The sequence below is a fragment of the Papio anubis genome, chromosome 18 (genome assembly GCF_008728515.1).
Source record: "Papio anubis isolate 15944 chromosome 18, Panubis1.0, whole genome shotgun sequence".
NCBI classification, from domain to species: Eukaryota; Metazoa; Chordata; class Mammalia; order Primates; family Cercopithecidae; genus Papio; species Papio anubis.
Genome location: NC_044993.1, coordinates 44,818,466 through 44,947,045, shown reverse-complemented (window position 1 = coordinate 44,947,045; position 128,580 = coordinate 44,818,466). Strand labels below are relative to the sequence as shown.

Genomic DNA, 128,580 nt, shown 5'->3' with positions numbered 1-128,580 from the left:
CATTCATTTAGACAAAGTGGTAATTAAAATGTTTTAAGAAGCAGAAACCTGTTTTTAATAGAGAGGAGACTCAGTTTTCTGAACAATCAAAAGACCTAGTCAAGACAGCATGAGACAGAATCTGTCTCTCCTCTTTCTTCCTTTTTTTATTTTTGCAGATTATTAGACGACTATGCAAAAACAGTTTATTGTCTCTTACTAATGCTACATGAAAGTCTTGTTCAAGGCCAGGCGCGGTGGCTCAAGCCTGTAATCCCAGCACTTTGGGAGGCCGAGACGGGCGGATCACAAGGTCAGGAGATCGAGACCATCCTGGCTAACCCGGTGAAACCCCGTCTCTACTAAAAAATACAAAAAAAAAAAACTAGCCGGGCGAAGTGGCGGGCGCCTGTAGTCCCAGCTACTCGGGAGGCTGAGGCAGGAGAATGGCGTGAACCCGGGAGGCGGAGCTTGCAGTGAGCTGAGATCCGGCCACTGCACTCCAGCCTGGGTGACAGAGCAAGACCCCGTCTCAAAAAAAAAAAAAAAAAGAAAGTCTTGTTCAAAAGAAAAAAACTTTTACTTTTATATTAGTGCATTACCAATACAAAGCTAACTTTAATAAAGCCATATAAACAAATTCATCCAATCTCAGTCAGCTTTTGACCACAGTTTTTCATAACCTTTTACAATCTCTCACAATTTTTCTATTCTTTTTCTTTTTTGAGATGGAGTTTTGCTCTTGTCGCTCAGGCTGGAGTGCAACGGCAAGATCTTGGCTCACTGCAAGCTCTGCCTCCCGGGTTCAAGCGATTCTCCTGCCTCAGCCTCCCAAGCAGCTGGGATTACAGGCATGCACCACCACCCCCGGCTAATTTTGTATTTTTAGTAGATATGGGGTTTCACCATGTTGGTCAGGCGGGTCTCCAACTCTTGACCTCAGGTGATCCGCCCGCCTTGGCCTCCCAAAGTGCTGGGGTTACAGGCATGAACTACCGTGCCCGGGTATTCTCTTTTTCTTTACAACTTTTCATATTCACTGTTTTATCTTTTTTTATTTCTTCAATTTGAAACAATCTTTAAGTAACATTTAAACTAGACAAAATTGCTTTTTCTCTAAAAACACACATTTCATGCCTTTACAACTATATTCACCCAAAACATTGCTTTTTACACACTCTATATGCAGAATTGTTTTTCTTATATCTAGCAGTTTTAATTACATATATTAGCTACCTAGCTGACAACTGGCAGCACATTCCAAGGATGCTGGTACTTCTGGTCATCCTCAGCCTTTCTTCTGGTTCTGCCTTTTGCTGTGTACCATAAATTTCTTCATTATTTGGAGAAAATTTCTCACAAATAAAGTTTCACTCAAGGCATAGAACATCTATTCATTTCATTTTAGCATATTTTCTGAAGATGATCTTTGTGTCTCATAACCAAGGATGTTTATTCTTTCCAAATCTGTTTTTTTTCCCTTCTAATGGACTGTGGCAACTTCTGCTTGTGCCAATTTGGAGTATAGGTGAAGAGTAACACACGTTGGGGTAGCCTGTTCCAGCATCTCCAAGCATTGGGTCTTTCCCTGGACTGTTCACAGACTGTTATCCCCTGTGGGCCTGGATAGGAAGGGTCCTCAGATAGTCTCAGGCCACACACATCACCAGCTGAAGGAGTTACTAAAACAGTATGTGACTGTTTTTAAGGGACCCAGAGAAAGTGGGTCAGATGTAGGCGATAAAGTGTTACTGAAGGCAGCCACATCTCAGCTCACCAGCAAACATACTGTGGGCTCTTAGGACAGGTTACAATGTGTACTGAGCCAGTAAAAATGTTATTCATCAGACAATAGCCAAAGCTACTCTATTCAAAGGTTGAATATCCTCCCTTCACTTGTGGAAACACCATCTCTGTTTGTGCAACAAAACACATGAGGAGACAAAGGGTCAAACACCCTAAGCCCACATTTCTACTTTTGTCACTTCTGTCTTATCAGTGACATTTTCATATATTTTATTCTGTCTTAAATTTTCTATTCCGCTCACTTCTATTTCTATTCATGAATTGACAGTACACTATTTTAATTCCCACATTTTAATAATTTATAACAGAGTGAATTCACTCTTTTTTTCCTCTTTTTTTTTTTTTTTGAGACAGGGTTTCTCTCTGTCACCCAGGCTGGAGTGCAGTAGTATGATCTTGGCTCACTGCAACCTCCACCTCCGGGGTTCAAGCGATTCTCCTGCCTCAGCCTCCCAAGTAGCTGGGACTACAGGCATGTGCCACCATACCTGGCTAATTTTTTATTTTTAGTAGAGATGGGGTTTCACCATGTTGGACAGGCTGGTCTTGAACTCCTGACCTTAGGTGATCTGCCCACCTCAGCCTCCCAAAGGGTTGGGATTACAGGAGTGAGCCATCGTGCCTGGCTTTTTTTTTTTTTTTTTTTTTTAATTTCAAATTGTCCCTGGCGTTTTTTGTTTATTTTTCATAGCAATACATTTTTAAGATCTCCGGAACACAAGCCCATGGTATTGTATTTGGGTCAAACTCAACATACACATTTTTTCAAAGATTATTGACTTCTCAATGTTATTGAATTTTCTTACCCAAACATTTGGTGTCGTTATTTTTCATTTGTATGTATCTATTTTCATGTTTTTCAGAAATCTTTTACACCAATTTCTTACTAAATTTATTAAACATAATTTTCTGCCAATTTTTTTGCATTGATGACCATAGTCACATGACATTCTCATTCATTCTATTAATGCAATTAATTTCATCAATGAATTTCTTAATATTGAGTCATACTTCCCTTTAAAACATACATGGAGATTGAATATGCATTAATATACTGATGCAATGGTTTCTAATATTTAATATTTTTACTCTTAAATGTATATGTTCTGTTTGTCTAGAGTATTCCTTTTTTTTTTTTCTTTGAGACGGTGTCTCGCTCTGTCACCCAGGCTGGCGTGCAGTGGTGCAATCTCAGCTCACTGTAAGTTCCTACTCCCAGGTTCAAGCCATTCTCCTGCCTCAGCCTCCCGAATAGCTGGGACTATAGGCACCCACCACCACAACTGGATAATTTTTTATATTTTTAGTAGATAAGGGGTTTCACCGTGTTAGCCAGGATGGTCTCGATTTCCTGACCTCGTGATCCGCCCACCTCGGACTCCTAAAGTGCTGAGAGTACAGGTGTGAGCCACCGCGCTGGGCCTTGTCTATAGTATTCTATATGGCTAAATCTAGGCAAGGTTCTGGTGTCACCTTTATATACCCTTCCTAAAAACGATCTCAGGAAAGACTGCCCTCTCTATAACTCTCAAGTAGTTTAAGTAGCATTGGTTTATTGATTACTTTATCGGTAGAATTTCCCTCTCAACTACATAAACTTGGTGCTTGTGTGAGAGGAAATTCCTTATTAAATGTATTTGTTTCTTCTATGAATATTGCTCAGTTTAGAGTCTATCTCTATTGAGTTACATTTTGATAAAACATATATTCCAAACACACACACACACACACATACACTTATGTATATATGCAATCTACATGTGCGTATCAACTTGTATTGAATTACACAGATGTCTCTATTTTGTCAATGTTGAACCTCACATTCTTCCTGGCACTGTAATCTGTTGACAAATCCTTCTCAGGTTACTTGTGTGATCCCATTTCTCTATTTATAATTCAATGATTGCTCATTTAAAGAATTTGGGGAGTAACAGAAAATTAGAGTTTCAGCAAAAACACATCCCAGGAGGCACAGAATCCAGCACCCACCGTGCTTCATTGTCATCCCCTTCTGTCTCAGACTCCGCATTTTCTGCTCCCTCCAGGACAGCCCCTGTCTGCCTCAAAGGATCATGGAAAAGCAGAGCCTCTCCAGGCACTGTCATCTCTCTGGAGGTGCTGCAGGGAAGTTGTCAATTACCAAAAACAGGTAATTGTAACTGGGACAAAGTTTTTCAGAAATATTTTCAGTTCCCCAAGTGTATACTGTCATTATTGCCACAGGTAACATACAATTGCAGTTCTGTGGGGAGGTGAGGTCACAGGATCCCAAGACAATATCTCTGACCTGGCCGCCTCCCTCCACACCCTCACTGGCCATCCTGACAGTCACTGAGTTCCACAGCCCCGCAGCAGGGAGGCACCTGGTGGGTGTGTTACATGTTGATCTATGAGAGAGCGCCTGCCAGGGGAGGAAGTGTATCAGGAGGTGGGGGAAATGCTCTAGTGTGGAAAGGGGACTCCACTGGGCCAGAAACTGACCAGTGCCAAGGCCGTGTGGGGAAGGGAATAATTGCCGGGTCATGAGCTAAATTGTGAAGAGGGAGCAAAGTTCTAAGAACATGAGCCAGTCCCCAACTATGTGCGGCTCATTTAACTTAACAAAATCCTCGTGCTTGTCATTGTTGGTTTTTGATGCAAATCTGTTTTTAAATGTTTTTCATTTTATTTTTCTTTTTTAGTTTGAGATGGAGTTTTGCACTGTTACCCAGGCTGGAGTCAAATGGCAATCTCAGCTTACTGCAACCTCTGCCTCCCGAGTTCGAGCGATTCTTCTGCCTCAGCCTCCTGAATAGCTGGGATTACAGGTGCCTGCCACCATGCCTGGCTAATTTTTTGTTTTTGTTTTTTAGTAGAGATGGGGTTTCGCCATGTTGGCCAAGATTGTCTCAAAGTCCTGATCTCAGGTGATCCACCAGCCTTGGTCTCCCAAAGTGTAGGGATTACAGGCCTGAGCCAGTGTCTGGCCCCCAAAATCTGTTTATGTTGATCTTTCTTGTCTAAGATCTCCTTGCCTGTTAAATGGGAATAATGCATTTTTTTAATTCATCTGTTAGTTGTTCTATCATTTCCACAAGAGTCAGAGAGATTTCCAGGATAAGTGGAAGCATTTCTACAGTTCCTTCATGCCTGTGATAATGTATAAGATGTAGCTGACTAAATTATCTTATTCTTCTCAAAAGTATTAAACAGAGGGCTTTAACCTACTGTAATATCTAACTTTGTTTGAACATGGATAGACTCTCCCTTAGCTACCTAACCTTGTTTTAATATGAATAAACTCTCCCTTAGATGAGAAAACCTGACGGACTCCATTTGGCTCCTTCATTTGCAAGACATCAAGGACTCCTTACCCACCCCCTTCCTCAAGGAGTTAACTTGTGTAAGCCGAGTCTCAGCCTATCAAAGAGTCCAATTAACTGATAAGGTGCTGAGGCAAACTGGTGTCCACAGTTCCCAGCAATGTACTCAGAGATGGTACCATAAAGCCCCTGCATTTGTCTGGTAGATAATGCTCAGAGCCCCCTCACCTATCACCTTGTGATGAATTTAAAGCCCCTGCACCTGGAACTGTCTGTTTTCCTGTAACCATTTGTCTTTTTAACTTTTGTTTTTTTTTTGTCTGTTTCTCTTCTTTAAAGTTGCTGCAGCTAGAATCCCCCTCCTCACTCTAAACCAAAGTATAAAAGAAAATCTAGCCCCTTCTTCGGGGTCGAAAGAACTTCGAGCGCTAGCCATCTCTCGATCGCAGGCTAATACAGGACTCCTGAATTTGCCTCAAAGTGTGACGTTTCGCCCTAACTCACTTGGGTGCAACATTTGGAGGCCCCAGCGAGATAACTTGCCACTGGGTGAGGGCCGGGCTTGCTCCGGGCTCCCCCGGATAGACAGCCAGCTTACAGGGGAGGCAACACCTCAAAAAGTTCCAGGTCCCCAAAAGGCGACAGTCTTCTGGAGGAGCGCGGATCGACTACTGGTGTGTGCCCACAAAATTCAACCTCGGAGTCCTCAGCTTCTGGCCCTGAGGAGGTAAGTCAGATCTGGCTTTGGTTTGATGAGAGAGAAGCGGCCCTGATGAGGGTGCCTCTTTCTTTGACTCTGCCCGCAGTCCAGGACGCTGGAGGACAGAGCCTTAGTTTTCTGTTAGGCGACTTTGATTCTGGTTTGTTGAGAGGGAACTGTTCCTGATGAGGACGTCTCTCTCTGACTCTGTCCATAGGCCAGGACGCTGGAGGACAGAGGCTTGGTTTCTGGCAGACCAGCCTCTCCATTAAGACTAGTCTCTCACTCCCTCCCTCTCTTTCTTTCTCTCTCTCTCTCTCTTTCCCCTCCTCCCCCTTTCTCTCTCTCTGCTTCTCTTGTTCAGGTCCCCCAGAGACTTCTGTTCAGAACGGGAATAAAAAATTTGTGATAAACTCTGTGTGAAAGTGCACATGAATGAGGAATTCAAGGGCATGCCCTTGAATCTCCAGTTTGTAGCTCCATGGCGAAAGCTACGTAGTTTGAGTGGGCCCACACCTGCGGTTCCCTGACGACCTCATAAGGCTTAAAGGCAGCATCAGGCATAGCTCGATCCAAGCCGGGGGTTTATACCGGCCTGCCTATGCTAAGAGGAGCCTAAGTCCCCTCAGGGGGAGCGGCCAGGCGGGCATCTGACTGATCCCATCACGGGACCCCCTCCCCTTGTCTATAAAAACTGCCATAATTGTTTATATACCCTAGGGTCCATTGCCTGATTTCTGTCTATTGCTTGTTTTATGTTTATCGTCCTGTTTGGTGTCTATTGTCCTGTTTAGTGTTTGTCAAAGTTTCATATGTCAGGTCGTCGATACTGCCCAAGATACTGGGCAAGGACTTCTTCAGGGTCCTTAATGCTGATTTTTTTTATCACAAGAGGTAAAATTTCTCATCAGTCGTTTGGCCATCCCAGTCCTGCCTTTTCTATCAGAAACAAATCAGGTATTGTTACGGGAATGAGTGTGGGGAACATTCGCCCATTTGAGATTTCTGGTACCATAAAGGTTGCTGGAGTGATTGTCACAACCCACGTGATTGGTGTGATTGTCACACCCCACATCTGAGTGACTGCACTACCTCCAGATTAGACCAGTGGTGGATTCAAAATAGCCATCCTGCTGACCTCCTTGCTCATCTCTTCTGTCATCCTGTAACTTTTCCCGTGCCCTTAAATAGGGCACTGTGCAGAGAAGCCTACGCCCGTTCTGCTTTACTCCATCCGCACTCTTATTCTATTTCCCTGTGGCTACTCTCCTACCTTAAGAAAGATCCAAGTGGCCCCTTTCCTCCTCATCCTCACCCTTTACCCCGTACATCTCGTTTTACTGTGTCACGGCAAGTCCAGCCTCTCCAAGACTTGGCTCTGCTCTCCCTCCTCAAACCCTTAAAAGAAAAGGCTGAGTTTGAACTCTTTGCCTTTGCATCGTGGAGACACCAAAAGTATTTAGGCTACAGGTCAAGGGAAAGAGGGAGGCCGTCTAGGTCCGTCTGGCCAAGGAGCCCTCAGGCCAGCCCCTAGTCCCTCTCCCTAAACCTTAAAGCTACAGAAAACAACCCACATGTGGCAGGAAGTGCTGGCTATAGTTGTTTTCCTACTCGATTGTGTTCTTTCTGTTCTTCCGATACTGCAGCCCTCCAGGTGGTGAATTTCTCTGTCTGTGCTGGGTTTAATATCTGCTCAAAACCTAGTTAAATTGCCTCCAAGATAGGAAACTCCTCTTCCCGGCCCTGTAGGGATTGGAACCCTCTCCAATGTATGTTGCAGAATTTCTCTCTAGGCTTCTCAGAGGATTATGGAGTCCGCCTTAAGAAAGGAAAACTCCGGACACTCTGTGAAGTAGAAAGGCCACAGTTTGGAAACGGATGGCCCCCAGAAGGGTCACTTAATCCCACAACTGTTCAGGCTGTGTGGCGGGTCATTCCTGGAACTCCCGGTCACCCTGATCAGTTTCCATACATTGATAAGTGGCTGAGTTTGGTCAGGAGCCCTCCTCCATGGCTCCACTCATGCGCCATTCATATTTCAACCTCCAAAGTCCTTTCGAGCCAGACCACACTTTCACCTCGACCCTCAGCTCCTCCTGTATTGCCTCCTTGTGAAGAAGAGGAGAGTCTTCCTCACCCAGTGCTGCAGCCTTGTAACCCTCCTGTTCCCTTAGAATCTTCCCTTATCTCCTCAACTACGTCCCCTGTGGGCTCTCTGCCTATTGCCTCTCAATTGTGGCCATGGCAGGAGAAGGTAGCCCCTCTTCTGCCACTGAGAGAGGTACAAGTCCCTCTGGGTGATGAGCGCTCAGCTCCATTCTTGGTTTACATCCATTTCTCTACTTCTGACCTGTATAACTGGAAAGTTCATAATCCCCCCTTTTCTGAAAAGCCCCAGGTGTTGACCTCACTGGTGCAGTCTGTGCTCTGGACTCATCAGCCCACCTGGGATGACTGTCAACAGCTTCCTTTGACCCTTTTCACCTCTGAAGGGAGGGAACATATCCAAAGAGAGGCTGGAAAGCATTTCCTCACATCAGACAATAGGCTGGAAGAAGAAGCTAGAGACTTTCTTGAGGAGGTCTTTCCCTCTACCCAGCCAACTGGGACCTGAACTCCTCAGGTGGGAAGAGAGCTTTAGACGATTTTCACTGGTATCTCCTGGCGGTTATCAAGGGAGCCGCTTGGAAACCCATAAACTTGTCTAAGATGACTGAAGTTGTTCAGGGGCCTGATGAGTCACTGGGAGTGTTTTTAGAACACCTCCAGGAGACCTATCGGACTTACACCCCTTTTGACCTGGCGGCTCCCAAAAATAGCCATGCTCTTAATTTGGCATTTGTGGTTCAGGCAGCCCCGGATATTAAAAGAAAGCTCCAAAAACTGGACAGATTTGCTGGGGTGAATATCAGTCAGCTTTTAGAGATAGCTCAAAAAGTTTTTGACAATCGAGAGTTTGAACAACAAAAACAGGCAGCTCAGGCAACTAAAAAGGCTGCTGATAAAGCACCCAAAAAAGCAAAAATCTTGGTGGCGGTCATCCAGGAAGCCAAGAAGGGAAGGCCCCTATCACAGAAAAATGGCCAGGGAACCCCGGGTCCCTGCCAGAAAGGCAAGACAGGTGAATGGGTTCCCCTGGAGAAAACCAATGTGCTTATTGTAAGCAGACTGGACACTGGAAAAAAGAATGCCCATTACTACTAGAAGAAAAACCAGAAAAGAAAAAAGTCCTCACCCTCCCCACAACGGAAGAGTCAGATGAGTGACGGGACCAGGGCTCCCTCTCTCTTGGCTCCCGGGAGCCCATGGTGACCGCTACAGTGGGGGGCCAGCCTGTATACTTCCTAATAGATACGGGGGCAGAGCACTCCATACTGCAGACACCCTTGGGCAGTATCTCTAATAAAACAATGGCCGTACAAGGGGCTACTGGAGCTATTCAAGAATATCCCGTCACACACTCATGAGAAGTGAGTTTGGGACAGAAAAGAGTAACTCACTGATTTCTTGTGGTCCCAGAGTGCCCTTTTCCCCTCCTCTGATGAGACCTACTCCATAAGTTACAGGCCTCTATCTCCTTCTCAGCCCAGCAGGTTCACCTCAAACTGGGAGACACCACGTCCCCCACTGCCCAACTCCTGCTAACTACCCCTGTGTCAGAGGAATGTCTTTTAGTTTCACCATCACAACCACTGGGGAATAACACTAATCCTCTCCTATTGGACTTATAGACACTCTTTCCCTGAGTCTGGGCTTAGTCAAAACCCCCAGGACTGGCTAAGCACCATCCACCAGTGGTTGTAGAACTCCTGGCCACCACCTTGCCGGTCCAGATAAAGCAATATCCTGTGAGTCAGCGGGCTAGACAGGGGATCCATCCCCATATTCAGCGACTGTTACAAGCCGGCATACTCACACCATGTCAGTCCGCTTGGAATACTCCATTTTTGCTGGTACAGAAACCCAAAACAAATGATTACCCGCTGGTACAGGACTTAAGGGAAGTTAACAAATGGACCGTTACCCTCCATCTGACTGTCCCTAATCCTTATACTCTATCTACTCAGCCTGCTCCCACCAGAACATACAGTATACACTGTCCTTGACCTAAAGGATGCCTTTTTTGCTCTTCCTCTCATCCTGAAAAGCCAACCAATCTTTCCTTTTAAATAGACAGATCCTGGCTCAGGAGACACCACCCAGTTAACCTGGACTCAGTTGCCTCAAGGTTTTAAAAATTCCCCCATTCTTTTTGGGGAAGCCCTCCAGCAGGATCTCGTGCCATTCCGAGGCAGTCACCCTAGCTGTCCTCTTCTTCAGTACGTTGATGATCTTTTATTAGCTACTGAAACTACTGACAGCTGCCTGCAACATACTAGGGACCTGCTTTACCATCTTCAGCAGCTCAGGTATCTAGTCTCGGCCAAGAAGGCCCAGCTTTGTCTTCCCAGGGTGTCCTACCTGGAATATGAGATAAGCCAAGGAAAAAGGGCACTCACCAGTGCCTGGAAAGAAGCCATCTTACGAATCCCCACTCCCACCACCAAGAGACAGGTACGTGAATTCCTGGGGCCTGTGGGATACTGTTGTCTATGGATATCACGGTTCGTGGAGATTGCCAAGCCCCTGGACACCGCTACAGGAGGGAATGGCCCACTAATTCAGACTGACACAGAAGAACGGGCTTTTCAAAACCTGAAAAAGGCATTAACCGAGGCCCCCACTCTAGCCCTCCCTAATATTCAAAACCATTTCACCATTTTGTTGTGAAAGCTAGGGAGTTGCTAAGGGGTGCTCACTCAGACTTTAGGACCCTGGAGACGCCCAGTAGCCTATTTGTCTAAGAGACTGGACCCTGTGGCCTCTGGATGGCCAAGTTGTCTGTGAGCTGTAGCAGCAACAGCAAGCCTAGTCCAGGAGGCTGATAAGTTGACCTTAGGCCAGAATTTAACCCTTACGGCTCCTCTTGCCATAGAGACTCTGCTACGAAGTGCTTCTGGCAAATGGATGTTGAATGCTCACATCTTACAGTATCAGAGTTTACTGTTAGATCAGCCTCGTTTGACTTTCTCTCCCACAAGGTGTTTAAATCCAGCTACTTTACTCCCCAATCCAGACTTCACTACACCCATCCACGACTCCAGGAATTGTTAGAAACTATGGAAACTGGCTGACCTGATCTCCAAGATGTGCCCCTAAAGAAGGCAGATGCCACCGTGTTTACAGATGGTAGCAGCTTCCTCAAACAGGGAGTATGAAAGGCTGGTGCAGCCGTTACTATGGAGACAGATATTCTTTAGGCCCAAGCTCTGCCAGCTGGCACCTCACCACAGAGAGCTGAGTTGGTTGCCCTCACACAGGCTCTCTGATGGGGTAAGTACGAACGTATTAACATTTACACTGACAGCTGGGCGCAGTGGCTCATGCCTGTAATCCCAGCACTTTGGGAGGCTGAGGTGGGCGGATCACGAGGTCAGGAGATCGAGACCATCCTGGCTAACATGGTGAAAACCCATCTGTACTAAAAATACAAAAAATTAGCCGGGCGTGGTGGCAGGTGCCTGTAGGCCCAGCTACTCAGGAGGCTGAGGCAGGAGAACGGTATGAACCCAGGAGGCAGAGCTTGCAGTGAGCCGAGATCGCATCACTGCACTCTAGCCTAGGCGACAGAGTGAGACTCCATCTCAAACAAACGAACAAACAAACAAACAAAAAACAAAAAAAATCATTTACACTGACAGTAGATATGCATTTGCTACTGTGTATGTGCACGGAGCCACCTATCAAGAGCGTGGGCTACTCACCTCAGCAGGAAAGACTATCAAAAACAAAGAAGAAATTCTAGCCCTTCATGAAGCTGTATGGCTCCCTCAGCAGGTGGCTGTAATCCACTGCAAAGGACATCAAAGAGAAGACATGGCCATTGCCTGTAAACTTACTGCCAGCAGTCTCCTTTCCACAGCCTGATTTACTCGATTGTCCCACATACTCGGCAGAGTAGGAGAAACTGGCTTCAGATCTCAGGTCAATAAAAATCAGAAAGGCTGGTGGATTCTTCCTTACTCCAGAATCTTCATACTCAAGCTCTCGGGGAAACTTTAATCAGTCTTCTGCATTCTACCACCCATTTGGGAGGAGCAAAACTGGCCCAGCTCCTCAGGAACCATTTTAAGATCACCCACCTTCAGAACTTAGTGATCAAGCAGCCCTCTGGTGTACGGCTTGCACTCAGGTAAACGCCAAGCAAGGTCCTAAACCCAGCTCAGGCCACCGCCTCCGAGGAAACTCACCAGGAGAAAGGTGGGAAATTGACTTTACAGAAATAAAACCACACTGGGCTGGGTACAAATACCTTCTGGTACTAGTAGACACTTTCTCCAGATGGACTAAGGCATTTGCGACCAAAAACAAGACTGCCACCATGGTGGTTAGGTTTTTACTCAATGAAATCATCCCTCGACATGGGCTGCCTGCTGCCATAGGGTCCGATAATGGGCCAGCCTTCACCTCATCCATAGCTCAGTCGGTCAGTAAAGCATTAAGCATTCAATGGAAGTTCCACTGTGCTTATCGACCCCAGAGCTCTGGGCAGGTAGAATGCATGAACCGCACCCTAAAAAGTACTCTTACGAAATTAATCTTAGAAACCGGTGAGAATTGGGGAAGACTCTTTCCTTTAGCCTCCTTAGAGTGAGATGCACTCCTTACCGGGACGGTTTTTCACCTTTTGAAATCATGTATGGGAGGGCGCCGCCTATCTCGCCTAAGCTAAGGGATACTCATTTAGCAGAAATATCACAAGCTAATTTATTACAGTACCTACAGTCTCTCCAACAGGTGCGAGATATCATCCAGCCACTCGTCCGGCGAACTCATCCCAATCCAGTTCCTGACCAGATGGGGCCTTGCCACTCATTCCAGATGGGTGACCTGGTGTTTGTTAAACAGTTCCAGAAAGAAGGACTCACTCCTCCTTGGAAAGGACCTCATACTGTCATCCTCGCCACGCTGACGGCTCTGAAGGTGGATGGCATTCCTGCTTCGATTCATCACTCCCGCATCAAAAAGACCGACAAAGCCCAGCAAGAAACACGGGTTCCCAAGCCTGGGTCAGGCCCCTTAAAACTGCATTTAAGTCAAGTAAAGCCATTAGATTAATTCCTTTTATTTACCTCTCCTGTCTGTTTCCACCTGATATGCCCTCTGCGCCCCTTCCTATTCCTTTCTCCTCACTTCTTTCACAACAGGACATGTATTTGCTAACACTACTTGGAAGACAGGAACCTCCAAGGAAGTCTCTTTTGCAGTCGATTTATGTGCTTTGTTCCCAGAACCTGCCCATACCCACGAAGAACAACGTAAGCTGCCAGTCATAGGAGCAGGAAACTTTGACCTTGCTGCGGGATTTAGACACCCCGTCAACCAGACTGGATGTGGGAGCTCCAAAGGTGCAGAAAAAGGACTCCAAAATGTTGACTCTTACCTCTGTCCTGGAAATCACCCTGACTCTAGTTGTCGAGATACTTACCAGTTTTTCTGCCTTGACTGGACATGTGTAACTTTAGCCACTTATTCTGGGGGATTAACCCCATCTTCAACTCTTTCCATTGCTCGTGCTTCCCATCCTAGACTGTGTACTACAAAAAATTGCAATCCTCTTACTATAACCGTTCATAACCCTAATTCAGCTCAATGGTACTACAGCATGTCATGGGAATTAAGGATTTATATCTCGGAATTTGATGTTGGAACTATGTTCACCATCCAGAAAAAAATCCTGGTCTCATGGAGCCCTCCTAAGCCAATTGGGCCTTTAACTGATCTAGGCGACCCTATATTCCAAAAACACCCAGATAAGGTCAATTTAACTGTTCCGCTGCCATTCCTAGTTCCTAAACCCCAACTGCAATGACAACATCTCCAACCCAGCCTGATGTTCATACTAGGTGGGGTACATCACCTCATTAATCTCACCCAGCCTAAACTAGCTCAAGATTGTTGGCTATGTCTAAAAGCCAAACCCCCTTACTATGTGGGATTAGGAGTAGAAGCCATGCTTAGAAGTGGCCCTCTATTTTGTCGTGCATGACCCCGTGCCCTCACACTAGGAGACGTGTCTGGGAATGCTTCTTGTCTAATTAGCACCGGATATAACTTTCCTGCTTCTCCATTTCAGGTTACTTGTAATCAGTCCCTGCTTACTTCCTTAAGCACTTCAATCTCTTACCAGGCACCTAACAATACCTCATTAGCCCGCACCTCCGGTCTCACTCACTGTATCGATGGGACTGAACCAGGACTTCTCTTGTGTGCGTTAGTTCATGTACTTCCCCAGGCATACATGTACAGTAGAGCGGAAGGACAACTCCTCATCTCTCCCCCTGGATTGCATCCAAGGTTTGCTGAGGTTCTCCGGTCCACAAGTAGGAGAGGCCTAATAAGTCACGCGGGCTCCTGCCGGCAGCGGACTTTTATGCATTGGTACTGGAAGGGGGAAGGGCAGTGGGTGGGATAAGGGCGTGATAGGGGCGTCTCCATAGGCATGGCCAGGTAAGTTTCAGTCTCTTCGGATTGACGTCACCTGGCGCATGCTCTCGTTGATCTGCATCTTCCCAGGCCCGGGCTGCATTTTCCCGGCCCGGGAAAGTTGGTGAGGAAGAACCCGGAAGCAACATGGATTGTGCCTTCTTGTTCACCTTCCTCCATCTTGTCCTTTCTCCCTCACCCAAGCAGTGAACGCCTCTGCACTGATGACTGCCTGCTTTCCCACGGTCAGCCCGTTTGTGCTCATGAACCGCCATCCCAGGATACCCAGGCTGGGCTCTGCCTGCTGTGGAGAGAATACATAGTTTCCTAAGCTGGTCAGATAGTTCTTCGATTTATGTGGGTTGTCTTATTTCTATACAATGAATGGCCATTTGTTGATTTCTTCCTGCAGAAGGTTAAGCACCACAATTGGCAGACAATTGCAAAGTGTGTATGAGACTCAGAATCCGTCTTTGCCCTTCAAGGATTTTTCATGTATCATAAACGATAGTTACAGATGAAATGTTTTGCAAAGTGCTTTCATAATTTTCATTTTGTTAATGTTGCAATGGAGAAGTTTAGAGGCAAATTATTCATTAAATGTGGGCCTCTAATAATTTGGAATAATGCAACTTTAAACCAATTAATAAAAAATGTTATGAAATTAACTGGGCACAGCAGTGTAAGAAAAGTAATGAAATAAAGCTTTAAGTGATGATCAATGAAGAAAGTGAGAAGAAAGTCATAGTTCACACCCTTTTCTGTTTTGAATTAATCTTCATTTTTTTCCCATTTTCAAGTTGTAGAATTTTATTTTTGTCCTTGATGATTACACTTTATTTTAATGAGACTAGTTTTTGATTATTTAAAAAGAATTCTGTCCTATAATTTTTCTGATGTGTAGATCCTATGTTCATGCTGCTTATATTTTTACGAAGATTTTCTCTCTTTTGGTTTTGAAGGAGCATTCTCTGCTCCTTCACCTGAACGTTCAGCCTTTTAATCCAGAGTAATTGTATAAAATTTGGTATTTATCCCACATATTCTGTTGTTTGTATGTTTTTGTAATTTATACTTAATATTTTGAGTTTAAAATTTTTGCTATTTATATCATTCTACTGTTGTTTCTTCTATTTTTGAATAAAATCTAGACGCATACTTTTCTAAAAGGTAAGAAGGAAAAGCAGCCGTTCTACCACCGGGCCTGGGATGGGGTTGGAGGGAAAATAATGTATCAGATCCTTCAGGATGTTAAAGACCAGGTTTTGTCATTTTACCTTAAATTCATTGTTTCTTTAATGAATGCAAGCTTTTTTTTTTTTTTTTTTTTTTTTTTTTTTTTTTTTAAATTGCAAGTCTAGTCGAATAGACCAAATGTTCCTACTTCTAAAATAAGCTACAAGTCATCTTTTTCTATGAAAATGTGACCTGGTGCCACAGCGAAACTTTCTCTAATAGCAGCCGTATCATCAGCCAGTGGCAGCAAAGAAATGCTAATTTCTGGCATCCCATGGGCTCCTATTGAAGCAACTTCATAAAGCATGAAGATATATATTCTTCTGAAGTTTCAAACAAATAAAAATGATCATTGTGCTTGTGGGTCTTGTATCTTTCAATATATACATAAATGATGGCAAATTAACAAATAAAAGCAGGTCCTTGATTTCCAATAAAATAATAAGGCAGAGGGTTGGCAGTGAAAAGAAAAATGTTTAGAATGGAAAAAAGTTACAAAATCATGTTAGCATTCACAAAAAAGATCATGCGGAGATCAGATCCATACTGACTAAACATTGAAAATTCAGCTACAATCCAAAGAACCCTGTAGAGTCCAAAGGCATGCATGCCAAGCTGATGGCAGATTGTACCACTGCTCTCCAGCCTGGCTGACAGAGCAAGACACTGTCTCAAAAAGATAAAAGAAGCTTAGCCTAAATTTTTATTTTATAAAATATAATGTAAGTGAAAAATTTAGAATAAGTATTACATGGAATATAATCAAATAAAATTAATGATAAAATAGAGCTTACTGCAGTGTTAATAAAAATGTGAAAATATATACTTAATATTAAAAAGTAAACAGTATTTAAAACTTCATGGAGATTTTTAAAAAGTCTACATTCTAAAACAAACAACTTTACACTAATTAGAAAACTTAGAGGAAAAAGTGATTTCTGTCAAATAAGATACCTAATACATACATTATGTCAAAACTTAAAACTAAGCAAGCATAAGTCATGAATTTGCATGTATAATTAATATACAGGTACACAAAATGATTGAGAATGGTTCATTTCAGAAATACAGGACACGCCAATGAGAGAATCAGCTCATATTATGACATATGAGATGAAAAATTAAATGAGATAACAGCATTCATTGAGTAAATCACTTTTTGCCTTTGTAATTTTATAAGTAAATTAACTTAGAAAAATATTTTACCAGAGAATGTTTTAATTATTGGTGATAACAACACATGAGGATATAGGAATAAAACATAAATGACCAATGAGCACGTGAAAAGACACTCAGAATTCTTATTCATTAGGGAAATTCAAATCAAAACTGCAATGAAGTGTTAGTTGACACCCACTAGGACGGCCATACTCAAGAAGACAGAGAAACAGAACTAATAGAATGAATATCTACATCTATATATCAAGGTTTACATATTTTTTCACCCATGTGTGTGTGTGTGTGTGTGTGTGTATTGAATAAAGCTATTTACAGTAGCGTCTCAGCAGAAGGCCTTCCCTGCCCCCTCCAGGCTCTGGATTAGAGCATCTTCTTCTTCTTTTTTTTTTGAGATGGATTTTCTTTCTTGTTGCCCAGGCTGGAGTGAAATGGCGTGGTCTTGGCTCACTGCAACTTCCGCCTCCCGGGTTCAAGCAATTCTCCTGCTTCAGCCTCCCAAGTAGCTGGGATTACAGGCACCCACCACTATGCCCGGCTAACTTTTTTTGTATTTTTAGTAGAGACGGGGTTTCACCACATTAGCCAGGCTGATCTCAAACTCCCGACCTCAGGTGACCTGCCCGCCTTGGCCTCCCAAAGTGCTGGGATTACAGGTGTGAGCCACCGTGCCCAGCTTAGAGAACGTTTTGCTCCTGCACTCACTCCAGTCCAGCACTGGTCCTTGTTCACAGTGTGGTGCACCTGCCTTTCACCTAGGGAAATGGAACACATTACCTCATCAACACCTCTTTGCCAATCTCTTGTCTCTGCTCTGCAGACTTTTGAGCCATGATCTGAGGAGTGAACGTGATGGGTCACTGGGTTTCTGACAACCGAACACCTGGTTCTGCTCAGGACAGGCCAGACCCACATGACATCACCCCCACTGCACAAACACACATAGGGAGGTGGGGTGTGACTATCCAGGTGGGATTAGGGTGGTGGCCAGACATTGATTGGCCTGCTCTCAGCTGCCAGTGTTACCTTCGAGTACCTCCTGAACATGGCCAGAGGTGATGGTGTTGAGGACTGACCCAACGTCAGCAGCTTCAGAAAAACCTATCATTCAGGGTTTTCTGGTGCCAGAACTATAGGAAATTGGGATCAGCAGGATAACATCTAATTCTCTTTAGTGTCTTCAGCCAAGTGAGCTGGGGAGAGACTGTTTCTAGAATGTGGGTGCCTGGTTTCCAGTGTTCCAAGTTCTGTTGGGGTCTATTGTCAAGGAAGTGAGGTCACTCTTTGGGGTCCCTTACCTGGGGCTACTCCTGAAGGGATCTTCTGTTGCCCTCAGCACTCCTAGTTCTCAAACCTTCAAGTGACACTGCTGGGTGTCCCACATTTCTGACTTGAAGGCAGCAGACAATGGGAATTCTCAGCCTCCATAGTGACACGAGCCAATTGCTTAAAATGAATACACATTTATTAAATATTAATATCTATACTTAAATAAATTGCATGTATGCATTTAAGTTAAAATAATTTATTAATTCAATGATTTGAGTTATTCAAATTTAAGCAATTTAAATTGGTTTTGTTTCTCTGGAACGCCCTGTCCAAGAAGTCATGTCATAATCACCTGAATCGTCTGCAGGTGCAGGAATCACTTTGATCAATGATACTCAACCATGACGGATTGTTTAGCAGAAGACAGACTGACACATTTGACTCTGTAAATTCTGGGGAACTCTCTTCTTTATCATTATGCCTCCCTTTTCCTCACTGGGTGCAGGTTAAGGTGCACAGATTTGATTCTCATGCATCTGATTATAGCCAACTTCTCGGTCATTGTCTCTAAAGAAATCTGGCAGACAATGACATCTTTGGTTCGAACAACTTCAATGACTTTTCATGTGGACTTCTATTCTGCCTTCAGAGACTGGGCAGGGCTGTGCCTCCTGGCAGCACTTGCCTCCTGAGTGTCTTCCAGGCCATCCCTGTTCCCCCAGGGACTCCAGTAGGGCAGAGCTTACAGTAATATTTCCTAAGTTCACTGGACACTTGATTCTCTCGTGCTGGATCCTAAACACACTAGTAAATAATTTTCCTCTTTATGTGTCTGGCTATAACTCAATGCAGCCATCACAAGGAAAATAGATAATGGATACTGCTATGCTGTGATTCATGTCAAAATCTCACACTCACTGTGTGCTGTGCTGTTCTTATTCCCTGATGTTTTGGATTTGGGAATCACGGCTTGGGCCAGAGGCTCCATGGTTTTCATCCTGCACCGGCACAAGCTGCAGGTCCAACACATTCATGGGACCCAATGGCTGTCCAGGTCCTCCCCTGAGTCCAGAGTCACCTAAGCCATCCTGGCCCTGGGGCACATCTATGTATGCTTTTACATCCTCTTTTCCTTTTGTCAATTTTTGGCTCTTTTTAATCCTCTTGGGCAGTGGCTGGTGAACATTTCTGCCCTGAGTGCTGTGTGTTCCCCAACTCTCAGCCTTTTTGTTTCCATCAGCTGTGACTCTGGTGTCTCCAGGCTCTGCTTTGCCTGACACAGAATACAAAATCTACTCATTTTATCCTATATGTTTGTTGTCTATTTTTGCACAATGTCCAGTTGTTTACTCATCTCCCACAGAATTGTAAGCACAGTTGTGAAAATGACGTTACAAGGGATTGGTGATACACACAGAAAAACACCTACATATGTCTAACTAACATATGTGGGGATAATCAGAATATGTTTGTTATTCATCAAGCAATAATACTGGAAAATTATGCTTTAAGCTATGTAAAGATAATACTATAACAATGTTAAACTATTTTAACTGTATTGTCTTTTTAAATCTGATATATCACCATCTTCACTGATTAATTGGTTAAAATCACATATAATGTATCTTTACTTTTTCCACTTTAATTTTAATTGGTTAAAATTACATATAATTTATCTTCTAATTTTTCTACTCCTCCAAGAGATATAACTAAAACATAAATATATATAAAGATTATGTTTATGTTTTAGTTGTATCTCTTGAAGGAAAATCTGATTGAATATAGTCAAATAATATTTGACTTTGACAGGAATAATTTAGCTATTTATGTTTAATATTTTAAAGGGTATATTTGGCATTGGATATATCAACTTTCTGTATTCCTCAGAATACCCATCATCTTTTCTGATTCTTCCTATTTTAATGCCTTCTATGCTTTATATATATAGATTTTTAAAATTCACAGTTAACCTCTGTTATTTGGGAGTTGTATACAAGTATATCTTAGTTTTTAACACAGAGGTTACAGCAGGCTTTAAAATGTTAATCATGGTATAAAGTTATTTAATACTTTCAACCTCCACTTTGACAACATTAAGGCATTAAATTACTAATCAAGCCAGGTGAGCTGGCTCACGCTTGTAATCCCAGCACTTTGGGAGGCTGAGGCAGGAGGATTGCTTGAGCTCGGGAGTTTGAGACCAGTATGAGCAACACAGCGAGATCTAGTCTCTACAAAAAATTAAAAACTTACCCAGACATGGTGCCACATGCCTGAAGTCCCAGCTACTCAGGACGCTGAGGTAGGAGGATCACTTGAGCCCAGGAGGACAAGGCTGTGTGCTCACTCTGTGTATTTCACTCTGTCGCCTAGGCTGGAGTCAAGTGGAGTCAAGTCACACCACTTGACTCCAGCCTACGTGACAGAGTGAAACCCTGTTTCAAATAACAACAAAAAATTCACTAATCCATTTATGTTCTCTCTTTGTGTTTTAATTGATATGTATTTTTTTAAAAAGTTGTAATACTTCTACAGGCCATAAGTGCACAACTAAATGAAATTTTAACAAACTGAACCCATGTTCAGTTTATTTATTATGCATGTCTTAGGTTGCAAAACAGAATATCATCAGACCCCAGCCACCTCCTTGTGCCCTTCCAGTCACTACCTCTGAGAGTAACCATGACTCTGACTCCTAACAGTATAGCTCACCTGTACTTTCACCTGTATTGTAGCTTATATATATGAAATCATGTAGTATAACTTATTTTTGTATGTAGATTTTGAATTCCACGTTTGGAAACTTATCTGTATGTTATTGTGGTTCATTTATTACGTAGGTGATAGAATTACTAGGTTGGTTAAGGTTTTTGCCCTCTAAAGTAATGGCATCATCTGAACATCAAGCAATGAATTTAATCATGCCACTGTAAATGCATATGAGTAGTAGTCATGATGGGGCTATTAGCAACACTGGCTGTTTTTTTGTCTTCCATGTCGGAAATAGCAAAATAGACCATAGAGATGAACACTGAGCTTTTATTCAAGCAGGAACATGAGAGTTCACCAGAGAAGCATAGATAACTTCAGATCCTGGGGAAGGGAAGGTGGGCAAGCAGCTTGGGTGGTGGCATTCATCTGAGAAAAGTGAGTGAATCCCTAGTATGTGAAAGGGACAGAGAGTCTCTCTCAGTAATTCACGTTTTCACCAGGGATATGTGGAACTCAGGCCATGGAAGAGCATCTTGTTTCTCCCAAGCCTTGGGGCAAACTTGGGGAGAGGCTGGGAGACTCTGAGAGGGAAAGGCACTAGGAAAAGCTGCAGGTATTTTCCCAGACCCAGGACCACAGGACCAAGAGGAGGATGCCATTTTCAATTCTGGCTCATGTCAAGGCAGTCATTGGTGGCTGGGCAGCAGCAGCTGCCACAAGTATTTAGGTCTCTGGTGAGAAAGATTAAAGTACTTGTTCTGGAGCAGGAGAAGGACCTGGATTGAGCAGAATAGGCAGAATTGAGCAGCAAGTGTGGCGTCTACTTCCGCTATAGGCACCGGAATCGGGCTTTCTTTCATTACAGGACTGGAATGGGAGGAGATTTGCGGAAGCCATAGTTGCTCTCAGGTGGTGATATTTGTGGCCAGAGGTGGCTTTGCAACCTGGGACCAGTCTATGTATGGTATTTCTGGGTGCCCTAGCCTGCTAGCTTGATCAGTCAGGGGAGTGAGCCCAACTGGTTCTGAGGAGTGGGAGGGAGACAGATCCCACTCCTGCTCACCTGGATCGGGAGCATGGGCCACCACTCCCTTCCTGTGCGAAGAGTTTGGTGCAGAGGCATCTTCTCTGCTCTTGGCCGAGGTATGTCTGCAGGCATTTGGAACACCCTCTCACCTGGATTGTGAGTTCTGGGCTGCCTGTCTGTTCCCATGCAGAGAACATGGTGCAGCGGCACTCTCTCTGCTCATACACGGATTCGTCTCTTGGCTTCCGCCATACTCACACCCCCAGATTAGGAGGCTGAGCCACCTCTCCCTGTGCAAAGGCCTTGTTGCAGTGTTGGTTTCTCTGCTCCTTGCCCAGGCATACGTACAGGCATTTGGTGCACCCTTTTGCCTGGGTTAGGCCTGAGCTGCCCCTCCCTTCCTGGGCAGAGATTTTTTCCTTTCTTTTTCTTTCTTTTCTTTTTCTTCTTTTCTTCCTTCCTTCCTTCCTTCCTTCCTCCTTCCCCTTCCTCCCCTCCCTCCTTCCTCCCTCCCTCCTTCCCTTCCCCTTCCCCCTCCCTCCTTCCCTTCCTTCCCTTCCCTCTTTTATCCATTTCATGTGATCTCGGCTCCCTCCATTCTTCTGTCTCAGCCTCCCAAGTAGTTGGGATTACAGGCATGCGCCACCATGTCCAACTAATTTTTCTATTTTTATTCTTTGGGATTTTGAACTCATAGCAACCATAACACTACTAGTTACACTGGTTTCTACGTCAACTTTGAGCTTGCATAAAGTCAGGGGCTCCTGCCAAACTTAGGGCTGGGACCTTTCCTGAAAGGTACTGTATTTCCTGAAATATAGGTTTATATTTCAATTTTGAGATGGGTCAATTTGGACTCTATAAATGATCTCAGAATGCCACTTGGTAAATAGAAATAATATAATCTAGAAGGAAATTGGACTGGAACAGAAATATCTCAGCTCTAAAGGAAAAATTAGGATTCACCTTTGGTGGGAATTTTTTGCTCCCACTCCATTTTCCAAAGCAATGTTGCTGGCTCTATGGGACCCTCCTCCCCAACACACAATTCACTGAGTATTTACTAAATGTCTAGTCCTAGTTTTCTAATGGGTGGGGAAAAAAATGACACTTCATGGTTCCATTGGGCTGCTGTAGGTGTTTAACCTCAGTGCCAGCCATGCAAAACCGGAAGCAGGAATGGTCACTCCACTCAGTGGTCAGAACTCAAGAGTTTTGTGTCATTGACTACTTTCTAGCTGTTTAGTCTTCCATATTGAAAACTATAGACTATTTGAATGAGAGCATCATCTTTGGGGCTGCAAACTGAAAACAATCACTTGAATTCAGGAGGCAGCAGTTGCAGTGAGTAGAGATTGTGCCATTACACTCCAGCCTGGGCGACAGAGTGAGACTCCATCTCATTTAAAAAAAAAAAAAAAAGGCCGGGCGCGGTGGCTCAAGCCTATAATCCAAGCACTTTGGGAGGCCGAGACGGGTAGATCACGAGGTCAGGAGATCGAGACCACCCTGGCTAACACGGTGAAACCCCGTCTCTACTAAAAAATATATAAAAAAAAACTAGCTGGGCGCCTGTAGTCCCAGCTACTTGGGAGGCTGAGGCAGGAGAATGGCGTAAACCCGGGAGGCAGAGCTTGCAGTGAGCTGAGATCCGGCTACTGCACTCCAGCCTGGGTGACTCCAGAGCAAGACTGCCTCTCAGAAAAAAAAAAAAAAAAAAAAAAAAAAAGAATCCAAATGCTGTTGAGGATGTGGAGAAAAGGGAATCCTTGTATACTGTTGGTGGAAATGTAAATTAGTATAGCCACTATGGAGAACAGTTTGGAGGACCCTGAAAAAACTAAAAATCGAGCTACTTTATGATCCAGCAACCCTACTCCTAGGAATATACCCCAAAGAAAGTAAATCAGTATATTGAAGAGATATTTGTACTGCCACATTTATTGCAACACTATTCACAATAGTCAAGATTTGGAAACAACCTAACATCAACAGATAAATGGATAAAGAAAATGTGGTACATATACGCACTGGAATACTATTCACCCATGAAATGTGAGATCCTGTCATTTGCAACAAAATGGATGGAACTGGAGGTCATTATGTTAAGTGAAATAAGCCAGGCACAGAAAGACAAACCACATTTTCTCACTTGTTTGTGGCAGCTAAAAATTAAAACAATTGAACTCATGGAGACAGAGAGTAGAATGATGGTTACCAGAAGCTGGGGAGAGTAGTGGAGGGATGGGGGTGGAAGTGGGGATAGTAAATGTGTTTGCAAAACATAGAATGAGTAAGACTTAGTCTTATTTGCTAGCACCACAGGGTGATTTTAGTAAAAAGAGGTTTAATTGTACATTTAAAAACAACTAAAAGAGTACACTTGGATTGCTAGTAACAGGAAGGATAAACGCTTGAGGAGATGGATAACTCATTTACCCTGATGTGATTATTACACACTGCATGCATCGAAATCTCTCATGTAACCCATAAATATATACACCTGCTGTGTACCCACAAAAACTAAAAATAAAAACATAAAGAGAGGGCAGCATTCCTGTAGAGCACAGTGTTGTGGCACGTGGTAACCAGTTACCTTCTGAGGTCAGATTCTCAGGGTTAAGCCTCTGTGGCAGGGCTGCAGAGCAGTGCATGCTTGTGAAAGCCTCTGGTCAGCCATAAAAGGTGGGACTGTGGCTCAGGGAGATGTCTCCTGTCTCATAAAACATCACGCGTCTGTGGGTGTGAGGGTCTGTGCCCTTCCTCAACAGAGCGCTACTGACTGAATAATTGTTTGAGGATCATGCCTAACTGGCCTTCTTTATGTTTAATTGCTTAAATAATAAAACAAAATATTTTTATTCACTTTCAGTTTGAGAAAGAGTGTGAGAAACTTCAGGAAAAATGTCATAGGAGGGAACTCTGGGGCCCTGCCTATTGTCAGAAACCTCAAAATTCCTGGTAGAACCCGTTAGTGTTAACCTTATCAAAATTGACTTTTTTTTTTTTTTTTTTTTTGCTATATTCTTTGGGGAAGAGAATAAGCCAGGAGGGCACCATCTTCATGAATGGAATTAGTGCCCTTGTGAAGGAGGTTGAAGGGAGTGCCTTTGCCCCTTCTGCCATGTGAGGACACATCTAGAAGCTACCATCTATGAGAAACAGGGCTCTCGTCAGACACCAAATTCTCTGATGCATTGATCTTGAACTTTCCAGCCTCAACAACTGTGAGCAATAAATTTCTGTCATTTAACGTTGGTCTCTGTCTGAATTTTTAGCTCCAATGTTCTATCAGTGTTTTCATCAATCAAGATGTCTCACGGGGATGGCCCATATTATTTTTTTTCTCAGAAATTTCTTGGCTTATTTGTGTTTGTATCTATAAGATTTTTTTCCCCAATAACATGCCTACCTCTAATACCTAATTGTATCTGTATTGAAGCAAAATTAAATGAATAAGTTACCTTAAGCACAGCTGATGTTGATAATATTTTTTCTACCTAAAATGTGATGCAAGTTTCCATTTGCTTATGTCTGTATTTATATATTTTAGGTGCTGTCTTTGGTTTTTCTTATATGCTACTGAATGACTTTTGGGTGACTCATGAAATTAAAGCAGAAATCAAGAAGTTCTTTGAAGCTAATAAGAACAAAGATGCAACATACCAGAATCTCTGGGACATTACTGTTAAGGCAGTGTTGAGAAGGAAATTCACAGCATTAAATGGCCACATCAAAAAGTTAGATCTCAAGTTAACAACCTAACATCACAACTGAAAGAATTAGAGAAGCAAGAACAAATCAGCCCTAAAGCTAGTCGAAGACAAGAAATAACCAAAATCAGAGCTGAACTGAAGGAAATCAAGACATAAAAACCATTCAAAAGATCAACAAATCTAGGAGTTGCTTTGTTAAAAAATTTGATAAGATAGATAGGTCACTAGCTAGATTAATGAAGAAGAAAAGAGAGAAGATCCAAATAAACATACATTAGAAATAATGAAAGAGATGTTACCACTGACCCTACAGAAATAAAAATAAACATCAGAAATGACTATGAATACCTCTATGCACACCAACTAGAAAACCTAAAAAAGAAGGATCAGTTCCTGGACATATACACCCTCCCAAGACAGAACCAGGAATAAATGGATTCCCTGAACAGACCAATAATGAGCTCCAAAATTGAGTCAGTAATAAATAGCCTACCAACCAAAAAAAGCCCAGGACCAGATGAATTCACAGCCAAATTCTACCAGATGTACAAAGGAGAGCTGGTACTATTCCTACTGAAACCATTCCAAAACATTGAGGAGGGAGGCCTCCCCAACTCACTCTATGAGGCCATCATTATCCTCATACCAAAACCTGGCAGAGACACAGCAAAAAAGAAAACTTTAGGACCAATATCTTTGATAAATATCAATGCAAAAATCCTCAACAAATACTTGCAAACCCAATCCAGCAACACATCAAACAGCTAATCCACCAGGATGAAGTAGGCACCATCTCTGGAATGCAAGGTTGATTCAACATACATAAATTAATAAATGTGATTCATCGAATAAACATAACTAAAGACAAAAACCACATTATTATCTCAATAGATGCAGAAAAGGCTTTTGATAAAATTCAACACTGCTTCATGTTAAAAACTCTTCATAAACTAGGTATCAAAGGAACATGCCTCAAAACAATAAGAGCCATCCATGAAAAACCCACAGCCAACATCATAGTCAATGGGCAAATGCTGAAAGCATTCCCCTGGAAAACAAGTATGAAACAAGGATGCCCACTTTCACCACTCCTATTCAACATAGTATTGAAAGTCCTAGACAGGGCAATCAGGCAAGAGAAAGAAACAAAGGGCATTCAAATAGGAAGAGAGGAAGTCAAACTATCCCTGTTTGCAGATGACATAATTCTATACCTAGATAACCCTATGGTCTCAGCCCAAAAGCTCCTTCAGCTGATAGACAACTTCAGCAAAGTTTCAGGATACAAAATCAATGTATAAAAATCACTAGCATTCCTGTACACCAACAGCAGACAAGCTCAAAGCTAAATCAGGAAGGCAATCCCATTCACAATCACCACAAAAAGATAGAACACCTAGGAATACAGCTCACCAGGAAAGTGAAAGACCCCTACAATGAGAATTACAAAACACTGCTCAAATAAATCGGAGATGACACAAACTAATAGAAAAACATTCCATGCTCATGGATAGGAAGAATCAATATCATTAAAATGGCTATACTGCCCAAAGCAATGTACAGATTCAATGCTATTCCTATCAAACTACCAATGAAATTCTTCAAAGAACTAGAAAAAAACTACTGAAAAATTCATATGGAACCAAAAGAGAGCCTGAATAGCCAAGGTAATCCTAAGCAAAAAGAACAAAGCTGGAGGCATCATGCTACTTGACTTCAAACTATACTACAGGGCTACAGTAACCCAAACAGCATGCTACTGGTAAAAAAACAGGCACATAGTCCAATGGAACATAATAGAGAGGTCAGAAATAAGGCCACACAGCTATAACCATCTGATCTTTGACAAAGCTGACAAAAACAAGCAATGGGGAAAAGATTCCCTATTCAGTAAATTGTGCTGGGATAACTGGCTAGCCATATGCAGAAGATTGAAGCTGGACCCCTTTCTTACACCATATACAAAAATCAACTCACAATAGACTAAAGACTTAAATGTAAAACCAAAAACTATAAAATACCCTGGAAGACATCCCAGACAATACCATCCTAGACATAAGAATGGGCAAATATTTCATGACAGACACCAAAAGCAATCGCAACAAAAGTAAAAATTGACAAATGGTATCTAATTAAACTTAAGAGTTTCTGCACAGCAAAAGAAACTATCAACAGAGTAAACAGACAACCTATGGAAAGAGAGAAAGCTTTTGCAAACTATGCATCTGACAAAGGTCTCCTATTCACAAGGAAATTAAATTTACAAGAGAAAAATAACCTCATTAAAAAGTGAGTAAAGGACATGAACACACACTTTTCAAAATAAGACATACATGTGGCCAACAAGTATCTGACAAAAGCTCAATATTATTGATCACTAGAGAAATGCAAATCAAAACCACAATGAGATACCACCTCACACCAGTCAGAATGGCTATTACTAAAAAGTTAAAACAGGCCAAGTGCGGTGGCTCACGCCTGTAATCCCAGCACTTTGGGAGGCCGAGGCAGGTGGATCATGAGGTCAGGAGAGTGAGACCATCCTGGCTAACATGGCGAAACCCGTTTCTACTAAAAATACAAAAAATTAGCCAGGTGTGGTGGCGGGCGCCTGTAGTCCCAGCTACTCTGGAGGCTGAGGCAGGAGAATGGTGTGAACTTGGGAGGTGGAGCTTGCAGTGAACCGAGATCGCACCACTGCATTCCAGCCTGGGCGACAGAGCGAGACTCCGTCTCAAAAAAAAAAAAAAAAAAAATCAAACGCTGGTGAGGTTGTGAAGAAAAGGGAACACTTACACACTGTTGGTGGGAGTGTCAGTTAGTTCAGAGACTGTGGAAAGTGGTATGGTGATTCCTCAAAGACTGAAAAACAGAAATACCATTAGACCCAGTAATCCCATTACTGGATATATACCCAGAGGGATATAAATCATTCTACCATAAAGATACCTGCATGTGAATGTTCACTGCAGCACTATTCACAACAGCAAAGACATGAAATCAACCTAAATGCCAATCAATGACAGAGTGGATAAAGAAAATGTGGTACATACACACCATGGAATGCTATGCAGCCATAAGAAACATTACCATGTCTTTCACAGAAACATGGATGGAACTGGCAGCTATTATCCTTAGCAAACTAATACAGGAACAGGAAACCAAATACCATGTGTTCTCACTTACAAGAGAAAGCTAAATGATGAGAACACATGGACACAAAAAAGGGAGCAAGAGACACTGGGTCTACTTGAGGGTGGAGATTGGGAGGAGGGAGAGGAGCAGAAAAAGTAACTATTCGGTACCAGGCTTGATACCTGGGTGATGAAAAAATCTATACAACAAAACCCTGTGACATGAGTCTACCTAAGAAACCTTCATCTTATGTAACAAACCTTCACATGTACTCCCGAACCTAAAATAAAAGTTAAAAAAGAGAAAAATTAAAAAAATTAAAAAGAGGGACACCACCAAATGTGATGAGAATGTAGGGGAAATGGGACCCTCGTACAGTCTTCATGGGAATGTGTAATAATGTCATCCCTTTCCAAAACAGTTTGGTGGTTGTTTCCTTTTTTAAACATTAAAGTCCGAACTATTTACTTAAGAGAAATTGCAATATACCTCTATTCAGCAACTTGTACATGAATATTCATGCCAGTTTCATTCGTAATAGACAAAAACTAGAAACAATTCACATGGTCTTCAACTAGTGAATAAACAAGCTCTAGAATACAATTTTGCATTGAAAGTGATGAACTGTTGATACCTGCTACAGTGGGAATGGATCTTACACTGTGTGAGTCTATTTATATAGAATTGTGGAAAGTGAAAATCAATCTATTGTTACTGGAAGTGGTGGTTGCTTAGAGAGTGCTTAGGGTTGGAAGGAGTGCAAAGGAAGAATCGCAATGGAGGGTAATCAAGATAAAATGTTTGGGGGGAATTGATATGTTCATTGTCTTGACTGTTGGAGATTCCCCAGGTATACACACACATCAAAACAAAATAAATTAAACACTTTAAATATGTGCAGCTTATTGAAGGTTAATTATACTTTAATAAAGCTGTTTTAAAAAATAAGCTCAATTGAAACCTATAAAATGGAAGATTAAAATTAGGCAAATAATATAATCCAGGTTGAAGAATAAATAAATATGATCAACAAGCACTTAATACATTCTGACAGCTTTAGAACAAAGAAAATGAAACAATGGCATGGTGATTTTATCATTTCATCGAATTGAATTGAAAAAATACTGACATTTCTCCATAGAGAATCTTGTTAAAGGTTAGCAGATATCAGTCCTTTATTAGTGACTCAGAATGGGAAAGTAAAGAGCTACAGCCTTTTCTGACTTAATATATATATATTCATTTTGCTATACTTTGCAATACACAAACACATATGAATGATTACCCTAATGTTTTCTGATTACAAAGAAATGCGTGACTGCCATAAAACATCCAAAAACATCAAATGTCTAACACGAAGTACAAAATTTGTCAGTAGTTTTAGACCTAAATGAAACACAGTTTCTACTTCGAGGACATTGTTCAAACTCCTTTCCCAAGACAGCCCCTGGTTTTGTCATGTATTAACACCGTGTGTCTAAAATTGCCTGAGAAGTAGCAAGTCTTTGTTCTCACTCTCATAGCTGTGTCCTCTGCTGAATAGGGTCTGGGTGCCCCCAGCTAAAGCCTCATTTGATCCACCAACAGGCTCCTTTATCTTCTGTCCAGGGAAGGGTGGACCCATTTTCTTCCTAGGAGGAGCTCTGAGCTTCTCCATCCAGGGCTGGATCCTAGGGACCAGGCAGTGTGGCTGGGATGAGCCAGCCCTCAGCAGGGAAGACATAGGCCACCTGGGTGGCCACGGCACAGATTTGTACCACAGCACAGAGTCCCCTGGAGCCAGATGAGCTCAGACAGCTGCTCCCAGGTCAGCAGAGAATAGACCTACTGTTCCCACATCTGGGCTGTGTTGTAACTGGCTTCAGATGGAGTGTGCAGAGAGGTCGCCAGGCTTTTCTGAAGTGGCAGTGGGAGGTCTCTTGAGACTGAGATCTGGGTCACTTGCTGTGCTCGGTGTGGGCCTCTGGGGGTCCCTCACAGCAGGCATCATGGGTCTCCTCATTTCACTGATATGTACAGTGTCAGAGGCCTTTGGTTTCTTTTCCAAAGTCAAGCAATCCTTTTGCAGTTTTGGCTCATATCCTTGACCGTGTCCTGAAGAGGAAGCATGTGAGTGAGACTTACCAGAATAGCTCCCATGGATGCTCATTCTCAGAATGTCCCCATGCACCTTCAAGTGAACCCCACTTGTCTTTCCTCCTCCTTCCCTGCCCCCCTCTGTCTCCCTAAGGAAGTGAGGCTAAACCCCTTCTGGGACCCCAAATGCTTTCTGGATGTCAGGATCTCTAAAATCCTCACAGTCACTGAGAAACCCCTTTCCTGTTCAAACTCAGTATAAATAACCTGCTTATCTGCCCTTTGGAACAAAAAAGCAAGATCCTGCTCTATCTTGGCAGCTGTCCATGGAATGGATTTCTCTCTTCCTGGAGTTCCCCCATTTGAGCTGGACTCTGATTCTGTGGATAAAATGAAAGTTTGAGTGACTGCCTCCAACTGAACACCTTAGGAGCTCTAGTTCATCCTGCACACACCAGAGCTGAGGTTGCCACCAAAACTCAGTTCTTCTCTGTTCTCCAGAGTCCAAGATTTATAAGACCCTGGATGCCAAAGAGCTCCCAGTTCCCTTCCCAGAGGAGACTGTGTTTACCCATCCACTATCTCTTCTCACCTTGGAAGAATCACATCTTACATAATTTAGCAGTGCTTTTCTGACTTTGAGCTTACTTTCCTTGGAATTCCATTCCTCGTTTGAATTGGGCTCTGATCTTAGTGGAAAAGAAAGTTTAGGTGACTCATCTCTTCCTAGGCACAGAGCCCCAAAGTCTATACCTGACCCATATTTGTGGGTCATTCACTCAATCAAGGCTGTTCAGTCAGTGTTGAGTGTGAATGGGAAGCATAGAATTCCAGGGGATCATCGCCATATTTCTGAAATCTCTCTGATGACCATAAGTCATTTCCCATTTCTAATCTCAAAATGAAACCCCACTAAAGACACAGATCAGTATCCCTAATTCTACCCCTCCTGCCAGCCTCCATAGGAACAGCTAAAGACTTTACCTTGCCTTGCGCGGGGCTCTTACTGAATGAGAAGAGAGTGTCTTATCTTTTCTTCTGATGGTTTTTCCTCCTTATCCAAGCTCCTTTCTGTAAAGGAGATCTGTTGGAAAGAAGGTGGGTCAATGGAGCATTGGATGGAGGGGCAGTGGGAGTCTGGTCTTCAGTTCCCCACCCATGGTGAAGCTCCAGTGAAAGGTGCTCACTCTCTCGCACATGCCCAGAATCAGGTGCAGGTTGTTCTTGTGAACCTGCTTTTCTAAGCCCTTAAGCTGGGCATGGGTCACTCCTGCCACTCGTCATGGCCTCAGTAAGAAATTTTTCCATCCTGAATGCCCTGGGGACCTAGACACAGATAAGGGGAGACTTGCAGAGCCCTGTCATCATGTTAATAAGCAGGAATTCAAAGCTAGGGGCAAAGGAACAGGAATGCAAGGAACTTTTCCTTATCTGATTTGTACCCCAATACACACCTTGAAGTATTTAAGACCCTGCCCAGATTTCAAGATGCAGAATTAGACAGACCACATATTGACATGTGTATATATACTTTGCAGATGAAGAAAATTATATATAGTGTTAAAATTGTACACATAGATGTTATAATTTCTCAAATGCTTGGAAATGACAAATATCAAATTATAGTTCATTACATTAGATACATGCATATGTGGTAAGATAATAATGCAGAGAAAAAGTAAACACCAAATAAAATATGCTTTCCTAGCTTGAAAGTGGGGGAGATGATTAGATCAAATGCGACTGCATTGGACTGATTAGATCACATGTAAAGCTAACCCAATCAACTGAATTCTTGAGGCAGCAAAAAGTCCAGCTGAAGAGGGAAACCTTCCCTCTACCTCATTGTCCCTCAGTCACCCTGGGAGCCCCACTATGCTCTGTAGAGTCTGCTTGGCATCCATGATCTAGGCTGATCCATTCAGCTGGATTATCATCATCAACCTTGCATACTTTGGTTCTTTCTCTTTGTGTTTCTGTTTATAATAAGTTGTGGATATGACTTTGCATTATGAATTTCCAGACACCTAATGAGCCACTTGTCTGTTTCCTGTCCTGAAAAACCAATACTCAAATCCAAAAATATATCCTCACAAGAACCTCTGAAAGCCACCTGTGATTGATGCTGACTCACTGACATCGCTGCTCCAGATTTTAGGACACATGGCCAGCATCAGGAGGTGCCCAGTGAAGTGCTGTGGTGGAACCCTGTCCCCAAACCCATGGAAGAAGCAGATGCTGAAATCAAGAAAGCCTCAGCAACTTCTGACCCCAGAACCCTTTAATAAGGAACAGAAGGAACAAAGAAAATGAGATATCTGAAGGATTGAAATAATCCTTGAACATTGGAATCTTTGGACATCACAATTCCAGTGTCTCCTCCTTTACTGTTTGTCCACAGCCTTCTCCTGGCATGAGTAAAGAAACTCAATAAAAATACACAAAGGGCTCAGTATACTCTCAAGTTCCTCAACTTAGAAGCCCATTCTATTCCTGAAGGATCACTGCAGGCAGGTGTATGGGGCTATCTTGAAACTGCATGTACAGGCCAAATAGCAATAGAGTGCAAATCAAAGTACATCTTGATTATACATTCAAAAAAAAAATACAGAGGCTGCCTGGAATTGGAAGTTGGATCTGAAATGAGACCAGGAGAATCCTTGGTAAAGTTTGCAAGACCTTCAATGCTTCTTTCACTCCAAAACACAGGCAAGGACTGTGCCCTTTATCCTATCCCCCAGGTGCAGGTGGGAAGTTGAGACACATACAGACACTAAACATGGTTTTTTCTGCAGCAAGAAGATTTTCAGAGAAAGATACTTCTGCATAACTTACCCAGGAAACTTGAAGCATCATCAAAACTTAAGTGTAATGAGATAATCTTATAACTCTGAGGGTATTTTCCTCCTTCATTTCCTGCTCAGTTGCTCTTAATTTGATTTGATTTGCTTCTATGAACATTATCTTAGAAACCCAGCATAACCAAAAAGACTCCTCACATATATGTACTTTTGTTTTGTTTTGTTTTGCTATTATTTATATGTCCACCACTAACATGCTAGCATGGGCACTTCTACACACATTTGCAAGTAGTGTTATCAGATGCATTCTAGGAGGTAGAATCCTGCATGCAAGAACATGTTTCTTTCAACTCAATACATATTTGTTAATTGTGCCATAAAAGGCCATTTACGCTCCCTATAAACATGTAAAAAACAGTGTGTATATATGTATGTATGTATGTTCATTCACTCATTTATTTATTTAGTTAGAAACAGGGTCTCACTCTCTGTTACCCAGGCTGGAGTGCATGATCATAGCTCATTATAGCCTCAAACTCCTGAGCTTAAGGGATCCTCATGCCTCAGCTTCCCAAAGTACTGCGATTACAGGCATGAGACCCTATGCCTGGCTAGTGTGTTTTTACTTACCATGAAAATATTAGTAGGAAGCATTCAATTTTCCTAACTGATGGTCACACAAAACATTTTTTTTGTAATTTATTTTCCTGTGACCACCAATGAAGTTGGATGCCTCTTTATGTGGGAAATGACCATTTGTATTTCTTTTACCATAAAATGTTTTCATAGGTCCTGTGCCTTTTAAAATTGAGTTTGTGTTTTACTCTTCATTGTCAGAAGTTCTTAACATATTTGGATGTCACCTGTTCCATATGATGTTAGTAGGCTGATGCCTGTCCACAATCCAAGAATAGATCTGTCCTAGAACTGTTCTCAAAAGTCATCCAGTTGTCAACAAACCTAAGATGTGATCCTTCCACATGGCAGAGCTTCCCATCAAGACATGAACTAGGCTGCTGATTACCTAATGGCCAGGAAAAGCATGGGGGATGGATTTATGGATTGGCCCCATGTTGCATCCAAGCACTTTGGCCAGGACCCAACACTTATTGCCGAGATGATAGTCAACAGGCCCAAAGTTTACTCTCATGATGCTCTCCAGTCTGCCATCAAAATACTTTTCCTGGCCACCTCTTCAACCTCTGATGCATAATATTCCCAAGTGATTCATATGCACATTAATGTTTGTGAAGTGGGGAATTTTATTCTCTTTTTTCCTTTTATTGAGAGAGAGTCTTGCTCTGTCACCCAGGCTAGAGTGCAGTGGTGTGACCTCAGCTCACTGCAGCCTCTGCCTCCTGGGTTCCAGCGATTCTCCTGCCTCAGCCTCACGGGTAGCTGAGACTACAGGCAGGCACCACCATACCAGGCTAGCTTTTGTATTTTTAGTGGCGATAGCATTTCATTATGTTGGCCAGGCTAGTCTCGAACTCCTGACCTCAGGTGATTCGCCCGCCTCAGCCTTCCAAAGTGCTAGAGTTACAGGCGTGAGCCATCATTCCCGGCTAGGAATTTTATTCTTAGAAGGAGGAAGTTTATATGGGTATATTGTTTTCTCAAAAGGATACAGTTAAGATTCTACTTTTTAATGTGTATACATTGTCTCATGAAAAAAACCCTAAAATAATAATACAGTTGGGGGTGTGAGGAGTGGGTTGAAATACAGATGAAACAAAAATGGCACATGATTAGTAGCTGTGGAGGCGGGGTGACAGGTTTATCACATTACTTTATGTATTTCCTATATGCTTAAAACGTTATTTGTCAGCCAAAAATTTTGTATCCTGCCAGAATAAGCTTCATAAATGAAGAGGAAAGTTCTTCCTAGACAAGCAAATCCTGAATGAATTTGTCAATACTAAATCAGCACAATAGGAAATGCTTAAAGTGGTCTTAAACATGGAAATGAAATCTCAATATTTATCATCACAAAAACACATGTAAATATAAAACTTGCTTTGTTTGTTTATACAAAACAATCACACAAAGCAGGAAGAGAGAAGAATCAAATATCAATGCAACAGAATTTCATCAAACCACAATAACAGAAAAAGAACAATAAAGAAACAAAGAAATTATAAAACAGCTTGAAAACAATCAATAATATGACAGGAACAAAGACTCACATGTCAGTATTAACCTTGAATGTAAATGGATTAAATCCCCCACTTAAAAAATGCAGATTGGCAGAATTGATTAAAAACATGATCCAACTATATGCTGCCTGTAAGAAACTCACCTGTAAAGACATATACATTGATTGCAAAGAGGTGGAAAAAGATATTCCATGCAAACAGAAACCAAAAACAAGCAGATGTAGATATATTTATATCAGATAAAATAGACTTTAAATCAAAAAAGGTGGTAAAAGGCAAAGAAGGTGATTATATAATGATAAAGGGACCATTGACAGCCAGAAGATTAACAATTGTCAGCAAGAGAATATAACAATTCTATATATATACATATGCACCCAACTTTGGAGCACCCAAAACAAATACTACTAGATCTAAAGAAAGAATTTGACAGCAATACAATAATAGTAGGGATTTTAACACCTTACTCACAGCACCAGACAGATCACCAAGACAGAAAATTAACAGAAACATGGAACTTAAACTGGACTTTAGACCAAAGGAAATTCACAGGCTTATAGAACATTTTATCAAAGAACCATAAAATATACATCCTTTTCATCAGCACATGGAAAATTTTCCAAGATAGATAACATGTTAGGCCACAAAACAAGTCCTAAAAAATTTAAAACAATCAAAATTATATCATTTTGAAACAATCAAATTATCTCAGATCATAGTGGAATACAGCTAGAAATCAACATCAAGAGGAACTTTGGAAGCTACATAAATATATGAAAATTAAAGAGCATGCTCCTGACTAATCACTGGGTTGATAACAAAAATTAAGACAGAAATTATTTTTTCTGAAACGAATGAAAACAAAAACATAACACACCAAAACCTGTGAGATATAGCAAAACAGTGCTAAGAGGGAAGTTTATAGCATTAAATATCTACATCAAAAAGGGAGAAAGATCACAAATGAACATCCCAACATTACAACTTCAGTGACTATTAATATAAAAAGAATAAACCAAACCTAAAGTTGGCAGAAGAAAAGAAATAACAAAGATCAGGGCAGAACTAAAGGAAATAGAGACCAAAAAATACAAAGGACCAATGAAACAAAAAGTTGGTTCTTTTAAAAGAAAATTGATAAATCACTAGCTAACCAGAAAACTCCCAAATAAACATAATAACAAATGAAAAAAGGAGACATTACAACTGATACCACAGAAATGCAAGAGATCCTCAGAGACTATCATGAAAAACTGTACAAGCACAAACCAAGAGAAAATTGATAAATTCCTGGAAATGCTCAACCTATCAAGATTGAACTAGAAAGAAGTACAACTCCTGAACAACCAATAATGAGTAGAAAGACTGAATTACTAAAAACAAACAAACAAACAAAAAACCCCAAAACCAAAAAAACAAAACAACCCCCCAACCAAACGTCCAGTAACAACAACAAAAAGCTCAGGACTAGATGGATTCACAGCAGAATTCTACCAAACACACAAAGAAGAATTAATACCAATCCTCCTGAAACTATTCCAAAAAATTAAGGAGAAGGGAATTCTCCCCAACTCATTCTACAAGGCCAGTGTCACCCTGATATGAAAATCAGACAAGGACACAAAAACTACAGACCAGTATACTTCAACAGATGCAAAAACGCTCAACAAAATACTAGAAAATTAAATCCAATAGCACATAAAAAGGATAATGCATTATGATCAGGTGGGACTCATACCAGAGATGCAAGGATAGTTTGATATACACAAATCAATAAACGTGATACATCACATAAACAGAATTAAGGAGAAAAATGATATGATTATCTCAACAGATGCAGAAAAAGCCTTTGATAAAATTCAGCATCATTTCATTTAAAAATCCACAACAAACCATTTATAAAAGCAACATACCTCAACATAATAAAGCCCATATACAACAAACGCAAGGTCAACATCATACTTACTGGGGAAAAGTTGAAAGCATTTCCTGTAAGAATTGGAACATGAGAAAGATGTCCACTGTCACCACTGTTATTCATCATAGTACTAGAAATCCTTGCCAGTGCAATCAGGCAAGAGAAAGAAACAAAAGGCATGTAAATTGAAAAACACGAAGGAAAATTATTCTTGTTTGCTGATGCTATGATCTAATATCTAGGAAACCCCAAAGACTCCACTACAAAACTCTCAAATTTGATCAATAAATTCAGTAAAGTTTCAGGATATAAAATTAATGTACAGAAATCAGTACTGATTCTATACACCAAAAATGATCTAGCTGAGGAACAAAACAAGAAGGCAATCCCATTTACAATTGCTTCAAAAAAATAAAATAAGCAGGAGTATATTTAACTGAGGAGGTAAGACATCTCTATAAGGAGAACTACAAAACACTAGTGAAAAACATCATAGATTCCATAAACAAATTAAAAATAGCATATGCTCATGAATTGGAAGAATCAATATTTTCACAATGGCCATACTGGCCAAAACAATCTACAGATTTAATGCAATCCCTATCCAGTTACCAATGTCCTTTTATTAAGAATTAGAAAAGAAGTCCTAAAATTCATATGGAACCAAAAAAAGATCCTGATATGGAACCAAAACAGTCAAAGAAGTTCTAAGCAAAAAGAACCATGCCAGAGGCTTCACATTATCCAACTTCAAATTATACTATGAGGCTATAGTAATCAAAACAATGTGGTACTGGTATAAAAATAGACATAGATCAATGGAACAGAAGAAAGAGCCATGAAACAAAGTCACATCCAATCAACCATCCAAACAACCAATTTTTGACAAAGTCAGCAAAAATGTATACTGGGGAAATGACACTCTCCCTATTCAATAATGGTGCTGGGAATATTGAATAGCCATATGCAGAAGAATAAAACTGGACCTAGCCCTCTGACCATATACAAAAAATTAACTCAAGATGGATTAAAGATCTAAACATAAGACCTGAAACTATAAAAATTCTGGAAGAAAGAAAACCTAGGAAAAACTCTTCTAGACATTGGCCTAGGCAAAGAATTTATGACAAAGTCCTCAAAATCAAACACAAGAAAAACAGAAGTAGACTCAATTAAACTAAAAAGCTTCTGCATAGCAAAAGAAATAACAGAGTAAACAGACAACCTAGAGAACAGAAGAAAATATTTGCAAACTACGCATATGACAAAGGACTGGCATCCAGAATTTACAAGGAACTCAAACAACTCAACAAGAGGAAAACAAGTGATCCCATTAAAAAGTGAGCAAAGAACATAACAGAGAGACATTTTCCAAAACGACATATGCCAGTGGTCAACAAACATATGAAAAGATCCTAAACATCGTTAATCATCAGAGAAATACAAATGAAAACCACAATGAGATACCATCTTACATGAGTCAGATGGCTATTATCAAAATGTCTAAAAGGAACAGATGTTGGTGAGGCTACAGGGAGAAGGGAATGCTTATACACTGTTGGTGGGAATGTAAATTAGTACATTTATGGAAAACAGTATGGAGAGTTCTTAAAGAACTAAAAATAAAACTACCATTAGCTGCAGCAATCCCACTATTAGGTATATACCTAAAGAGAGATAAATCATTATATTAAAAAAAAACTGCATTCTTATGTTTATTTGCAGCACTATTCACAATAGTCAAGATATGAAAGCAACTTAAGTGTTCATCAACAGATGAATGTATAAATAATGTGGTACATGTACACAATGGACTATTCAGCTGCAAAAAAGAATAACATTCTGTCATTTGCAACAACATGGATGGAACCGGAAGTCATCACATTAGGCAAAATAAGCCAGGTGCTGAAAGACAAACTTGGCAGGTTCTCACTTATTTGTGGCAGCTAAAAATTAAAACAATTGAACTCATGGAGATAGAGAGTAGAATAGTGTTTACCAGAGGCTGAGAATGATATCCACTGATGGTTACCAGTGGGTGGGAGAGTGGGAATAATTGATGCATACAAAAAAATAGAAAGAGTTAAGATATAGTATTTTCTAGCACAAGAGGGTGACTGTAGTCAAAATTAATGTAATTGTACATTTAAAAATAACTACAAGAGTATAATTGAATTGTTTATAACATAAGGAAGAAATGCTTGAGGTGATGAATCCCCATTTACCCAGATGTGATTATTACACATTGTGTGTCTGTATCAAAATATTTCGTATACCTCACAGACATATAACACCTACTATGTTACCAAAAAAATTAAAAATTAAAATGTGGTACACATGCACCACAAAATACTCAGCAATAAAAAACAGAAATCATGTATTTTGCAGCAACATGGATGAAATTGGAAGCCATTTTCCTTAGTGAAATAACTCAGGAAGAGAACATTCAATACTGTTTGATCTCATAAGTAGGAGCCAAACAATGGATACTTATTGACTTATAGAGTGAAATAACAGTCACTGGAGTCCACGAAAGGTTGGAGGGTGGAAGGAGGGTGAGGGGTGAAAAACGATTGAGCAGAAATTTCACTATTCGGGTGATAAGTATGCTAAAAGCCCAGACATCGCCACTATGCAATGTATGCATGTAAGAAACTGGCACTTGTGGCTGAGCCCAGTGGCTCATGCCTGTTATCCCAGCACTTTGGGAGGCCGTGGTGGGTGAATCACCTGAGGTCAGGAGTTCGAGACCAGCCTGACCAATATGATGAAACCCTATCTCTACTAAAAATACAAAAATTAGCCAGGCATGGTGGCTTGTGCCTGTAGTCCCAGGCTGAGACAGGAGAATTACTTGAACCTGGGAGGCGGAGGTTGCAGTGAGCCGAGATGGCACCACTGCACTCCAGCCTTGGTGACAAAGTGAGACTCCATCTCAAAAAAAACAAAAAATCAACCTAAAAAACCAAAAACTAAACCTCTGCTAGGGCAATATGGGAGGAAAACGTGGGGTCAGAGCCTTCACACAGAGTGCCCCACTAGGGGCATTGCCTAGTGGAGCTGTGAGAACAGTGCCACCATCCTCAAGACCCCAGAAATGGTAGATCCATGGACAGCTTGCACCCTACACCTGGAAAAGCTGCAGGCACTCAATGACAGCTTGTGAAAGCAGCCAGGAGGGGGGGCTATACCCTGCAAAGCCAAAGGGGTGGAGCTGCCCAAGGCCATGGGAACTCACCTCTTGCATTAGTGTGACCTGGATGAGAGACACGGAGGAAAAGGAGATCATTTTGGAGCTTTAAGATTTCACTGCCCTGCTGGATTTCAGACTTGCATGGGACCTGTAGTCCCTTCACTTTGACCAATTTCATTCACTTGAAATGGGTGTATTTACCCAATGCCTGTACCCCCACTATATCTAGGAAGTAACTAACTTGTTTTTGAATTTATAGGCTTACAGGTGAAAGGGACTTGCCTTGTCCCAGATGAGACTTTGGACTTGGACTTTTGAGTTAATGCTGGAATAAGGTAAGACTTTGGGGGACTGTTGGGAAGGCATGATTGTGTTTTGAAATGTGAGGACATGAGATTTGGGAGGGGCCAGGGGCATAATGATATGGTTTGGCTGTGTCCCCACCCAAATCTCATCTTGAATTGTAGTTCCCTTAATCCCCATGTGTCAGGGGATCAACCGAGTGGGAGGTAATTGAACCATGAGATCGGTTACCTCCATGCTTTTCTCATGATAGTGAGTGAGTTCTCACAAGATCTGATGGTTCTGTAAGGAGCTTTCCTGGCTTCATTCTGCATTTCTCTATCCCACCAAGGACGTGTTTTCTTTCTCTTCCACTATGATTTTAAGTATCATGAAGCCTCCCCAGCCCTGTGGAACTGAGTCAATTAAACCTCTTTCCTTTATAAATTACCCAGTCTTGGGTATTTCTTCATAGGAGCATGAGAATTGACTAATACATTTTAATAGATACTTTCTATTGTAACTTAGAGTGTTCAGAAAATATGACATCACATTCCTATCATTCATTCAATAACAATTTTCTGGCCTAAAGCATACCTTTGTCAGATTTTTAAAAATGCACATCCTCTGTTTACTGGTTGAAATGCTGTTTATTTCTATGACAATTTAGTCAAATTTCTAACAAAATTATGTAACATTTTTTATATTCATTTATTAATTGTATACCAAAAGTCAATTTTTACAATTGTCTTACTGTCACCTGGTATGACTAAAAATGTGCCAATTTGTCATTTCCAATGAATCTTTCAATTATTTATTTTTAAACTCTAGGTGTTATGCCTATAAATGTGCCATAGCTTAGTACAGTGTCTAAAACACTGTTTGTGGTAAGTGCTAACCACTTTGAGTCATCAAGTAATCTTTTTTCATGCCATTCTTCAATTACAATAATATTTTGTTCTTACTAAAAATTATGTTTCTGTTCTATCTAAATATAGGTGAAAAAATATGAGGTAGTCTCTATGAGAACCCTCTTCATCAAATCCAAAGTCAAATTTCACAAACAGCTTTTATATTCAGTCACTTATTTGTCACAAACAGTAAATATGACTATTTAGGTATGATAATTGTAGTAATAATCTCCATCCTACAACAGAGAAAACTTTGGGTCATTCATTGATGGGCATAAAGCTTCATTCTCTATTATTATTCTCAGAAAATCCATTGGCATGGAATAAAACAAATTAGAAATAAAAATTATAATAGGCACACATTTTGAAAGTAAACTCAAAAAGTAGATGATATAAAGTCATATAAATGAAAACTAGAATACAGTCATGTGCTGTATAACAATGTTTTAGTAAACTATGTACCACATATATGACAATGGTCCCATAAAAATATAATAGAGCTGAAAAATGCCTATCATCTAGTAATATAGCCATCTTAACCTTGTAGCACAATGCATTAGTCACACATTTCTGGTAATGTTGGTGTATTAGTCCATTTTCATGCACTGATAAAGACATACCAGAGACTGGGCAATTTACAAAAGAAAGACATTTAATAGACTTACAGTTCCACAAGCCTGGGGAGGCCTCACAATCATGGTGGAAGGCAAGAAGGAGCAAGTCACATCTTACGTGGATGACAGCAGGCAAACAGAAAAATTGTGCAGGAAAACTCCCATTTTTCAAATCATCAGATCTTATGAGACTCATTCACTATCACAAAAACAGCAGGAGAAAAACCCACTCCCATGATTCAATAATCTCCCATTGAATCCCTCCCACAACTCCTGGGATTTAAGGGAGCTACAAGATGAGATTTGGGTAGGAACACAGTGCCAAACACCATATCATTCTACCCCTGGCCCCTCACAAATCTCATGTCTTCACATTTCAAATCCAATCATGCCTTCCCAACAGTCCCCCAAAGTCTTAACTCATTTCAGCATTAACTAAAAAGTCCAAAGTCTCATCCAAGACAAGGCAAGTGCCTTCTGCCCATGAGCCTGTAAAATCAAAAGCAAGTTAGTTATTTCCTAGGTACAATGGGGGTACAGGCATTGGATAAATACAGTCACTCAAAATGGGAGAAATTGACAAAAACAAAGGGGCTGACAGCCCCATGCAAGTTCAAAATCTAGCAGGGCAGTCAAATCTTAAAGCTTGAAAATGATCTCCATGTCTCACATTCAGATCATACTGATGCAAGAGGTGAGTTTCCATGGTTTTGGGCAGCTCTGCCCCTGTGGCTTTGCAGGGTACAGCCTTCCTCCCAGCTGCTTTCACAGGCTGGTATTGAGTGTCTGCAGCTTTTCTAGGTGAAGAGTGCAACTTGTTGGTGGTTCTACCATTCTGGGGTCTGGAGGGCAGTGGCCCTCTTCTCACAACTCGACTAGGTGGACCCCAGTAGGGACTCAGTGTGGGGGCTCTGACCCCTTCTGCACTGCTGTAGCAGAGGTTCTCCATGAGAGCCACACTCCTGCAGCAAACTTCTGCCTGGACATCTAGGCATTTCTGTACATTCTCTGAAGTCTAGGTAGAGGTTCTCAAACCTCAATTCTTGACTTTTGTGCACCTGCAGCTCAACACCAAGTGGAAGCTGCCACGGATTGGGCTTGCAACCTCTGAAGCCATGGTCTGAGTTATACCTTGGCCCCTTTTAGTCAGTCAAGTGGCTGGAGTGGCTGGGACTCAGGGCACCATGTCCCTAGATTCCCCACAGTAGGGGGGCCCTGGGCCCAGCTTTAAAACCCATTTTTTCCTCCTAGGTCTCCAGGCCTGTGATTGGAGCAGCTGCCGTGAATACCTCTGAAACGCTCTGGAGACACTTTCCTCATTGTCTTGGGGATAAACATTCACCTCCTTGTAACTTATGAAAATTTCTGCAGCTGGCTTGAATTTCTCCTCAGAAAATGGGATTTTCTTTTCTATTGCATTGTCAGGCTGCAATTTTCCAAGCTTTTATGGTCTCCTTTCCTTATAAAACTGAATGCCTTTAACAGCACCCAAGTAACATCTTGAATGCTTTGCTGCTTAGGAATTTCTTCCACCAGATACCCTAACTCATCTCTCTCAAGTTTGAAGTTCCAGATATCTCTACAGCAGGAGCAAAATGTCACCAGTCTCTTTGGTAAAACATAACAGGAGTCACCTTTGCTCCAGTTCCCAAAAAGTTCCTTATTTCTATATGAGACCACCTCAGCCTGGACTTTATTGTCCATATCGCTATCAGCATTTTAGGCAAAGCCATTCAATAAGTCCTTAGGAGGTTCCAAACTTTCCTACATTTTCCTGTCTTCTTCTGAGCCCTCCAAATTGTTCCATCCTCTGCCTGTTACCCAGTTTCAAAATCACTTTTATATTTTGGGGTATCTTTTCAGCAGTGCCCCACTCCTGGTACCAATTTACTGTATTAGTCCATTTTCACACTGCTGATAAAGACATACTCAAGACTTGGCAATTTACAAGAGAAAGAGGTTTAATGGACTTACAGTTCCACATGGCTGAGGAGGCCTCACAATCATGGCAGAAGGAAAGGGGGAGCAAGTCACATCTTATGTGGATGGCAGCTGGCAAAGAGAGAGAGCATGTGCAGGGAAACTCCCATTTTTAAAATCATCAGATCTCATGAGACTAATTCACTATTACAAAAACAGTATGGGAGAGACCTGTTCCCATGATTCAGTTATCTCCCACTGGGTCCCTCCCACAACATGTAGGAATTATGGGAGCTACAGTATGAGATTGGGTGGAGACATAGAGCCAAACCATATCAGTTGGGGTATACAACCCTGTGCTGTCAGTCATATAAATATATATCAAATACAATTATGTACAGTATATAGTACTTGATGATAATAAATGACTATGTTATTAATTTATGTATTTACTATACAACTTCCAGCCCTATAAGCTCCATTCATGGTAAGTGCCCTATATATGTGTACCAATTTTCATCTTTTATATTGTATTTTTTTGCTGTACCTTCTATATGTTTAGGTATCTTCAGATACATAAATATTTACCATTGTGTTTCAACTGCCTACCACATTCAGTAGAGTAACATGCTGCACAGACTTGTAGCATAGGAGCAACAAGCTATACCATGTACCCTAGGTATGCAATAAGGTTTACCATCTAGGTTTGTGTGAGTACACTCTATGCTATTTGCAAAATGATGAAATGCCTACAACACATATCTCAGAACATATCCCCATTGATAAATAACATATGACTGTATATAAAGTCATACAAGAAGACAAAATATTAAATCTTTCCACATTGAAAATCTCTGAATCAAAAGCTTTAAATGATAAATCTTATCAACATCTAATAAAATATTCATGCTAATTCTTCAAAGTAACTTCCGAAAATAGAAGCAACACTTCCCAATTTACTCTATGAGGCCAGAAGTGCCATGACACCAAAGCTGGAAAAAACCAATGCAAGAAGAATATAGAGAAAAATCCCTAATGACTATAGACACAGAAATTCTTATTAAATACTAGGAAACTTATTCCAGGAACATAATAAACATGATTATATACCATAGCCAAATGAGATTTTATTTTCATAAATGCAATATTAGCTTAACATCTAAAAGTCAATTAAGATAATACACAATATTACTTGAATACATGACAAAAAGAACATTTCAATAGACACAGAAAAACATTTGACAAAAATCCAACATACATTGTGATAACAACAACAACAACAAAAACAGAATGCTACTAATAGAAAAAAAAAGTGAGTTCTGCTAAAAGCCATCTATAAAAACCTACAACTAGCATTACACTTGATGGTGAAAGACTGAGTACTTTACTGATAACTTTGGGAACACGACTGTAATTTCCACTTTTAACACTCTTTCCAACATTGTACTCCAGCTAGGGAAATTATACTGGAAAGCAAAATAAAATTGTCCAGATTGAATAAAAAAAGTAGAACTGGGTTTCATTGCACACAACATAATCTTCTACATAAAAATGTCAGAAATTTACTAAAAACTCACTAGAACTAAGAAATTCATCCACGTCACAAGATACAAGATCAACATGTAAATTGAATTGGATTTTTAAATACTAGCAAATAACAATCTGAAAATTGAATTAAGGAAAAAATTCCATTTATAATAGATCAAAAAGAAAGAAATATTTATGGATAATTTTTAAAAATTTAAGTTCCAGGACACATGTGCAGGATGTGCAGGTTTGTTGCATAGGTAAATGTGTGCCATGGTGGTTTGCTACACCTCTCAACCCATCACCTAGATATTAAGCCCCACATGCTATTTATCCTGACGCTCTCTCTCTCTCCACACCCCCCAACAGGCCCCAGTGTGTGATGTTAACCTCCCTGTGTGCATGTGTTCTCAGTGCTCAGCTCTGCTTATAAGTGACAACAAGTGGTGTCTGGTTTTCTGTTCCTGTTTTAGTTTGCTAGACATGGAAAATGGCTTCCAGCTCCATCCACGTCCCTGCCAATGATATAATCTCATTCCTTTTTATGGCTACATAGTATTACATGGTGTATATGTACCACCTTTTCTTTATACAGTCTATCATTGATGGCCATTTGGTTGACTCTATGTTTTTGCTATTGGGAATAGTGCTGCAAAGAACATATACATGGATGTATCTTTATAATAGAATGATTTATATTTCTTTGGGTATACACCGAGTAATGGGATTGCTAGGTGAAATGGTATCTCTGGTTCTAGGTTTTTGAGGAATTGCCACACTCTCTTCCATAACGGTTGAACTAATTTACATTCCCACCAACAGTGTAAAACGGTTCCTATTTTTCCACAGCCTTGTCAGCATCTGTTGTTTCTTGACTTTTTAATAATTGCCATTCTGACTGGCATGACATGGTATCTCACTGTGGTTTTAATTTGCAGTTCTCTAATGATGAGTGATGTTGGAGCTTTTTAAAATGTTTGTTGGCTGAAAAAGTCATCTTTTGAGAAGTATCTTTTCTTGGTTTTGCCCACTTTTTAATGGGATTGCTTTCTTGTAAATTTGTTTAACTTCCTTGTAGATCCTGGCTACTAGACCTTGTCAGATGGATAGATTGCAAAAATTTTCTCCCATTCTGTAGGTTGTCTGTTCACTCTGATGATAGTTTCTTTTGTTGTGCATAAACTCTTTAGTTTAATGAGATCCCATTTGTCAAGTTTTGCTTTTGTTGCAATTGCTTTTGATATTTTCATCATAAAATCTTTGCCTGTGCCTATGTCCTGAATGGTATTGCCTAGATTTTCTTCTAGGGTTTTTATAATTTAGGGTTCATATTTAAGTCTTTAATCGACCTTGAGTTAATTTTGTAAAGGTGTAAGAGGTCCAGTTTCAATTTTCTGCATATGGCTAGCCAGTTTTCCCAGCACTATTTATTAAATAGGGAATCCTATACCCATTGCTTGTTTTTGTCAGGTTTGTCAAAGATCAGATGGTCGTAGATGTGGGGTCAATTTCTGAGGTCTCTATTCTGTTCCACTGGTCTGTTTTTGTATCAGTACCATGCTGTTTTGGTTTCTGTAACCTTGTTGTATAGTTTTAAATCTGGTAACATGATGACTACAGCTTTGTTTTTTTGCTTAGGATTGTCTTGGCTATACAGGCTCTTTTTTGCTTCCATGTGAATTTTAAAGCAGTTTTTTTTCTAATTCTGTGAAGAATGTCAATGGTAGTGTAATGGAAACAGCTTTGAATCTATAAATTACTTTGGGTAGAATGGCTTTTTCCACTATATTGATTCTTTCTATCCATGCGCATGGAATGTTTTTCCATTTCCTTGTGTCCTCTCTGATTTCTTTGAGCAGTGGTTTGTAGTTCTCCTTGAAGAGGTCCTTCATTTCCCTTGTTAGCTGTATTCCTAAGTATTTTATTCTCTTTGTAGCAATTGTGAACAGGAGTTAATTAATCATTTGGCTCTCTGCTTGTCTATTGTTGGTGTATAGGAATGCTTGTGATTTTTGCACATTGATTTTGTATCCTGAGACTTTGCTGAAGTTGCTTATCAGCTTAAGAAGTTTTTGGGCTGAGATGATGGGGTTTTCTAGATATAGGATCATGCCATCAGCAAACAGAGATGGATTGACTTCCTCTCTTTTTATTCAAATATGCTTTATTTCCTTATCTTGCCTGATTGCCCTGGCCAGAACTTCCAATACTATGTTGAATAGGAGTGGTCAGAGAGGGCATCCTTGTCTTGTGCGGGTTTTCAAGGGGAATGCTTCCAGCTTTTGCCCATTCAGTATTATCTTAGCTGTGGTTTTGTCATAAATGGCTCTTATTATTTTAAGGTATGCTTCATCAATACCTACTTTACTGAGAGTTTTTGACATGAAAAGATGTTGAATGTTATCGAAGGCCTTTTCTGCATCTATTGAGATAATCATGTGGTTTTTGTCTTTAGTTCTGTTTATGTGATGAATTACATTTATTGATTTGCATATGTTGAACCTGCCTTGCATCCTAGGGATGAAGCCGACTTGATCATGGTGAATACGCTTTTTAATTTGTGGGGCTGAATTTGGTTTGCCATATTTTATTAAGTATTTTTACATCAATATTCATCAGGGATATTGGCCTGAAGTTTCTTTTTCTTTCGTTGTATCTCTGCCAGGTTTTGGTCATCAGATGATGCTGGCCTCATAAAATGAGTTAGGAAAATATCTATCCTTTTCAAGTTTTTGGAATAGTTTCAGAATAAATGGTATGAGCTCCTTTTTTTTTTTTTTTTTTTTTTTTAAACTCTGACAGAATTCAGCTGTAAATCCATCTGGTTCTGGGCTTTTTTTGATTGGTAGGTTATTTATTACTGCCTCAATTTCAGAACTTGTTATTCGTCTATTCAGGAATTCAACTTCTACTAGGTTCAGTCTTGGGAAGCTGTATGTGTTCAGGAATTTATTTATCTATTTCTTCTAAATTTTCTAGTTTATTTGCATAGAAGTGTTTATAGCATTCTCTGATGGTTGTATTTCTGTGGGGTCAGTGGTAATATCCCCTTTATCATTTTTTATTGTGTCTATTTGATGTTTCTCTCTTTTTTTCTTTATTTGTCTAGTTAGTAGTTTGTCTATTTTATTTATTTAAAAAAGAAAAACAGCTCCTGGATTCATTGCTTTTTTAGAGTTTTTCATGTCTCTATTTCCTTCAGATCCACTCTGATCTTGGTTATTTCTTGTCTTCTGCTAGCTTTGGGTTTGTTTGCTCTTGTATCTCTAGATCTTTTTGTCGTGCTGTTAAGGTGTTGATTTGAGATCTTTCTAGCTTTTTGATGTGGGCATTTAGTGCTATAAAATTTTCTTTTAACACTGTTTTAGCTGCATCCCAGAGATTCTGGTACCTTGTCTCTTTTTTCCCATTAGTTTCAAAGAACTTGTTGATTTCTGCTTTAACTTCATTATTTACCCAGGAATCATTCAGGAGCAGGTTGTTCAATTTCCATGTAGTTGTGTGATTTTGAGTGAGGTTCTTAATCTTGAGTTCTAATTTGGTTTTGCTGTGGTCTGAGAGACTCTTTGTTGTGATTTCAGTTATTTTGCATTTGATGAGGAGTGTTTTACTTCCAATTATGTAACTGATTTTAGAGTAGGTACCATGTGGCACTGAGAAGAATGTACATTCTATTGTTTTTGGGTGGAAAGTTTTGTAGATTATCTATCAGGTCCACTTGATCCAAAGCTGAGTTCAAGTCCTGAATATTCTCATCAATTTTCTGTCTTGATCTGTCTAATATTGACAGAGGGGTGTTAAAGTCTCCAACTATTATAGTGTGGGAGTTTATATCTCTTTTTAGGTCTCTAAGCTTATTTTATAACTCTGCTGCTTACTCAATTGATTCCTTTACTATTATGTGATGTCCTTCTTTGTCTTCTTTGCTCTTTGTTGGTTTAAGGTCTGTTTTGTCAGAAACTAGGATTGCAACCCCTGCTTTTTTCTGCTTTCCATTTGCTTGGTAAATTTTCCTCCATCCCTTTATTTTGAGTCTATATGTGTCTTCACAGGTGAGATGGGTCGCTTGAATACAGCACACCAATGGATCTTGATTGACTGTATCCAGCTTGCCATTCAGCCCATTTACACTTAAGGTTAATACTGTTATGTGTGAATTGGATCCTGTCAAATGATGTTAGCTGGGTACTTTGCAGACTTTTTGATATAGTTGCTTCTTAGTGCCATTGGTCTTTGTATTTTCATGTGTTTTTGCAGTGGCTAGTAACAGTTTTTCCTTTCCTTACTTAGTGCTTCCTTCAGGAGCTCTTGCAAGGCAGGCCTACTGGTGACAAATTCCCTCAGCATTTGCTTGTCTAAATAAGATTTTATTTCTCCTTTGAATATGAAGCTTAGTTTGGCTGGATATGAAATTCTCAGTTGAAAATTCTTTTCGTTAAGAATGTTGAATATTGGCCCCCAATCTCTTATGGCTTGTGGTGTTTCTGCTGAGATGTTTGCATTAGTTCAATGGCCTTCCCTTTGTAGGTGACCTGGCCTTTTTCTCTGGCTGCCCTTAACATTTTTTCCTACATTTTGATCTTGGAAAATCTGATGAGTACGTATCTTGGGATTGATCTCATAAACGATCTTACTGAGGTTCTCTGGATTTCCTGAATTTGAATGTTGGCCTGTCATGTTGAGTTGGGGAAGTTCTCCTGGGTGATATCCTGACTTATGTTTTGCAACTTGGTTCCATTCTCCCCATCTCTTTCAGGTGCCCCAATTAGTCATAGGCTTGTTCTTTTTACATAATCCATAGTTCTTGGAGGTTTTGTTCATTCCTTCTCATTCTTTTTTCTCTAACCTTATTTTCAGCAAGACAGTTTTCAAGTTCTAAAATTCTTCCCTCTGCCTGGTCTATGTGGTTAGTGATCCTTGTGGTTGCATTTTGACATTCTCGTGTTGTCCATCAGGTCTTTTATGTTCCTCTCTAAACTGGTTGCTCTGGTTAACAGTTCCTTATGTTTTATCATGGTTCTTAGCTTGTTCGCATTGGGCTAGAACATGCTCCTTTATCTCAGCAAAGTTCACTATCACCCGCCTTCTGAAGCCTACTTCTGTCAATTCATCCATCTCAGCGTTCTCCCTCTTGCTGGAGAGGTGTCATGATCATTTGGAGGAGAAGAGGTCCTATGGCTTTTTGAGTTTTTAGAGCTTTTTCATTGATTCCTTCTCATCTTCATGAATTTATCTGCCTTCAATCTTTGAAGGTGCTGACCTTTGGATGGGGTTTTTGTGGTGACGTTTTTGTGATGCTATTGTTGTGGTTGCTTTCTGTTTGTTTTTAACAGTCAGGGCCCTCTTCTATAGGGCTGCTGTGGTTTGCTGGGGGTCCACTCCAGACATTATTTGCCTGGATTCCTCCCACACCTGGAGGTGTCACCAGTGGAGGCTGCAGAACAGCAAAGACAGCTGCCTGCTCCTTCCTCTGGGATCTCTGTCCCAGAGGGACACTGAACTGATGCCAGAAGGAACTCTCCTGTATAAGTTGTCTGGCAATTTCTGTTTGGGGGTGTCTCACCCAGTCAGGAGGCATGGGATCTGAGACACACTTAATGAACCATTCTGACTGCCCCTTGGCAGAGTCAGTGTGATGCACTGAGAGGAATCTCACTCATCTGGACTGCCCAAATTCCTCAGAGCAAGCCTTCTCAAAATCCACATACATATGCAAAGTAAACCAAAAACATAAACACAACCCTTAAAAGGAATAACAAAATTTACCTGGGTGTAGTGGATCACGCCTGTAATCCCAGCACTTTGGGAGGCCAAGGCGGGCAGATCACCTGAGCTCAGGAGTTCAAGACCAGCCTGACCAACATGAAGAAACCCCATCTCTATTATAAACATAAAATTAGCCAGATGTGGTCACACATGCCTGTAATCCCAGCTACTTGGGAGGCTGAGGCAAGAGAATTGCTTAAACCTGGGAGGTGGAGGTTGCAGTGAGCCGAGATCATGCCATTGCACTCCAGCCTGGGCAAGAAGAGCAAAACTCCATCTCAAAAAAAATAAATAAATAACAAAATTCTATAACTTAAACTCGATAAAACAAATTTTTATTCACTACAAAGTAACAATAATCAAGCCCGTGGTGGTAGCACAGGGACAGATCCATATAGAACGATGAAATAGATAGGAAGTTTCATTAATAAACATACATTTATGGTAAAGTGATTTTAACAAAGGGGCCAAGAAATTTCTGAGGAGAAAAAAGTCTTTTCAACAAAATATACTGGAAAATTGGATATTGGCCTGCAAAATAATGACACTGAACTCCTAACTCAAATCACACATCAAAAAACAAAAAACAAGCCAACCAACAAACAAAAGTTAAAAAGATCATACACTTAAATGTAAGTGCTGAAACTAAAAAATTCTTAGGAGGAATATTAAAGTTTTGCAACCTTGCATTAGGCAATGATATTTTAGGTTTTACACCAAAGGACAATCAAAAAGGGAAAACTATACTTCACCAAATTTAAAATGTTTTATTCTTCAAACACCATGAAAATATAAAAATGGAAGTCACTAAATGAGAGAAATCACCCTAGCTGACACTTCAATATGGGATTTTTAGTCTCCAAAATTGAGTACATTTTTGTTTCTAAGGCCACCCAGCACATGGTAATCTGGTAATACTGTATGGGAGCACCAGCAAACTGATAGTCTATTCGAACAAACACAGGATGTCCCCTACAGTATGGCTGAGATAACCACAGAATTGAATCACGTCAATCTTCACCAGCACGGAAAGTTTGCACTACTGTGGGAAACAGCCTCCCTTATGGAATATTATGAAGACAGGTGAGGGCACAGGTTCTGACCTGGCAGGGTTATGATGATATGTTTTATAGGATTAAAAGCTATAGACAAATGTTAGAATAGCCTAAACCCCTCCCTTTCCTATATAAACCACCCAATTTAGAGTGATGGTTAAGAATGGAGGTCTGGAAGAGTAGTGGAGCTGACTGCTACATGGAATATTGGGGCAAGTTGTTAAAACAATAAAAACAGCAACAACATGCAAAGATACTCCTGGCCTATTGTAAAGTAAAAACAATGCAAAAGTATTTTGTCTGATATTCCTAGAAGTATGTGAACAGAGACTTTGCACCTAGCCAAGTTGCCACTGAGGACTAATGGAGGCCAGGTTCCTTTGAGAATGCGAATATCAGCCACTAAATTGGCAAAAATATAGGACACAGCCCAGGGGAGTCTGTATACTCAGGTTTAGGCCCTGGGCCCACCCTGGCCATCTCAGGTCCTTGTCTGTGATGGCCCTTCCATGCTCACTCTCATGCTTGCCCAGCAGTGACCATGGTTGGTGATGTGGTGCAACTGTCTTTTGTCCAAGGAGATACAGTTGGACCTGTCAAACAGCTTTTCACTGATCTCCTGCATGGAATTCTGCAAACAGAGTACCCAGCAAATTAATTGAGAGGTGTTAGTGGCCTGCTTGGCTGTTCCCATAAGGAGATACTCTGATTAAAGTTCTGCATCCTAGATCAGGCACAGAGGAGCATCTCCGTGAACTGCCAACCAGGGCAAAAGCCACATGACAGCTTGAGGTCTCAAAATTAAATCTGAGTAAACAAACTTAATCCCCAACACTCACCTTCCCATCCTGCCAGCCATGACCTGGGGTATGAACGCAGTAGAGTTCCAGCATCTAAAAACCTGCTCCTTCCCAGGAAGAGCTTCACCTCACCTTCTGCTCCCCACCCTACACACATATATGGTGATGAGGAGAGGGTATGAGGTTGTCCAGATGGCATCTCAAGTGAGGATTGGCCTGGAAAGGGCTACCCTGTGGTTACTTTGGGGTACCTCTTGCCAAATGGCCTGAAGCATGGAGGTTGGGGATTGAGAGCTGAGCCAAATTCTGCATCTTTAGAAAAGGCTCTCACTGAAGCAAGAGGTTTGAATATAGCAGAACATTTTGCTGTCTTGACAGTCTCTGGCTAACTAAACTTGATAGGAGACTGTCTTCAGAAATGTGATTGCCTGGTTACCAAAGTTCTAAGTTCTGTTGGGGTCTTTCACCAAGGAAGGGAAGTCACTTCTTCAAGGTTTCATCATTCTTTTACTAAGACCTACCCATAGGCTTCTCTAGGATGCTGACTGCTCATCTTCTTTCCCCATGTTGTTTTATTACCTGCATACAATTATGCAAACACAGACCCCTCTCCCCCAGACTCTGAGAAGACTCAGTGAAGCCAGACCACAGGTTGAGGAGAGCTAGGTCAGAACCTCCTTTTAATAAATTTATGAGTTATGTCATCCTAGATACGTCATTGTGCTTCTCAGGGGCTCCAGTCTCCCAACCTGCACAACAGAGATCATGCTAGTTACCCAGTTCTACAAGAACTCATCAGGAGTTACCTAATTCTAAGGGAACTTATCAGGAGCATGTGAAATAATACAATGGTCATGAGTCGGTATCACATGTAGCCAATACAAAAAGACAGAGATGGAAGAATTACATGGGGTAGGACAACTCAAACATGCCTGGGTTTTATCAGCTGCATGTTGGGAAAGTCACTCCCCCTCCTGGTCTCATTTCCCAAGATCCACCATAAGGGAATTGAAGTTAAATAAAATTTCGATAATGTCATCCTGAGGCAATAGACCTTCCAATGTCTTCTCGTGCTATTTAGAATCAGGTCCATTTGTCTCACCTTGGCCTCTGTGGTGAGCAGCCTCCATGATGGTTCATGAAGATCCCCACTTCCCAGTATACACATCCTTGTGTAACCAGTAAATGGTTAGCGACTCACCTCTTGGCAAAAGAATACAACTGAAGCTATGGAATGTCACTTCCTTACTAAAGTATTGTCATTTACCTTTTACTTTCTCTCTCTGGTGTCCTTAATTCCTTCCTTCCTTCCCCAATCCCCTGTGGTGTAGAAGATTGGTCAGGGTGGCAGGAAAAATTATAAGGAAAGATACAAATCTTCTTGGAAGGCTGGGAGGTTTTGCAAAAGCTTCTAAATAAAATTTGGCTGAAGGCAGCCAAATTCCTTTCTCTGGAGCCTAAGAGCAAAGGGTAGATAAAAAGGGAATGTAAAGAACTTATCTAGATAAATGTGTTTACTCCTGTCTCCAGAAACCAACCTTTGATAATTCATGCACAGGATTACTCTCTACTCGGGGGTTTGACAATTTTTATTACCCACAAATTGTGTTTGCTCCAAGCCTTTGTCATTAAATCTGTGCTAAATAAATGTGAGCATCGACGGCTCATAGGTTGATAAGCAGTCTTGGCTGAGCTGCACTCTCGTCAGTGGTTCTAAGGGGTATACTCCCCCTAGCCATGCTGTCAGGCAAAATAGCTGTGGCAGCATACTTCTTTCATCCTCGCTCAGTCAGAGTCTGCAGGACAAACTCAGCAGGTGGTGCCCTGTGTGAGGAATGCTGCAATGGATCATGATGGAACCCTCAAAAATGAAGGTGAAGAGATTGCACAGTCAGTAAGTCATTGGTGCCCCCTTGGGATCTCCAAGTTCGAGGGAATTGTTTAGGCTAGGGTTTCATCATGGGACAACAGTTATCAGCTCAACAGCAACAGTATATAAAAGTATTGAAACAGCTGCTTAAAGCTAACAGAACCTCAGTTTCGCAGGTTCAATTAAGGGACCTAATGCAAATTTGTTTCCCATAACCCATGGTTCCTGGAAGAAGGTATGCTAGACATAGAGCTCTGGGAACAAGTGGGGAAAAGTTTTAAACAACATCATGAATAAGGGCAAAGGGTCCCAGTAACATCTCTAACATTATGTGCTTTAGTTAGGGCTGCTTTGGTCCTGCTCTACACAGAAGAGCCTAAAAGGTAAGGGAGGGGGAACCATCACCTACCTTACTGCCTCCTTCTCCTCCCTCAGCCCCGCCATTAACAGGCAAAAATACCAAAGAGGAAACAGAGGTTTTGCCTGAGCCCCCTCCTCAAATAAATTGGAAAAAGACAATGGATACGCTACAGCTATGGGACCCTGTCTTGGGCAAGCAGCATTAGAAGGGGAGCTCTTAGCCTGCCCAGTAATGCAATATCGACAGGCAATCAAGTGTCTGAACCCATTTCTTTTGACGCTAATAAAGAGATAAGAAACAGCATTAAAGAAAATAAAGCTGCTAGCCCATTTACAAGAGGAATAATTGAAGCCATAGCAGACAACTTCTGTATGAGTCCATGGGACTGGTCAGTGCTAGCTAAAAAAAGTTAGAGCCCAGCCAATATCTCCTCTGGAAGGCAGAATATGATGAGTTATGTGAACAACAAGCCAACCAGAATCAATTGGCCAGGCAAGATAAAACAACTGCTATGATCCAGGGTAGGGGTCCCCATGCCAATGTACAACTACATTTTGATCCCCAAGCCTATGCACAAATGTCTTTGTGTGCTCTCAGGGCTTGGGACCGAATTCCCGAAAGCAGTGTTCAACAGGGATCTTTCATAATTGTTCCACAAGGGCCTCAGGGGCCATTTGTTGAATTTATCAATCAGTTAACCCAGGCAATTAAGAGATAAATTAGTCATGCCCAGGCTGCTGATATCTTATTGTTGCAATTGGCTTATGAAAATGGTAACACTGACTGCCAGCAAGCAGTGCAGGCAATTAGAGGAAAGGCAGCCACAGGCATTAAGGCCTCCTAAAGTGAAAAGGGAGAAAAACCCAAATTGTTTTCTATGCAGAGAGCCAAGTCATATTAAGAGAGAATGCCCCAACAGTAGAGACCAAGGTAACTCAGGAAAAGAATCCCCTTTTATGTGTCCCTGATGTAAAAAGGGGAAACATTGGGTAAATCAACGCAGATCCAATGTTGAATGCCAGCAGCTTTCCTTGGTCGATGGAAAGTCCACAGTCCTCTTTCTCAGAGCAGCCACCACTGGGAGCACAGGACTGGACTTACTCTGCCCCAACGAATTAGTGCTAAAAGGAGAAGACCCTAAAAGGGTTGCAACCAAGATCTTGGGTCCACTGCCTCTGGGAACAGTGGGAGTAGTCCTAGGGCGATCAAGCCTATCCAGTAAAGGAATTAATGTGCTCACCAGGGTAACTGATAGTGATTATCAAGGTGAGGTATTAGTTATGATGGAATGTAAAGGTCTGCATATTCTTCCCCCTGGATCAAAGACAGCTCAGTTACTACTCTTACCATACTGGGTCCCCAACGCCCAGGGAAAGGAAAGGAGAAAGGGAAGTTTTGGAAGCATGGGAGCCACAGGAGTATATCAGAACCAATTAATCGCTGATCAAAGACCATGATTACTTTAAAAATTAGAAATAAAAATTTTACTGGCTTATTGAACACAGGGGTGGATATTTCAATCATTAGTGATCAAAACTGGCCAGAAACTTGATCGTGGGTCACTCAGAAATAAAAAATTGTCAGCACAGGGAAGTGGACACAGCCAAGCAGAGCACATGGCCCCTAACATGTTGCGATTCAGAGGGAAGAAAGGCAGTTATACAGCCTCTAATCACACCCATCCCTGTTAATCTTTGGAGATGGGACCTATTAGCCCAATGGGGGGTGGGTCACTCTGCAGACCCCTTTCTAATAATGGCCACTGTTATTATCCCTCCCCTACCCCTGATGTGGCTCTCTCAAGATCCAATGGGATAGAACAGTGGCCTCTAAAGGGAGAGAAATTATGAACCCATGAATTAGTTGAGGAGCAATTAAAAGCCGGCCATATAGAACCATCAAAAAGCTCTTGGAATTCACCCATTTTTGTCATTCCCAAAAGTTCTGGCAAATGAAGACTTCTGCATGGCTTACGGGCTATCAGTGCTAATTTGTAACCTATGGGGCCCCTTCAACAAGGCCTCCCTTTCCCCATGGCAATTCCTCAATATTGACCTATACTCATTATTGGCTTAAAATAACTGCTTTTGTAGTATTCCCCTGGTAGAACAGGAAAGGGGAAAATGTGTGTTTACAATAGCAGCTATCAATAATGAAAGGCCAGCTTACCAATTTCATTGGAAACTACTTCCTCAAGGAATGCTGAACAGTCCTACCCTGTGTCAATATCATGTAAATCGGGTTTTATTCTCCAGTAGAAATAAATTTCCTGATTGCAAGGTTATTCATTTTATGGATGATATTTTACTAGCAGCCCCAACAAAGCCAGTTCTTTTAAGTTTATATGCCTCTGTCGTAAAGAATACATAGTTAAGAGGTTTAATCCCTGAAAAGGCACAATTGTCTTCTCCTTGGAAACATCTTGGATACATACTAACTTCAGACCTCAAAAGATTAAATTAAATACTAGCAACTTAGCAACTTACACAGCTTAAATGATTATCAAAAATTACTGGGTGATGTTAATTGGCTTCATCCCACCTTGGGCATAACTACTGATAAGTTACAAAGCCTGTTTTCTATCCTAAAGGATAATACAGCCCTAGACTCTCCCAGGTATTTAACTCCTGCAGCAAAAAGGGAAATTGAGGAAATAGAGCAAGCTATTTCTCAGAGGCAACTAAATTGCATAGACCCACAACATTCAGTTAAATTGTTTTTCCTACTAAACATTCCCCAACAGGATGGCCCCAGGGCTATGCTTCCTAGAATGGAATTTTTGCTCACATAGTGGGACTAAAACACTATCTCCCTATATCCAGCTAGTTAGTAAAGTCATCTATACATGCCACAGATGATGCAATCAGTTGCTAGGTTATTACCCTGATATCATAAGAATTCCTTTGAGTAACAAACAATTTGAAGCAGTATTGCCCCCATCTCTAGATCTTCAGATAGCACTCTCTGATTATGCAGGTCATATACAGCATGCCCTTCCTGCTGACAAACTACTTCAGTTCTTATCTCATACTCCAGTAGTTGTGCCTACAAAAGTAGTTAACTCCCCCATAACTAACACTTTAATGCTTTTTACTGACGGCTCTGGTAAAAATGGAAAAACAGCTATTTGGTGGAGACAGCATAATTTCCTCACTCATTCTGGATTTACTAGCACTCAGAGAGCTGAGGTTGGAGCCATAAAACTGGCCCTGGAGACCTTTTCTGCTCAGCCCATGAATATTGTTACTACTCTGCTTACTCTATTTATTGCAGAACCTTGAAACAGCCCTCATTAAGTCTAGTCTCGAGCCCACCCTGTGTGCACCTTTTCTTCAGCTTCAGCAATTGCTGGATAAATGTACACATCCTATTTTTATCACACATATTCGAGCCCAGGGCTCACTGCCTGGCCCACTGGCTTATGGCAATAATCAAGCAGACCTGCAAGTCACGACATCACTGCTTGACCAAGCCACTAAATCGATCAATTTTTCCAACAAAGTTGGAGGAAGTTAACTAAACAATTTCAACGTACTCAAAGACTAGCTAAACATATTACCCTGATCACAGGATAATTGCCAGCTCACAGACATGTCCTCTCCTTCAACAGGTGTTAACCCTAGAAAACTAGAACCTAATCAGTTATGGCAAACAGATGTTACACACATTCCTGAATTTGGAAAACTAAGATATATGTACATGTATCCATTGATACCAATTCTCAGCTAATTGGTGCACATGCTCTTCCTGGAGACTCCACCCGATATGTTATTAAACATCTTCTCTTAGCTTTTGCATTTATGGGGCGGCTCACAAAAATTAAAACTGATAATGGTCTGGCTTATGCCAGCTTACAATTTCAACAATTTTCTCACACACGGAACATCCAACATTCCACAGGCATCTCATATAACCCCCAAGGGCAGGCCATAGTAGAATGTGTCCATTCCACTCTTAAAAATATGCTCAGCAAACAAAAAAAGGGGGAATATGAGTAAAGACCCTGCAACACTACTAGCATAAGCCTTCTTTACCCATATTTTTTAAAATTTAAACGATAAATTTCAATTAGCTATAGAAAAGCTTCCTCTGTTTTAGGATTGAGAATATGACTAAAACTTCATTGAGTCAAAAAAGCTATTATATCTAAAGGAAAACAGTGAAGCATACCATTTGACTTTGAATTTTATCAACATGACACATTAGCCTACCTCCTCTTTTTAAAAAATATTTAGAGAGGACAGAAAAATAAATATGAATAACATACACAAAATAATTTAGTAAATGAAGAATGGTATGAACAAATAGAAATGTGAGGAAGCAGAGCAGTTAGTACATAGTAACCCCTACAGTGTGTTAGGGATTATTCTAAGCCAATTACACACGGACTTAATACCTGAAATGTGGAACACAGAAATTCATGAAAACTGACAAACTAAGCCATTTTCAATCCTGTTAGGTAAAATTAAGACCATCACAGAAATAAAATGTTTTGGTATACAGTAACTAAATGAACATAAACATGCTAAATATAGTTTCACTAATTAGGTAGAGACAAATGCATAGCATTTTTCACCAGTAAAGAGAAGATACACATTATATTCTAGTACCAGAGGTGAAAAAAACTGAATGGCAAAGTGCAGGCCTAACAATGACACGAATTTTATGATAGCAGAAATTCAAGAGGTTACTATTTTCAAAGCAACTAAAAGGACACTAGAAATTATAAATTGTAACCAATAACTACTATCTAGCCACACACAAATTTCCCTTGTCTCTTTTAATTTGTTTATAGAATAAGTAGAAATCCAAACAGATTCTTTTGTAAATTCAGGAACATGCTAAAAAGGAAGCAGAGTGATTAAAGCCAAAAGACCTGAATTCAGATAAATAATTTTATCAATATTATTTTAATATTATAGAGAAACAGTAATTCTGGCTGTATCTAGATCAGTTCTGTTCATTGGCATGAAGTATATATTTTCAGAAATGTTCAAAAAACAAAATTTTAAGTATCAAAAAACTACTGTTTACAAATTACTATTATCACATGGTATATTTGCGAGGAATGTTCTGAATGAAGAAACGGGGTATCTCATAAGATTCTGCTGTATGCTGCACAATGTCTATTGAAATACTTTATTCATGTACACTGTGGATATTTGTGCTTTTAGCAAAAATGCTGTATATTATTAAATATTTTAATACAGACAACTAAAAAAATCCTCAAGTTACAGTAACCTTTAAGTTGCTGAATGGAGTTAAAGGAAAGTATAAGAACTTCAAAGGAGCAAAATTAAATCAAGATAATGATCCAGAGTAGTCAACCTAAGAAAAAAATGCTCCCTTCAGATACTGACTCATCACAAGGATGTCAAATCTATGTGTGTTTTTCATCTTGTTCCCAGGGAAAATGAAAGAAACACTGGAAATAATATGACTATAGACACCCCAAATATAGTATCTCCCAAAAGTGAGAACCAAAGGAAAAACTGAGTGACATAATAAGAAATATCGGAAGAAAAAATATGCAATGGTTTTGCACATTGGAATTATATTTAAAATGTTTAAATGAATACAAGAAAAGTAGAAATTCAATGTTTATTTTTGTGGAAAGAACAAGTAACTCAAGTTTAAAAGCCACATTTGAACAACAGCCCCATAGAATATGAATAATACAAAATTAAGTTACAAGACAATATATAGGTTCACCACTAAACTAAACAGAGATAAGAGGACCAGTGAATTAGAATATTGAGAAGAATGAATATAGCCCAATACAGTAGAAATACAATTTCATAAAATATCATTTTAAAGACTAGAATGAGGAGCAAAACATGCCTAATTGTTTCACTAGAACAATCAGTATGAATTGGCCACAGCAAATAAGGCCAGTCAGATCCAAGGATTGGGTAAACAGAATCTTTCCCTGCATGACAGTAGCTAAAAACACACATTGCAAAGGGCATGGACACAGAGAGGAATGAATTGTTCCTATTACTGCAATCAGTATCATTATGCCTTGTCTTGCATAACTGTTCCAAGTAACTAGTCTATTAAGAGACTGGGACGGGACTCAGGGTCAACTCTGCCTGACTCGAAAGCCCATGAACTCCATGGGCCCTTGAGGTTCTGCAGAGTGCCACTTCTGTGACAGAAGTAGGATTCCTTAGACATTCCCATCCATCTATTACTCTTCATTATTGGGAATAATCTCCTTTGGACAATGCTTCTGAAGCAACTTGGAAGGTCTTCAAATAATTTGAGAAAGTGTCTGAGCTAAGGAAATCAAAAGGCCAAACATTATTCATTTCTTATCATCAGAGAAATTGGAAAGCACGTAAGAACACACTCCACATGTTTGCAAATTCTCACGTTTGCAAATTCTTTTCATTTTAGTATTTTCAGGTTATTTATGCTTTGAAAACAGATTAAATCAAATTACTGTGCCTGAAATAACCTCTTACTCTAAAAGCAAGTGACATAAAAAATTGATCTGTAGAGAGACATTTCCTCCTGCCACAATTTCCAAGACTCCAAATGCAGGAATGGTCATAGGACAAATACCTGCAGCACACATGGAAATCACACACAGCTAATGCATCCCTCACCCTGAAACAGGGGGTCTCACCCCTGGCTCCACATCAGTCACATGCAAAGACCCTACAATTCCCAACACCCAAATTACAACAGACCAATAAAATCAAAATCCCTGGAGTACGGCCCAGACATCAGTATTTTTTAAAGTTCTCCAGGTGATTACAGAGCCAAAGCCCCCAAAGTACTCCTTTAAGTCAAAATTTTTTGGTGTACTTGTTGCAAATTGTCTCTTGAATGAATGTAAAATGTTTACTCCTGAGTTGCAGCCTTTCAGTCATACCTGTATTATCTACTCAACTTTTGCAGGAACTGACCTTTGCTACTCCTTTTGTTCCTGATTAACAGGCTCCACATGTACTGAGTGCATACTATGCCCAGGGTCCTGTGCTAGGTGTCCTGGCTTTCAGAGCATCACTATGGGAAAAAGACTTTGCTGGGAAAAAGTTTCATCCCAAAAAATCAAAACCATGCCACTTACCAATTGAAGGCAAAAATGGAAAGACCCAAGAGGTGTCCATAAGATTAGGACATTGATACTTCAGAATATTCAAACCCATCTGCTAATGCCATGAGATTGTGTTCCACCTTACGACAAAAGGAAACACTGCCAATATTCTGAGACAGTGAGTTAGGATTTTGGTGCAAATACATAATATATAATTTTTTATTGATATACAACATTATATACAGAAATATTCATATAAAGCTTTTTGGATCATTACAGATAATTCACATAACTGAGGAATAGAACCAGCTTTACTCCTACCCAGAAAATAAATTTATCCCTCCCTCCCTGTCCAAAGGTAAACAAGATCCTGAGCTAACACTGTAAATGAATATTGTACATTTATACAAATACTATTAAAGACATAAAAATAAAATATATAGACCTGTCACCAAGCTTCAACCACTAATCACGTACCACTTCAGCTTCATCTATACTTCAACCCTTTTCCTACCTCCACCCACTTAATTTTTTTAAGATTTTTTTTTGTGAAGATGTACATACACTGCAAGGCATAAACCTTAACTGTACATGTTAGACAAATAAATAGACCCATATAAACTTCACCCCTTTCCAAAGCAATATTTTCATCACCCTCAGAAAATTCCCTTGTCTTTGGTCCTTTTTCTCAAGCAGAGATTATCTCTGTGTTGATTTTTTTCACCATAGGATTATTTTGCCTGAAATTAAATACACAAATACATAAAGTACAATTCTGTGTCTGGAACTTTTCTCTCATTGAGCAGGTTTATGAATTTTATCCAGGATGTGTGCTTCCTCTTTTGTATTCTTGAGCTGTATTTTGTTCTAAAAGCTATACAATTAGTTCATTTTCTTATTGATGGACATTTGGTTGCTTCCTGTTTGGGGCTATTATGACTAAAAGATACATAAATATTGTGCAAACAAATATTTTATATTTAACTCCTTTTTTAGCATTTACATTACACTTCTTTGCATCTTTTAGTGGTTGCTGCAGGGAATACAATATGAATCTTTAACATATCAACCAAATCTACTTCTAGAGTTAATACTATACTGTCTTAAAAAAAAAAAAAAACAACGTGAAAAGTTTGCCTACAGAACCATTCCATTTATCTTATTCCATGTGTTATAAATTTTACAACTATAAATTATAAATCCTACAATACAGTGTTGCAATTTGTTTCAAATAGTCACAAGTCTAAGAAATTAAGAAAAAAACTGTATTAATATTAGATGGTAGATACTTAAAATATGCAAATACGCTTTTCTTTTCTGAGATGGAGTTCCACTCTTGTCACCCAGGCTGGAGTGCAACGGCATGATCTCGGCTCACGGCAACTTCTGCCTCCCAGGTTCAAGTGACTCTCCTGATTCAGCCTCTCAAGTAGCTGGGATTATAGGCGCCCACCACCATGCTTGGCTAAGTTTTGTATTTTTAGTAGAGACGGGGTTTCACCATGTTGGCTAGGCTGGTCTCGAACTCCTGACCTCAGGTGATCCACCCGCCTAGGCCTCCCAAAGTGCTAGGATTACAGGCATGTGCCACCGAGACTGACCCAAATACGCTCTTTAGTGTTTAAGTTTTTCCTGAAATTTTTGAATTCCTCAGGGTATCTTCCCTACAGTAATTATTACTGTGATGCTCTAGTGTTGATTTATTTTGCATTATCCATCTACATTGATTTGTATTTTGAATATTGTAAGATTTCCTTCCTTCTTTCCATATTTATTTAATCTCTTTTATTCACACAGTAGAGAAGAGTGAATATTATTTTATTCTCTGGGCCATAATCTAAAGCTATCATAACTTATTGCTCATATTGTTGGAGCTTGGACCATTGGGAGGTCTTTCAGGTTGGCTCCCTTTGAAAAGTCCTCATCATTTTTATTAAGCACTTTTTCCTTTGTGGCTTTACAAGATCCTCTAGCTCAACTTATATTTTCTAACTTCAACCTTTGGGTCCTTTTAATGAATGTTGTTTAGAAACCAAGACTGTAGACCTCAGTGTGTTCATTGATACTAGATGTCTCTGCTTCTTGGCCCTCAAGAGTTTGGAACATTATCTATCTCTGAATCATCTATCTGTCTGTCTGTCTGTCTATCTATCTATCTATCTATCTATCTATCTATCTATCTATCTATCTATCCATCCATCCATCCATCCTTCCATTCATCCATCCTTCCAGATATCTTAGATATGCTTCATCTATCTATCTATCTGTCTGTCTTTATATCTATTAATCCATCCATCCACCCATCCATCCATCCATCCAGATATATTAGTCATGGGTTCATCCTGACATTTCCAACTTTGGGCTAGGACCACAAGATTCATGCTAGCATTCACCATTTAACTTTTGTGAACAACACTGAGAAACAGCCTCCATATATTATATAATAACACATAAAAGTGTTTCAGAATTGCTAACTCATATCCTTATAGGAAAATAAAACATTACTCAGTAGAATACAGCGCTTGTGTAGTCTTAGAGCATTCAACCAAAATACTGTTTTTCAAAGTGACTTAGATGCAGACATTTTATCCCCATCCTCTTCAGTAGGGTTATGTTTATAGGTAGATGACAGATAATTCGTTTGTTTATAGACAGAGTCTCACTCTGTTACCCAGGCTGGAGTGCAGTGACACAAACTTGACTCACCGTAACCTTCATCTCCTCAGTTCAAGTGATTCTCCTGCCTTTGCCTCCTGAGTAGCTGGGATTACAGGTGTGTGCCACCACACCCAGCTAATTTTTGTGTTTTCAGTAGAGACAAGGTATCACCATGTTGGACAGGCTGATCTCAAACTCCTAACCTCAAATGATCCTCCCGCCTCAGCCCCCCAAAATGCTTGGATTACAGGTGTGAGCCACTGCACCCAGCCAGATGACAGATAATTTGTAATACAATGAGACTCATTTGTCACTGTCTGCATTATATCTGAATTTCCCCAACATCCTGGTTAATTTTTTAAAATTTGCATTGAGTAAAATTACTCTTTGTGGTGTACAGTTCATTGGGTTTTGACAACTGTGTAGTCACATACCTATTTCCACGGTACCACACTAAACTGTTTCCAAACTTTTCTTGTTGCCCCTTTGTAATCAATGCCTGTCCTCCTCCCATTCTTTGGCAACCACTAATCATTTTCCATCCCTCTAATCATTCATGCAATGTGATAAAATAGAATCACGTAATACACAGCCTTGTTGATCTGACAGCCTTAATTTAGAGAAAAATATTTAAGATTCATACATGTAGTAGTGGAGATCAATAGTTTTTTCCTTTTTGTTAACAACACATTTCTTTTGTATAGACATATCACAGTTTATTATCCACTCACCTACTGAGGGCCATAAGATTTATTTCTAGCTTTTTGCAAATATGAATATAGTGGCAACAAATATCCACAAACAGGTTTTAATCACTAGTTTTCAGTTTTGTATAATAAATGGTTGGTTAGGGGTGGGACATCTAGTTCAAATAATAAGTATATGACTAACTTTATTTAAAATGGTCAAACTATTTTCCAAAGTTACTATGTCATTTTGCATTCCTAACTTGAGTAGCTCCAAATCCTAACCAGCACTTGGTACTCACATTAAAATTTTTTTTTACCATTCTCATGGGTGTGTGATATCTCACTGTGGCTTGGTTTCATTTTTTAAAGAATCTGCTGAATACAGAATCTCGTGTTGATAATAGATTTTCCTATCTGAAATTAAAAAATGTAATTCCATTGTCATTTGCAATGATTACTTTTCATGACATATTATACTGCACTTATTTATTCCATTTACGTAATTTGTTACTTTGTCTTGGCTGTTTTCAAGATTTTTTATTTATCTTTGGCACTTCTTCAACTAACTGGTCAGAATTTTGTATTGTAACTAAATAGATCACTGTAGAGTTACACAAGTATTCAGATTAATTTCTAAGCACCATTAAATCTTTTTTATTTATTTATTTATTTTTTTGAGATGGAGTCTCACTCTGTCACTCAGGCTGGAAGTGCAGTGGTGTGATCTTGGCTTACTGCAACTTCTGCCTCCCACATTCAAGTGATTCTCCTGCCTCAGTCACCCAAGTAGCTGGGATTACAGACATGGGACATGACACCCAGCTAATATTTGTATTTTTAGTGTAGACAGGGTTTCACCATGTTGGCTAGGCTTGTCTCAAACTCCTAACCTCAGGTGATCCACCTGCCTCAGCCTCCCAAAATGCTGGGATTACCAGTGTGAGTCACCACACCCAGACAGTACCATTAAATTTTATAAAAACATTCTTAAAATCCATGGGAACTTATAAGCAATATTTTATAAGCTTTGAAATAAGAAAATCATATAATTCTTCTTACATGAATCATAGGCAAGAAAAAAGGATTTGTATGGGATACAGTCTGAACCCAGAAGACATTAGATTTATGAGAGAAAAATTCAGTGTGCAATGAGAAACTAATTTAGCTTTGAGAATTTGTGAGGTTTCTAGTTTGGTAATAAATAAATAGTTCTCAAATTTCCTGTTGTGATCCATCATTTTCTTTTCCATTTGAAGACAGGTACACATACATGCATTTCTGCCTGTATAGTTCTCTTACACCTTTTTCTTTCTATCTTAATACATCTATATATTCCATTCAATGCAAGTGAAAGCAAAGAAAAATCTCTAAGTATTCAACTGGACCGAAAAAGGGCATGTACAAAGAAAAATATTGAATAAAATTTTATAAACAATGATTCAGGATTTTAAAAGTATGATTTTTAAGTATACCCCCATATAATCTTTATTATAATTGTCATAGTACACCAGTAGCTACAAAAAGCAGGAAATAATACAAAATAGTAACCATGATATAAAGCACATTTACAATCTTTCAGATACGAGTTTTCACTTTCCTCTGATATCTGTGAAGATGTTTTTATTTTTAACACATCAAATAATATTCAAGATTACTACTTCATTGTACTATAAAGGTTTGCCAGTATTTTAAATAACTGACCAGTGTTTTTCTACTTAAGGAACAATTGATGTAATAAATAAATTCAGAATATTCCTCTTTTACTTTAGTATAGAATAATAATGCCCTAAATATGTACTATATGCTTACACACATTACTGTTTTATGATTCAAACACAAAGAGCGTCTTTAAGATTTTCTTCATGTATTTTACATTTGCCGTTAAACTTCCATGAAAATAAATTGATATTAATGACGTTCATCTACTATAGAACAACCTCTCATAGCTCTGATGTAGAAAAAATAGACTATATGTTTTTATGTAAACACTAAGCATTAAGGTATAAAAACTAACTTGAGAATTGAATTATAATTTGCTTTATACAAATTTCAAATGTTTTCAATACAAATAATGTGCTCACTGAATAATTACTTGTCCAAACATCAATGCTTTTGCTCATTTGAAACACATAACAAAATAAATAACTGCTCTGGCTTTCGAGTAATCCTCCATAACAAATACTCTTATTTAATTTTAAAGTCTGGGGATGTGTGCTTTAGTCCTTTTTTGTGTAAGTCCTGACACATTCAGATTTGAGTTCTGATTAAATACTTCCTCCCATTTATTCAATCTGTAAGTTGTTTCCCTATAAACTCTACGGTGATTTTTAAGTTCTAAATTTTGGATAAAACTCTTTTCACATTTACTACAACTATAGAAATTCTCTAGTATGGATTCTCTTATGTCGAGTAAGGGTTGAGCATCGATTAAATAATTTGCCACATTCTTTACATTTGTAGGGTTTCTCTCCAGTATGAATCATCTGATGTCGTCTAAGGTTTGAAGACCGGTTAAAGGAGATGCCACAATCCTTACATATATATGGTTTCATTCCAGTATGAGTTATCTGATGCACAGAAAGACATGAGGAATGAGAGAAAGATTTGCTACATGCTTTACATTTGTAAAGTTTTACTCCAGTGTGAATTCTCTGATGTTTAGTAAGGGATGAACTACAGTTAAAGGCTTTGCCACATTCTTTACATATGTAGGGTTTCTCTCCAGTATGAATTCTTTGATGTTGAGTTAGGCGTGAACTACAATTAAAGGCTTTGCCACATTCTTTGCATTTATAGGGTTTTTCTCCAGTATGAATTCTCTGGTGGACAATAAGACTTGAGGAACGAGAGAAAGATTTACTACATGATTTACATTTGTAAAGTTTTTCTCCGGTATGAATTCTCTGATGTTTAGTTAGGTACGACCTACAGTTAAAGGCTTTGCTGCATTCCTTACATTTGTAGGGTTTCTCTCCAGTATGGATTCTCTCGTGCTGAGTAAGGGCTGAAGACACTTTAAATGATTTACCACATTCTTTACATTTGTAAGGTTTCTCTCCGGTATGAATTCTCCGATGCACAAGAAGATTTGAAGAATGAGTAAAACATTTGCTACATGCTTTACATTTGTAAAGTTTTTCTCCAGTGTGAATTCTCTGATGTCGAGTAAAATATGAACTAGAATTGAAGGCTTTGCCACATTCTTTACATTTGTATGGTTTCTCTCCAGTATGAATTATTTGATGTTGAGTAAGGTGTGAACGATGGTTAAAGGCTTTGTCACATTCTTTACATTTGTACGGTTTCTCTTCATTATGGATTATCTCATGTATTCTTAGACTTGACAATTTACTAAGGATTTTCTCACCATTATTACATCTGTGTGACTTTTCTCCAATATGGATTCTCTGAGGCTGAGTATGTTTTGATGACTGCATAAAAGTTTCCACACACTTATTACATTTGGCAGACTTTTCTTGAATAAAGATACTCTGACGGACATGGTTGGTGCATTCATGAAAGGCTTTCTCACATTTTTTACATTTGTAATGGTTCTGTAGAAAATGAGTTTTCTGATGTCTTCTGGGGCTTATTCCTTGGCTTAATGTTGTATCAGATTTATTGTACTGATTTTTCTCTGTAATACAAATATACTGGTAATTATTTAGGGTAGAGTCCTGCTTAAAGGCTGTCAAAGTTTTATTACATGTGTGATGTTTTCCCAAATTATCTATTCCCTGACATTGATTAAGCAACGATGAATGAATGAAGACCTTTCTATATTGATCACAGGCAGAACAAGGTGTTATTTGTTGGTGAAACAAACTTTTAACAAAGGACCCATCAAATTGATCATATTTAGAAATCACCTCCTCATTTTTAAATCTCTCCTTTTCAGAAATATTTGACCCAACATTTACTCCAGTTCTACATTTTAATTGGTTTAAATGATTATTTGAAACATGGACTAAGTCACTATTCAGATTTTCCAAATTTTCTTTTAAAGAAAAGGTATGTTTCAAAAACTGATGTTGGCATTTACTTACAGAAACACATGGTTTAGAAAAACCAACTGACACAGATTGAGTTTTTTCATGTTTTTGACCTCCTGTAACAGTGATGTTTTTGTTACAGGTAGTTGTCTTACATTTTGTATGTCCATCATAATATCTGTTGTGACCTTCACACTTACCCTCACTTTCCCACTCTTTCCTTAAGTTTAAATTCTGAGGGCCACAGCTCCCATATCCATCCAATATCACTTTTTGGAATGATGCTTCTATGAGCTTCTTTCTTAAGAGGCCTTGAGTATCATGAGAAAACATATCTGAAAGATACCAAAAGTTTTAAAAATTCCAATTACTAAATTCAGGTGAAAATACTTTATAAATCTAATACACAAATTATACCGCATAGAGAACACCATGATAGTTGAATCCAAAACTTGAGGCCCCTTTGTTTTCTCAATTGATATATGAACTTAAATATAATAGGGTGACTAAAGTCAGTTTAGTTTGCAGCACCTAGGTGAACACAAAGCCAAGAATGGTCGCATTTAGAAGGAAGAAACTTCGTTGTATTTGTGCACCACAGCACAGTGCAGTTACACAAAAACTTTTCGCATTCTGTTTCACTCTCAGGAAAGAAAAACAAAAGGAGTAAAACATATGTCCAAAGTTCTGGATTATTCTGGGGTGATCTAAAGTCTGGCCATTGCTTTCTTTAACATGTGGTGCAGGAGAAAATGGTGACATAGTTGAAATGACAGGTCAACTGAGAACAAAGATGAATGCTTGTTACAACAGAGAGATAGTAGTGCCTATGACACTTACCAAAGGGGTAGATTAAAGGCTCCTAAGAGAAAAAGAAAAAAACAAACCTTTTTAATAGGAAAATACACACAGTAGTCTAGAGAAGAAACATCCTGACAACAGTATGAAGAATCTCCCAGAATGACTAGAGTGCCTGATGGGTATCAGTTTTCACCTATACAAATTCATTCCATAATAGACAGAATAGGAAGCTGTTTCTTACTTGATCAAAATATCAACAAAATCACAAAACATCAAAGTAACCAAAACACATGGCTCAATAAAAGGACCAAAATGAAAGTGAATCTAAAGAAGTAGAAATCTATTAACATATTAACATCCAAGTGAAGCTAGAGAAGTAGAAATCTATTAACTAATTTTAAAATAATTTAAAATATCTATCTTTGTCTTATAGACAAGGTCTTGCACTGTCACCAGGCCACAGTGCAATCATAGCTCACTGAAACCTCGAATTCCTGGCCTAAAGCAGTCACCCTACCTCACTTTCCCAAGTGGCTATGACTACAGGAACACACCATCACATCTGAATAATTTTTTTAATTCTTTGTACAAACAGGGTCTTGCTAGGTCAAAAATTCCTGGCCTCAAGAAATCCTATAGCCTCACACTCACAAAGTGCTGGGATGAATCCAGCAACTGAACCTGGCATTCTATGTTTTCTTTAAGAAATGAGAATATTAACCCAACAACCATACAAAAGGACAAGGATGTATTACATAATGATAAAGGGTTCAATTCAACAAGAATACTTACATATGCTAAACACCTAAGCACCAAACTTTGGAGCACTGAGATAAAACAAGTGATTCTAGTCCTGAGAAAAGAATTAGCCACATAATAACAGTGAGGTATTTCAACATCCCATGGACATCATTAGATCACTGAGGCAGAAAATTAACAAAGAAATTTTGGACATCAATTCCAAATGATCAACTGGACCTAACAGGCATCTACAGAATAGACCAATTGTACCTAATAGACAATATTCCACCCAACAACCACAGAACACACACATCCTTCATATGCACACAGGACATACTTGAAGATTGACCCTATATGCTCAGCCAGAAAGCAAGTCTCAATAAATTAAAAAGAAAAAAATCATACCAACCATACTCTTGGACTAAAATAGAATAAAAACAGAAAACAACAAGAAGATCTCTCAAAACCACAGAAACGCATAAAAATTAAACGATTGGCTCCTCAAGACCTTTTGAGTAAACAATGAAATCAAGGCAGAAATTAAAAAGTTATTTGAAGTTAGTGAAAACAGAGAAAACACATACCAAAATCTTTGGGACACAACTAAAGCCGCAATAAAAGAAGCTTATAACACGAAATGCCTACTTCAAGAAGTCAGACCTCAAATTAATGATATAACATCACTTGTAAAGAAATTAGAAAAAGAAAAATAAGCTGAGCACAAATGTAGAAGAATAGAAATAACTAAAACCAGATAACTGAATTAATTGAGACCACAAATTCCATACAAAGCATCAGCAAAACCAAAACTTGGTTCTTTGAAAGGGTAAACAAGATTGATAGACCACTAGCTAGGTCAACAAAGAAAAACATTAGATCCAGATAAGCACAATCAGAAACAACAAAGGGGACATTACAATCAACCCCACAGGTATACAAAAGATTCTCAGAGACTTATGAAGACTTCTATGCACATAAAGTGGAACATCTAGAGGAAATGGATAAATTCCTAGAAACATACAATTTCCAAAGATCGAATATGGAAGAAACTGAAACCCTGAACAAACTAGTATCAAGTTCTGATACTGAATCAGTAATAAAAAATTTACCAACCAAAAAACCCCTGGACAAGATGGATTCACAGCTAAATTATACCAGAAGTACAAGGAAGAGCTAGTATCAATTCTACTGAAACTATTCCAAAAAATAAGGAGTGACTCCTCCCCTCTCATTCTATGGGGCCAACATCACTCTGTTACCAAAATCTGGTAAAGACACAATGAACAAAGAAAACTACAGTACAATGTCTCTAATGAACACAGACAGAAAAATCTTCAACAAAATAGTAGCAAGCCAAATCCAGCAGCTCAAAGTTAATTTATCTCAGTTGACTGGGCTTTATTCCTAGAATGCAAGGTTAGTCTAACATATGGAAATTTAAAAATGTGATTCACCACATAGAATTAAAATTCAAAAGCTAGGCGCAGTGGCTCACACCTGTAATCCCAGCACTCTGGAAGGCCAAGGCCAGTGGATCACCTGAGGCCAGGAGTTCGAGACCAGCTTGGCCAACATGGTGAAACCCTGTCTCTACTAGAAATACAAAAATTAGCTGAGTGTGGTGGCACATTCCTGTAGTCACAGGTACTCTGGTGACAGAGGCATGAGAATCATTTGAACCCAGGAGGCGGAGGTTGCAGTGAGCTCTCCAGCCTGGGGGATAAAGTGGGACTCTGTCTCCAAAAAAAAAAAAAAAAAAAAAAAAAATCACCATTTCAATATATATGAGGTAAGCTTTTGATAAAACTTAACATCCCTTAATGATTAAAAAAAAAAAAAAAAAACCCTCAACAAACTAAGCATTAAAGAAACATACCTCAAAACAATGAGAACCATCTATGAGAAACCCACAGCCAACATACTAACCAGACAAAAGGTGGAGGCATTCCCCTTAAAAACAAGAATGAGAGAAGAACGCCCACTCTCACCACTTCTATTCAACATAGTAATGGAAGTACTAGCCTGAAAAATCAGTCAAGAGAATGAAATAAAAGGCATCCAAAGAGGAAATGAAGAAAGTAACATCATCTCTGCTGATAAGATTCTACACCTGGAAAGACTGTGCCAAAAGGCTCCTAAAACTGATAAGGAACAGTAAAGTTTCAAGATACAAAATCAAAGTACAAAATCAGTAGCATTTCTATACACCAATAACATGCAAGCTGAGAGCCAAATCAAGAACATAATTCCATTTACAATCACCACACACACAAAGAAAAAACCAAATACCTGGGAATAGATCTAACCAACAAGGTTAAAGATCTCTACAAGGGGAACTATAAAACACTGTTGAAAAAATTATAGACAACACAAACAATTGGAAAACACTCCATGCTCAAAGAAGAATCAACATCTTTAAAATGGCCATACTGCCCAAAGCAATCTAGAGATTCCATACTATTCCTATCAAACTACCAATGTCACTTTTCACAGAATTAGAAAAAAACTATTCTAAAATCCATATGGAACTAAGTAAGAGTCCAAACAGCCTAAGCAATCCTAAACAAAAGAAAAAACCAAAGGCTTCATATTATCCAACTTCAAACTATACTATAAGCCTACAGTCACCAAAACAGCATGGTACTGGCACAAAAATACACACACAGAGTGGGGCCAATATGGCTGACTAGAAGCAGTAGCATTCAGAGGCTCCCATTGAAAAGAACCATAGTAAGTGTGTGAATCCTTCACCAGCAACCAAGGTATCCAGGTTCTCCCATCAGAACTGACTAGGAGGCTGGCATGATCCACAGAGAAAATAACAACAGTGTGGTGCAGCAGCCCACCTGAGAGCCACATAGGGGAGGAGAGCCCTGTCCTGCCAGCCAAAGGAGTCAGTGAGTGAGTGTGTTACCCAACCAGAAAAATCATGCTTTTTCCAGGGAACTGTACAACCCACAGATCGGAAGATCCCACTCATGAACTCATGCCACTGGGGCTTAGCATCCCAACCCTGCAGCTGCACAGATTCTCAACAGTCTCTCAGCTGGAACCTGCTTAAGCCTACAGAGCACCTGCAGGGAGGGGCGACAAGCACCACAGCTGCATCTGCCTGCTGTCTAAGCCATTTGAGCTCCTTGGCAGAGGGGCAGCAGCCAGCACTGGGACTCACAACTGCATAACACGCTAAGCTCCCAGGGTGAGGGAAGGGCAACATTCACCTCTATAGCTCCAGGCTGTGCTTTTCCCCTCCTGGAGTCAGGGAGGCTGCATGGCTTGGTCCCAAGATGTGTCTCCGACAGCCCAACGCACTGGCTGGGGCAGACCGCAGCCAGAGTGCCTCTTCAGGCCTGACCCTGTCGCATCCTTCCTCACTGGGCAGGGCTTCCCTGCAGGAACTCCAATAACTCCAGCCTGAGGCTCAGGGAAAAAACCCAGATCTCACTGGGCCTGAGCCCCTAGTGGGAGGGGTGACGGCAGTCTCTGCAGATCAACAGACTTAGTCTTTCCTCCTGGTAGTTCTGAGGAATCCAGGCAGCCCAGACAAGTGGGTTTTTCCCCAGCGAAGCACAGCCCCTCCACCAAGGGACAAAGTGCTTCGTTAAACAGGTCCTATTCCATGTGCCACCCAACTAGGTGAGACCCTCCAACAGGGGTTGTCAGACACCCTATACAACAGCAATCTTACTGGCATCAGGTTGGTGCTCCCCAAGTTCAGAGATCCCAGAAGGAGCAAGCACCCATCTTGGCTGTTCTCCAGCCTCCCTCAGTGACATCTCCAGGCACAGGAGTGAACCAGATGAACAGGGCCAAAGTGAACCCCCAGAAAACCGCAGTAGCCCTATAGAAGTGGGACCTGACCATTGAAAGAAAAACCAACAGAAAGCAACACAACAGCATCAACAACAACAAAAAGCCCCCACAAAAACCCCATCCAAGGGTCAGCAGCCTTAAAAATCAAAACTAGACAAACAGAGAGGAGAAAGAATCAACAAAAAAATGCTGAAAACCCAAAAAGTCAGAGTGCCTCTTCTCCAAATGATTGCAACATCTCTCCATCAAGGGCATAGAACTGGACAGAGGATGAGACAGAAGACTTGACAGAAGTAGACCTCACAAGATGGGTAATAAAAAACTACACTGTGCTAAAGGAGCATGTTCTAACCCAATGCAAAGAAACTAAAAACCTTGATAAAAGGTTAGAGGAGCTGCTAACTAAACAGTTTAGAGAGGAACATAAATGACCTGATGGAGCTGAGAAACACAGCATGAGAACTTCATGAAGCACACGCAAGTATCAAAAGCCAAACCAACCAGGCAGAAGAAAGGACATCATTTGAAGACTACCTTGCTGAAATAAGGCATGTAGACAAGACTAGAGAAAAAAATAATAAAAAGGAATGAACAAAGCCTCCAAGAAATACGTGACTTCACAAAAAGACTGAACCTATGATTGATTGGAGTACCTGAAAAAGATGAGGAGAATGGAAACAAGCTGGAAAACATACTTCAGGATATTATCCAGGTAAACTTCCCTAACCTAGAAGGCAGGCCAACATGCAAATTCAGGAAATACAGAGACCACTACTAAGATACACCATGAGAACATCAACCCCAAGACACATACTCATCAGATTCTCCAAGGTCGAAATGAAGGAAACAATGTTAAGGGCAGCCAGAAAGAAAGGCCAGGTCACCTAAAAAGGGAAGTCTATCAGACTAACAGTAGGCTTCTCAGCAGAAACTCTATAAGCCAGAAGAGATTGGGGGCCAATATTCAACATCCTTAAAGAAAAGAATTTTCAACCCAGATTTTATATCTGGCCAAACTAAGCTTCATAAACGAAAGAGAAATAAAATCCTTTCCAGACAAGCAAATGCTGAAGCATTCCGTTACCACCATGCCTGCCTTGCAAGAGCTACTGAAAGAAGTACTAAATATGGAAAGGAAAAACTGGTAAAAGCCACTGGAAAAACACAAAAGCATAAAGACTAATGATACTATGAAGAAACTGCATCAACTAGTGTGCAAAACAGCCAAATAGCATCATGATGACGGGATCAAATTCACACATAACGATACTAATCTTAAATATATATGGGCTAAACATCTCATTAAAAGACACAGACTTACAAATTGGATAAAGAGTCAAGACCAATTGGTATACTGTCAGGACACACATCTCATGTGCAAAGACACATATAGGCTCAAAATAAAAGGATAAAGGAAAATTTACCAAGCAAATAGAAAGAAAGAAAAAAAAAGCAGGGGTTACAATTCTAGTCTCTGATAAAATAGACTTTAAACCAACAAATGTCAAAAAAGGCAAAGAAGACCATTACATAATGGTAAAGGGAACAACTCAACAAGAAGAGCTAACTATTCTAAATATATATGCACCCAGTACAGGAGCACCCATATTCATAAAACAAGTTCTTAGAGACTTACAAAGAGATGCAGACTCCCACACAATAACAGTGGGAGACTTTAACACTCCACTGTCAATATTAGACAGATCAACGAGACAGAAAATTAGCAAGGATATTCAAGACTTAAACTCAGCCCTGGATCAAGTGGACCTAATAGACATCTACAGAACTCTCCACTCCAGATCAACAGAATATACATTATTCTCGGTGCCAGATGACACTTATTCTAAAATCGACCACATAATTGGAAGTATAACACTCTTCAGCAAATACAAAATAACTTGAATCGTAACAGTCTCGCAGACCACATTACAACCAAATTAGAACTCACGATTAAGAAACTCACTCAAAACCACAAAATTACACAAAAATTGAAGAACCTGCTCCTGCATGACTCCTGGGAAAATAATGAAATTAAGGCAGAAATCAAGAAGTTATTTGATACCAATGAGAACAAAGAGACAACGTACCAGAATCTCTAGGATGCAGGTAAAGCAGTGTTAAGAGGGAAATTTATAGCACTAAATGCTCACAACAGAAAGCTAGAAAAATCTCAAATCAACACCCTAACATTACAATTAAAAGAGCTAGAGAGGCAAGAGCAAACTAATCCAAAAGTTAGCAGAAGACAAGAAATAATCAAGATCGGAGCAGACTTGAAGGAGATAGAGACATGAAAAACCCTCCAAAAAATAAATGAACCCAGGAGCTAGTTTTTTGAAAAAGTTAACAAAATAGATTGACTGCTAGCTAGATTAACAAATTAGAAAAGAGAAAAGAATCAAATAGACACAATAAAAAATGATAAAGGGGATATCACCACTGACCTCACAGAAATAAAAACTACCACCAGAGAATACCTTAAATACCTCTACACGAGTAAACTAGAAAACCCAGAAGAAATGGATAAATTCCTGGACACATACACCCTCTAAGACTAAACCAGGAAGAAGTCAAATCCCTGAATAGACCAATAACAAGTTCTGAAATTGAGGTAACCAAAAATTGCCCAGGACCAGATGGATTCACAGCCTAATTCTACCAGAAGTACAATGAGGAGCTGGTACCATTCCTTCTGAAACTATTCCAAACAATTGAAAAGGAGGGACTCCTCAATAACTCAGTTTATGAAGCCAGCATCATCCTGGTACCAAAACTGGGAAGAGAGACAACAAAAAAAGAAAACTTCAGGCTAATATCCCTGATGAACACTCATGTGAAAACCCTCAATAAAATACTAGCCAACTGAATCCAGCAGCACATCAAAAAACTTATCCACCATGATCAAGTTGGCTTCTTCCCTGGGATGGAAGGTTGGTTCAACATAAGCAAATCAATAAACGTAATCCATCATATAAACAGAACCAAAGACAAAAACCACATGATTATCTCAATAGATACAGAAAAGGCCTTTGATAAAATTTAACATTCCTTCATGTTAAAAACTCTCAATAAACTAGGTATTGATGGAACATATCTGAAAATAGTAAGAGCTATTTATGACAAACCCATAGCCAATATCATATTGAATGAGCAAAAGCTGGAAGTATTCCCTTTGAAAATCAGTACCAGACAGGGATGCCGTTTCTCACCACTACTATTCAACATAGTATTGAAAGTCCTCGCCAGCGCAATCAGGAAAGAGAAAGAAATAAAGCATATTCAAATAGGAAGAGAGGAAGTCAATTTGTCTCTGTCTGCAGATGACATAATTTTATATTTAGAAAACCCAGTCATCTCAGCCAAAAAATTCCTTAAACTGATAAGAAACTTCAGAAAAGTCTCAGGATACAAAATCAATTTGCAAAAATCCAAGCATTCCTTTACACCAACAATAGACAAGCAGACAGTCAAATCATGAATAAACTCCCATTCACAACTGCTACAAAGAGAACAAAATATCTAGGAATACAGCTAACAAGGGATGTGAAGGAACTCTTCAAGAAGAACTACAAACCACTGCTCAAGAAAATAAGAGAGGACACAAGCAAATGGAAAAATATTCCATCCTCATGGATAGGAAGAATCAACATTGTGAAAATGGTCATACTGCCCAAAGTAATTTACAGATTAAATACTATTCCCATCAAACTACCATTGACATTCTTCACAGAATTAGAAAAAAAACTACTTTAAATTTCATATGGAATCAAAGAAGACCCCATATAGCCAAGACAATCCTAAGCAAAAAGAACAAAGCTGGAGGCATCACGCTGACTTCAAATTATACTAAAAGGCCACAGTAACCAAAACAGCATGGTACTGGTACCAAAACAGACATATAGACCAATGAAACAGAATAGAGACCTCAGAAATAACACCACACATCTACAACCATCTGATTTTCAACAAACCTGACAAAAACAAGCAATGGGGAAAGGATTCCCTATTTAATAAATTGTGCTGGGAAAACTGACTAGCCATATGCAGAAAACAGAAACTGAACCCTTTTCTTACACCTTATACAAAAACTAACTCAAGATGGACTAAAGACTTAAATGTAAAACCCAAAACCATAAAAACCCTAGAAGATCTTGTCAATACTATTGAGGACAGACATGGGCAAAGACTTCATGACTAAAACACCAAAAGCAATGGCAACAAAAACAAAATTGACAAATGGGATCTAATTAAACTAAAAGGCTGGTTACCTACAGAATGGGAGAAAATGTTTACAATCCATCTACCTGACAAAGGTCTAATATCCAGAATTTACAAGAGACTTAAACAAATTTACAAGAAAAAAACAAACAACCCCATTAAAACGTGGGCAAAGAATATGAGCAGACACTTCTTAAAAAAAGACATTTACGCAGCCAACAAACATGTGAAAAACATCTCAACATCACTGATCATCAGATAAATGCAAATCAAAACCATAATGAGACACCACCTCATGCCAGTCAGAATGACAATCGTTAAAAAGTCAAAAACAACAGATGCTGGCCAGGCTGTGGAGAAATGGAAATGCTTTTACACTGTTAGTTGGAATGTAAATTAGTTCAACCACTGTGAAAGACAGTGTGGTGATTCTTCAAGGATCAAGAATCAGAAATACTATTTGAACCAGCAATCCCATTACTGGGTATATACCCAAAGGAATATAAATCATTCTACTATAAAGACACATGCACACGTATGTTTGTTGCAGCACCATTTATAATAGCAAAGACATGGAACCAACCCAAATACCCATGAATGATAGACTGGATAAAGAAAATGTGGTACATAAACACCATGGAATACTATGCAGCCATAAAAAGGAATGAGATCATGTCCTTTGCAGGGACATGGATGAAGCTGGAAGCCATCATCCTTAGCAAACTAACACAGGGACAGAAAACCAAAACACTGCATGCTCTTGCTTATAAGTGGGAGCTGAACAATGAGAACACATGGACACAGGGAGGAGAGCAACACACACCAGGGCCTGGTGGGGGTTGGGGTTTGAGGGGAGGGAACATAGAGGATGGGTCAATAGGTGCAGCAAACCACCATGGCACACATATACCTATGTAACAAACCTGCATGTTCTGCAAATGTATCCCCCTTTTTTTTTTTGAGGAAATAAAGAAAAACAAATTTTTTTTAAAAAAGGACATATAGACCAATGGAACATAATAGAGTACCCAGAAATAAATAGAGGCACACACTTACAATCATCGGATGTTCCACAAAGTCAACAAAAACAAGCAATAGTGAAAGGACTCCCTATTTAATAAATGGTTCTGGGATGACTGACTAACCACATACAGACAAATGAACATAGACTCCTACATTTCACCATATATAAAAATTAACTCAAGATAATTAAAGATTTAAATTCAGAACCTAAAAAATCTAAAAATACTAGAAGAAAATCTGGCAAATACCATTCTAGACATTGACTTTGGCAAAGAATTTACGGCTAAGTCTTCAAAAGCAATTGTAACAAAAACAAAAACTGACAAATGGGACCTAATTAAAGAGTTTCTGCACAGCAAAAGAAACTGTGAACAGAATCGACAACCTACAGAATGGGAGAAGACATTCACAAACTATGTACCTGACAAAGGCCTAATTCCAGAATCCATATGAAATTTAAATTAACAAGAAAAAAACCCATTAAAAAGTGGGTAAAGGGCAAGAGCAGACACTTCTCAAAAGAAGACATACAAGCAGCCAATAAGCATATGAAAAAATGTTACACATCACTACCCATAAGAAAAATGCAAATCAAAACCACACTGAGATACCATCTACACCACTCAGAATAGTGATTATTGAAAAGTCAAAAAACAGATGCTGGCAAGTGCCAGCAGTAAAGATAATACTTATACACTGCTGATGGGAATGTAAGTAAATTAGCTCAGTCACTGTGAAAAACAGTTTGGAGATTTCTGAAAGAACTCAGAATTACCATTTGACCCAACAATTCTATTACTCAGTATCCACCCAATGGAAAATGAATTGTTCTACCAAAAAGTCAATGCACTCCTATGTTCATCGCAGCACTATTCACAATAGTAAAAACGTGAAATCAGCCTAGGTGTCCATCAATGATGGACTGGTTAAAGAAAATGTGGTACGTATACACCATGGAATACTATGCAGTCATAAAAAAACAAAAAATCATGTCCTTTGCAGCAACATGGATGCAGCTATTATCCTAAGTAAATTAACACAAGAATAGGAAACCAAAGACCATGTTCTTATAAGTGGGAACTAAACATTGGGTACGTATGGACATAAAGATGGGGAAAAGACACAATGGGGACTCATAGGGGGCAGTAAAGGGAGGAAGCAAGGGCTGGAAAACTATCTATTGGGCACTATGCTCATGATCTGGGTGATGGGATCATTCAGACATCAACCAGCGTCTTGCAATATATCCACGTAATGAACAAACACATGTATACCTTGAATCTAAAATAAAAGTCAAAAATATATTTAAAAAAAAAAAAGACACAGAAAAAAATGGGGTCTTACTCTGTCACTCAGACTGGAGTACACTGGTACAATCATAGCTCAATGTAGCCTAGCCTCAAATTCCTGGGGTAAAGCAATCCTCCTGACACAGCCTCCTGAGTCACTGAGACTACAGACACATGCCACAACAACTAATTAAAAAAAAAAACCTTAGACACAGGGTCTTGCAATACTGCCCAGGCTGGCTTCAAGCGATCCACCTGCCTTAGCCTCCAAAGTAGCTGGGATTAAATGCACATGCCACTGTGCCTAGCAAAATATCTATTTTAAAGATGCTCAACGAGGTAAGAAGAACACAAACAAAAGAAGACAAAAATGCATGAAGAAAATGAGCTTATGAACAAAGATTAAAACTATAAAAAGACAAAGTATGGAGCTGAAAAATAACTAAATTTAAGGATTCACTAGAGGGTTTAACCACAGACTTGATCTAACAGAAAAATAACCCGACAAGCTTGATAATAGGTCATTTGAAAGTATATGGTCAGGACAGCAAAAAGAAAAAAACAGAGTGTCTAAGAGACTAATGAGATACTATCAAGTAGACCAATGCTGAGACCAGCTCGGTCGTGGCGACTCTAACCCAGCAGTGCTAGAGGAATTAAAGATACACACACAAAAATACAGCATGTGGAGGGGGAAATCAAGGGTCTCACAGCCTTCAGAGCTGAGAGCCCCGAACAGAAATTTACCCACATATTTACTGACAGCAAGCCAGTGATAAGCATTGTTTCTATAGATTATAGACTAACTAAAAGTATTCCTTACAGGAAACAAACGGACGGGCTGAAATAAAGGGATGGGCTATGGCTAGTTATCTGCAGCAGGAGCGTGTCCTTAAGGCACAGATTGCTCATGCTATTGTTTGTGGTTTAAGAACGCCTTTAAAGCAGTTTTCTGCCCTGGGTGGGCCAGGTGTTCCTTGCCCCGATTCTGGTAAACCCACAACCTTCAGCGTGGGCATCATGGCCATCACGAACATGTCACCGTGCTGCAGAGATTTTGTTTATGGTCAGTTTTGGAGCCAGTTTATGGCCAGATTTGGAGGCCTGTTCCCAAAAGGCCAATTTACTCATAATGGGAATTCTAAAACACAAAGAGAGAGAAAAGAGTAGAAACTTTATTTGAAGAAACGATGGCTGAGAATTTTCCAAATTTGAGGGAGAAAATGGCCTAAAATTTAATGAAACTCTACCAACTCTAACTAGTAGCAACACAAAGAGACCCACAACAAGACACATTATAATCAGAGATTCAAAAGTTACAAACAAAGAGAATTTAGAAGCCAGAAAAAAAAAAACAAAAACTGTGACTTGGCATATGCAAGGCCCATTCCTAGGATGACCAGCAAATGTCTCAGCAAACAATCTCACAGGTCAGAAAGTTGAAGAATGATATAGTCAAAGTGCTGAAAAATGACAACTACCAATCAAGAAAATGTTTTCTGCCAAAACCATCCTTTAAAAATTTTGAAATAAGGAATATTCAAAATCAACAAAAGCTGAATGAATTCATATCCACTAGATCTTTTCTAAAAGAACTGCTAAGTAGAGGCAGTTTTTCACACTGAAAAATAAAACGACAGTGAGTAGTAACACAAAATTATATAAAAATATAAAGTATTCTGATAATAGTAATTATATACACAAATAAAATATTCTGTATTATAATGATGGTGCATAGAATACTTTTAATTCTGCTATCGATTTGAAAAGTCAAACACTTTAAAATAACCATAAATCTGTTCTAATGGATTCACAATATAAAGTGATATAATTTGTGATATCAATAAAATACAATGGAGAGTTCATAAAGAGGCAGGATTTTTATATACAATTAAGGTTAGCAGCTTGAGGTAAACTGTTAAAACTTAAAGATGTTTCACATAGTATCTATGGTAACCATAAAGCAAATACCTATAATAGATACACAGAGAGAAGTGGGAAAGGAATTAAAACATGTCACTACAAAAATCAACAAAACACTAAGGAAGATAGCAAGAGAGGAAAACAGGACTAAAATAGATACAAGACCTAAAACAAAAAAGTGAACAAAATGCAATAGTGAGTCATTCCCTTTCAGTAATTACTTTCTATATAAATGAATAAATTCAAAAGACATAATTTGGCTGAATAAATTCAAGAAAAAAGATCCAACTCAATGCTTTCTACTGAAGGCCAACTTTAGATCTAAGAATGTACATAAGCTGAACATGAAAGAATGGAAAAAAAAATGCCAAAAGTAAAATACTGTCATATTAGTTAAAATACATGTTACATCAAAACATGTTACAAGAGACAAGAAAGAGCATTATGTAATTATAAAAGGGTTCATTGTCCAGGAAACTATAATAAATATTAACATATACGCACCTAACATCACACCGCTCAAATATATACAGCAACTAGCAAACTTTTACAGAATTGAAGCAATAAATAGCCAGCAGTACAATAGCAGTAGGAGACTTTCATACTCTACTTTCAGTAATGGAAAGAATAAAAGAGACGAAAGATCAGTAAGGAAATAGAGGACTTGAACAACACTATAGACCATTGGACCTAACAGTCATATACAGAACTAACCATTCAACAGCAGAATACACAATATCCGTAATCATACATGGCACATTATCACTGATAGACAACCTGTTAAGCTGCAAAAAAAGTCTTACCAAATTTAAGCAGATGACAGTAACACAAAGCATCACTTCTTACTACAACAGAATAAAACTAGAAGAACAGAAAGAAAAATGGCATGTCCAAGAATATGTGGAAACTAAACTCTCAAACATACTCTTGTTCAAAATTTTGAAGACAACACTGTTAAGATGTCAATACTACCTAAAGTGATCTACAGATTCAACGTACTCTCCATCAAAATATTAATGGAACTTTTTGCACAGTATTAAAATAATCTGAAATGTCTATGGAATCTCAAGAGACCACAGATGGATAAACAATCTTCCACAGATGGATAAACAATCTTGGGAAAGAAAAACAAAGAGGCATCATACTTTCGGATTTCAAAATATACTACAAAGCTATTGTACTCAAAACAGTGTGCTACTGACATAAAGATAAATAAAAGATGAAACAGATTGAAGAATCCAGAAATAAATGCTCGTGTATATAGGAAACTTATATTCAACAAAGGTTCCAAGAATTCACAATGAGAAAAGGGACAGTCTCTTCAGCAAATAGGATTGGCAATACTGGAAATCCACAGGGGAAAAAATAAAGTTGGACCTTACCTTGCACATTTACAAACATGAACTCAAAATGGACGGACTTATTTTTCATAGCTACTATAACTCGCATTTTCTATTTTCTTTTTCAGATAGTTTTCCATCAGCACACAGAGATGCCACTGATATTTCTATGTTGATTTTGTATCCTGCGATTTTACAGAACTTGTTTATTAGTTCTAACAGCTGTTTGGTGTCATGTTTATGTTTTTATTATATACAAGGTCATATTGTCTGTAAACAAGGACGATTTCATTTTTCCATTCCAATTTGGATGCCTTTTATTTCTTTCTCTTGACTAATTACTCTGGCTAGGACTTCTAGTACTATCTTGAATAGGAGTGGTGAAAATGGGTATCCTTATCATGTTACAGATCTCAGAGAAAAAGCTTTCATCTTTTCCCTGTTTGGTATATTAACACTGGTTTGTCATATTTATTGTGTTGAGATACATACCTTCTATACATAATTTGCATAGCGTTTTCATTATAAAGAAAGTTAAAGTTTGTTAAATACTTTTTTGTGCATACAAATAACTACAAAAAATTAAATACCCAGCAATAAACTTAAATTAAAAAGTGAAAAATCTCTATACTGAAAATCATAAAACATGGATGAAAAAATGAAATACACGTGAATAGATGAAAATATACTGTGTTTATATATTGGATGAATATTATTAAAATGGGCCGGGCACAGTGGCTCACACCTGTAATCCCAGCACTTTGGGAAGCTGAGACGGGTGGATCACCTGAGGTCAGAAGTTCAAGACCAGCCTGGCCAACATGGTGAAACCCCGTCTCTACCAAAAAACTATAAAAATTAGCTGGATGTGGTGGTGGGTGCCTGTAATCCCAGCTACTTGGGAGGCTGAGGCAGGAGAATCATTTGGATCCAGGAGGCGGAGGTTGCAGTGAGCCAAAATCGTGCCATTGCACTCCAACCTGGATGACAAGAGCAAGACTTGGTCTTAAAAAAAAAAAAGAATATTATTAAAAGGGGCATGCTACCCAAAGTGACCTATAGATTTAATGCAATTTCTATCAGAATACCAATGACATTCTTCAAAAAAATAGGGAAAAAAAAAAAAAAACTAAATGTACATGGAACCACAAAATACCCTGAATAGCCAAAGCAATGCTGAGCAAAAGGAACAAGCCTCAAGGCATCACACTACCTGACTTCAAAATTTACTACAAAGCTACAGTACCCCAAACAGCATTATACTGGCATGAAAACAAACACAGAGACCAATATGCCCAATGAGTCTGTAAATAAATTCATGCACCTAAAGCTGACTGATTTTCAACAAAGATGTCAAGAACACACTTTGCGGAAAAGATAATCTCTTTAATAAATGGTACAGGAAATATTGAGTATCCATATGCAGAAGAATAAGACTAGACCCCTAACTCTCATCACATACAAAAACCAACTCAAAATGGATTATAGACTTAAACGTAATGCCCTAAACTATGAAACTATTAGATGAAAGCAGGGCAAATACTCTACAACATTGGACTCAGAAAGACTTCAAAGCCAAGGCAACCTAAGCAAAAATAGGCAAATGAGATTACATCAACCTAAAAGACTTTTGCATATGAAATGACATAACATAGTGAAGAGACAATGTAGACAATAGGAGAAAATATTCGCAAACGATACATAATGACAAGAGGTTAATATCAAGTATATAAGAAATTTGAACTCCGAAAATAAAACAAACATACAATTCAATTTAAAACCGTGCCACAGACCTTCATAGACATTAGTGAAAAGAAGACATACAAATGCCCAAAAGGTACATAAAAAGATGCTCAACATCACTAATCATCAAGGGAATGCAAATATAAACCACAATAAGATACCACTACACTCTAGTTAAAATGAGTATAATCAAAAAGACAAAAAATATAACTTAAACAAGTATTGGAGAGGATGTGAAGAAAAAGGAACACATATATACTGTTGATGGGACTGTAAAGTAGTATGGCCACTATAGAAAAGTATGGAGGTTCCTGAAAAATTAAAAACAGAGCTGTCACATGATTTAGCAATTCTACTATTGGGTAATATACCCAAAAGAAAGGAAATCAATGTGTCAAAAACACAGCTGCTTTCCCATGTTTACTGCAGCACTCTTTCTAATAGCCAAGATATGAAATCAATCCAAATGTACAGGAAGAGATAAATGGATAAAGAAAATGTGGTGTAAATGCACAATGAAATATTACTCAGCCATTAAAAAAAGAATAAAATCCTGTCCTTTGCAATAACATGGATGAACCATGAGATATTATGTTAAGTGAACAGGCTATATACAGAAAGATAAACCCTTCATGGTCTTACTCAAACGAGTAACAAGTAAAAGAAAGAAAGAAAGAGAGAAAGAGAGAGAGAGAGAGAAAGAAAGAGAAGAGAAGAGAAAGGGTGGGTGGGCAGGGCAGAGTGGCTCACACCTCTAATCCTAGCACTTTGGGAGGCCAAGTGGGGGGCGGATGATTTTAGTTCAAGAGTTCAAGACCAGCCTGGCCAATATGGTGAAACCCCGTCTCTACTAAAAATACAAAAACTTAGCTGGGCATGGTGGCACGTGCCTGTAATCCCAGCTACTCGGGAGGCTGAGGCAGGAGAATAGCTTGAACCCAGGAGGCAGAGGTTGCAGTCAGCTGAGATCACGCCACTGCACTCCATCCTGGGTGACAGAGCTAGACTCTGTCTAAATGGAAAAAAAGTTGATATAAGCAGAGAGTATAACAGTGGTTACCAGAGACCGAAGGGGGAGGAATAGAAAGAGGTTAACAGGTATAAAGTTACAATTACATAGGAGAAATAAGTTCTGGTGTTCTATTACACAGTATGATAACAATGGTTAATAGAAGGGTATTGCATATTACAAAATAGCTAGAAAAGGCCAGTCACAGTGTTACATTTCTACAATCTCTGCACTTTGGAAGGCTGAAGCAGGAGGACCACTTAAGGTCAGGAGTTCAAGGCCAGCCTAGACAATGTAGTGAGACCTTATCTCTGCAAAAAATTTTAAAAATTAGCCAGCCATGTTGGCACATGCCTGTAGTCCTAGCTACTTGGGGAGCTGAGGCAGGAGGATCACTTGAACCCAAGAGTTTGAAGTTATGGTGAACTACAATTGTGCCACTGTACTTCAGTCTGGGTGACAGAGTGAGATCCTGTCTCTACAAACATCAAAATTTAAACAAACAAACAAAAAAACAGCTAGAAGAGAAACTTGAATGTTCTCACCACAAAGAATTACCAAATACATGAGGTTATGCACTAAACACTCTGATATGATCATTATATAACACACACATATATATAAAATTGTACCCCATAAATATGTACAATTAACATTGTATCAATTGAAAAAGTGAACTAAAACTTATATAAAACCTATAAATATAAAACTCCTAGAAGAATACAAAAGGGGAAAGCTTGGGCATGAAAATTGGTCTTGGTAATGATTTTTTGGATATAATATCAAAGGGTGAGGCAACAAAACGCAAGAACATACACATGGTACTATATCCGTTTATCCAAAATATTCCAAACATATTCAAAACAGAACATGGAAGAGATGTTTGCACACCCATGTACCCTGCAGCATTACTCCCAAAAGACAATACCTGGAAGCAATCAAAATGTCCCTTATTGGATAAGCCGATTAAACAAATGTGGCAAACGTACACAACAGAACATTATTGAGCCTTAAAAATCAGAGACATTTTGACAAGTATTATAATATGGACAAACTTTGAGGACATTACGTCAGGTGAAATAAGATAGTTCAAAAGAAAGAGACGCTGTTTGATTACACCTATATAAAGTATCTACAGTAGCCAAACTCATAGAAACATTAAGCAGAATGGTGCTCTTCAGGAGCTGGAGAGAAGTGTGGAAAGGACAATTTGTAGTTTAATGGGTATTCACTTTGACTTCTGTAAGATAAAAATGATCTACAAACCTCTTGTAAAACAATATGACTATACTTAACACTAATAAACTGTACACTTAAAAATGTTTGAGATGACAATTGTTATGTTTTCACCATAAAAAATTTGACTACCTAAAAGAGATAGTCATCAAATGTTTCAAAAATCAGCTTCAAAGAACAAAAGTGTTCCTCTCACATAATTATATAGATCCAAACAACGGACTGTGAATTTAAGATTAGTTCCAGCCAGACGCGGTGGCTCACGCCTGTAATCCCAGTACTTTGGGAGGCCATAGTGGGAGGATCACGAGGTCGGGAGGATCACGAGGTCAGGAGATCGAGACCATCCTGGCTAACACAGTGAAACCCCGTCTCTACTAAAAATACAAAAAATTAGCCCGGCGTAGTGGCAGGTGCCTGTAGTCCCAGCTACTCGGGAGGCCGAGGCAGGATAATGGCGTGAATCTGGGAGGCGGTGCTTGCAGTGAGCTGAGATTGGGCCACTGCACTCCAGCCTGGGCGACAGAGCTAGACTCCGTCTCAAAAAAAAAAAAAAAAAAAAAAAAAAAAGGGTTATTTCCTTAACTACTCATCTAGACAGAATAAAGCAATCATTAACAGCTGAGAAAAAAATATATACAAGATAAGTCATGAACAAAGTAGAGGCAATATTTATACAGGTGAAAAACACATAGACTTTTAAATAAGCAACAGACATACAGCTAATTCATACATAAATTAAACATCGTATTGTCTTAAAGTCTTACAGAGTTGAAAATTATCATCCAACTCATAATATCAAAGTTGAAAAACAAAAATACAATTAACTGATCTACGGAAACATATCTGGAAAAAAAACACAATCATATAGAATAACAAGAATAAGAGAAATTTTAGTGCATAAAATAATGAATACAACATAGTCTATTAATAATAATCCTTTAGATAGTTGCAATTATCAACTGTGTGCACCCATGAAGAACAGGCATTTTGAATCATTGCCATTCAATGAATGGCAGTCAAATGTCACAGAAAATGCATTATAATCACTAATAATTAGCTCTAATGAGAAAATTTTAATGACTAAATATTTAAAAGACACTAGGAAGACTTCTTTATCATGTTATCAATATATTGGTGCTATTCTTACACAAAATATAATGGCTATAATAAAGTCTTTAGAAGCTAAGAAAAGCTTTATATTTCCAAATCAAGGAACAACATAAATGTTGCAAAATACACTGAGAATTGCTAAAGTATAATGTCAGTATTTGGAATTAAATTATACATCAGTTAAATATAAAATGGATATCAATCTTAATAATTCTTTTTTGCTTGCAGTAAACTTAAACTTACAATCAAACATATTAATAAATATGTGGTGCCCACTAGTAATCTAATTTACATCTTATACAATGTGTACATTCGAGTATTTTGTTTCAGAATTTTTGAATCCAAAAATCACAAATATGATACATTTTCAAAAGTGAAACATATAGGATTAGAAAAATAAGCAAGATGACAGAATAGGAGGCCCCCATGCATATTTCTCACAACATAATGTGGCAGCCGTGACAAACACAACTGCCTTTATGGGAGCTTTGTGATCCAGGTCAGAATTTCTGATGCCCAGCTGGAGCCCAAGATCAAGGAGGACAATTTGAGGACAAGTCCTTAACTGAAGGGTAGGCTTGTTGATTATGGTTCTGGACACACAACAAAAAAATTGCCACATCCCACTGTAGATTTAGCTATAGCTCATTTGGCCTTGGTCCTGCCACTCAAAAAATCTTCCAAGAATCCAGGAGGATTCATTCCCACCTGAGATTCAGGTGACAGGCCTGAAGATCCCGGTCCTGTCTGTGGCCCCTGAATAAGGCAAAATCCATCTCCATCACCTCTCAGTCATGGTCTGGAAAAAGTTCTGTCCACACAGGGACCCTCAGGAAAAAACATCCATCTGTGCCTCTGGATGTAGAACTGCCAACACTGACTGGAACGGGAATCCTGAAGTGGCACTGAAACTTTGCTCCAGTTTCATGCAGCCACAGGTCAGGAGTTTTGCTCAACCTGGGACCTGCCTGAAAGCACACATCTGTGCCCTTAGAGCTAGACTTGCTGACATTAGTCTCACTGTGAATCTTAAAGCAGCCCTGTAAGTTTAGCTCTACTTTCTGTCAGCCAGGGTCTGGGAGCAGTTCTGCTCAATGAGAAACCTAGAAGGAGACAAGCCGTGGGCCCAGGGACCATATCCTGTAGCAGCCCTATGAATCAGTTCCAGACCCATTCAGCTGTGATCAGGGGTCAGTCATGTCTATCAGTGACTTGTTCAATGACTGGATGAAAGCACTTCCAGAGACTCAGCAGGAGCCACACCTGTCCACATCTATTCTATCAGCACCCTGACTCTGCAGAAACAACTGCAATACCTTATCTAAGAACCAGCCACAATGCTCAAGATCCTGAAGAAAGTTGTCTTCCAAGAGAAAAGACAGGATCCATGACTATCTATGTCCTGCTAATAGGTCTGTCAACCATATAATCCACTGCAGACCCAGTAGCAGTCACGTGACATGGCTCCAACACACTCAACTGCAATCTTAGTCAAAATCTCATCAGCTCAGGATCCGAAAGAAGAAAGTATTTATTTCCTAAAACTAGTCTATAATGACTGGAAGAGATGTTTGCTCCTTCACATTCAGGGAAATAAACATAAGGCTACACAGATTATGAAGAATCAGGCAAACCACCACCACCACCACCAAAGGAAGCTAAAGAGCTGTAGTAATCATCTCCAAAGAAATGGAGATCTGAAAGTTGGCTAACGAAGAATTCAAAATAATCACCTTAAAGAATTTCAGTGAGATGCAAAAGAACACAGATAGATAACTAAAAAGTTTTATAATACAATATTTGAATAAAATGAGACTTTTAATAGAGAATTAAAAAGAACCAAACAGAAATCTTGGCACTAAAGTGAACAATGGAGGAACTGAAAAAATGTAACAGTTTTAACAAGAGACTCAATCATGAAAAAAAAAAAAATCAGCAAACTCAAAGACAGGTCATTTGAAAGTAATCAATTAGAAAAAAAATGAAAGTGAGAAGGAGCATATAGGCTGTATACCATAAAGTGAACAAATATACACATTTTAGGATTTTCAGAAGAAAGATAGAGGAAAAAAAGATTATTTAAATATATAATGTCTTAAAATTCCCCAAATCTGGAAAAGGATATGAACAACCAGTTTCATAAAGCTCAAAATAACTGCGGCAAGAAGAACCTAATGAAGATTCCTTTGGGATATATTATAATTAAATTAAAAGACAAAGGCAAAATTCAAAGACAAAGCAAGAATCATAAAAGCAGCATAAGATAAGAGATTATTCACATACAAGGGAAACTTTATGATGTTATCAGTAGATTTTTCAGCAGAAACCTTACAGGCCAAATAGGAGTTATACCATATATTCAAAGTGCTGAAAGAAGGAAAATTTTAAAAACAGACAACTAAGAAGGCTATATACAACAAAGCATCTTTTAGAAATAAGAGAGATGAAGACATTTCAAGACCCCTCCCCCAAAAAAATGTTAAGGGAATTCATCACCACTAGACCTGTCTAGAAATGCTAAAGGACTAAAGGGAATTACTCAAGTTGAAATGATGAAATGCTAACTAAATATGAAAGCATTAAAACTACTAATATCACTGGAAATGGTAAATAATGAAATTCAGAATATTCAAATATTGTAATGGTGGGTACATTTATCACTTTTAATTCTCGTATAAGAACTATAAAACAAAAGTATTTTTAAGAAGTATAGCTTTGATAATTTAATGAATACACAATATAAGAAGTTTTAAAATGTGTGAAGGAAAGGAAAACTGTAGAGTTTTCTATGTATAAAAGTTGAATTATTATCATCTTAAATTAGACTGTTATATGATGTTTATGTAAGTCTTATAACCACTGGGGAAAAAAACTGTAGTAGATACATACCATAAAAAGAGAAAGTAATCAAAGTATATAAAAACAACAAAAATAAGACAAAAAATTAACAAAACCAAAGGGAAGACAGCATAAGAAGAGAAAAGAAACAAATGAAGTATAAAATAGAAAACAAAATTACAATAGTTACCTATCAATAATTACATATAAAGGGATTAAATTATCCAATAAACGGACACTGATATAGACTGAATGTCACTTGCAAAATTTAGGTTAAAATTTAATAGCCACTGTGACAGAATTAAGAAGTGGGACTTTTAAGAAGTGATTAGGCCATGAGAGCTCTGCCTGTAATGAATGTATTAATGTCCTTATCACAGCAGTGGGTTAGTCATCACAAGTGTGCATTTGTTATATGCTCTCTCCCCGTCATGCCTTTGGCTATGTTATTATGCAGCATAAAGGTCTTCACCAGATGCCAGTGTCATGCTCTCTGCCTTCCCTGCCTTCAGAATCATAAGCTAAATTAACTTGTATTCCTTAGAAATCACCCATTTCCTTATAAAATACCCTGTGATATTCTGATATAGCAGTCACAAAACAAATTTAAAACAGACAGAGAGTGGCTGAATGGATTTTTAAAAATCCAGTGACAAGATGCTTACAAGAGACTCACTTTTGATTTAAGGACACACATAGGCTAAAAGTAAAAGAACCGGAAAGGATATTCCATACAAATGATAAACAAAAGAGTGCAGGCAGGGGTAGTTATATTTACATTAGATAAAACAGACTGACAAAATCTGTCACAAGAGACAAAGGAGTTAACTATATAATAATAAAGAGGTTAATTTGTCCAGAGGATAGAACAATTAAATAGATATATGCACCCAACACTGGAATACCTAAATATATAAAGCAAACATTAAGAGAACTGGAAAGAGAAATATACAGAAACACAATAAAAGAAAACGTTAGTATCCTACTTAAAATGGATAGATCACTCAAGCACAAAATTAAGAAAACAGTGCACTATAACACTATAGACTAAATATACATAACTATCCCACCCAACAATATGAGAATACACATTCTTCTAAGAATACATGAAATATTCTCCAGGATAGATCACATGTTAAACCAAAAGTAAAAAACAATAAGTCTTTTCAAATTTATAAAGATTAAAATTATATCAAGTTTTTTTTCTGATTGCACTGATATAAAACTGAAAATCAATAGCAGAAAGAAAACTGGAAACTCACAAATATGTAAATATTAAACAACACACTCCTGAAAAATTAATGGGTTAAAGAAGAAATCACAAGAAAAATCTAAACATATCCTGAGACAAATGAAATTAGAAACACAAAAAACCAAAACTTTTGGGATGCAACCAAAACAGTTCTAATACAGAAGTTTATAATAATGAAGTCCTACATTAAGAAGAAAAAGATGTTGAATAAGCAATCTAACTCAATTCCTCAAGAAACTTGAACAAGAACAAAGTAATCCCAATGTTAGCATACTTATGGAAATGACAAGAATTAGAACAAAAAGAGACTAAATAGGAAGACAATAGAAAAGATCAAAGAAACTGAGTTGAATTTTTTAAAGAAAACAAAATTGAGAAACTTTTGGCCAGATTAAACAAAGGAATAAAAGGAGAGAGGAGTCGAAAAATTATAAATGGGCTGCGTGCACTTCCTCATACTTGTAGTCCCAGAGCTTTGGGAGGCCATAGCAGGTAAATCACCTGAGTTCAGGAGTTGGAGACCAGCCTGAGCAACATGGTGAAACCCCTCTCTTCAAAAAATACAAAAATTAGCTGAGCATGGTGGTACACACCTATAGTCCCAGCTACTTGCGAGGTGGGAGAATTACCTGAGCCTGGGAGGTTGAGGCTGCAGTGAGTCATGATCATGCCACTGCACTCTGGCCTGGGCATTGGAGTGAGACCTTGTTTCAGATAAATGAATGAATGAATGAATGAATGAATGAATGAATAGAAGAAAGAAAGGAAGATGAGTCATTACAACTGACACCACACAAATACAAAGAATAATAAGAGACTACTATGAACAATCATATGACAACAAATTGGATAACTTAGAAATAGACTCTTAGAAATGAATGACTCACCAAGATTAAATCATGAAGAAACAGAAATACCAAGCAGATGAATAATAAGAAAGGAGATTGAAGCGTAATAAAAAAAAAATCCAATGAGAAAAATCTCATGACTAAATGACTTCATATATGAATTGTATCACACATTTACAGATGAATGAATGTCCATCCTTCTCAAATTCTTCCAAAAAATTGAAGGGAAAAAACACTGCCCCTTAGTTTGCATGTAATGAAAAGTGGGTATATAAGTACATGACTGCAGAACTGCTCCTCTCAGCACACTGCCTACAGGGGAGCCTCACTCCACAGGAGCAGTCATAGAGCTGCAACACTGCCAGCTCAATAAAGCTGTTTTCTTCTACCACTACCTTGCATTTGAATTCTTCCTAAGTGAAGCTATGAACCTTCCCAGGATAAGCCCCAATCTGGGGGCTCACCTGCCCTGCAACAAGAGCAATTACGTAAGAAAAAGAAATACAAAGCACTCACATCAGCAACGAAGAATTATAATTCTCTCTGCTTGCAGATTAGGTGATTTTATATACAGAAAATCCTGAAGAGTATACAAAAAGAGTTAGAGCTAATAAACTCATTCAGTAAAGCTGAGGTCACAAAATTAACATACAAAAATTAGTACCATTTCTATATACTAACAATAAACCATCTGAGAAAAAATGTTAAGCAAACAATCCAATTTATAATAGCATCAAAAAGTGTAAAATTATTATGACTCCATTTAATAAAGGAGGTAAAAGATCTGCTTATTAAAATCCGTAAGACACTGATGAATGTAATTGAAAAAGACACAAATAAATGGAAAGATAGCCCTTGTTCATGGACTGGAAAAATTAATACTGATAAAATGTCCACACTACACAAAGTGATATACAGATACAAAGTAATCCCTATTAAAATTCCAATGTCAGTTTTCACAGAAATAAAAATAAATTCTAAAATTTATTTTATTTTATATATATTTTTTGAGACAGAGTCTCGCTGTTGCTTAGGCTGGAGTGCAGTGGCGTGCTCTTGGCTCACTGCAACCTCCACCTCCTGGGTTCAAGCAATTCTCTTGCCTCAGCCTCCTCAACAGCTGAGATTACAGGTATGCGCCACCACACCTGGCTAATTTTTGTATTTTTAGTAGAGACAGGGTTTCGCCATGTTGGCCAGGCTGGTCTTAAACTCCTGGCCTCAAGTGATCCACCTGCTTCGGTCTCCCAAAGTGCTGGGATTACAGGTGTGAGCCACCACATCTGGCCTTCAAATTTCTATAAAACCACAAATGACCCCAAATAGCCAACACAATCATAAGAAATAAGAATGAAGGTAAAGGCATCACACGCCTTCATTCCAAGCTATTACAAAGCTATACTAATAGTGAGTATTATATTGACCTAAAAAGACACATAGACCAATGAAACAGAACAAGGAAACTAAAAATAACCCCATGTGTATACAGTTAGCAATCTTTGACAAGGGCACCAAGATACACAAAGGGAAAAGTATGGTCTCTTCAATAAATGATGTTGGAAAAGGTGGATATTTATGAGCAAAAGGACAAAATTGAACATTTATACCATATACAAAAATGAACTCAAAAAGAATTAACACTTAAATGCAAAATCGGAAATTGTGTAACTTTTAGAAGAAACACAGGGAACAAACTCTTCGACATCAGCCTTGGTACTGAATTTTTAGATTTCACACCAAAAAAGCACAACCAACAAAATCAAAAAACAAAAACAAGTGGGACTACATCAAACTAAAAAGTGTCTAGACGCACAGCAAAGGAAACAAAGAACAACATGAAAAGGCAACCTAAGGACTGACCTAAGGACTAGGAGAAAATATATCTGATAAGAGTTTCATATCCAAAATATGTAAGAATCTCACACAACTCAATTGCCAGTAAAAGTAAATCTGACTTAAAACTATTCAAAGGACCTGACTAGAAATTTTTCCAGGGATGACATAAAAGTAGTAAACAGGTTTAAGAAAAGGTGCTCAACATAATTAATCATCAGGGAAATGCACATCAAACCTCAATGAGCCATCATCTCACATTTACAGAGAGATACCACAATGAGATATCAAATCATAAGATATCACCTCATACTGTTAGAATACCTATTATCAAAGAGAAGAGACCACAAATGGTGACAATGTAGAGAAAAGAAAACGTTGTACACCATTGGTGGAAATGTAAATTGATCCAGCCATTATGGGAAAAAGCATGGAGGCTCCTCAAAAAATTAAAAATAGAAGTACCATATGAACCTCTAATCCTACTTCTAAGTATATACCTAAAAGAAATACAATCTGGCAGGAGCAGTGGCTCACACCTGTAATCACAGCACTTTGGGAGGCCGAGGCAGGCAGATCACTTGAGGCCAGGAATTCAAGACCAAACTGGCCAACATGGCGAAACCTCATCTCTACTAAAAATACAAAAAAATTAGCCAGGCGGGGTGGCACAAGCAGGTAATCCCAGCTACTCGGGCGGCTGAGGCAGCAAAATCGCTTCAACCTGGGAAGTGGAGGTTGTAGTGAGCCAAGATGGCACCACTGCACTCCAGCCTGGGCAACAAAGTGAGACTCCATCTCAAAAATAAATAAATAAATAAATAAATAAATAAATAAATAAATAAATAAATAAAATAAAATAAAATCAGTTAAAGAGATATGTGCACCCCTATGTTCATAGCTGATTATTCACAATATATAGTGGAATATTATTCAGCATAATGAAGAAGGTAATCCTGCCATTTCTGACAACATGGATGAATGAACCAGGTAGACACTATGGTAACTGAGTAAGAGAAATACAAATACTGTATAATATCAGTTATTTGTGGAATCTAAAAAAAGTTGAGCTCATAGAAGTAAAGTATAGAATGGGTCCCAACAGCTGACAGGTGGTAAAACTGGGGAGATACTGGTCAAAGAGTACAAACTTTCATTTAAAAGATAAATTCTGGGGATCTAATGTACAGCATTGTGAATATAGTTTACAATACTCATATATACTTAAGATTTGCTAACACAGTAGATCTTTAATGTTCTCTCCACAAAAAACCTGGCAACTGTGAGATGATTAATATGTTAATTAATTTCATTGTATTAATCAATACACACTGTATACATAGATAAAATCAAATGATCAGGATGCACCTCTCAAATATATATAATTTACAAGTGTGGGGAAAAAATCCACATGAAAGAAGGAAGGAAAAGAAAAAAGAAAAGGAAAAGAAAGAAAACAAACATAAAGAACATATTCTCATTAAGCTTCCCGCTTAACCAGACAAAATTATAAAATGTTATGAATATATAAGGTAAGAGTTGAAAGTTTACTATATACTGAACAATGTTCTCAGCTCCCCATAGACATTTATTTACTTAAGAATTCTACATAGTATTATATTAAATGATTTTAAATCTGTGGAATTTGTGCATACAGATATTATATTTCTAATCTTAGTTTAGACTAGGAAAGATGAAAAGTTGAAGTGAAATACAGGATCAGATTTTTTTTTATATTTAGGAAGATGTTTTGCACTGTGATGAATTACTGAGTCTCAATTTTTGTAGGATCATCTTGGAAACCACCATAGGATTAGAAATTAATATACCAGAAAATATGTGGCATCTATCCACAGAATTCCTGGGACTTTTTAAAAAAATCCTACTGTCCATCACTCATCTCACACATTTCTGACATGACGCAAAACCAGAACTTTAAAAGTGGTTCCACATAGAGGTAGAAACATGCACAGACTTTCCCAGAGCCCCCAAATCAATGCAAGGGCAGTCAGATCACACAGGCCCTCATAGGCCAAGGGGAGCACTTTGGCTGTCACTGTGAATTTGATGGTGGATCACAGAAGGGGAAGGAGAATCATCAGATAATTTAAGAACATGAGACAGAAGATGTCCCTCTGTGACAGCAAGAGAAAGAAATAAACCCAAGTGTCTCAAAAATCATTTCCATTGGAGAACTTCCCAATCCACACTCCAAGGTCTGGTTCTTTCTTGACTGCTGGACCTCTCACCCATGTCATCTACTTCATCTGCTCCCACCTACCTGGCTGGATGGCTACTGTCTCCTCACTCTTCACATTCCGGGGCTCTTTCCTTTGCTCCAAAAAGGTGATCAGGTCCGGCTTAGAGACAGCGAGACCTGTTTTATTAGAAAAAGTCACATGACTCTTGCTGGGAGTTCTTTAATTGCCAGCTCAGTAGGATACTCAGTAAAGAGGGAACATTATAGAGGATCCTAGAAAATTACTTCCCCAAACACTGTTTCCTGTCAGCTTCTTTACAATATTTAGGAAGCATTTTAAACAAAGGAATCCTGAGCTTCACTTCCAAGTATGACTAAATCAAAAATAAGGAGAAGGAATGGATTTTAAAGTGTGGGCAATCATAGTTTATGTCACTCCATTTCTAGAATCACCACTAAACTACAGTGAAGCTTCGACATCATCTCAAGAAAGAAGGCAAATGTCAAGATCAAACATTAGGAAGTTTTTCTACAACAAACCCACAATTTTTTTTTTTCCTGGAAGCAGGAACCTGAATTCATTCATATAAAGCATAAGCTCCCAAGTGACATTCTACAAAGGACAGAAATAAAACCCTTAGTTATTAGATGTTAGATATTCCAAAGGCAAGTTATCCTCACCCAGAGAGACCAGGTTTCTGTAGTTCTCTAACATCACATCCCCATATAAAAGCTTCTGATCTGAGTCCAGGTGTTCCCACTCCTCCTGAGAGAATTCTATGGCAACATCCCTGAATGTCAACAGTCCCTGAAATAAAAATAAATAGCACATTGACCATGTGGCCATGGGCAGAGTTCATCATTTGGCAAACCAAGATGAAATAAGAGAGCTAAGAAAACTGACTCTGATTTATATGAGTGACCTGAAATATTCAATAAGATACTTTCAAACACAATAATATTTTCTAATGTATTCTCTAACTCTATGGAAAGAGAATGATATAAGATCCACAAAACCAGTGTAGATACTATGCCTATATAGAATATAAAGTATAAAACTAAGGCATCAAGGCCAGGCGCGGTGGCTCATACCTGTAATCTCAGCACTTTGGGATGCTGAGGTGAGTGGATCACCTGAAGTTCGAGACTAGCCTGGTCAACATGATGAAACCCTATCTCTACTAAAAATACAAAAAATTAGCTGGGCGTGGTGGCACAAGCCTGTAATCCCAGCTACTCAGGAACCCGAGGCAGGAGAATCGCTTGAACCAGGAGGTGGAGGTTGCAGCAAGCCAAGATTGCGCCACTGAACTCCAGCCTGAGCAATAAGAGCAAAATTCTGTCTCAAAAAACAAAAACAAACAAAAAACTAAGGCATCAACATAGGAATATACACTTTTGAGTCTATATTTACATCATCCACAATCAGTTGTGTATAATTCTCAGGTGGAAAAGTCATGGTGACTTAGAGGCATACTTCTCAAATTGTATTGTATTCAACAATAAACTGCAGAACTGGTTCAAATGCAGATTCTGATTCAGGAGATTTCAGGCTGGGGCTGCGTTTCTGCATTTTTAACAAGCTCATCAGTGATGCCAACGCCTCAGGTCCAGAGTCCACACTTTTGAACAGCAGAGAGGCAGAACACTGAGGGAAGAATTCAGGGATGATGTGGAATTGAGAGTTTTATGAAATTTACAGGTTATAACATAATAGCAAGAATAGTAGAATCCTTTTTGAACATTTACTATTTCCTAGATGTCATCCTAGCAGTTTTTCATGTATTGATAAAACCATAAAAATAATCTATGTGAGAAATAATACTATTCTTCCTCTTTAATAAAAATGTTTTGCTAATGCTTCCCCTGTCTCAAGCCTGAAAAAAAATTTTTTGCCAAATATCTAGTATATAATAGAGCTTACTTTATTTTTTATTTATTTATATTTATTTATATTTATTTGTTATTTTACCCCAGTATCTAACTTAGAATTCATTTCAAAGGGACATAACAGGCCAATATGCAGAGATAAGTATAAAAGAATGTTCAGAGCAGGTGTCACAACTGAGAAGATGATGAAAACAGGAAGGCAGCAACACAAAACTAATCAAATGATGTTTATGTCATACACACACACACACATAGAAATGGTAACTATACATACATGAAAAGTGACAGAATATTTCTTAATTAAGAAATATTTTAAGTTGTGTTAAAACTATAAAACTCTTTATGGATGATGCCTTTTTCTGTTTTTTAACAAACTATGAAGACTAATATATACAATGATATAAACTAAAATAAAGAGCTTCTGTTTCTGAGTCTAGTTTTTTCCCCCAAGTTTTTGTTTTATTTATTCTAAGTGCTGTGTCATATTTTAGAATATTAAGACAGTAGATATATTAATTATATGTTAATTGTTGTCTTTCTCTGAAAATACAGAGAATAAAGGAGTGTATGCTTGTGAAATTAGTAAATTAAAAAGGAAACCTACAGAAGTGAGGCTGTAGTTTCAGAACTTCCAGTTTCAAAAACCAGTATTTACAGTCAACAAATGCGAGAGCCTTCACTCTCCAAAGCAACCCACAAGCAAAAGGAAACTAGAAAGCAATGGGAGTCTCTGGATTAAATGAGATGGTTTATACGCATCACTCAGTAAATCCTCCCTCCTAGATACTCATTAACAACAAAGAGAAAAATAACTAGTGAAGGAATCCGGCAGAGAGCACCCGAACCAGAGGAATGAAGTTAGCATCGGCTGTAATGAGATGAACCGGTATCAGTGCTGACGCACAGATGGACCCATAATCATTATTGTGGTATCAGTGGGGGAAGAAAGTAAATCATGATCCGAGTATAATAGTAAAATCTGTGGAGGAACATACAGGTGGCCATATTTCTTCAAACTGGCCATGTGACCCTACTTAGAAGCCTGGGCTGAGAACCACTTAGCTAAGCATTCCTCTCAAGCTTCAATATGCATACACATCATTTGGTATTCTGGGGCCTGTGCTAAGTACTGCGATTCTGCAGGTTTGGAAAAGTTCCATGAATCGGCTTAAGACCCATTATCATTAGCACACAGCTAGAGGAAGCGGGCACAGCACACAGAGTCCTTTACACCCAATACTCGAATCACAACGCAAATACTTTTCATTCACAGCGAGGACCACCAACCACTGTCCTGAAAAATCACATCCTTTGCCAGCCATTTAAAGTCTACAGAGGCTGGAGAGTACGGTAACATCTAAGTCAGCATTTGGAAAACAGCATGGATACACGCATGAAAGCAGTGTTTACTGAGCTTCTACTATGTGCTCACAGTATGCACTGTGCTAGCAACATCACATGGTGTGAGTTAAGCCACATAAACCCCTGGGATGTGAGTCCTGAGTATCCCATAATTCCCTGCAAGATTTAGATGGTGGCCCAGCCTTTCTCTCTCTTCTTCTGTTTCCCTGTCACTACAAAAGCTAACTATAGACAGATGGGAGGGATACGGAAAAGGCTGAAGTTTAGTTCATAAGGATTTCTCACTGTAGTCTTTACATTGACTTTGTTACTGCTTGCGGAGCAACTACTGGACCTGCAGGAATGGAAAAAAGGTTGCCAGGTGGGATGTCTCTAGAAGCACTGTTTCAATGAAGAAAAAAATTCAGGCCCCCATATTGTCCTTTGCTCCCATTTAACTGCTTTTGGGTTTGGGCAAATTGTGAGCTCTGGCTCTGGAGAACCAGCAAGAGCAACCACTCAGGAGTCTGATCTCCAACAAACAGTTCTGTGAAGGTAGGCTCCCAGGTGGAGCCAGACCTGAACCAAGCTCAGAAGAGGGTGGATTTGGGCAGGGTTAGGGCAGACCAAGGCAAGGGGCACGGGGCAGGCCCTAGGCTTCCATCTCTATCTTGCTGATGTAAGTCCTGTCTTTCCTAAGCCTGACTCCCAGAGTTTTTCTGATTTTAACTGTTTGTTTCATCCTTAACTATTTTGTAAATCCATTAACAAGCAATTTAGTCAAAACATGTAGGGCCTTCTGGGAAATTATGTTAAAAACCAAATCAAGAGAAAATCGATAGAAATAATAACAACTCTTCTGTCCATGGGTGGCACTTCGGGTGGTGACATCAGAACTCACAATGTCAACATAAGGGCAGTGTCCTAAATCAAGCCCAAGTTCCCCATATACCTCCGTGCTTGCACAGGACCACATGATGCTGAATTTGGCCAGTATCCACCTGCTCTAGACTGAAGGTTCCTGGATGGTAGGGACTATGGCTGCTACAAGTGTTGATCTAATGGCCACATGAAATGGAAGCAATTGGTTTACCTATCAGTATGAGACTCCAGAACTCCTCTTTGTTCTTCGTCCACGTAGTAGAAAACTGGAGCAACTCCCATTTGGATAGCAAATAAACAGATTCCTTCTGAGAGTGGAGGAACAAATCCTGGATAATGCATTCCTTTCCCTCTGAGATGGAAAGAAATTAGACCCTGTTGTCAGCCTGACCTCAGTCTGCACAGGACATCACCAAATGTCTCAAGGACCCCCAGGTGCTGGTGAGGGAGTCCCTGGTGATCCTGTGCTGATGCCCCGGTAGTGATTTGGGCAAGAGAGACTCAGGCTGACTCTGTGGGGCCGGGATACAAAGTGGAACCGCCCCAGTGGAGCCACAGATTCTGGAGCCAGGCATAATATTACCTATACCTGATCAGCCAACTCTTGGGTACAAGAAAGAACAAGATTACCCTACTCCAGTAACACAGCTCACAGGTAGGTGTCGTTTTATTCATGGCTCTGGACAGTGGTGGCCCTGCCCTCCCTTCGCTAAGATGCTGCTTTACACTAACAGATTCTGCCACCATATTCTGCTTAGACCAGAAGGCCCTCACAGAACTACAGCAGCTCACTGGACAAGATCTGGAAAACTTGAAGGACCCCACACAAAAAGTAGGGCTTTACAAGGTCTACGTCAATCTCTCGTAATGCAGAAACTGTCCCCTGGATTTTCTATACATCCTCAGTGCAACTGGCTGTCTTGTGGATCCCAGGTGGAGACCAGCCTTTATGTGCAGACCCCACACGGAATCAACCTGGCTCTGCATTCTTGGGTGTTGCTGTGAAGAGAGGAAAACTAGAGGAGACAGCCCCTCAGGAAGGCTGCTCTCACATCCTGGAGAACCCCAGGACCTGGGTTCAACTTTTGGGGCTGCAGATTTAGGTGTTGGAGGGGCAGGGAAGTGGCATGCACCCTCCGCACATTCATGGGCATTTGGGCAAGAGGATGAAGGGAATATTGAGATTTTCAGGCCTAATCCATGTATGTGTGTGTGCCTGGTTGGTTTCCAGTCCCCATGGTCTCTAAATCAGTTTCAGGTCTGAAGATGCCAGGGGCATGACAGAGCCGGAATAGCTAACTGATGCCCTGTGAACTTACTTTTGTAGAAATCTGGCCAACTGTACTAGAAGGGATTAAAGATTCCAAATAAGCAGACAGACCATTCTACCTGCAGATTTTCGGGGCAATGGGCACTTTGCTGCACAACTGTGGGTTGTGACGGGAAGTCTTCGAGGGAACGTCGCCTCTAGAGTGAGGCCTGCGGCACCTTACATGTCTCAGTGTTTGGGAAATACAATTAAAAACAGAATCATCAGAAAAACAATGCACAATGGTAGAAAAGAAAGAAAACTGTTTTATGACACAATCAGACCAAATGTGAAGGACATTACATGCAATCTGCTAAGAGACTGGAAAAACAGTCACTCATGACTCACCATTAGTCCTCAATAGAAGACCTGACAGCACCATTTGTCAGATAGAGTGCATCCTAAATTCACCTGGGAACTGGGAGGCCATCTGTGTTTTTTAATCGGCCATATTTTTCCTTAAATAAGGACAAATAAACTTCATGTCTTCGTGACAGGTAGATTTGCAACATGGAGCCAGGGGCCTGAAGGTAGATGCCTGCTCTCCTAGAGAAACTGTGAGATATGGCTCTCTCTTCTTTGCTACCTATATTTCAAATCAATGATTCCCAGTTCCTAGAGAAAGAATTTCCCGAATCAAAAAGACTGATGGCCAGGCACAGTGGCTCACGCCTGTAATCCCAGCACTTTGGGAGGCTGAGGCAGGCAGATCACCTGAAGTCAGGAGTTTGAGACCAGCCTGGACAACATGGTGAAACCCCATCTCTACTAAAAACACAAAAACTAGCCCTGCGTGGTGGCAGGCACCTATAATCCCAGCTACTTGGGAGGCTAGGCAGGAGAATCACTTGAATCCAAGAGGCACCACTGCACTCCAGCCTGGTCGACACAGCAAGACTCCAAAAACAACAACAACAACAACAACAACAACAACAAAGATTGACAAGAGACAAAAGATCTGTTTAGCTGTTACAATGATTTAGATACACGTCCAAAAGGCAGAAAAAAATTTACATATAAAAATTCTCTAAAGTAAATGATTCAAGAAAAGGAAGGAGAGAAACATGTCTTCCCTTATTTTCAAGAAGGGTTAAGTCATATGTTTTTAATTTGTACTTGTTCTCACAACTGCAAGATCTAGGGCCACAATCTTGAATTCATGGACATCTGAATTCCAGCAGGCGCTGGATTCAGGCACCTGAGGATTGGGCTTGGACACGCTGCGTGCACGTAAAAAAGGGGTTTGTGGATCAGGCATGGTGGCTCACACCTGTAATCCCAGCACTTTGGGAGGCGGGTGGATCACTTGAGCCCAGGAGTTTGTGACAAGCCTGGGCAACATAGTGAGACTCTCCCTGTCTCTACAAAAATTACAAAAATTAGCCAGGTGTGGGGGGCACACGCCTCTAGTCCCAGCGATTTGGGAGTCTGAGGTGGGAGGATCACCTGAATCCAGGGAGGTCAAGGTTGCATGATCATGCCACTGCACTCCAGCCTGGGCGACAGAGTGAGACCCTGTCAGGGTCTGTGGGGAAGTTAAAAGGCAGAAAAGAAGGTGCTACTAAGAACTCTCGAGTAGGGGCAGTGCAGAATTGGTGGAAGGACTGGTTTGTGCTACAGATACTGGCCCGGGGAGGCTCTGACTTATTCCTGTGTCCATGCAGGCAGATGAGACTATGATTGGGTGGTCCACAAGCCTAGGCTGATGGAGGGACTGGGTTGCTGCTGCAGTTTCAGGGTCTGGGGACAAGGATGAGCCAGGAGTCCTTTAGGCACTTGTATGGGAATTTTGGCAGGAAACTCTGGGAGCAAAGGTGCTACGGGCACAATTCCTGAGGGTCAAGTCTTGTCCTGAAAGGGGCGTGGCCACGTCAGTGCCTAGTGGGTGTGTTCAGAGCGGGTGGGAATTATATGGTAGCAGCACAGTGGGGGCGGGGTCTGTTCTCAGAACTTCTACCCTTTCTATCCTCAGTCGCCTCTCTCCCTGGGAGGAGATGTGCAATAACAGGACAATGTGTAGGGTGACACCCTGTGTGCAGGAGAATAGAGCCTCCCTTCCTGGAGACACCCAGAGTCTCTCTCCAGCCCAGGTCCCTGTGCTATCTTTTTTCCGACAATAAATGTGTGGAGTTTGCTGAACACCAGCCAATTCTCCAACACCAACTGGTTGTCCAACAACTCAGTTCTGACACCACCCAGAGGCAGCACAGACCCCACAAGTTCAGACTTCAGTGCCACAACACTGCCCCCTCTACAGATGTCAGTCACAATTCCCCAGGGTCCACCTATACTTCTGAGCTATTGCCTATAAGTTAGGGCCTCCCATAATACGCTACTCAAGTTCATTAATTTTATACAAGGACTCACAGAACTCAGCAAAGACTGTAATTGCACTGGCCAGTTTATTATAAAAGATACAACTCAGCCTAATGGAAGAGATGTGTAGGGCAAGAGAAAAGAATGGGGAAAAGATGGGGTTGGTGGTTAACCCTGGGAAGCAGCTGTGATGAAAGAAATCCCCCTTCCTTTGTGTTCTGCAAGAGCAGCTTACCGCAAAGAATCCTCTTCCCGTTATGACTTAGATGATGCTCCCTGTTTTAGGTATCACAAAGCCACAGACTGTCCTATTTCATTTTTCCCCCAAAATAAGCAATTAAATAAAGAGTTTTGCCTTCCGTGGTCAAAACAAAATATGTGTTAACCAAGCTTGCTGAAGTTTCTCCCCTTCTCCAGGTCCCTAAGCTTTGTCCCACCCACAGCCTGAGCCAACATTCAACCCCTCTTTATGCCTCTCCCAAGAACAGGCTGACTTCAGGGTGAAACATTCTCTGATCAGGGATCTGATTTTGCCCCAGAGTCGTGCCCTTCCCCTCCCACCTTTAATCATGTTTGCTCCTCCCTATGAAAGAAAGGCCTTTTCTGCTTCAACTGTGAGATCCACAAACATCTTACAGTTGGTGTTTTCCTCCTCTTGCAATACTCCTTTAGAATTAAGGAACTTCTTACCTATATCCAGATGTTTTATTTGACAAAGTCAAGAAACAGCTCCAGGACACTAACAATTCCACCCTCAGAAAGAGCTTCCCAGTCTCCCTTCCAGCCCAACCTCCACCACATCAGCCTGTGAATCCCCTGCTTTCCAGAACTCCGCAGCTTCTCCCAGTACAAAGGGCTCCCTCCATGGCTGCTGTAAACCTCAGGGACACCTGAACGGGGCGCTCCCCAAGAAGAACTAACTGGGCCTTCAATGACCTCCTTTTGCAGGCTCAAGTAAGACTGAGGTCTTCTATGCCTTGCCAGGGTTATTCCACAGGCCCGCTTCTCACTTCGCAGGCTCTGTCTCTCAGGTCCATCAAGGTGGGGTGCCTTCTTCCCATCTCATCAGCTCTCCACAAGCATCGAGCGAGCTCTAAAACCTACCCCAGGATAGCAAACGTCAGACCTTCTTCCACTCTCCTGGCACTGCACGCCTTCTGGGGAGTGCTGCCAATCCTACTTCAACTGAAGGGACAGGGGCAGGTGCCCAGCCAGTTAGATGTTCAGTGACCTAACAGGTTTCAGGAAAACAGCATAAATCACTCAAACACCGTTTTTATACAAAGGAAGGAAACGGTAAGGCACTTATACTTTATACTTCAACAGGTAAGGCCACAATACCTCTTTTGGGCAAGAAACATGTCATTTAATTATTTCCATAACAGCAGATAATTTAGTATCTGTGAACACTTCTAGGAGGTGCCAAGTTCTGTCTCATAAAATCTGGCATTAAACTCGGACATCCAGATAGCAGTAGAATATGGAACAGAGATATCCACTGTCACAAATCCTCCACTGCAAAAGAGAGGCCCTGACGTTTTAATGAATGTTTCTAATTGACCAATTAATCCAGCACACCTTCTGTGGAAATGTATTCGTTTTCGACAGCCATAGTGAAAGAGAGATTGCCCGTTTCTTTTCCCCAGCAGCATTTCCAAGCTAAGCCCTGGGATTTTGAAATCGCCGCTCCAGAGGACCCTAAACCACAAACCACGGCGGCAGGCTTCCCATTTCACCAATCGCTGTTTGCCCAAATAAACCCTTCCACGCTTTAAGGGTGAGTCCCTTTAATTTGTAAGAGGAAAAAGGAGACTGGGACACCATGGGGCACAGTATCTTCCCACACACGAATCACACACCGACCCGGGGTTTCCCCTGAGACCCTCACGTTTTCACCGCACAATCTGAGGAGACGCGGGGCTGCAGCACAGAGCTGCCCAAAGACGGCTCCTGCCAGGGCCAGGTGTCGCTCTGCAGCGTCGGACCGGACCGGACGCGCGGGGTCCCTGCTGCCGACCCGGCCGCCATCTTGCGGCGGAGGAAACCAAGAGCCGAGTTGCGCCCGCGGGGACCCGGGGCCCACACCACGGAGCTGACCTTGGGGAGGCCCGGGTGCCCCCAAAGCGGGTTCCCGCCGCTTCCGACCGCCCCTCTCCCTCCTCTGGGGACCCCCGACCTGGCACATTCACCATTTCCCAGCTTCCGGGATGTCCTGGCGTCTTAGCTATGGAGCTCCCAGTGCCTGCAGGTCACAGAGCAACAGAGGTTCCGTCTATTCTCAGAACGCGAAGCCGCCTGGGCCTCCTAGGTGGAAGGACTCGGAACCCTGGTGAAGAGACACAGCTCTCACTGCAGTCAACAAAGGCCCCCGCCAAATCCCAGAAGCAGCCCCTGCTCTCCGGCTGCTCCCGATTGGACGATTTCCACTCCAACGCCACTGATTGGGTAAAGCTCCAGGCCTCGCCCCCTCATTAGTTCTGTTTTGAATGGGAGACAGGCTCATTGAGGTGGGGCCTCCTGCTGAGAGTATTACAGCTAATTTAAGGGGTGAGCTGGGACTTGAAATGCACTTGCTTTCCCGTACCTGGTTTTGCTTGTATAAGGCATCTTATTATCTAATTAGGTTTAAGAAGGAGGGCATTTGGACACCTTTAAAACAACTTTTTAACCTTTCTAATAACACAAGAAAGACCTTCATCCCATCCCTTAGCCCCTCTCATCACACGGTACCCCACTGCTCAGGACATAACTGTGGGACTGCAGAGGGAACTGCTGGGGGTTTGGGGGAGCACGCAGGAGGCTTCAATGGCCAAGGTAATGGAGGCTTCCCTTCGGTGTCACTTAAAATCTCAGGGAAAGTAATGGACATGAGGATTGTAATTTTTTTTTCTTCTCTGAATTTGCAAGAAATAAAGGACGATCCAAGCGTCCCAAAAGGCATTCAATTATACATGAGGCCGAGGGCCTCCGTGCTCTGGAGAGGGATGGCCTGGCATCAGCCACCAGCTGCAGTGAGCTGAGATGGTGCCACTGCAATGAGCCTTAAACTTCCCTCTTGTAGACAGGCCGCCTCCACACACCCGCTTCTCACATCGCAGGCTCTATCCCTACGGTCCATCAAGGCGGGCTGCCTTCTTCCCATGTCATTAGCTCTCCACAAGCGTCTAGTGAGCTCTAAAACCTACCACAGGATGGCAAACGTCAGACCCTCCTCCACTCTCCCAGCACTGCACGCCTTCTGGGGAGTGCTGCCAACCTCACTTCAACTGAAGGGACAGGAGCAGGTGCCCAGATGCTCAGTGACCTAACAGGTCCACCATGCCCAGGGCCTGACCCCACAGCCTAGCACCCATCCCCCACCTGCCCTGCACTCCAGCCTTTTTCCTCCAACGACAGGGGATGTTCACCTGAGCCACAATCCCATGAGTCTAGTGAGTGGGCCAGGCAAATCCCAGCTGAGTGCCTGTGACTCCACCCTCTTACCTTCCACTCAGGTGACATTACAAGCATAACCTTGAATTTGAGCTAATTTATACATATGCCTCTCCTGGTAACCTGCGGGACAACAGCCCTCACAATCCAGAGGCTGGGGAAGCAGGTTTCAAAACCTCACTTTATTCCAATGTGAAATGAAGACATGATGGTTTAAAAATGAGGAACAGTTCCTGAGAAGCTGTGGGGGTGCTTCACTTGCCAGCGCATGCCCACTCCCTCTGAAACAAGGTGTCTGGTGACACCATATCCATAAGCAGCTCTCTGCAAAGCCCCATGTAGTGGTCACAGCCAGACAGCCTCCCTCAGGCTCACAGGGCAGCAATGTCCTCCCCCAGTCCAGGCTCCCACAGCAGGCACAGACAGGGGCAGAGAGGCAGCAGCCATGGCCCGTGGGGTCCCCTGCCACCCTCAGAGCTAGTCTCTGCAGAAGGTGCTGTGTGGGAAGCAGCGGGGCTCCACAGAGCGGTGACAAGCCCTCCTGTGTCTGTAACCTTTCCCCAGGATCCATGTCAACCCTGGTTCCCCACGCTCCTTACCAACCCCACCCTCCCTGTGTCAGGCAGCTCGGGTTAAAATGGGGAGAATGATACATTCCAACTGTAGATCCCAAGGTTCTGTCCATCTGGGGTACAGGGAGTAGGGAGGCCAGTCAGAGCCTGTGGCAGCACCGCCTGCTGGGCCTGACGGCAGACAGGCCAGGGCTGGGCACAGGGACATCTGGGGGACCACCACTGACAAACCTGTCCCTCTCAGCCTGGAGCTATGGCCAGGCCAATCATGACTAATAAAACCACTGCAGCCTTCATCCTGCCACAAAACTAAAGTGCACCCCAACCCCCAGCCCTGCCACAAAGCTCTGGCTCCCCATCCTTTTTGGCTTAAAACTTAGACATTAAGCCAGGTTGGGCCTGGGAGTTGTGGCAGTAAAAGCAGCAGCCATAACATCAACCATGCAAATGAGCTGAGGAATCCCATCTGCATGTCATCCACTCTGAACTGCCTCAGGGTGATGTACAGGCTGGGAGGGAGAGATCAATACTCGTGGCCATGGACACACTCCACACCCCTGATGTAAGATGGGGAGGCTGAGGGGAATATGGGGAGCCTGAGGGGCCCCACAGCTGGGAACTGAGGACCGTACATGCCATTCACAGGTCTTCAATTAGGCCTTTGCATCGTATATTCACTGAATCAGTGCAAAAGAATCTTTTAGTGGGGCATGCAGGCTGGGGTCCCAGGAGGATGGTGGGGGTGGAACACGGAAGAGGGGCTCACTTCCTCTAATCTGCGAGCATGCCCCCTTCTCCTGGAGTCTGCATCTCTAACATCAGGGTCCCTGACTCTCTCTCTCTCTCGATCCCTGCAAGCTTGAGGAAAAAGGATCCTTGGCAGCCACAGGGCTGGGAGCTCAGTTCCTCTGGCCCCGCTGGCTCAGACTCAGTGACCATAGGGTCCCCAGCCCTAGCTCTGTTTTTTTTTGTGTTTTTTTTGAGGCAGGATCTCATTCTATCACCCAGGCTGGAGTGCAGTGGCACAATCATGGCTCACTGCAGCCTGGACCTCTCAGGCCCAAGCGATCCCCCCACCTCAGCCTACTGAGTAGCTGGGACTACAGGTCGCGCCACCACAGCAGGCTAATTTTTGCTTTTTGTAAATGGGGTTTCGTCATGTTTCCTAGGCTGGTCTCCAACTCTTGAGCTCAAGTGATCCACCTACCTCGACCTCCCAGAATGCCCTTTCCCTGTTTTTCTGGACTCCTGGAACTAGTGGTGCTGCACCACCTCTGCTTTCAGATTCTCCTAGTCTTCTGGGGGAGTAGAAGGTGGGAGAGGAGGTAGGTGTCAGACTGGGCCAGGGCCCTGGGCTCCCCTCTAGGCTGGTTAAACTCCCACTTGGGACAGATCAAGCTCCGTGCCATATTCAGTGAGACGCGTGGAACAAGTACTTCCCTCCCAAAAGCAGAAAGATCCCTGATTGCTGACAGTCAGGATTCCATGCACTTGACTTGGCCTGGGGCCCGGCTGCCTCTCACCCTCACACCCGGTTCCAATCGCTGCACTCTGTGGCCTCCCTGCCACCAGATTAGGTGTAGACAGTGGGCATGGGACAGGGTTGCTGACACCCCTGGCTGACCAAACCCCTTTCCCACACTGAGGGGAGAAAAGGCAGGAGGTTAGGGGCTCCCAAAGGCAGCACTGCTTGTGACAGCACCGCGGGAGTCCTTAGGGCCTGCTCCTAAGGCACACTTTGCACTGGAACCAGAGGCAGCCGGGGAAGGAATAAAGCCACTCCTTAGGAACTGAAATGCAAGATCACCAAGATACATTGTTAAATGAAGTAAACAATAATAACCTTCATCCATGGCATGCCACAATTCCAAAGAAAAAAAAGAGGGGGAAAAAGATCACATGGAGTATTTCTGGAAGGATTCACAAAGAACTTCTCATCACTGGCTACACTTTTCAATTTTGAGCCATGTCAACCTATTACATATCTTAAAAAACTAAAGGCCAACTTATAAGTAGGGAGCCATGGAGGGGCCTCAGCTGAGAAGAATGAAGAGGATGTCACTGATGACCTGGAGCTGCTCCAAGACGCCGGCCATGTTGGGGGCTGTGAACTGAGGGGCCGTGGGGGGATGAGCTGTGAGTGAGGCTCATCTTACCCAGGCTGGGTGGGGGCCCAGCTCCACCCAGGGATATACCTGGAGGGGCAGGATGCTGGCACTGCAGCCCAACGGTATCTCCCATTCATGGTGCGCTGCTGGGCCACAGCCTGCTGGGCCGGGCACTTGAGGTTCTCAGAGCTTTGCTTCTCGTGGCTCTTACTCAAAAACAGGAGAGAGAGCAGAGGCAAGAAAGGACTACCTGCCCACAACCTACAGGCGCATCTCAACCCGCCGGCCCAGCCACAGCCCACCTGGGCCTTATAGATGGCATCAGATTCCTTCTCCTGCTGCAAGCCCGACCAGAACTCAGCTTTGCTCTCACAGACCCAAGCAACAAGGTGGTGGCTGCCAGATCTCCCCAAACAGGAAGAAGACAGCCAGAGTATGGAGGTGGAGGAGAAGGGGTCCACATTCAGACCAGGACTCTCAACAGAGACAGGAATGCCACTGGCTTCTGAAAAAGAGTTACTTGTGGTATGGGAAATTTAACATGGTCAACTCCTAAGCACTAAAAACCAGCAGCACTAACACTCAGGGACTGTGACCTTCACAACCCACCCAGCAACTTCCAAATGCTCCTTAGGAGAACAGCACAGCTCAGCTGGGTCGCTGGTTTCACTGCTCACTGGCTTACAACCAATACAAAGCTCCAGATTCTGCATCTGGGAGCCTGATAGCAGGTGGGTGGGGGATGGGAAGGGGCTCTAGTGAGTGTGGCCAGAACAAGCTCTTCTTCACTGTCCAGAGCTTCTCTCTTCAACGACCCAGCCCTAGAACAACCCAGGCTGCCCATTGCCTGCAGCAGGGTGCAGCTGGCTGTAGCCCCAGCCTCAAAGGGCTGCTCCTCAACTATGCTCCACGAAGGCGTCCACCAGCTCCTGGCACAGGCGACAGAACCTATGCCTATGGGTGCAGGGGAAGCTGGCATGGGAGCACTCCTCTGGCAGCTCCTTGTGGGGCACAGGCAGGGAGCTGAGGTCAGGGGCAGTGGGCTCAGCAGGTAAAGACTATAGTGGCACCTGTCGTTGCCAGTGATGCCCATGCCGTCAACCGAGAAGAGCTCCGCCTCCGCGTCGCAGCGGTTGAGCGTGCAGTGGTGCAGGGTCTTCAGCTGTCAACTCGTGCTCCAGCAGATCCAGGCAACACGGGGGCCACACCATTGTCTTGCAAAGTCAGTGGAGCCACAGATGACACTCTGCTCCTGGTCCCACTCCAGGATGCCAGGGATGAGGACTGGAACCTGACCCAGTAGTCATGGTCATCCACCTCTGCCGTGTCCAGCGTGTACAGACCCTCCATGTCCACTGCATTGTGCCAGTGCTAACCGTTCAGGTCATTGGTGAATGCTATGGAGGCTGCCACGTCCCCAGCAAAGTCCTTGTAGTGGCCACTAACAACAAAGCCCAGGCTGAAGATGACGCGGCTCCACGTGAACATCTGCAGCGTGGTCTCCTCACTGGGGCTGATGGCCATGACGATGCCTCCCTGACCGACGCCCCATGTGGCTGCCACTCTGAAGTTGCTGGGTACCTGGGAGGGACCAAGGCTGGGAGGGCGAGAGGCCACGCCCACAAAAGCCTCAGGCTATATCCACCTGGCCCAGCTCACCAAGATGGGGGAGGCCAGTTTCCCTCACGTCCCTGCTGTACACAAGAAACATTCCAGCAGGAGACAGGTGGGCCTGAGGCTGTGAGGCTGTCACTCACTCACCAGGGGCTTCGGAACCTTAAACATGGCTTTTTCTTGAAGCAGCTGCTCAGGTTGGTTCCTGTAGGGCAGGTCCCTCATCATCTGCAGCTCCACGTTCCAGTACTGGGGCTGTAGAGGGACCAGGGAGGGAGACATGGGCTCAGCCTGTGCACCGCAACCTGCCCTGGGAAGTCCCTTCTCCTCTCTCCCCAGAGACAGCCCCAGACTTCCCAATGAACAGACCCGCGGGGAGCCTCAGGGAAGTGCACAGAACCCCACCTGGCACCCAAGAAGGAAGGGGGTTCCCAGTGAGGACCGGGCCAGGTCACAGGCCCCTGTGCAGGAATGTGCTCCTCACAGCCCAGCCCCGAGGTGCAGGCGCCTCTCCACACGTGCAGTCCACAGTGTGCTCCGTCACAGGGGCCATCCAGCTGCACACCTGGAATGAGGTGGCCCCTCTCGAACGGGCATAGTGGACCCCATGGCAGGCAGGGGAAAGGCAGATGGGGCCGCCCACCAGTCTCAGGATCCTGCCACAGGCTCCTTCTTCATCAAGGTCCTCACCTGCTCCGGGTTTTCCTGGCCCTGAGATGCTGCCCCGAAAGGCGAGTCAGAAGCACATGGGCGCCGCTCCCAGGGCTGCTCTCGCCAGAGGTGGCTCACAGCTCCCTAGAGGGAGACCTGGAGTCTCTTGCAGTTCCCAGGGGACAGGTGCCAGCCGCTCAAGGCGAGCACTTTCAGGGACTGCAGGAATAGCCAAGCATGAATGGGCCAGGCCTCCTGGTGTGTGGCCCTCCACCCACCCGGGGACCCTCTTCCTTGCTCCTCCCTGGAGTCCCACCTTTTAGTCACCGTTCTGGGGCTGCAGGGCACACAGTGGCTGTTCCAGGTTTCCGAGCAGGATGTGCTTGGGTGGTGTGCAGTCGGTGGGGTCCATCTCCAAGCCTTTCTGCTCCTGCCGTGTGTGGGACCCGAGGCTGGTGGTCGGCACACGAGCACCCAGGGCCAGCTGCCTCTAACTGTGGCCCTGGTCTGGGTTCCTCAGGCCCAGGCTCCTCCAGGTGGAAAGGCCTGGCCTTGAGCCCCCTTCGTCAGCCTCTGACCTCCTTGCTCCCTGCCCCTGTGCCCCCTGCCCAATCTCTGGCCCCAATGCCTCTGTACCTCCCAGGCCACTGTCAGTGAAGACGCTCAGGAAGGACAAGGAGCTGCATCACCTGGGTCCAGGCTCCTGAGCAGTCTCAGATGTGGCACTCGTCACCTCGGGCCTCGTGCACTGTGCAGGGCTCTGTCAGGAACAGGAGAGGGGCAGGTGCTCCCAGGGCCCTGCACCCTGGAACAACCCACCCAGCTCAGAAAATAGTTGGCAAGGAAGCTTCATGGATGATTTTAATTTTCAACTTTAGGCTTCCATTTTCAAATTCCGCTATGGACACATAAGCTATATTTTGGTTTCAATACACACATGTGTTCGCACGCGTACCTACACACACACACAAACACACACACACACCCTGGCTGGCTGAGGGCAAGAATCCTTGCTTGCAAAGCACCTCCTGCCAGTGCTTCTGAAGCACACACAGGCCTTGGAGAGCCCAAAAAGCCTCCTGCTTTTTGTGCTCTAGTGTCTCGGGTGGGCAGGGCTTTTGGCACTGCGGGGCCTCTGCAGCCTCGCCCAGCTCTCCTGGGGCAGCCTTCATGCAGGGGTGGCCTGAGAACTTTCTAGGGCTGCCAAATTCAATGCCCCCATTGAGTTTCATGGGATTTTAATGGTCATTGTTTTGGGGGAGGGGAGAGGTTGTAATGAACTGTGGGCCCCCTTGAGGTACAGACCTTTTCCACAGTTGCTCTTAATAATCAGGCCTCAGGAACCTGAGTGCTTCCCCAGGGAACTTGAGTCTATGGAAGCTTTTATTTGGCAACCAAGCCAGGCTCACCACACCAGCCGATGGTGCTGCTTGGAGCCGACTTCCATGCTCAAGGACTGTAAAACTTTTTAGTTTCTTTAGGAGACTAAGTGCTCATCTTTTCAGAATTTAATCGGGCCGATTCCAAGCCCTAGCTTCATACTGCTTGGCTTTCTTTTCAGAATTTCAACTGTTTTTTCACCCCAGGCCATGAAGTTAGAGATGCAGGTATGATGCCCTGAAGAGCAGACCTGTGCTCCAGTCCCGCCTCCACAAGCTCGTCTGTGACACACAGGCCCCAGCTGGGGCAGTGAAGTGTTGCCTGGCCCTGCTCACAGGGGCCCTCCCTGGGCAGGCAGCCCAGCTTCCGGGCCAACCTTCCACCATGTGGAGCACCAAGCCCGCCTGCGGCCCCGCCATGCTGCGCAGCTCTGAGAGGTGGTCCAGCGTGCTGCCACCCGGGTGCAGTGAGAAGTGAGGCGGGGACATGGGTATTCATGGTCCATGAACACCCGGTGGATCTCCAGCACCATCTCCTGCGGGGACACCTGCCAGGGAGAAGGCCTGGACCACCCTGGTGAGAGGCCACATGGTAGGGAGCAGGGTCATACCCCTTTCCCCAGCCCCAAACACCTGGGTCCTGAGAATATATGTCTGAAATACTCAGTTTCCCACTTTTGGGCTTTTACATTCCAGGCCATCCATATACAGCCTGCCCATTGGCACCTGTGTGCCCAAGTGCAGGACAGAGCCTGGCCCCACTGACTCTTCCTGCAGCCTAAGAGCAACCCCCGAGCAGAGGCGAGGGAGTTGGAAGAAAGGGAAGAAAGACAGGCTTGCTCTTGCCCTTGCCTAGTGCCAAGGGCTGAGCGCCCCAGGGCAAATGGCCTTTTCCTTCCTGAAGGGGTGCTCCAGGGCCCAAGCCTGGGAGCAGAGAGGACATGAGAGGGCCTTGCCCGGCTCCCCACCAAGTTACCAGCCTGCAAGTCCTCCAGGTTTGCTCTGTCCTTGGAGAACACCCAATACCGCCCCCCAGGCCCCGGTGACAGATGGTAAGGTCATGGCCCAGAGAGAGGTGACTTGCCTGAGGGCACAGAGCAAGAGGCTGGGGCACCCTGGACCTGACACTACCCACCCGCTCCCACTCCTCTCCCTAAACAGGGCTGGTAGGCCCAGCTGGTAGCTGTCCTCTAGCAATAAGGCAATAACTGAACCCGTACTCCATTCCCAAGTCCACTATGTTAGCAGAGTGACCCCAGGCAGGGCCCAGGGCCCTCCATTTCCTGCCTACAGCACAGGGCCAGAAGGAGCCAGGGCAAGGTTGGGTTTTCCAGCCTCATCCTCCCCAGCAGGCTCAAGCCCTGGCCCCCAGCTCTCCTCCTCCATGGTACCTGCAGGGAGAAGGGTTCGATCTCGGGGCCAGGATCTCCACAGAAAAGCCCAAATCCTGAATAGTGACTTCTATTCAGTGGTGTCATCTCCTGGCTTGACCTCATCCAGCCCATGTTCCCGGGATGGCTCAGCCTCCTCCTTCCTCCTTCAGGCTCCTCCTTCTTCAGGCTTTCCAGGCAGTTCCCATTCAAGAACATGAGTGATGGTGGCTCTGGGGGTGACAAGAAACGCATCGAGTCGGATGGGCATTGCTGGTGAGGGAGGACTGTCTGCCTCACCCCACCTGGGTGGGCACAAGTCGTATGGAACTGTGTCCACGTGCCCTCCCGAGCCTTGGCTCCACAGTCCCAGTTCACCCTTGGCGCACCTGCAGGCTGCTGCCTTCTCCCTTTCACATCCTGTGCCTCCCTCCTCGACTGCTCCTCCGCCCACCACAGTGTGGCTTCCACCTGAGCTCACTGTCCAAACCACTTGCCCCACATCACCAAGGCCACCCTCAGGGCCAAGCCCCAGGGGCTTCTCCAGCCCAGGTGCATCGATCCACTCAGCAGCACCCAGACCACTTCTCATTTCCTCTCCTCCTCCCTGACCAATGCCATACCCTCGTCCCTCCCTCTCCAGCTCCATCCTCTTCCTCCAGTCCTGAGCTGGGAGTGTTGGACCCCCGAGCCTCTCCTCATTCTCACTTCACCCTCTCCCATGACTTCAAAGGAGCTCCCATTTTCCAGCTCTCATAGCCAATCCTGGCCTCAATCAGGCCTTTCAGACCAAGGAGACAGCTGTCTCCCGGGCATTAACATGTGGCTCTCCCTTCAGTATCATGGAAGACCCATCCTGCAGGGATGAAATTCATCTTCCTCCACAAACTGATCTCTGCTCTGCGAAGGACCCCACCACTTATCTAGTCACCCAACCTCAATCTCCCTTCTCCTATTTCAAGAATGCCACCTGGAACCCTTCTAAGAAGCACACTGCTCACAAAACCAAGCTGCTTTTTTTTTTTTTTTTTTTTTTTAAACGGAGTCTTGCTCTGTCGCCTAGGCTGGAGTGTAGTGGTGCAATCTCGGCTCACTGAAACCTCCGCCTCCTGGGTTCAAGAGATTCTCCTGTCTCAGCCTCCCAAGTAGCTGGGATAGGTGCGTGCCACCACGCCTAGCTAATTTTTGTATTTTTAGTAGAGACAGGGTCATGTTGGCCAGGCTGGTCCTGAGCTCAGGTGATCCGCCTGCCTAGGCCTACCAAAGTGCTGGGATCACAGGCGTGAGGCACCATGCCCAGCTAAAATCAAGCTTCTTAAGCCAGTTCTCTCAGGCACCAGCCTAATGGCAACCGCAGCTCCTGCCAGCTCCTCCACTGAGGTCTACATTCCCCAAACTACAGAAGCCTGAGAATACCTGAAACCTGCCCTCCCACCTCTGTGCTTTTCCGTGCTGCCCCTGACATCTCAGTCTGTCCGGCAAATGCTGACTCATCCTTCAAGGCCTAAGTGAAAGTGTCTACAGGTAGACTATTGCTGCCCACCTGCTGACCATCCTCCTTCCCAGAGATCAGTGAATGAAGGATATGGAGCCCCAGGAGGAGGGAACTACATCTTCTGATCTGTCCATAGCCTTGACCTCCAAAGTTTAGATGTGGATGGAGTAGAATAAAGGCAAACTTCTTTTTTTGCAATTTGGCCTTGACCCTAATGGTCAGGCTGCATCTGCTTGAAATCTACAATAAAGAGCAAATGGTTGATAACGTTGTGAATTGCAGAGGGGAAGCTGGCAGCTGAGAATCAGGGGAAGGAAGTGAAAATTTAGAATTTTACTGCAACCCTTAGAAGAATTAGGTTGGGAGAACAGGGTGGTGGATTTGAGACCCTGCTTGCCATACATGTGGAAAATGCAGGGAAAATCAGTCCCCCTGTGGAGTGTTAAAATAATTAAATGGGAGGCAATTGACTGAAGTGGCTGTAGGGCCCTGGGTTTCTACCTAAGAAAACCAAAACGTAACTCATGCATTTCTTAGAAATAATTTAAAGGAAAACAAAACAATCTTAACCAACCACAAACCACCGATTAACCTTTGATTACATAATCAGGGAATTTCCGCCTGGACAGTTCAAATAAGGGGACTACATAACTGTAGCCAATCAATTACTGAATTGGCTTTGCCTCCTCATGCACCTTATAAAACCCTTTCGTTCAAGCCCCTCCGGTGGACCCCAAACCACAATCCATGGTTGTGGCTTCCTGATTCACGAGTCGTTATTTGCTCAAATAAAATATTTAACGTTTTAACCAAACCTCAGTTTAATTTTTAACAAAAGAAAGGACTACGGACCCCACGGACCACAGCTCCTCCCACGCCCGAACCCTGAGCCGGGGTTCTCCCGTAAGGCCCCTCCGGTCATCACCGCACAACGCCGGGAGACACGCGGCTGCCGGCGCGAAACTGCCCGGAGAGGGCTCAGGGCAAGGCCAAGGTCGCCGCGCAGGGACGGGACGAGACGAGACGCTTGGGGTTCCAGCTGCCGGCCGAGCTGCACCGTGCGACCGAGGAGACTCCGGGCCCCCCGACTCCGGAGCCGCCAAGGGGAGGCCCGGGTTCCAGCCGACCCCTGCCGCGTCTCGGGAAGCTAGGCAGACTCACCATCTCGCGGCTTCAGGAGCGTCCCGGTATCCTCTCTAGGGACCTTCCAGTACCTGGCAGGTCACAGGGCAAAGGAGGCTGCGGAATGAAGGAGAAAGAGCAGAAACACAGATCAAGCAGGGAAGCGCACCTGGGAGAGGAAAAAGCCAGCCCAGAACTCAAGAAGTGCGCCCCCTTTTTCGGCTGCGCCCCTGATTGGACAGGCTCGACAACGGCGCCGCTGATTGGATAGGGCTCCAGGTCCCGCCCCCTTGCCCCCTGAGTGACAGGAGATGCGACCATAGGTGAGGCTGAATGAAGCCTGAATGAATGATTGTCTGCAGCCCTTTTCAGGCAGGGCTGACTCCCTGTGCTGGGACCTGGGGCTGCCCTGGACGTTGGCATTTAACTTTGCTCATAAGGTTATATCAGTTTATGAGTAATATATGTAATATGTAAAATTGAAGATTATATAATAACGATTCTTTTAAAATTTCAGATTTCATAACCTTTATGGCCTCTGGTCCCTTGAGGAGGCAGCATGAGATTTGAAAATGGAGGGAGTCCTCTAAGTCGGAAATGTCCAATAGGAATAAAATTGAGCCGCATGTGTCATTTACAGTAGTCTAGTGGCATCATGAAAGGAAAACAGGTGAAATTGATGGTAATACCTTAACCTGATGTATCCAAAATATTATCACTTATATATGTGAGCAATATGAAATTATTAATGAAGACCATCAGAAAATGCTTCTTAAATTTGGGGTACTAAATCTTGTAAAGTCACTCTGTATTTAAACTTCTAGCACATCTCAGTTCCAACCAGCCCCATGCAAAGAGCTCAGCAGGCCCACGTAGGCAGTGGCTTCAGCACTGAAGAGCAGCTCTGAGGGCACTTGCGCGTCTAACCTCTGGGAAGTCGAGGTTCTGGACCCCCTTTCCTGCCAGATGAGAGCGAACACCCTCATCCTGCCCATCTCTTTCCTCACGCCCAAGGGTGGGAGAGGCAGTACCCAGTGACAGAGCCAGGGCTGCAGGCAAGAGGTGTCCACAGGTGGACCACTGCTGCCCACCTGCTTCTGGGCAGGGCTCCCTCACCCTTCCAAAGGTCAGACAGTGAACCAAGAGCGTCGGGCTTCAGGAGGAAACCCCGGACTTCAGATCTGTCAACAGCCTCTTGACCTCCAAAGTTTGGATGTGGAGGGAATAAAGGCAAACTTTTTATTTTGCAATTTGCCCTTGGCCCTGACGATTAGGCTATGGCCGGCTATGAGCGTGGGGACTGTGTGAGTTTAAGAACCCAGCATGTCAACATGCATTTCTATGTAATTTATCCCTATCCAACAAGAGGCCCCCCTTTAAATAAAGGGAAAAGCAAATCAATACCTTACACAGTGCCTTCTGTTTGCCAGGTAACAACAAGTAGTAACCAACCTGTCATTTGAATCCTGGCATCCTGACTGCATGGGTGTATGTATCAGTTAGCTAATGCTGCATAATAAACCACCCTAAACCTTATTAGCTCATAATTGGGATGGTCAGTCATTTAGGCTGGACTCAACTGGGCCATTTTTCTGGTCTCAGCTGGGCTCCTTCAGGCATGTGTGGTCAGCTGCTGGTTGACTAAGTGGCTCTGCTTCTGGGCATGAGCTGGCTGTCAGCTGGGGCACCTTGGTTTTCCTCCCCAATGGGATCTCATCCTCCAGCAGGCTAACGTGTGCTTGTTGTCATGGAGATGGCAGGGTTATAAAAGAAAAAGTAGAAGCATTCAAGGCCTTTTGTCCCTAGACCCCAAACTTTCACACTGCCATATTCATAGCTTTCTATTGCCCAGAGCAAATAAGGCCAGTCCAGATCCAAGCATCAGGAAACAGATACTGCCTGTCTGTTGGAGCAGCTATAAAAGCATATTCCAAAGGGCCTGGAAACGAGAGGGGATGCAGAATTGCTGCCATTTTGGCAATCAGTATCATTCTGCCTCTTCTTACAACAAGGTTTACATAACTGTTCCAAGTCAAGGAACTTATCCAAAGCGCTACAGCTATTAAGTGGCTGGACTGGGACTCAGGATCAACTTTGCCTGACTCCAAAGCCCATGTACCTCCATAGACCTTACAACTCAAGCAGCTTCCCTAGGCCTTTGAGATCCTGAAGACTGACTCTTCTGCAATAGAATAAAGGTTCTTTTGAGATGCTCATCCTTCTAGTAGGGTTCTTCACAATTAGGAGTAATCCCCACCAGAGAATGCTTCTGAAATGTCTCGGAAACATTTAGATTAACTTGGGAAAATGGCTGATGGCTGAGTTTAAAAAATCAAGGCATAACTTTTTCATTTAAATTAATTTGGGGAAATGGCTGACTGCTGAGTTTAAAAAATCAAGGCATAACTTTTTAATTTCTTATCATAGGAGAGATCTGAAAACCCATATAATGCAGGAACATGTGTGCAAATTATTTTTATACCCATTCAGTATTTGTAGGCTGTTTATGATTTTTAGCACAGACTAGATCAAACTACCGTTCCTGAAACAACCTTTTACTCTGAAAGCAAGAGACACAAAGGTAGATCTGCCGAGAAGACATTTTCTCCTGCCTCAATTTAGCCAAACAGCTGAATACGTATTAAAGTCAGCCTTCGATTTCTAACAAGTCAAGCTGTTTGCCAAGACTTCAATCAGATCATATGAGTGCTTCAGCTACTTCATCATCCTAGGACCAGACAGATCGAAGCTCTAGGGGTGGAGTGGTGAGAGGACCTGCACTAGCAGGTAGGCAGCCATAGGTCTGTAGGTGAGAGTCATCCATTAAGTGGGGTGTTTTGGGGTCCTGACATTTACGACACAATTAACTTCTATATTACTAAATGTAAAGCATAGAACATTACAAATAAAAAATCTACATATAAACTGAACATGTCAGCAATTACTATTATTGTTATTCATCATTATTCTAAGTGTGATCATTATTATCACAAGTAGAAATAGTGGTTGTGATTGTTGTTGCTGCTGCTGCTGTTGCTGTAGGGATTGTGATAAAAACACCAAGTAAGGCTCTGCTGCCTCCTCCACCTGTGGCATCGGGCTCTGCTGGGTCACTAGTTTGGTGCACACTCTGGACCTCTTTCATGAAGCTACAGCTGAAGAGCCTTCAGGCTCTGCTATGGCAGAGAAAGAGCCCCAGTTAAGGCTGAGAGCAGAATCCTATGAATTTGAAGGTGGCAGGTAGGATGGTCCCAGAGTGCAGTTGATGGTGAAGAGGTTAGTGAATGAGTGGAAGCCTTTGGTGAAAGGCAGAGTTTGTCCATGACCCAGATCAGATTGCACTTTGGGGCCAATCAGTGAAACAGACACATCTGCAGAACTGGAAATGGAGGACAAAGATTCAGTCGATGTGTTCCAGAAGCAGACGGGAGTGTCTACTGAGAACACACTCACTGTTTTACCCCAGAACTCTGTTCCTACACACCAAGCAGACATTCTCATGTGGAAAACTGCAATATGGTTCCACCACGTCTGACTGGTCCAGTATCCCTTTCTCTATTCTTCACTTTCTCCTTCCTCATTCCTTTACTGTACATAAATTACCAAGTGCAGCTGCACAAGCATATGGATGATTTTGTTTGCTTGCTTGTCTGATTGTACTGAATCACCAGCAGTTTGTGTTGAGTGATTTCCAACGGAAACAAGGCGAGGGAAAACACTGATTCTGGAAAAAGACTCCCTTTCTCCACCAGGGGATGCTCACTTACCTCTTATCTCTATGTTCCAGGACTTCAACAACAGAACAAACATGATGATCCTTAACGCTTGTGCAGGGAGAAGAAAAAAACATAATAATCTTTGCATATATTATTTGATTGGATAATTTTGTTTTTGAAATATTCCATTGTGAAACTAAGGACAATTTCATAACTTTTAAATGTAGCTGTTACACATAGGGCAAATCTGTCCTTACACAGGACTAAGTGACACTTACAAGAACAGAATGAATCCCAGATATGTTCCTCTTGAAATCTGGCATCTGGTTGTTTAAACATACATCTTGTGTAAAATATGTATATTTAAAAATGTATATAAATAGAAACATGAAGTTTCTCTAGCCACCAAGTAGGTTGGTTGGACTCAAAATGAGGTAGAAGGAGTTTCCATCTGCAATACATTTGAAGTGCTCCCAGGAACCAGGGAACTGTCCACACCCTCTGAGGCTACCCCCTCCTCTTCTGCCTGGGGCTGGGTGCCTGTGAGATTCCCATGTCCTGGCCCAGGAGGTATATGGAGGGTGGGAGGTTGTCTGTCTCACACCCAGGCAGATATCCCTAGCGCAGGACTCTCTGGAAGGTATTCCCAGAGTCCCCATAAGCTGCCAGGCTGACACCTTTCCAGAAAAGTTATACAGGTGAATTGCTCTTGGGACTCATTCCATGGGTGATACCAAGCCACACTGCACACTGGGTAGAGGGCAACAGATCTAATGCAACTGCAAACTACAGTAAAGCTGGGTGTGTGTGTGTGTGTGTGTGTGTGTGTGTGTGTGTCAGAGTCTCCCTCTGCTGCCCAGACTGGAGTGCAGTGGTGTGATCTCAGCTCACTCCAACCTCCACCTCCCAGGTTTAAGCGATTTTCCTGCCTCAACCTCCCAAATAGCTGGGATTACAGGTGCCCACCATGATGTCCAGCTAATTTTTGTATTTTTAGTAGAGACAGGATTTCACCATGTTGGCCAGGCTGGTGTTGAACTCCTGACCTCAGGTGATCCACCAACCTTGGCCTCCCAAAGTGCTGGGATTACAGGCATGAGCTACTGTGCCCGGCCCAAACTACAGTAAAGCTCTATCTGCTGACAAAATCCAAGAGCCAGGAAATGGAACGTCCTCTTTATTCTTCGAAGGAAACAAGAACAGGCTGGAAGTGGTTGGCACATATGTTCATGACTGCCATTGTCTGGGAGGGCTGAGAAGTGCATGAGCTCAGAAAAGGACTGTGCTGCATGACAAGCTGGAGGGGGTGTGACAGGGGAAGACTATAAACAAAATGTGTAAAGTAAAATGGAAGTTCCACTCGTGGAAACATGGAACATTCTTTCTTCACGGTGAAGAAAACAGAAAGAAAAAAGAAACCTGAAAACTGGCTTTAAGAAGAAAAAAATCTCCAACCAAACCCTAATTATGCTGTGGATGGCATATCTCTGCTTTCATGCAATGATTGGATGAAACCTGCTATGAGTACATCGTCCCAATTGGCTACAGCAAGCTTGTCCAACCTACAGCCTGTGGACCACATGCGACCCAGGATGGCTTTCAATGTAGCCCAATGCAAATTCGTAAACTTCCTTAAAACATTATGAGATTTTTTTTTGCGATTTTTATTTTTAGCTCATTAGCTATTATCGGTGTTAGTATATTTTATGTGTGGCTCAAGACAATTCTTCTTCTTCCAATGTGACCCAGGGAAACCAAAGATTAGATACCTCTGCACTACAGGGTTCTAGAAAAATAAGTGATATGGTTTGGCTCTGTGTCCCTACCCAAATCTCATCTTGAATTGTAATCCCCACTTGTCAAGGGAAGGACCTGGTGGGAGGTGATCGGATCATGGGGGCATTTTCCCGCATGCTGTTCTCACGATAGTGAGTGAGTTCTCACCAGAGTTGATAGTTTTAAAGTGTGGTGCTTCCTGTCTCTCTCTCTCCTGCTGCCTTGTGAAAAAGGTGCTTGCTTCTCCTTCACCTTCCGCCATGATAGTAAGTTTCCTGAGGCCCTCCCAGGAAACAGTTAATTGAACTGTGAGTCAATTAAACCTCTTTTATTTATAAATTACCCAGTCTCAGGTAGTATCTTTGTAGCAGTGTGGAAATGGATGAATAAAATTTTAAAAATACATAGTGTGTACTCTTGCCAGACATATGAAACTCAGTTTCCATGAATTACCATGAGAAAAAAACAAATTAACTAGATTGAATCAGGGAATGGGACTGATCACTCCTGGGATGAAATACACTCAAATAGATTAAAATGTTGCTTGCAGTGTGTGTGTGTGTGTGTGCATGTGTGCATGTCTGTGTGTGTGGAGTGCGTGTGTGTTGTGTGCGTGTGTGTGTGCATGCATGTGTGTACAGTGTGTACGTAGTGTGTGTGTTGTTTGTGTGGTGCATGTGATGTGTGTACTCTGGTGTGTGTGATGTTTGTGGTGTGTCTGCATGTGTGGTGTGTGTGTAGTGTAGGGTTGTGTGCTGTGTGTGCACGCGTGGTGTGTGTGTGGTGTGCATGCATGCACGTGTGGTGTGTGTAGTGTGTTTGTTGTGTATGTGTGTAATGTGTGTGGTGTGCGTGTGTACTGTGGTGTATGTGGTTTGTGTGTTTTGTGCATGCGTGTGTGTGGTGTGTGTGCATGTGTGCGTAGTGTAAGTGTGTAGTATATGTGTAACATGTGTATGTAGTGTGTGGTATACATGTGTGTGGTGTGTATGTATGTGGGGGGGGTGTGTGTGCATGTGTGTTTTAAGTCAGAGTCTTGCCCTGTCGCCCAGGTTGGAGTGCAATGGCACAATCTTGGCTCACTGCAACCTCTGGCTCCCAGGTTCAAATGATTCTCCTGCCTCAGCCTCCCGAGTCGCTGGGATTACAGACATCCACCACCATGCCCAGCTAATTTTTGTATTTTTAATAGAGACGAGGTTTCACCATGTTGGCCAGGCTGGTCTCGAACTCCTGACCTCATGATCCACCGTCCTTGGCCTCCCAAAGTGCTGGGATTACAGGCGTGAGGTACGTGGTGTTTTTGAGTGTGTGATGTGTGTGTGTGTGGTGTGTGTGATGTGCGTGTGTTTGTGCATGCATGTGTGGTGTGTGTGTGTGTGTGGTGTATATGTGGTGTGTGTGTATGTGGGCATGTGTGTGTGGTGTGTGTGGTGTGTTTGTGTGCATATGTGTGTAGTGTGTGTGGTGTGTGGTTTGTGTGGAGGGTGTGTGGGGGTGTGCATGCGTGTGTGTGGGGTGTGTGTTTGGTGTTTGTGTATGTGTAATGTGTGTGTATGGTGTTTGTGTATGTGTAACGTGTGTGTATGGTGTTTGTGTATGCGTAATGTGTGTGTGTGTGTGTGTGTCCTGTGGTGTGTTTGCCACTGAGTACCAGAAACGCTGCCTGCTTGAACTAAATAAAACGCTCTGAGTTTTTTAAAAAAGTACCACCCTATGGAACCCAGAATCCTCCCACCTAGTAGGTGGTTCTTCAACCTCAGGTTTTCAGTCTCAGTTCCCTCGAGAGCAGCCATGCAGCAGACCAAGTGCAGTGGGTGGGGAACTTGGTGGGGGATGCCAAGGTTTTCCTAGAGGGCCAGGCCCTAATTTAGGGAGAATTCTGTGAAAGAACGCATTCCCACCCACAGCCAGGAGCTAAGTCCTCATTTGGGCTCCAAAGGCAAAGTGATAGCTTCTCACCCCTCTGCTTTTTTCCTCACTCTGAAGGTGATCACCAGGTGGCGGCTGAAGATCAAAGATAAATATCTCTAGACAGAACAGGCTGTCTTTTCTTTTCAATTGAAAAAAATTATTATATATTTATGAGATACAATGTGATGTTTGATGTATGTATACATTATGGAAAGATTCAATCAAGTCAATTAACATAACCATCCAGTCACCAAT

The 128,580-nt window shown here is 41.4% G+C and overlaps 1 protein-coding gene and 1 long non-coding RNA gene across 17 annotated transcripts; one reads left to right on the top strand and one right to left on the bottom strand.

The window, feature by feature from the left end:
• The first annotated feature begins 4,548 nt into the window (after window positions 1–4,548).
• On the top strand, window positions 4,549–12,945 carry LOC108583454. 2 transcript variants are annotated; one of them, XR_001898126.3, is made up of 4 exons: window positions 4,555–4,592; window positions 5,077–5,167; window positions 5,427–5,814; window positions 12,613–12,945. It is a non-coding gene; the product is annotated as an uncharacterized LOC108583454 (long non-coding RNA). The 2 variants fall into 2 exon arrangements; XR_001898127.3 differs by lacking the exon at window positions 5,077–5,167 and having other exon boundaries at window positions 4,549–4,592.
• Window positions 12,946–28,655: 15,710 nt separating this feature from the next.
• On the bottom strand, window positions 28,656–121,116 carry ZNF720 (zinc finger protein 720). 15 transcript variants are annotated; one of them, XM_031658289.1, is made up of 7 exons: window positions 120,959–121,116; window positions 115,870–118,535; window positions 115,593–115,772; window positions 115,050–115,157; window positions 100,120–100,246; window positions 99,520–99,615; window positions 67,681–70,553 (listed from the first exon to the last, which is right to left on the bottom strand). In XM_031658289.1, exons 4-7 carry the CDS (start codon window positions 115,128–115,130, stop codon window positions 68,599–68,601), a joined length of 2,259 nt encoding a protein of 752 aa, XP_031514149.1. In that variant the 5' UTR covers window positions 115,131–115,157; window positions 115,593–115,772; window positions 115,870–118,535; window positions 120,959–121,116; the 3' UTR covers window positions 67,681–68,598. The 15 variants fall into 15 exon arrangements, 14 of the variants coding, with proteins under 14 accessions (XP_031514158.1, XP_031514149.1, XP_021787608.1 ...); XR_004179803.1 differs by lacking the exons at window positions 115,593–115,772; window positions 115,870–118,535; window positions 120,959–121,116 and adding exons at window positions 28,656–30,678; window positions 30,928–31,744 and having other exon boundaries at window positions 70,419–70,553; window positions 115,050–115,282; XM_031658298.1 differs by lacking the exons at window positions 115,593–115,772; window positions 115,870–118,535; window positions 120,959–121,116 and adding an exon at window positions 28,656–31,744 and having other exon boundaries at window positions 70,419–70,553; window positions 115,050–115,282.
• Window positions 121,117–128,580: the final 7,464 nt, after the last annotated feature.

Excerpts from the sequence above, each read along its gene's own strand:
- ZNF720 (XM_031658288.1), bottom strand. The coding sequence starts at position 115,184 with ATGTCTCCCTCCCTGGTCCCTCTACAGCCCCAGTACTGGAACGTGGAG. Across the intron at positions 99,616-100,119 it reads CAGAAACCTGGTCTCTCTGG|GTCTCGCTGTCTCTAAGCCG; the intron begins GTGAGGATAACT and ends CTAATAAAACAG. Across the intron at positions 70,554-99,519 it reads GACAGTAGCCATCCAGCCAG|ATATGTTTTCTCATGATACT; the intron begins GTAGGTGGGAGC and ends GGTATCTTTCAG.